The 128,625-nt window shown below is 28.0% G+C and overlaps 3 protein-coding genes across 4 annotated transcripts; 2 read left to right on the forward strand and 1 right to left on the reverse strand.

The window, feature by feature from the left end:
- Positions 1-9,411: 9,411 nt before the first annotated feature.
- LOC129983698 (atlastin-2-like) lies at positions 9,412-42,186 on the reverse strand. Of its 2 annotated transcripts, none has more exons than XM_056093285.1 (15): positions 41,894-42,186; positions 41,171-41,398; positions 37,707-37,841; positions 34,754-34,858; positions 32,802-32,852; positions 26,668-26,724; positions 26,309-26,401; positions 25,546-25,684; positions 25,322-25,449; positions 21,885-21,941; positions 21,276-21,347; positions 19,985-20,134; positions 18,090-18,304; positions 15,131-15,197; positions 9,412-13,064 (listed from the first exon to the last, which is right to left on the reverse strand). In XM_056093285.1, the coding sequence occupies exons 2-15, from the start codon at positions 41,369-41,371 to the stop codon at positions 12,924-12,926; spliced, it is 1,611 nt and encodes a 536-aa protein (XP_055949260.1). In that variant the 5' UTR covers positions 41,372-41,398; positions 41,894-42,186; the 3' UTR covers positions 9,412-12,923. The 2 variants fall into 2 exon arrangements, with proteins under 2 accessions (XP_055949260.1, XP_055949261.1); XM_056093286.1 differs by lacking the exon at positions 41,894-42,186 and adding an exon at positions 41,510-41,694.
- Positions 42,187-42,586: 400 nt separating this feature from the next.
- LOC129985291 (uncharacterized) lies at positions 42,587-92,931 on the forward strand. The gene is made up of 18 exons (XM_056095267.1): positions 42,587-42,878; positions 58,192-58,643; positions 61,156-61,779; positions 63,667-63,901; positions 64,108-65,302; positions 65,704-65,747; positions 67,877-67,982; positions 69,292-70,320; positions 76,381-76,621; positions 77,439-77,508; positions 77,602-77,651; positions 80,131-80,217; positions 81,776-81,879; positions 83,570-83,645; positions 83,866-83,954; positions 84,259-84,474; positions 85,841-86,016; positions 92,426-92,931. Exons 2-18 carry the CDS (start codon positions 58,367-58,369, stop codon positions 92,508-92,510), a joined length of 4,704 nt encoding a protein of 1,567 aa, XP_055951242.1. The 5' UTR covers positions 42,587-42,878; positions 58,192-58,366; the 3' UTR covers positions 92,511-92,931.
- A 20,597-nt stretch (positions 92,932-113,528) lies between these two features.
- On the forward strand, positions 113,529-115,961 carry LOC129984619 (akirin-2-like). The gene has a single exon (XM_056094542.1). The coding sequence runs from the start codon at positions 114,033-114,035 to the stop codon at positions 114,561-114,563; it is 531 nt and encodes a 176-aa protein (XP_055950517.1). The 5' UTR covers positions 113,529-114,032; the 3' UTR covers positions 114,564-115,961.
- The last annotated feature ends 12,664 nt before the right edge of the window (positions 115,962-128,625 follow it).

The following is a 128,625-nucleotide window of genomic DNA, read 5'->3' on the forward strand; positions in this document are numbered from 1 at the left end:
ATCAATTTGAAAACCTTGCCTGAGTTTTAGGGGGGGTTTTTTGTTAGTAATTTAACTTGAAAGTTACTATTTTTAATTTCATTTACACGAAATGAAGAAACAGAAAACATTGTAACAACCAAAAAAAAAAAAAAAAAAAACTTGATTCATTGAATTTTTAATGAATGCGCCGAAGTCCGAAAAAAATTTATATCTATCGGTCCAACCATACGGATGTGAAAAACGTAGCTCAAAAGCGCAACGATTTTACTTTAATAGCATAATACTTTGCATCTATTTTTATGCTCTCAAAATGAATCTCAAGATTGATTGTATTCATTTCGTCCGAAAACATATGATAGTTTTATTGTTATTGTTGGATGATTACTAGAAATTAGGTCATAAAGGAGCTCCTTTTTTCTCAAACTTTAATGCAAAGATACCATCGCATTCATTGCACTGGTTATTGCTTTCAGTAACAAAATCATTGCAGTGAAATCCAAGTTTAGAACGTTTATTGTTGAACTATATAGACAGTTGGCATGCAATACAGGCATGATGTGATTTTTTGTAATGTAATGAAAGAAATTTATGAACTTACAGAAAAAAGGCTTGTTGTGATTAGTCTAATAATCTCCCAATTTAGTAGGAAGGGATTAGAATGTGGATATCAAAGGAAAAAACTTTACAGGCGAAGTGGGAGCACGTCAAACCCGTGCATTCGGCGTTCTCAGTGCAAGGCTACGATATCCAACGGAAGTGGTCTTCCCCGAACTTTCTCGCATATTCTCTCATAAAGGTGTTATTTCTTACCCTCTACATTAAATTAAAGATCATGAGCATGATATGAACATCACGAGTGCTCAGCTTTTTATTTTCGAAATCTTCTCTTGTGATTTGTATGTTTCGCAATAAAGAAAGTGATACTTATGTACTGGTAGCAAGGCATGGGGAAAAAATAATTAAAAAATATCGACCCTTAACATAAAAGAAACAACGGTCTTTGGCATTTCACTACCATGCAGTTAATACACTGTTGCCGAATTCGACAGACAAACTCAGAGGGGTGATAGTAGGTATCAAGAGGATAAAGAATCTCCATACAACATGGGGTCCCAAACGATGTTTAGGAGGTGAAAATCGCAAAAATATAGGGAGTCGGAGAACTGTTGGAATCTGTAAAAAATTAATTTAAAAAATAACAAATGACGTTTCAACGATGAATTTTTTTTTAAAGTAAAAGCACATTGTTGAAAGTTTTTTTTTTTTTTTTTCATGTAGGTAACATGTCGATTTGATGATCTAAGGGGTCGTAAATTAATGAAAACGAAAAAGTAGTTTAGAACTCATATTTGCAAAAATATTAAAACTTGAAGAAAAATAAAAGCTTGAAAATATAAGAAACTTCATATTCTATAATTTGATATAAGTGTGTAGTGTGAGAACTGGGAAGTTTTAAAGATATTCAAGAAAAACTAAAATGGGAATCAGAAAACATCGCTGCAACATCGGTATCGATGTTCGCAGAGGGCGTTGTCAGATTCGAAAGGTAAATTCAGTTCAAGGATAATGGGCATTAAGGAGATGAAAAATTACCAGAAAACAAAGGGTCGCAGGTAACATTTATTCAGTGAAACCTGCAAAATCAGAGGTCGAAAAGACAGTGAACTTGGCGAAGAGAACAGCCCTATAAAATGCGATGATTAGGAACAAAGTAATCGAGAAGAAGCCTTCTCGTCTGTAAATTTTTCATGCGTTCGAGGAAAATAAAAGCGACGAGCAAGTATTCATTAATGAGCATTGCAGAATTGGTGGTCGTTAAACTTCATTTGCAAACAGCATGTCAGATTTCACGAATGCAACTAAAATGTGCTGGTGCTCCTCATACTTTAACCATATGTTCTGGAGTGCAATGGTCATTACACCCTGCAGTAAATCCGGAGGAACGTCTTACAAGGTACTTTGTGCCGCTGAGGCATTCGGGCAGAAGATACGATCCAATAAATGACCCTGCCCAGATGTTAATATAGAAATTGTACGTTCGTCAAGATATTTTCGAATGACCCAATATGCCCATTGTGCGTGCTGAAGGCACCTTATCTCGTAAAGCAGGCTTCAACTGAGAATAGCAGAAAAGTGTACATCTTCCTGTGTGTCATCAAACATCGAGCGTGCAAACTCCACCCTATTTGCGATTTTCATTGAAAAACGCTCATTTCGACCCTATATTTTATGGTAATTTTTCCATTTCCTTAAGGCCTACTATTCCCGCTTTGAATTATCTCTTGAATTTGACAACACCCTCTGCAAACATCGGTACCGAAGTTGCAGCGATGTTCTCTAGTGCCCGATTTATTTTTCTTGAATATCTTTAAAACTCCCCAATTTTCCCATTACACGCTTATATCAAATGGAAGAGTCTAAAATTCCTTACATTTTCAAGCTTTTATTTTTCTTCAAGTTTTAGTATATTTGCAAATAAGGATACTAAACTACTTTTTCATTTTCATTAATTTACGGCCCCCTAGATCATCAAATCATCACGTTACCTATATAAAAAAAAATTTCAACAATGTGCTTTTACTTTTAAAAAATTCATAGTTGAAACGTCATTTGTTATTTTCTTATTAATTTTTTACAGTTTCCAACAATTGTAGAACTCCCTATATTTTTTGCGATGTTCACTTACTAAACGTCGTTTGGGACCCCATGTTGTATGGAGATTCTTTATGTTCTTGATGCCGTCCCTCTGCATTTGTCGATCGAATATTGTATATTTCGAGCTTCGATATAAATTTGATTATGTATATTATACAACACCCTGTATATTTCGAGCTCTTTTTTTTTTTTTTTTTTTTTTTTTTTTTTCTGGACAATCGAAATCAAAATTTGACATAGAACCTCGAATGTAGAGTCTATATCGAAAAGTCGCATATCAAATTTTATTTATTATAGCATTGCGTTTACAAGAATACGATGACAGACTGACAGAAGATTAATAATGAAACAGAAGTGATTCAAGACTTTATAAGAGTCTAGAATTTAGTTGCTAAAACTGTGAATCAAATTTTATTTCCCAAAATTGTTACATTTTTAAATTATCATAAAGTAGACATGCAAAGAACAGATGGATAGGTCCTATAGACGGACTTGGTTCCAAATTTGAAAAGGATTCATATATTAGATACCAAATTTTATGTATTTAGCTTTTTATGGTTTGCAGTTATAGTGTTCATATGTATTCGGACAGCCGGATAGACAGGATCTGTATACTTTGTATCTTTCGCATACAGAAAGTAAACATAAGGGTAAAACATGCTGATAAATTGTGCAATTGGTGTATACAAGAAACAATCTAGATGACTTTATGCTCGCTATAATGATCAGCAAGTTTTAGAAGAAACGTACAGTGGCAAGTGTGGGCGAAAAGTTAGGAAATGGACAAAAGTATCGTTTAATGAGCTTGAAGATTCTTTCAAACCACATGTGTTCTTAAAAGAAATTTTTTTTAATAGTCGGCCCAGAAAAAGAACGCCAAAGGATAATCTAGATAGTGCCCTGATAGCGAAAAAATTAGGGATGGGCATTAGGATTAATTTAGGGATGGGCATTAAATCGATCGCGATCAACGGGTTTTGTTTGATATTAAGTTCATCATTTGATATTATTATATGTGTGAAAATTATTATTATGTTTGTAGTTATGTAGGTAAGTACATATTCCGTATTTATTATTAAGTTATAGCAAATATTATAGACATTTTTTTTAGCTCCTCACACCTAAGCCACTCGGTGGACTGGAACCCCTTGGAAAAATTAGAGCCTGCTCAGCCTGCCCATCCCAGTCGTAATCTGTGAGCAGGTAACATTGCGGCAACAGAAACGACAAGTGACGCTGTTCAATATCGCCAGAAACCTTCGGGATAATATCTTTCCGCCCGCTGCATAGGATGATGCATCCCATTGACAGTTGTTCGTCGATGTGTTGTTTAGACCAATTGTAAGGATTACAAAGACTGGATGTTTCCTGGACAAAGTCACTGCTTCTTCATAAATGAGAGTCGTTTCGACCAACCAATGATTCTGAATGCCAAATTAAGCGGAAAGGGATGAAGATGTCCCATTTACATCTAAGCGAAAAAAGAATCTTGGTGTGCTCTTTTTGGGAGGGCATTGTGATAAACCTATAGATCAAATTCCAAAGTTTCGAAGAAAATACTATTGCCGGAGATCTCTAGTATCAGCAAGTGATCATCCCCCATGTGCTTATGTTTTGATTTGCTGCCTTCATTTTTATGGACAATAGCGTAACGCCAAGCTATATCGCACTCACGCTGTTGGTGAATTTCTAGAAAGTGAAGGCATCTTTTAAATAAACTGGCCAACGCACTCCCCTGAATTAAATCCCATAGATCATATGTGAAGTTCTTTGGAGAGACACCTTTCCATAAGTAGAGTGATTCAATATACTGATCTGATGTATTGATTCGGTATTTGTACTTTGATATCATTTATTTTTCAATAAATACTAAATTACTTGATAGCAATATAACATTACCTATGGTTGCTTCAATATGTAATATTTCGATTTGTTATTATATACGAAGTTTAAAAAAGATATTGTAATCGTAAAAAAAAAAAAAAAAAAAAACCCTTCAACCTCGAGATTTTTATGAAATTCTTTGTTTCGGACCTCTCTGAGTCTGAAAACATATTTTTGTGCATCATGGCTCTCTGTCAATCTGTCTGTCGGTCTGCTGTGACAAATATAACTCAAAAGCGTTTCGAGGTCGATAAATGAAATTTCGTTTACGGTCCCTTCACTAAATTTGTAGATTTCTATCAAATGTTGTGCAAAATCTGTTAGGAGGAAGTCTGTCTGTCTGGCTGTTTGAGTACAAATGGATTCGATAATTACAAAACACAAAGAGCTATGTAAATAAAATTTGGCACACAGGTTTATCATCCCAAATAGAGATTCGTATCCCATTTTGAACCAAATCTGTGATGCTCATCCGGCGGTCTCGTGCATGTAAAAGCGATGACTTGAATCAATGAAATTCTTTGTATTGTCAATTGTATACAGCAGTTGTAGTTCCGCGTCAAATTTTGGTGTGAATCGGTCTGCAAAAAGGCGTCCAGTACAAGCATTTTCAAAACAGACTTAGAAAAAATGCTAGATTCATGCCAAAGATCTGCATCTTGTAACTATCAGCAGATCTGTAATTTGTAACTACCTTGCATGGTGTTGGTGAGCGCCATTCCAGGTATTCGAGGCCTTATTTAAGATCCATAATTTTATGCGGGTAGAGGGGCGGGGGATTAATTGGAGAGTATGCGAGAATGTTTCGGAAGGACCTTTTCCATTGGTTTCTGTCTCAGGATTGAATGGAATTTGAAAATAATAATTGAGATGAAAAGTAGTCTATTTACCTTTGCCTTCCAGTTTGCCGAGAGGAATTATTTTAATAATAACGGGGCACCCAGCAATATCAGATGAAGAAAAAAATGTGAAGAAAGTCCGAGCTTAAACTAAGTTAATTATTAATGATAAATAAATCAAAAATGAATTAATGATCAAAATACAAAATTAAAGTAGGTAGGTAAAGTATCCATGTTAAAGTAGGTAGCATTAAAAATATTGTTTTTAGTAGTTAGTAAAGTAAAAAAACTTTGTTAGTAAAAAAAAATAAGCAATATGAAATATTATATTAGTAAGTATCTTTTAACGGTTTTAAGAAGGTTTTTATTTAATTTGTTTAATTGTCTTTTATTTTCATGCTTCCATTCTTCGTTCATGCAAACAAAAAAATTAAATTATGAAGTATTTCGTTCTGAATTTGTTAAAATCTTTTTCTTTTTTTGAAAATTTGAGCCTGAGCGGTCTTTGCGACATTTTTAAAACAGTTTTTTTCCATTTACTTTTGTTGTCTAGAGGACAGGAATCAATCTTTCAGGGAACTCCACTAACCTGAGGACAACATCGGTGTTCGCGAGCGAAAGCGTGCAGGTGACGAAGCTCCTCCCTTCTTCCTAGTGTCAGCAAGAAATTTTTTTTATATATATAAGTTGAAGTTTAACAACTTTCATTTTTCAAATTGAAGCTCAAATTTTAGATGAGATGCATTGCAAAGTGAAGAGTGAAGTAAAATACTTTCAAAATTATATGTGTTTTATATCTATCAAATTTTCAAATCATTAAAAGAAAATCACATAAAATGTTCAAATGAAAATTTTAGCAACCATTAATTCCAACGAATCAGCTGATGTATATATTCATGTATGATGATATTTAAAGAAAATTTTTACTAGTCTCAAATTCTAAGAAACTTTTTGTGACTAAACAGACTTGCAAACAGTCACTGTAAGATTTTTTATGTCAATTTAAAGAGCGCTGTTTACGTTGATCATTATCACATTTGCATGCTCTGTCGATAGAAGACAATTATACAAATAACTCTATAGAAACATTTAGTGGTACATAAGTATCAAATGTACTCTTTGATCACGATATGCAATGGCTGCGTTGGCCTGATAGTAAGGCCTCCGCTTCGGACCTGAAGGGCTTCAGGTTCGAGACCCGATTCCACAGTGTAAGCGGGTCTTGTGCAAGTTAAATCCATCAGGGCCAAACGTCCTTACGCTGATGTAGTGAGGAAGTTTGGAGAGGGGGCGGGGGTGCCAGCTCCGGTGTCGTCCTAGTCATCCAATCTCAGTTCAAAATGACGAGGTCCGTCCCAAAACAGCCCTAGTGTTGCTTTAAAACGGGACGTTAATATAACTCAAACTAAGCTAATGTGCATTTCAGTTCATTAAGGTTGTTGCTTCCTTTTTCTAAATGCCAACTTTTTATGTACTGTACTCTTTAAAACGTGTGTAATGTCTGCATTATTTTGAGCTCTGGCAACATTTAAATCCTTTTTTTTTTTAGTTGAATTTTTTTGCGTTGCGTCAATTTTTTTTTTTTTTTTTTAGCTCTACTGGTCTTTTTTTTTCCTGAGTACCAGTATTTTTAATAAAGTTCGAAACAGTATTTGGACTGATATGCAGCTGGCGTGCAACCGCTCTCACACCTTTGTCTTTTTTGATACTCGCTTAAAAGTCTTCCTCTAGGCATATTAAAATAGATTAAACCAACGACTTTCAATAAAACAGCTAATTTCTTAACAAAAACAGCTAAAAAGAATATAACAGACACTTTCAAAGTTTACAATGTCTTCCAAAGCAATTATTTTAACCCTTTCTAGGGCTGTGGGAAGTATGCTTCCCACCAAATTTATCAATCTTTGTACGAAATTATGTAGGTTGGCATAAGTTCTGACAAATTTTTTTTAGTAAGTCAGAAACTTAGGTGCTTCAGTTCTTTATCCCAGACAAAATGATGTATCTTGATTTGTTACTTAATTATTAATTAACCAAATTATTTAATTAATCAAATTAAATTTATCTAATAAGCTAAATGAATCCCTTTTCTTATTCCAATTTCAAGCCTAAAAATAGTTTAACATAATATGACTAGAAAAAAAATGGTCCTTTAAAAAAGGGTTAACTTGTTTACTATTTTTTTTACACACACCAAAAATCGTTAAGTACAGTTGTGTTTTTATTAGTTACTAGCTGGTAACCGGCGCGTTACTGCCTCAGAAGAAATAATTTTGGAATTTATCGTTTGAAATAGTTACCTTGTTTAATTAGGAATGATATATAGAGAAGTATAAATAATATTTATTCCATTTTTGACTTTATTATTCAAGTATACTGTTATAATCCTGTAATGCTGCTTCCTAGCATGGTTAGTTCTATCAACGAAAAGACCGATTTTCAATAATCTGTATTCGATGCTGCTCGAGTGCCGAGCCAGTAATCCTAGAGTTTGGCGAAAAAACAGATAATGCTGGAAACTTCGAGGATTTTAACAATCCATCCAATAGGAACTGAGATACTCCCGATAGGCCCATAGGGTTCTCAGCCCGCCTCTCGGGAACTATAAAAGGACGACATTCTCAAACTGCAATGAATCGCAGTTGGAAACGTAGTCGGAGTCGTAAACATGTAACGAGTCTTCGAGAGGATAGCGAAGTGCCAGCATTTGTTTGGAGCTCAAGCTATTGCTGAACCGAGCTGTGTGCCGAGTCCTGTTGTCTATAGTGGAAGCAGCATCGAGTTCTGTGAGGAGTAGCCAGTCATGTGGTAGTGAGTCGGCAGTTGGATACAACTAAAGCGAGGAGACAGTGAAGTTGAACCGATTGGAGAGACCGTAGAGCGCAGCTCCGAGAATCCCCTCTCCTGCTGGATTCTGTCTGTTGTAGTGTGCTGTCATGTCTTCGTCTCGGCTGTAGATCTTTGTGTTAGTGTCTTCGTGTTAAATAAACGTCGTTGTTGTTTCCTACTAAAGGACTGTTTATTTCTGCATCGACCGTCAAATCAGTAAAAAGAACCCCCGCGACGGAAGTAGAGTACATCCGTAACAATACTTTAGGGTAGATAATACTTTGTTTTTCCGTATTCAGCAAAAAACAAATGCCTTACGTGGCTGTCCGACTCGTGAGCATCCAACTGGCTAGTTGAAAAACATAGATTTTCTAGGTTCAAAGCAATTTCATCGTCATCGGATGAACGGTACGGCAGCGCAGAAAATACGAACTTCATTTTTATATATTAGATAGATGAAATTTACTCATTGAAACAGAAGAAAAAAGTTTAACAACATAATAAAGAAATTTAGAACAATAAGATCGAAACACAAATCATAAGTTACAAAATATGACAGTTCTTGTTTGTTCGCGTAGTATATGAGCAAATGGTTACATCAAAACAAATATACTGCTGCTGACTTAGGTCTAATTATTTATTCATAAAATGCTTTGCACATATTCTATCTGAACTTCTATCCCATTAAAGCCAAAAGGAATTCGCCTCAAAACAGCCTCCGTGAGCAAAAACATATTCATGTCGGAAATGTATACATATAATAATGTAGAAACTCAAAATTACCGAGATCGTTAATCTTACGTTGTTAAAAAAAACTTCAATCACAAATAAAGCAAGGGTCGCCCTACAAGTTTCTCACATACTCCCCCCCCCCCAAAAAAAAGAACCTATAGCAAAGTCTTGATCGTCACGAATGCTCAGTTTATTCAGTTTGGCATCTCATATTCAACAAGCACACTAAAGATCAATGAAAGTCAGTACGTGGATTTGTCACTAAACTTCTAATGAATTTTACATTAGAACAAAACATAGACTTCTAATGAATTTTGAAACCAATCAGTCAAGGGGAAGGGATAAAAAAAGTTTGTCCGATTTATTTCACCATAATAAAATGCGCTACATCATGCATATAGGGTACTCAAGTTACTAATATTTCTTGAATTGTCATGGAGTTTTTCGAAGCCTTTTCCTGGAACTGACTGTGAGTAAATGACAAACATACTTATGTTAAAAAGTATTTATTTCAAATTAGTATCATCATAAAAATATTAACCAGTTATCCAACATTATTGTTACATTAAGAAAATAATTGCACTCAAGTGCTTTAACACACATCGACAGGAGATTCTCATTTACATGGTGCGGATTTTTGTACAAGTGTGAAACATTTAAAAAGGCAAATTAAAAGAAATCTCACTGCAGTAAACTTTGAAATGATCTTAACAAAGATTTGGCAAACTGGAGAGCTCCCAGTTCAGGAGGAGCAAGCTACAGGGGGAGTTTCATTGCATACACTCGATATAGCATGCTAAGACTGAATCAGTCAAGCATTAATATACTAGGACGAAAATGACCACATTTTATAGCTTAAAAAATTATTGATCCAGTTTTGAACATAATATAATACTGAAAATTTAATTTAAAGATTATTTGAAACAAATATTGAAAGAATCCATAAAGTTATTTTTGTACCAAAAGAATTTTTCAAGGAAACAAAATGATCAATGGTTTTAGATACTTCATTACTGTGCAATATAAATAATAAAAGTACAATAGAAATAATTATACTCTTCTAAACCTAAACTCTTAGATACAAATGTGCAATGAAAATTGATTGCTCAAAAATAATTCATTTTTCTTTATTACAGAAAATGAGAACTGAGAAATTAATAATAAAGATGAAACAGGAAATTCAATATAACACTACTGAAATATTTATTGAAAACATGGCATAATTTCTTTCTTTCCCCCTTTTGATAAAATTTAAACAAATTTATTTTACACAGAAAAAATTAAGTCCTTACTTTTTTTAAATATTCAAAACACTAAGTATTTTTTCTGTTTCCATTGCATGTAAAAAATTACAATATTACAACAGTTATAACCCCAATTAAAAACGTATATATCACCATCAAAATATTATCAATTTATATTTTAACTTAAAATTGTTAAATGTTACATCTACAATGTATCATGAACAAATTTATAAAAATGGAAATTGAGCTTACAAATTTAAAAAAATGACTCATTTAAGATATTGCTAATGAAGTACAATAATCTTGAAATGTTGCGTTGCTGAAAAAGAATTACAATCAAAACAAATTATTTAAAAATTTATCCTAGTTTTTATATTAAAAATTCATTAAAATGTTTTATAATTAATATATTTGGAATCACTGAATAGTCAATAAGCTTATCATTAAATTTTAGCTGAAAAATCAAATATTTTTTAAATTAATTTTATTTTGTTTCTACTATAAAAAATAATACACATGGCTCAAAACATCACATTTTCTGAAAAAATAATTTCACATCTGGAATGATAACAACTAAAAATTTAATTTAAAGACTAGAAAGGACATTTTAAACTTTAATGCTACAACAATTATTAAATATAACATTAAGAGAAATGCAAAATGGCTCAACTGGAAAGGGAACAAAGAAGGTAATATAACTTAACAATAAAACTTCAAAGTATTCTTGAGCAATCATGAAAAGAGATTCTCATTGCAATAATCAAGATCAAACATATTCCTAAACAAACAAACAAAAATTAACTCTTCTAAGCAAATAAATCACTAACAAATCTAACTGCTAACACTTTAAATATATTTAATCTTTATGGCACTTGTCAAAATTCAGATCAATATCATTACATAATACAAAAATAAAACAGTATGAGTGGCAATATAATACAAGAGGAATTATCAAAATTAGAAATACTATTATTTAAAACTGAAATTCACTATTTTAATACTAAAAAAATATTTTACACAAATTGGCAGTAAGCGAGTTTCCAAAAACAACTTAATGAAAGGTGCATGACATCAAGCACAAATCTCTTATAATACAACTGATATCCAAACCACCAAGAAAAATACATAAATTTAAAACACTCTTTGCAGATTATTATCACAATATATTTTCAGTTTGTTTCCCTCTTTTAATACAATAGTTGTTTTTTTTTTTTTTTTGTTTTTTTAAATTTTCAAGTGTGGAAGAATTTCTTTCTTCAAATAGCAAGATCATGTTAATTTTCAATAATGACAACAATAACATATAATCGAAGTTTTGAATTAGCAAATATTACACAAAACTAATTGATTAAAAAGAAGTTGATAGCAACTACCAAAATCAATCAAAGGATATAATATATATATATATATATATATATATATATATATGCATCTTCTGACATATATATATATATACATATATGCACCCTCTGAATTTTTATCCAATTGATTTTAATTATTTTTTTACCTAGCCTAGTATTCATCAAAATTCTAAATAACTGTTACAACAAACTTATTTTGTGGTAATAATCTGCATTTCTGCAAATAACACACCAGATAATTTATTTGCTGCATGTTAATATTAGAGAAAGCTAGTAATGTAACTAGTAAAGTAGTACAGACATAGATTGTATTATTTCTTACAAGACACATTTAATATTTGTAAAAATATTTTTTATCAGAAAAAAGAAATATCAAAAATATTCACAAACTAACATGCTTACATCATCTATTATAAAACTTTAAAAAACTGAACAAAGGCAAAGTGAATTGAGCCTAAGAGCTTAATATTCTATCAGTATTGCATATTCCAAATCATATATATTATCAGATATCCAAAATTAAAGAAAAAGAAAATTAGAAATAGATATGTCATTTTACAAGAGAAGAGAAACACAATAACAAATACTTATTGCAAGTTGTAGCAAATGTGACCACATGTAAATTGCATGTTTTAGAATGAGATCAATAGTTAAACACTTTCAGTAATACATAATTATACTCTGGAAGAAACTGTTTAAAAGCAAATATTACACAAAAAGCAAATATATATTAGATAAGTACACTGCCTTTATCACTATTGTATGAAAAAGGGGGGGGGGGTAAACACTTAAAATGTGCAAATTAAAAGAAGTAGGTACTTTCATTTCCAAGAGTTATTTATCAATTAACAGAATTAAAATCATTTGAAAATCCACCACTGAATTAAAAAAATTTCTGAAAATTATAGCAAAGTTATTAAAAAGAATTGGTTTATTCACAACTTAAAATATAACTTAAAAGTAGCTGCCTTTGTAAGAACAAATTTTAAATGCAAAATTTGGAATATTTCATCAGTAATTCTTTTACAAAAGAGATTACTATGTATTACAAAAATACTTATATCTGAAAAAAGATAAATAAAAATCCTTTTAGGAAATAATTTCATATTCTCACGCACTAATTTTCCCACACATTCAAATATTTGAAATAGACTGAAAATCTTTATTACACAAAATTATTCAATTACAAACAAACAAGATATGTTAAACATGGCAATTAAAAGTTCTAATGGGAAAATTATGGGGACATAGTACAAACTGCTCAGCAGCTATACAATGTGGGGCATAATTACAGAACATTCCTTCAGAGAAGTTTTGTATTCAATCCAGGTACATAGAATATAGATGAGCTCAAATATAACAAGATTCATAACAGTAACAATTAAGCTTTATTATGGTCATTTTGCTCTTCTATGAAGACTTGATTTGTGTAATTCGCCAGGTGATCGGAGAGTTTCTGGCACAGTGGCATTTGAGGTGGCGTTTTCAGCACTACGCAGAAGAGCCTGCGCTATTTGCTTTTGACTTGGGAAAATAAACTGGAAAAGAGATAGCTGGAATATATTTATGAAACAAAAACAGTAATTTTAATAAACTGCATATGCTTTCTTAAAATGGTAGAGGGGCATTTAATTATTTTTATATCAAAAGTACGATAGATATTCTTAATCAATTAATAGATAACTACCTTTCACACTTTCTTAAAAATAAACTGATTAAATCTATACTAACATATTAAAGATATCTTTTATTAACAATGCATACTTTTTATAAATAATTTCTTTAAAAGAAAATTACAATAAAATACAAATGGTTTACATGAAAATATCAATTTTAAATTTTCCATTCATTAAGGTTTATTTATTTAAATGGGAAAACCTATTATATTTTTAACTTCGTAAAAAATAATTTAAGAAATAGCAAATAATAATAACCAGATTTAAATTTATACATCTGGAGTTTAAAATAGAAATATCAATTAAATGCTATGCTTTAAATGCTCTTTAGTAAATAAAATATAATAGATAAATTAAGTAATATTAAAAGATAATTTTCTATCACATATTCATGAAACATTGATTCATTTCTATTGTAAAGTTAATACAATTATGATTATATAATAGTGAAGTTTTGCTTTAAGTAAAAACTTGCAAATTCATAAAAATATATCTATTGATATAGGATGTATAGATAAATAAATGGAAAACTATTTATTAATTTAATGGTCTGGCAATATTCAGTTCATATCAAACACACTCAAATACCTTCATCTTCTTACGATGTTGTAAAAAATCAAATAGGTTAAATATGCATATGCAATTTTAAATGATTAATCAAAATTTTTGTCCACTTATTAAGTATTATAGAATGAAATAAGGCAGCACTAGTTGTTGAGAGAATGATCCAACATTTATTTATATTTATTTATTGATTTATTTTTAAGCATGCATAACTTGATGACTAAACAGGAAAGCAAAGATTTTCATGGTTTATCACTGAATTACAATCACAGTTATGAAAAGTTGACTTTCAGCGAGTACACAGTAAATGTTAACAACAATCATGTTGGCACATTCTTCACCAACAGTATCACATAACATCATATTTCACAGCAATGAAAATTTCATTAGTAACTACTAAAATAAAACATATTACTTTGAAACAAAATATATTTTATTCCTTCGAAAATCTGATAATACTGTAAGCATCAAATTGTGATAATTTTCTTAGTATACATGATTTTGCTTTACTCAAGATCGGAACTTTGAAAAAATTCGAGTAAATCGGGAATTGAGAGCATGTATCTGTTGAAGACAAACAGCAGGAAAATATTTGTTAGAACAGAATAATAAAATTGCAGATTAGTTTTAAAATAACAATTTGTAAAAATGAGCTCCTTTTCTTCAAAAAAAATTATAAGATGCTTAAAGAAAAAAGGCCTTTGTTTTTAAATTCGTTTAGACTATAAAAGCTCTTTACATTAGGCAGTACAGCTCAGTATCAAATCAATTATTGAAAGGAAAAGCTACACATTTTAAGAATGCATTCACGATTAAGTTATCATTATGTGCATAAATTCAACCATTTAATTGTTTTGTTTTCTATCTACCCAGATGACACTTTATTTTGGCAAGGCATTGTCCTCGTGATCACATATTTATTATATACCTGAATCAGTACAATTAAATTTTTTTTTTTTTAAATGTATGATGCAATACAAGGGCATATAGTAAAGTATTTAATCTTATTTTAAAAAGAAAATAAATAGTCTACAGTTCTTTAGAGAATCAAGTGCATGCATTACTTATTAAAGATTTCCTCTCTGTCTACTCAGCTGCATATAACATTAAAGCACTATTCTAAATATTTTCCATTTATTTTTCTACGAAATCAAATAATTTATAAATAATATTTTTTAATTATCTTATTTCTTGATAATCTTTTGATAAATATGCATAATAGATTCACTTGTATAAGCTTGTATTGATTAATTTATACAGAATTTTAAGGAATCAAAATTTAAATCCCAGAAGTACTTTATTTCTCCTGTTATTCCATAAACTATGCAAGTTTTACTCTGCATTCCAAAATCTACAATACTTACATTATTCAAGGCTACGTTTACCAAGTTATCAATGAATAGCCCTATATGTTGAGCTTCTCCAGTATACCTGCAAAAAATATAAGATAAATTTAAACACTATTTATCATAAATTATCTTTAAAAGTTACAGAAAATTCGTCAACATTTCCAAAATCTGCAATGAATATGAAGAAGCATAAGTTAATAAGATAAAATAATAAAACCGAAAATGGCATATTAATAAAATATTCACTTCTGAATAACATAAAATAATTTTATGAATTTGTAGTAATGCTGTAAGTCTCCAGGAGATGAAGATAATTTTACAGATAAAAAGGATAATTTTCTGAAGGATGCTGAATGTTTCTAAGTCAATGACCTTTGGCCATGGCAACAAAATAGAAGATTTAAAAAAACAGGGACAGAATGTGTAGACTAATTATATATATATATATATATATATATATATATATATATATATATATATATATATATATATATATATATATACATACATACATATATATATATATATACATATATATATATATATATATATATTAGCACTTTAATAAGCAAAGCAAAAATAAAAAACAACCATAAAACAGTTTTGGTTTTGTTTTTTAATTATAGAATTAACGAGTCTGATGAAATAAGTTAGATATTAACTAAGTCAGTGACAAATTTTATACAAATAAACATAGAATAAATACTACCAGAAATAATCAAATATAATACACCAACAATGAAACAAAGTTATTTTTATGCAAGTTTTATTTGGAAAAATTTTATTAAAAGACTTTCAACATATATCTTAAATTGTTCAATTGCACTACAGTTAGTAGTATAAGGGGGGGGGGAGAGATTATACTGCTCCTTTATTAACAGTCCAATTCCTCGGGAAAAAATTGTAGTGAAAAGTGTCTGGCTTGCCAAAAATGTGCATTAAGCTTTAGACTGATTCATTTTCAGAAATTTGGATTTCTAAGAAAAATTTCTTTTTTTCTTAAAGAAATTCAAAAATCAGATTCTAATTTTATAGCATTGACATCTATATCTTTTGCCATTTGTTTCCTTAAGAACAGACAATATTTGAATGGGCTGAGGTTTCCAAAATTCTCAAATTTTTTTAATAATGTTTACTGAATGGATTGTGCCAGACTGCTTTATATGGTCACAGACTACATGTTATAAAATAATATTTTTCATTCAAATTTCCCACTTCAATATTTTTATTAACGCTGAACCTTCTTTCAACAAATGCTTGTCCATGAAGAAGAATAAAAATAATTTTCAAAACTCTCCATTGCTTTGTTTTTTTAAATTTATGATCTTTAAATAAAGATAAAATAACAATCTCATTTTCCTGATATTAAAATTACTGAAATAAAGAAGATATGATTTGATTTAAAATTCTATAAACTCCATGAGAATAACACCTTTTTATCTTTTCTGATGAAAGTACAGTACAGAAACTTGTTTCTTTTTTTTTTTTTTTTTCATACTTACTTGTCATCAGCCAAAACAATTTCTTACAGACACAAAATGTATTGGAGATTTATTTACTATGCATTCCAATATTTTTTTTTTTTTTTTTTTTTTTTAATAAGCTACTGACAATTATACTTGAAAAGCATATAACTTTATCAGATATCTTTTTTATGAAATGTAAGAATAATTTGATCCCTTTTATACCTGCACACTTTTATCAATTGTGGACTATTTAAAAAAATAACACTAGCATTAGCAATTTATTGAAAAAATAATTTCAGTTTTATTTTTTAATATTTTTAAGTTTTTATTTCAAAACTTTGTTTTTTTAAAAAAAGAACACAATCATAGCTTTATTAATTTATAAATATCAGATGCATTAATAGCCCGAAGTGGATTATCACTCTGATACATTTTTTAAAATATGGCTTAATACACCCAGCAACACATGTGGTAATAGTAGAAAATGTCTCTGCAAAATTTCACTGCATATTTCTTAAGAAAAATATCATCACCCCTCCATTTGGCATTAAATGTAGGAACCCTGGACAAAGCTGTGAAAGCTAGGAATACACAGATTTTTATTTTCAGAGGCTCAGTATAGTGAAAAAAAAAAAAACAACTGAGAATATGCTCAGACATTTTTGGTTGGCCAATTGAATTCAAAATTTGTAACTGAGCTATAATTTTAGAAACAAGATTACTTACCATATTTAATTTATTGAAGTTGTTGCATTTTTCTGTTACAGTGTTTACGAGTATGTGAATATAAAGACCAACAGATAGTCAATAGGTGGATTGATTTTGTTGAAAATATTCGTACATATACTTTAGATGCTAAAACTGTACGCCAAATTTTACTGATATAGTGCTTTGCATTTTAAGTTATTGTGCTCACCTGTACTCGGATAAACAGACAAAATAATAATAATAAAAATTATGGAAATGGATTTTGTTGAAATTTGATAGAAATCTGCAAATCTAAGCATTCAATCATTCAGTATATTCACTTTAGAAGTCCACAAGGAATGAAATATATAATTTCTGGAATATAGTTAAAAATTCTAAACTTCTGCACAAAACAAGTTACTAAATCTTGCTGAAATATAATTAACAACTGCTTAACAAACAAGTAATCACATACAGGAAAACACCAATTCATCAATGTTAAAAACAACATTATTTAAATACATACAATTATTTGTAAAAAGGAAGAATCACTCCTCCCTTCCATCTAAATAAGCCAAAAGAGGTGAAAAAAGAGTCAAGTAAATGGAAAGGATATATTTTCTCCATTCTATCAATATTTCTCCAGTATCAGTATTTCTATCAGTATCAGTACACCACAAAGAAAATAAAGTCTATAAGTCAGGCAGATCTAACATGGTAAAATTGGATAATTTTTTCCCTCATCAGAAGGAAAATATAAGCATCTGGATAAAAGGTAAGCACTATGTTTATAAATATTATATATGGAAAAATTATTTTACCTTGAATATCCCCATAAAGCAAGAGCAACCACAGCCATAACCATGAACAAATTAATGAACACTGCAAAAGCTTCCAATCCAATCACTTGCAAAAGAGTAGAATTGATGTAACAGATGAAAATAACAAACAATAAAGTAGCAGGTGTTCGGATTGCATGTGCTATCTGCTTGCCATCATTAAATTTGACAAAACTTTCATACATTTCGTCAATTTCCTGAAATGAATAATTCTACATTTAACTTCCTGTTAGAGCCACTAACTAATTTTAAATGAAATTATTCATGAACAGTTAATCATAGAATTTAATAATTTTTTTCAACTAAAGCATAATTAAATAAACAACCAAGATGTATTGCAATAATTCTTCGCTGATAAGTTGTCATGGTGGCCTTCAAAAAATATAATAAAGCATATTTAGAAATTATAAACATTGAATCATAATGAATTAAACTTTTTTTTAAATTGAAAAGAAATAAAATAATTTTTATTTCTTTCAATTTAAAAATAAAATAAAAAAGATTTATTTCTTTTCAATTTTTGTTCCTGACATGGGAATGAGGAAGTCAGCAATTTTATTAAGCATATGTTAAAAAAATAAATAAATAAATAAATTTAAAAAAATTAAAAAAAAAAAAACAGGAATTGGATCAGGAACTAAGAGATCATTTTAGAATGAAGTTAACATGGGCTGGTTTATAATAATAATTAGGGAATTAATTAAGATTTAAATTCAGAGATATCATTGCATATATATATAGATAGATGGAATAGATTACAGCATTGTCTATAAATCTAACATTTGTTTTGTATTATGACAATTTTTAACAACTGAGATTAAAATAATTTCTTATTTATTTATTTATTATTTTTTTTTCCAATATTGTTAAGAATGTAATGTTGCTTCCTAGCACAGTTAACCCCATCGTAGGAAAGATAGTTTTACGGACAGCTTTATTGCATATTAATCGAATACTACATCAATGAACCTCGTGCTTGGTAACAAAATGGATGATACTAGAATCTTCAGAAATTTTGGTGGCAGGACCAATAGGAGGAGAATTATGTTGATTGATCGAAAATCTCCTGTGCCCTGATCTAGAAGCTATAAAAGGACAGCAGTCCAAGTCGTCAATTAGTCAGAGTTGTGTCAATGAACAAATTAGTTGGATCAATCAAGTGAAGCGCAAGTGTTAAGTGGAACTCAAAGAATTATTGGATTGAGAATCGAGCTAAACACCGAGAGTCTTGCATGTTGTTTTGAAGCAGCATCGAGTCATGTATTGAGTCAGCATTTGAGTACAGCTAAAGGGAGGAAACAGTGAAGAATAGAACAGTGAAAAGACCTTAGAGAATAACTAAATGGATTCTCTCTACCTGCTGGGTTCTGTCTGGCCACTTTATGTGCAGTTGTGGTTGTTTATTACCAATTACTATTTGTGGGCTGCTGTTTGTTGTAAATGTTGCTGTGTATTGCTTGTGTATTTGTGCCTTCATGTTAATAAATGGCATTATTTGTTATTAAGGTCTACTGATTGTGTCACCATACACCCACTACAGCAAAACCATCGATTTTTTACGGAACTTTTCATAACAACATGTTTTAGTTTGATATATAGTACAAGAACATTCTATAGTTTATTCAAACTTTTATATAGCTTTCATATATTTTTCCAATTGAATTTGAATGTTTAAATTTTAGTTTCAGAAATACAGAAAATTTTACAAATTAATTTGTCTTTCAATTTTTTAAAGCAAATCTAATTTCGAATTTCATAAGACATCAACATAGATGGATATTAAATACTCAATTAATAGTAAAACACAAATCCAAAAATTTCGATTCCACTCAACTTTTTTCGATAAGTAATTAAAAAAATTCGAGCAGTATACAAACCTTCACTAACTTTTCTTTATATGTGTGTTCAAGTTCTTCGTTCCCCATTTTCTTTGTTTCTGAAAACTTCAATAAGGCATTTTGGCGAATTTCAAAATGCATTCTATGTAGTGCATCCCGATTTATATAGGGGCGATCACCACCACAAACCTATATTATAAATAGAATATTTATTAGAAAAGGAAAAAACAATAATGTTTGAAATTTATTTATTAACTATTATGCAAAATTTTAAAAAAATCGTATTTACACAATTTATATTAGTTAACCGCCTTTGGCAACCAGATAATTCACCTACATGACTGAGTATTTAAGATATTAAATAAATAAATAGCATCTTTTTTTTAAATTTTATTTTGTTATTTGATATGACTCAAAGATATATAATTGAATCAGGTCTACTATAAATTACGATGAAAGCAAATGTAAAATTAAAAAAATGTAAAAACAGCACAAAAAAAAAGTAAAAATCCTAATTTGGAGTTAATGTTCAAGGAAAATATTATTTTGTAAATGTTAATTTTCAACATTGACAAAAACACTTTATTGAGCATTTTGACAAATGAGTTTGAATTTCACCCGAGCATTAAAAAAACGCTGTGTACCAAATTATGCTTAAAAAATTATACAGAAATGAAACCAATATCACTCAAAAAATAATTTTTTAAATTTTAAGATAATGAAAAAACCATTTTTGCGAGGTAATAATTTTGGAAGATATGAATATCTATTTCCATATACAACCATAGCAATTATTCACTAAGTAACAGTTAATCCTATTTTAATGCTGGATAAAACTGTCTTTAAGATAAATTTCTAATTTTTTTTTTTTTTTTAAGCATTTTAAATTGATAAGACAAGCAAGTCCTCTTGGAAGAATTTCAAAAATTTTCTACAGGTTCATTAAATAGCTAAGCGAAGCTTGAATTAAATGCAACTAAAAAAACAGTAAATGAAAAGTTTGAAACTTTCATATGAAACTTTGTTTACATTTAAGTGATGCCACTTGGCAATAAGTAATAAAAATTACATTTCTTATTTTAGTATTTTATATTATATATAGAGAGTTTTTTCTGTTATTTTATGCCAAATTTGTTCAATTCTAAAATTACAGAAGTTCTAAATAATTCTCTTTAATACATGCATTATGCAGTGTCATAATTATGATAAGTAGACAGCTAATTTACCATTACTATATAAATGACATTTTTATTTTGCAGCATCAATGTTTTCCAAAAACAAAATAACTGAATATAGTATCTGATCAGGTAAAAAATTTGTACATACTAACCTTTTCCATTTCTGTATTATAATACTCCTTTGAATTAGCAGCAGCAGATAAGTTGTTTGCTTCTGCAGTGGCCTAAGGAGGATAACACAAAGATATATATTAATAAAATTAAAATTGATTTAATATAAGTTTATTTAAGAAATGCATCTTTTAAATTTTCCTTAAAAAAGATTGTAACACTTGACAATAACAGCAACAACAAAAAATTTAAACTTTAAGAGTAAAAAAATTAAGATTTTTACAATGAAAATTGAATAGAGGTGAAAAGATTCCATAAAGCGAAAAATCATTATATTTTCTATAACTATCCTTGTTCTGCACATGACAAAATTAATGACTAAAAACTGAAATTTGTGATTTAAAAGAAGGAGGGGGGGGGGTAATTGTTTTCTAGTAACTACAGTAAAAATTAGTGTAGGTTACAAATCAAAATATAATGTGACATAACTAAACATTTCCAAATATAATTAATATTTTTCTTTAAATGTTAGACATTGTTTTATTTGATTTTGATACATATTCTAAATACTGAGTAATTAAAAGTAATACATCAATGTCTATAATGTAAGAAAAGATTACCGGAAAGAAAAATACTAAAGAAGTACTTACATTTAACATTGATTTTGGCTCAGGTAGTTCTCCACCTTTGAAAATCTCTACATAAACCTAAGAAATGAATAAAAAAAAGTTAAAAACCCTAGTGAAATTGCAAATTGAAATAAATAAACATCTTCTAATTAAAAAAAGTCCTTAAATTCCAGGGCCCATATTCGCCCTAAAAATCTTTTGTGGGAAAATTAACATATATAATAAATAAAGTGCATAATAAATTTTCTTGTTTTTCTTCTCGACTGCAAATTCACCCGAAGTTGTTTTGACTAAAAGCACAAATGCTAAACAGAGCTTCAACTGCAATGCAATCTAAAAAGGATGTATTAAATTTTTAAAAAAAACATCAGAAAATCAAGATAATATCATAAGTTATACAAGAAAATGATGGAATAATGAATTATTTAAAAAAGCTATTGATAAATATACATAATATAGGATTTAAGAAGACAAGTAAGGAAAAGGTATTCTGTTTTAAAACAGTCAGCAGAAGCAGAATTCATCATAACAAGATGGAATCACATCAAAATTTAAGACACTTACTGTACTGACAATGTTACATGGCCAAAATTTTGATCCATCTTAAATTTAAATTCTGTCATGAGGATACAAAAAAAAACAAGTCACAGAGTAACACAATATCAAGTTTCTTCGTTTTAAGCTACTCCTAACAAGCAGGTTAAAAAAAAAAAAAATGATCCCACAGCTGGTGGAACACCAAATTTATAACTTCAGAGAATAATCAGGAATTATATAGAAGTTTACAGAAAGTTCTAGAAATTTCTATTACATTAGCCAATGAATAACAATAAATTTAAATTAAAGTCCAACCTTAAATGTAATGTTATTGCTGAGATTTGAACCGCGAACCTCGCGCTTTGCAAGCTCATGTTAAATCTCTCAGCCATGCTAACTATGTACAGATCTTCCTCTTTGTGACAATATAAGCATCCTGTTACCTGGCATGTTTATAGAATAGAGGTCTCCATTTCTAACTTCAATAACTGACAGATTTTCTCTAGTTGCCAACGTTGTTTCATTGTACTCATAATAAAAGATAGCAAATTGTCGATCATGATAACAATTATCTAAACAAAAAAATCCCAGTTTTAGAACAAATTTCCCCAATTCTTCCCGATCTCTCAGAACTCTCTGACTGTTCTAATTTTCCTCCTTCCTAGTCAGTTGGCCACCCAATTAATATATATTATTGCTGCTATGTCAAAATGTCTTGCATCAAAGAAACAGATTAGCAAACAAAGATACAACAATTACATAGTGCGTACAACAACTTCAGAGTAAATGTAACAAACTTCTACAAGTGTTTTGCATCTATGCAACATTTGGAATAACAGAGAAAATATAATTAATATATAATGAAAAAATTTCAAATGTTTCCAAGTATATGCCCTTTATTTTACTTGATCTTTAAGAGACCTGGATAAACAATAAACCGTGAAATGTCTTTCTCATATATAATTACAACTAAAAATTCATTCCACTACATTAGTTATTAAAAATGACTTTTTGGAATAAATTGCGTTATAAAATTTCTGAATTTTATAGAGGTGATTTCTTTTCAGGTGCTGTCAATTAATCAACCTAGATGAATACACCTTTTTCCAGTGAAAAACAAAATCAAAGAGTTAATGCATTATTATATAAAAATTAAATTAAAAATATACATAATATGTGTCATAATACTGACACATATTTCATTGGACTTATAATTAAATTTATTTTTCATGGGCACATTTTTGAAAGTCAAAAATGGGTCCAAGAAAAACAGATTTAATTATTTATCAATACAAGGCATTTCATTTTCTCATCTGTTAATAGAAATAATTCAGTTTAAAAGTTAATATCAACATTTTAACCCCTATATAAAGGAAGAGAACAATTATTTGATAGTCTGATTTTCTTAAATAACAAACTTTTCATTATGTGAAATTACAGTCGGCAAATTATCAGCCACTTTCATTAAAGCAATTGAATTGGTTATTTCACCATGTAGAGAGAATTCAAGCATTAAAATTTAAGGAAGACAGTTCTTTAGATATAATTTTTTTTTTTAATGCAATCAAAAAATTCAATGCGATTCTCTTTGAAAATTCATTTATTTATTCCTAAATGCCTAATAATTTCAGATACCTCCCCTTTATTAAAAATTAAATAATCAAAAAGATTCTCTGAATTTTGAGCATCAATCTTTAAAATATGGTTGAACTAGCTATTAACTGTGACTTCACTCGTGTGGAAATTTTGATGTATATGTATGAGAACTGACTAGGCATCTTGCGCCTCAATCAATACCTAAGCTCTGTTAATGATTAGGTCATTGTGAGTGCCATCCAGCCTATGTACGATATCTTTGATAAAACATCCTTGTATTTATCCCACAGCGAAAGGGGAATTTGATAGTCTACAAGTGCTTACTAAAATTGCAAACAGGTCATTGTGAGCGAAATGACAATGCCGCCCATCACCGCGGATGTCCTGCAGGCTGCGATTTAAAGCTTCTAATACATGCTTGTGTGACGATAATGTGCACTCGTCCCATAGTATTAACTTGCACTGCTGCAAAAGGACTCCCTGGCCGCTGTTTTTGGCGATGTTGCATGTTGGGGTATCTTTACTTGCAAGATTAAGCGGCAGTTTTAAAACGGAATGAGCCGTCTGGCCACTATTATGCAAAGTTGCAGCAATGCCCAAGGAAGTTAGAGCCAGAGCTATATTGCAGTCCTTATGGAGTTGGACTAGCAGAAGATTTAAATCAGGCCCGTAATTTTTTTAAATCAAGTCACGCATGTGCAGAATAATTAAAATCACAATTACAAAACTCCTTTTTTTATATTTTGATATGACTTTAATGTACTAAAACCTTTCCCAATAAATGCTCTACAAAATGGTATAAATATCTCTAATATCCATTAACTATTTCTCGAGTTTTTGTGGTTCAAACATACAGACACTCTCAGGAGACTTCATTTTATAATATGCATAGATTCCATACTGGACAGATGGTTCAGGTCAAACTTAAGATTACAGCATGATCTCATCATTCAGCTCAAGAAATATTCAACAAATGACCACCATCACAGACATTTCATTTGGTAATCATTCAATTTTTACTCTTTAGAACAGCAACTGTAATTTTCTGGCTTGCTGCAATTGTTAGGTTACAAACTATATTGCACCTTTAATCTAACCAGACAAAATTTGAGAAAATCCAAAACTTCTGAATTTTCGAAAGTAAAAATTTCACAGTCCCAGCACACACTTATCCTAGCCATTAAAAATTTATTCTCAAAATATGTCAGCTTTCATATAAGCAAAAAACTATATAAAGCACATGTATCATTGATTAAATTTCATAAAACAAAATGAGAAATAAAAAAATTACAAAACTCATGACATATACTCTTGCAAGAAAATACCTTAAAGTAATTAATGAGATCTTTGGCAGTAATATCACGTCCCCCAATTTGTTTTGGAATTACATTTGAGGGTGACAAGAGAAGCTGCACAAAATCCTGCAGATATTGCTTGAATTCATCCCGAATATCTAAACAAATAAATAGATAATTTAAATTTTAATAAATACAAAACTTAAAAAAAAAAAAAATTAACAACAACAACAAAAAAAAAAAAAACATTTGACCTGAAAGACGGCCATCAAAGTTGGGGCTGGTGGCAACCTCAAAGCCAGGATGAGGCATGAGAAAGCATTCCACTTCCTTGAAACAAGAGCGAATGTGCTTACGAAGTTGCTGAAGTTGTGGATGCTGCTTCTCAGATATCTGTAAAATAAACAGTGACCCAATTGATTAATTAGGTTATAAAAATTTCTAAATTTAACAATTTTCCATAAATTATGTAAGTAAAATAAACGAACTTCTTAACTATATTCCATTTAGTTTAAAGAAAAATTTTAAGCTTCCATAATTATGAACAACATTTCTAAGAAAGTAAAGCTAAAATGGATTTCCTACTTGAATATGAAGCAAAAACTATAAAATTATACACAGGTTTGTTGGATGATGCCAAACAGGTCAGGCTAGGACCATCAGAATGCATGACAGTTAAACCAGTCATTCAAAATATCCAAATCTCACCAATTTGGATATCACAAATTACTTCCTTAAAAAAGTTTTCATGCATCATTTTTTAAGGAACTTTTAGATCCCAAATATAAAATATTTTGATTTGATTCATACAAAAACAGAAAAATAATATTTTAGAATAATTCAGGTATAATTAAGTTGAGAATGAAATAACAGAAGTCATTCCTATGAGTAAAAATTTTAATCTGCTTCCAAAATCTCTGCTTTGCTTTGCAACAGAATGAAAAATATAATTTTTGCTTCATCTAGTTTCTGTATGAATAAGTGAACCATGATTAAAAAGAGAAGAAAGCAACATACTTCCAATCTTCTGTTTAGGATATACTGTCCTCCTTCAATACCAAACTTTGCCTCATATGGGAAGCTCCAATCTCGAACCAAAAACATTAGTTTCTAAGAAAAAGACAATATTTAGAATGTGGTTCTCCTAGTAAAACCTGGCTTATTTTGAAAGAGAGAGAGAGAGATTTTAATAATGCAAATTAATCAGCAAATTTAAAGAAGCTAAATATATATTTCACTTTTCTATACTAATAACTAACAATTTTTTACCAGTTATGCAAAATAAAGTATTTAATGTCTAAACTTTAAGTGCATCACATATTTAATAAAAGAAAAAAAAAAGACATTAATAAGGAAGAATGGCAGGGGGGGGATACCTGGAAAGGCTTATCATCACTACCCTCCATAGCTAATCTTCCATATTCAGTAAACAACTAAAAAGGAGAGAAAGATATTTAAACATCATCATACTGGAATTAAATTAAAAAAAAAACATTAAATATAAGCAGGGTTTTTCTTTTTTGTATTAAAGCTTTTTGAAATTAAAAGCATTAAGATTCATTCAAAACACTTAATGCTGAATTTATTAAACATGAATCCACAGCTAATAATATTTCAAGATCTAAAAATAATAATAATAAAAAAACATTCTTTGTAAATTGAATATAGAATGAATTGAATTGATGCTATACATAAATAGAAACTATTATTCCCTTTCTACCTCTTCTTCTTACAAATAAATTAGTTACAATGAATTCATTTTTCAAGTAACAGTCAATTCAAGGTATTCGAAATATTGAGCAATAATTTATTTTAAATCTAGTAGACAACTATTATAAAACTAAACTGTTCAAATTCAAGTAATTAAAAAAAAATACTCAGAAAGCTACTCAATATTGAAGCATGCTTCGATTAACATCAAGCACAAGCTTTTTTTTAAATTATTTTTTTACAGTAGTTTTTAAATAAATTTACATTTAAAAATGCTGAACATAAGAACACACCAAAATTGTTTTTATTGAACCAGGGACTGTTTCAAATAAATTAAGAGAACAATGAAAATAGAGCCCATGTTCCTACATATAATAAACTAATTTGTCTTCACATTGGACACACAAGATACACACACAAAATTTGTTTTGGAGGGCGAAATCCTTAGTGCATGAACTGTAGTGTGGTCAATTCTGTTGCCCATATTCTTACTCAGTGTCCTAATCTTACTTCAGATTGCTTGACTCACTTTCATTTGTCTATTTTACATATGCAAGACCTGATGGATGAGAAAATCTCACTCAACATTTTTCTAAATTTTAGAATAACATTTTTTTTTCATAGAAAAAAAAATTGTCAAAACAATATTTTAAACTTTTGACATTTGACAATTTAAAAATGTATTCTTGTTTAATTACAACTTCTTTTTTAAATCTTAAAATCTTTCGTTTTTTTTAAACCTATGAATATTGAAGCTTTTTGTTATAAATTACACCTTGGGCCAAAGAAACCATACCATACACATAATGTTTTCAAAACTGCACATAAAGAATACACCCAACCATGTTAATTTCAAATTCTAGAGCAAACTGAGAATATTTAAATAAAAAGACAAGAATAAACAAAGGATCAGAAAATAACTGCTTTATATCTCAAAAATATTGAGTAATATAGTTGAGTTACATATCATTTGTTATCTGAAATATTTATACAATCTACAAATAGAAAAAATTAATTATAAAAAAAAAAGAAAAGAAAGCAAAGAATCAGCAATCTGTCCAAGGCTAAATATACAAGCATTGTATCTGTGCTTCTTCCATTCAAATTAATATTGCATTATTTCTACTTTTGTAACCTTAAACAAAACTAGTTACCGTTGGGCACCAAAAACTATTCCTGCTAGGGAAAAACATTACTCTTAAGGAAAGAAGCTTAAATGATTTAAATCTTTTTAATGAAACATTAAAGGATATAACACACGAAAAACAATAACAGCACAAACAATTAATACAAACACTTAAGAAAAAGTACAATTATCAGGGGTAAACATCATGCTTAATCTATGACTCCAGATCGAAGTTTTATTGAGTAACCGCTAGGTGGCAAGCTAGAAAAGTTGTCTGGTTACCGACTCCCCCTCTAGCTTGCACGTTGTCTCGGCGAAGAGTCAGCATGGAATTTCTTTGGTCTGCCACATCTCATCTTTTGAACTGTTTATAAAACAGTCAATTATCTTTTTTAGTTCTTCGTCCTTCAACTGTTCTTCTCGAATGTCTCTAGGCCATCTCACTGGAAAATCAGCTGATATAGCAAATACGTCACAAGGGATATCTTCATTTAAATTGGTAAGCTTAGATAACATGTCTGCAAGAACATTAGACTTATCAGACATATATTCGATTTTGGGATTAAAAGATCGGACCTGAAGAGCCCATTTTACCAAACGACCTGAATGAAACGACCAACCTTTGAAATGGCTTATGCTCATAAGCCATTTCAAAGATTGGTGGTCAGATGCTATTATAATTTCTTTGTTTTCAACATAGTCTTGAAATTTCTCAAGAGCCCAAACTACTGCTAGAGCTTCTCTTTCTGTAGTTGAGTTATTCTGTTCCGCTGGGATAAGCAGATGACTGGCATATTCAATAATAGGCTCCTCTGGACCTTCTTCTTGGGTAAGGACGCCTCCAAGAGCATAACTGCTTGCATCTGTTCGGACACGAAATGGCATTGGTTGCTTTAACATTGGGGGTATTATTAATCTTTTCTTCAAGATTTCAAATGCTTCTTGTTGTTCAGGACCCCAAATCCATTGTACATTCTTTTTAGTAAGATTATTATTTAGTAAGATTATTAGTAATTATAATAATTAAGAGGCCTTGTAATATACATCACAAGGGAGTTTGGAACATTTCTAAACCATGAGCAAGTTTGCAAGAAGGACTGAATTTCTTTCACATTAATTGGCACAGGAATTTTTTGAATAGTGGATACTTTCTCCTGATCAAATTCTATTCCAATTGAGGTTATCCAGTGACCTAAATATTCTACACAGTCACAAGCAAAATGGCATTTTTCTCCATTAGCATGATATTTAAACAAAGAAAATCTTTCAATAACAGCTTGTAAATCACTTAAATGTTTATCAAAAGTCTCTGATAAAATAATAATGTGGTCTAAATAAGATAGAGCAAAAATATTCTTTAGGCCTGCTAAAAATTTGTCAATCAGACATTGAAAAGTTGCGGGTGCATTTCGTAGTCCAAAAGGCATGTGCAAATATCTATATGTTCCAAATGGGCAAATGAAAGCTGTTTTATCGTGATCAGTTTCATTTACTTTTATCTGCTGATATCCGGATTTGAGATCTATGGTTGACATATACGCTGTAGACTTAGTTTCTGTGAGCAAATCGTCCATACAATGTAGGAGATACGTGTCTGCAACAGTAGTGGCATTAAGTTTGCGAAAGTCGACACAAAGCCTCATGCTATCATTAGGTTTAGGCACCAAAACAACAGGGCTGGCATACGGGGATTCACATTCTTCAATTATGCCATCAGCCAAGAGAATATCCAATTCTTTTTTGCAGGATTCATTTGATAAAGTGGTTCTGCAACCGGTGGACTATTTCCAGTATTAATGTGGTGTTCATCAAAGGGTGCTGGTTCTTCCCCTGGTTCAAAGCAACTCTTAATTAGATGCTTACCTCGTCACTTCGAAGATTTATGGTAGATGATGTTTCAGGAACTTGAATAGAACTGGACATTTCTGCAATCTTTTCTTTTGAGTCAGCAACTAAGTAATTTTCATTATTGGAAGGTACCTTGTAAAAAGAGTACTGAATCTGTGGTTTTTATCAGAAAAGCCATTTTACCATTGGGAGCATCGAGAACCATTCCGACGGACTGGAGAAAATCTGTACCTACAAGAGTTCTGTTCCCCTTTGCTTCCGGTAAAAAAATTAGTTTTGTTAGTATGACTTTACCTTCAACCTCAAGATTTACAACCGTAGTCAAGGCAGGTACTTTACTCTGTGTTCCATCAGTGAGTGTCAAAGAAACAGTTTTGGATTCAAAATTTACTTTTTTGCTTTATAGCATATGGAATAACTTTTCTACAGCAATAGAGTGAGATGCATCGGTATCAGCACATAAAACAGATTCCACTTCACAAATTTTGAAAACAATTAAACTCTTAGGAGATATCAAAACATTCAAATGTAAATAAATTAATGCTGTTTACAGACGCTTTAACTTTCCCTTTAGATACCGAGCAGGTAGGACATTTAGATTGTATATATCCTAGTGTTCCACATCCATAACATTGGATAGTTCTTTTTTCAGGGGTAGCGTTTGTCTTTTTGGAGAATACAATTCTTGCTGTCTTTTCTTGTTTATCTTCTCTTGATGTCACAGTGGACTTAGATCTTCTCTCTGTTGTTGTGAAATTACTTCTAAAATTTTGTTTGTTATTTGGAGTTCAGTGTTTTTTAGAACCTTGACAGTTATTTTCATAGGAATACACTTTCTCTGCTAATTCTAAAGGCTGATTCCATTCTGCCCATGAATCAATAAATGTTCCTTAAGATCAGGTGGCGTTTTTTTTCTTAATTTGGTCGCTAATAATTAGACTTAAGCTGTTCAAAATCTTTAATGTTAAGCTCTGTCATCCAGCTCTCAAAATATGATGCTATTTCAAAGTAGAAATCCCTCCAAGTTGTATCTGGGCTTTTCTTGTGTTGCGAAAATAATTATCCGAAACGATCTGCAGTTAATCTGTATCACTTAAGAAGCATTTCTTTAACTTTATGGTAATCTTCCTCATCTTCTCTCTCAATAAGTTGAGTTATCTCAGTAGGCAATAAGCTTATCAAATAAGGAATTCATTCTAATTCTGGAATGCTTAAGAATCTTAGTTGAAGTTCAAATATTGTCAAATAGAGTCCTATTTCATCTTCTTCTTGGGATAATTTTTGTAATATATATTCAAGGTTGGTTAGTTTCCTGAACTGTCACCTTTTGAAAAAATTTTTGCATTTCAAGCTGAATCTTCAACTTTTCTGACTCAAAAACACATTCTTTTTCGACGCTTTTAACTTCGGCAGCTTTTTCCTCCTCTGATTTCTTTTGTATAAAAGCAAGACGAATTTTACAGAAGTTAGCATCATATGATACACTTTTAGTCATGAGGTCTTTGATGTTTAAAAACGTCATATCGCTTGTCACTTTAATTCCGAAATCCATAGATAGAGCCTTTAGATCATCAATTGTGCTTTCAGCCAGGAAGGCCATGGTGTTCTTCGGTTGAAGATTTATTAACAAGCAAAACAGCTTCGGGATTAAGGCTTATATGCATCAACTCCAGGACAGAAATTGCATAAAATTTGGGATTGAATTTCGAAAATGACAGGATGAATGTGCAATAATAACCTGAAAAGGAAAAACATGCCCCTGCTTTGGAGTCTAAACATGGATGTTTTCAGTGGGAAAAATCATTCAGGCCACACGTTGGGGAGCTATTTCTGTAACCTTAAACAAAACTATTTACCGTTGGGTGCCAAAAAGTATTTGTGCTAGAGAAAAACAAAACTCTTAAGGAAAGAAGCTTAAATGATTTAAATCTTTTTAATGAAACATTAAAAGACATAACACACACACACACACAAAAAAAAAAACAATTATAGGACAAACAATTAATACAAACACTTAAGGAAAAGTACAATTCTCAGGGGTAAACATCATGCTTGATCTATGACTCCAGAGCACAGACTGAAGTTTTATCAAGTGGCTGCTAGGTGGCAAGTTGGAAAAGTTGTCTGGTTGCATTTTATAAATACAATTCTTTAAAGAATTAAAATATTTTAAATCCCACATACTTTTAAAATATGCAACATGTAGTTTATTCCCACAAAGTGTTTCTATGATTCATATAACAAATTCAGTTTTTTATATTGTTAAATATTTTGCTGCAAACTTCATGAAATTTGCATTCAAATGGAAAACGAGGAAATTTAATTAAAAAATAACTTTTTAAGCATATTAAATACCTTACATTAATTATAAATTTTAACAATATTTAAATTCCTTAGAATTGCCAAAATCCTAAGCTGAAGCATGCATAACAGAACTCTAGTATATCAGTAGTAACAGAAAATAAAATATTTTTGCAACTACATCCACATCAAATATCTACAGTTCTAAATTCATTTTATTTAATAAGCAAAAGGTGGTAGATTAAATAATATAAAAAGATTGTATGCAGTCTTTGCTTATAACAAAAATAATGAGTTTCATCAGTTTCAAAAAGACAATTTCTCATATACCTCTATTTACAAATTAACAGCGAATAATGCATTCTGAGATTTCTTTCTTATATAATTATCAACAAAAGTAATAAAAAAAAAAATCTAAAATATATTTGACTTTCATACACAGAATGTTTTAAATTATCAAGCTCAGCATTGAATTGTATTTTTAAAAATTTATGCAATTTTTAAATAGCCAAAAGTTACAATTACCTCCAGATGCTGCAGATCATCCTCTTGGATATTTTGTGATAAGTTATAAACCTAAGAAGAAAAAACATTTTCAATAAAATATCCATTTACTTATTTATATTCACCAGAATCTATGCAAGCATATTTATCCAAAATAAGAATGAATAACAGAAATTTTTATATACAGTGATGGCCAAAATTGTGGACACTTTTGAAACTTTTTATGCTTTCAAACTTTGTATGCTTGAAAAGGTAACGTTTTATAAAATGCAAAGTCTTGCATATCATTTTAAAGAGAATTTAATGCTGATTTCAATACAAAAAAAAGTAGAGTGGAATAAGTATCAAGATGCATTAGATGCTGATGACAGTAGTCAGTTATCAGTATTTAGTAGGGCAGCCTTTATCTTTTATTACAGCTTCACACTGATGTTTCATTGAGCTGACGAGAGTTTTAAGTTCTTTCATTATTGCACAATGCCAGGAAACAATTATAGTCTCAATTAATTCTCTTTTATTTGATGAACTCTTCATATGTACAAGGGGTTTCAAACGATGCCATAAGTAATCAATAATTCTGAGGTCATCACTGCTTCCTGGCCATGATAATAATTCAATACTCTTTGTATTTAACTACTAATTCAATATTTTTGCTGTGTAGTAAGGAGCTGAATCTTGCTGAAAAATAAATGATGCATTGTTGGGAAAGAGATTACTGATGGAAGGTCTAAGTTTTGGCTCTAGAATAGTGTCAATGTATTTTCTAGCATTTAATGTCCTATCGATAACATAAAGGAGATCAATACTGTCTGCTGACATGCATGACTAAATCATAACACTAACTGAGTTCTTCATAATTGCCTGAATGCAGTCAGGACATAGCTCTTCACCTATTTTGTCTTGCTTATTTTTGCCATCACTACCGAATAACATTAGTTTAATAACTCATGTAACTTGTGACCACTGATCATCTGCCCAATTAATGCATTCTCTTGCCCACTGTAATCTTTATACGCTGTTGTAAATTGAGATAAGGATTTTTTTGTTGAATTCTACCTCTAAGTTCAATATCTAATAATCTTCACCTGATTTTTCTTGAACTGACATAAATGCCAGCATCATTCAATTGACTTCTGATGGCAGCTGATGACATTCTTTTATCTTGTTAACAGTCTTTTTATTCTTCTGTCATCAACAGATATGGTGCACCTTTTTCACCCATTTCCTGTTCTGTTTTTTATTGAATTTGTCTTCTGATATCGTAAACAAAACTTTCAGACTCCAGATGTAGTCACTGAAACATCCATCAATCTTGCAATTTCAACATAAGAAAGATCACATTCATGTAATAAAATAATATTAGTACTCTTTCTAGGTGTCCAATCTATTCTTTTATTTGATGTCACTGCTTCTTGACTAAATATTATAAACATTTTCAAAAATTCCACCTATACATTAAAAAGTTTAAAAAAATTTCTAACTTGCAATTTGATTACATAAAAAACAATCTTCCTTCTACAGAAGAAAGCACAATAATGACTTGTTTTAACATTAAATATGGTACCAGCTTCTGCTAGCTGTTATTAACATCTGATTGCTTCCCAGAACAAGAAAGTGATTTGTCAGGAAAGTTAGAAATTACAATCCATTTCATCACTGTGTTTGTTATTCAGATAAAAGAATATATATATATATATATATATATTTAGGTTTTGCAAATATTTGAATTTTGCTTTTTATATTGAAATCAGCATTAAATTTTCTTTAAAATGATACATAAGTTTGCATTTTGTAAAATGTAACTATTTCAATAAGCATACAAAATTAGAAAACAATGATTTTCAAAAGTGTCCACAATTTTGGCCACGACTATATAATAGAAAATCAAACGGATATCAAATATTAGTTAAAATAGTAAAATTACTACACTATTAAAACAATTTTAATAAATAAAGAGAATTAAAACTTTTTACCTGAATTGAACTTAACATAGTACTCAAAGCAAAAACAGTAGCACATTCTTTCACAGTAGATGTGCTATCAAATGCTCCTTGGGTATCCATCAGGAGCACAGCAATCTAAAGATTCCAAATATCAACATTGTTACAAGAACCAAATTTAAATTTTTTCAGAAATGCATAAAAAAATATTTGAGTACCTTTTCCTCTTTATATTCACATACATTCTAAAGAAACCATTGTTCATCATAAAAATTTGATATATCAATTTTAAATATATTTAAAATTCAAATAGTTATGGAAAAAATATTGTCCTTGATTAAGAATCAGAAGTATATATATATATACACACACACACACATACATACAGGGTGTCTTAAAAACCTTGACCGCGGCTTTTATTCCTGAAATATTGATCGTAGACATATATTATAAATTACAAAGTTGCATAAAAAAAAAAGGTGCAAATTGCTATGTAAACAATTAAAGTTTTCAGGGGATTAAACTTAAAATTAGTATTTAAAACTACAGATATGAAGCATATTTAATTTTCTTATGATGTATTCCTGCGTCGCGTCATTTGCAATGAAGCTGTAAACATTTGCATTTTAATTTGTGATTGATCCTTCTCCAACTTTGTTTTAACATATCTTTGAGACTCTTCATGATAAAATTCTGAAATTTCGTACATGACCTTATTAGAGAATGGGGCACATTTTACTCTGAGAATTTTTTTGGGGGGGTCCATATAAAAATTTAAATTTTGTATTTTTAAAAGTTTAATCCCCTGAAAATTTTAACCGATTTCATAACATTTTGCATTTTTTTTTATGCAACTTTGTAATTTACAATATATGTCTACGATCAATATTTAAGGAATAAAAGCTGTGGTCAAGGTTTTTGGACACCCTGAATATATATATATATATATATATATAACCAAATTAGTAAAAATACCAAGTTAATATAAGCAAAAAGAATATAAATAGAATCAAAAAGGAAGAAATTAAGAATCTGGCCTGAAGACTTTCTCAAGGGTCACCCTCATATATATTATATGTTTGCATCAATAAAAAAAATAGCATTAAAACAAATTTGCTTATTTAGTATTAAGTAATGCCAGACAACACTACAGACTTTTAATTAATGCAATGCCATATTTTAAGAAAAGTAAGAATGTTATCATACCAACTCAAAAGATTTATGTAGACCATAGAAAAATTATATACCAATAACTACAAACAGCGGTCATTTTGACTGCATGTTTGAAGTAAAAGAACAAGCATGATATATAAAATATTTCATTAAATTAAATCTTATAAGTATACAATTTGCTTGTTTAGTAAATAAACCTATGTAAACAAAAGATAATTAAATAAAAAAATGAATTAAATTTTTTTGAATTTTTCTAGTTGTTTTTGAACTTGTCAACATATGTAAACAAAAGATATATAAACATAAAAAATTCCTAAAATAGTCAAATATTCTAGTTGTTTTTAAATTTGTCAATAGTTTATAAATTTTCTCACAATGAAATAAATTTACCAAACACTATATAAATATATTATTCATTATGACAGTGTACAGAAATTACTGATTTCTTTATTTTAAATATGCATAATTCTATAAAATATTTGTAACATTTTTTTTAATATTCCATTTCTTGCTTTTGTATGAATTTATTTGGTATTGATTATAAAGAGGTCACACACAATTTTTAATTTTCTTCCAATTAGAAGTAGAAGTTTTGTGAATTTTAAAGGCATAGCTTTGGAAACTTCTTAGACATATCAAAAATAAAATGACAGCAACTATTTTTATATTCAGTTGTCTTTTTATAAATTATCTTAACATTTATTGCAATCAAATCAAAAATGTTAAAAAAAAATTGAATTGGCCAAGATATAGATGAGGACTTCATGGAGTATATTTCAAAACATTTATTCCATGCTTGATCAAGTTGTAAAATTTCACTACTTTGTGTATGTGTGTATGCCCCCCCCCCCCTCATTAGATGCGATTTCTAATGTGCAGTGTAACGTATTACTGAGTATTGTGTTTTTATTCTTTTTATTTCCTTGGAGATATAAGCAATATATTATTATGCTTACCAACCATATTAGAATGAAGGTGGCAGTGTCAAAGTCTTATTTTCCCAAAATCTCTTGAAATTGAGAGGAAAGGATTAAATGACCATTGATGGCATATAAAGTAGATATAAGCATTCATAAGAAATAAAAAATTTTGAAAATAGTTCAGTGGCCAGGAATGGAATTCACATTTCCCCAAAAAGAAAGTACAAGGAAATTTTGTTTTTCAATTTTCCCAAAAATGGAGAGTGATAAAAAGCAAATGCCCCTTGATGACAAATCTAAGGACCATGAACTGATATATGAAATAAAAATTTCTGAAATCAGTTCAGACTAGGGTTGAGGAACTCTTTTTTATTTTCCTATATAGAATACATGCAGCAAAGTTTTATTTATTTACCCCAAGAATGGAGGGTGGTGTGGATGGTAGCTGATTCTTAATGACATATACAGAAGTTATAATTTTTACATGATGCAAAAATTGACGAAAACAGACCAGTGTTTGAACTGGGTTATTGCTTCATTGGCTTTCTTTATTATTCTAAATATAAAATAAGATTACAAAGCATTATAAGGTAATCATGAGGATTTCACTGAACTCTTATTTAAATATTCTAACTAAAATGTAGTAAATTTTTAACAAAAAGTCCTTATAATGTTATGTATTTTCTAATCAATAAATTAAAAAACTGTATTTAAAACATGACATATGTAAAGTTGAAACAATGCAAATTAATTGGAGAAACAATTTTTAACATCAATTAATTACCAATGCCATGATTAGAAATTTACAAAAGCATTTTATATTCATCTAATTTCTCAATGAATTCTTTTGAGATATATTTCCAATTTATTAATACTAATAAAAATTATTTTACCTCTTCCCCAGAAGGCAAAGTCAAAGGAAAAACTTTGTTCCAAATGAGTATTCCAGTTGTATCTCTCTCGGAGCCTCCTCGCCAAGAAAAACCTTTTAAAGGCTGTTTCTCATCTCCAAGCCAATCGGGAGACCCCTAAAATAAAACAAGCAACAATTTATTGATTTTTTTTAAACCAATTCAAATAATTTAACAAATAAAATAATAAAATTTATTCAATTAACTCCTTATTAAACATGATCAATTATTCATGATTTGAATGTTAATTTACTACTTTCAAACTTATTTTTTCGCTTCCTGAATTAATTTAATTATTTATTTTTTAAACAGATTAAGTACAGAATCCCAAATATGATTTTTCAGCCAATAATTCAAAATAATATTCCTCTCTCCTTTAATATATATATATATATATATATATATATATATATATATATATATATATATATATATATATATATATATAGAAAAACATTTAATATTAAATAAGATAAAATTCTAACAAATTTTTAAGAAACATCTTAGTAAATATTGTTTACTAAGGTGTGCTTGTTTATTTCATATTAAGCCCAACATTAGCTTTTTCTAAGAAATTAAATAACATATTTTACCACTTTTTGAGAATTTATTTATTTATTATTATTATTATTATTATTATTATTGCAATTAACTTGGTGTTCTAAAATAAAGTATGAATGCACTGCATTCAAAATGGTGAATATGAACAAGAGTTACATCTTAAGGCTCATTAATGACTGACAAAGAAGGAGAGGAAGGGTAAGTTGCAAAACTACTAAAAAAAAATCTTTCCACAAAAGCAAACAATAAAAAGACTATATAAATTTAAATCATTGATTTTGTATACAGAAATCTGTATCATATTACACAGCAAATCTTTTTAAAAATTATAAATTGTTTTTTAATTCATTTTTATTAACAGAATAATAAATATTTTTGCTTGGGTTAGGGTTAAGAAAATTAATTCAAAAATTTGAAGTAAAAATAACTTTATTTTGGATTTTTAAATGATAAAAATGTTAAATTCAAATCACCAACACAAATAATGTATATGCAAATACAATAAACTACTATGTTTAACAAAAGAAACTATAACTGTTGAGCTAGTTCATTTACAAACAAGGATATGTTAGAAAATTTTTGTAAGAGAAATATACAGACTGAATTTAAAGCATTCCAACCAAGAATTATGGGATCCTCCCCCCTTTCCTTTCAATAGTAAAATTACTAGTTCGATATAAAACAAAGCAAATAAAAACATTTGAGTAAATGGATACTATTTTTGCCCAATAAAATTTTGTATAACATTAGTTTCATGAGCCTTTAAAGATCCAATTATTATTTCAGAAAGCTTTGTTACTTCTCAATTTCCATAAGCACTCAAGGATAAGAGCACCACATGAATTTATTGCAAAAAACAATGGTGAATTGTGCCTTTTTAGGTTCATTGTCCAAAGACAACATACTGTTTTCAATTCATTGTCTTTTCTACAGATATTTCAAAATTTGGATGTCCTAAAAACAAGTATTTAAAAAAAATTGAGCATAAAATGAAAAAACTATGCTTTTAATAAGATTTGGCTTTTAAATTTTATAAGAAAATGAATAAATTTATAAAATGCTTTTGTCAGTTTCATTAATATTTGCAAATAAAATTATCAAAAAATCATTTGGATAGCAAGAAATTTCATTTAAACTAAACTATAAATTATTTTTAATTGTTCTTTTCTTCATTAATAATTATCCTTCATTTTTCAATTTATTTTCAAATTTTAGGTTCTTTATTTCTTATAACCCACGTAATACACTTCTGGAATTTCCTTCCTGGAATACTTCCTTCAATTTAAAAACAATGTAAAGAAAGGGTGTAATTATGTATATAGAGTTAAAGAATGCAGGAAAAAAGGAAAAGAATAAAATGGCATTGTATTAAATTACAGTAGATAGAGGAATTTTTCTTCCTCTTTGTAGAAAGGTATAATCTCAGCGGTGGGGGGGGAGAGAATCAGATAAGGAATTTATTTCCTCCCTCCCTTTACTCCTTGGAAATTTTAAAAGAAAAAATTAATTAGAGATTAAATTCATATAAAGAAACAAAATTAGGTGTGCTGCAGTTTCACAGTGCTTACATGCAAATCACTTTTGCTTATAAGATAAGCAATTCCCACTCTATTGTCTACTCAAATTTGCAATTACAAAACTAATAAATAAATAAAAATTAAAAGCTGAAATTAAACATAACTGTTTCAATTAACAGTAGCATATTCTCTTAAACTTTATAATAGCAATTCTTAACTAATCAACATACATGAGAATTACAATTTACAATTATAGAACAAAGGTTAACTTTTTAAAAGCACAAAAATGAACATATCAGTGACAAAGTGAATACTTCCTAATTATTAAGCTAAATATGATACCATTTTGTCTTTAAATTCTAAACTAGCAGAAAATATTACATGTGATTTCTTAATAATATCCTAATTATTAATAATTTTGAATAAAATGTTTTTTAGACTTCTCTCTTAAGTCTCATAAAGCTAAATACATCAGAAGAAATTCAATGACCTTAATAAAACTCTAAGATAAGGTCACTGAATTATATCTATGTTCATATATATATGTGTGTGTGTATTATAATAGTTCAAAGCCTTTTATAAATATATTATAAATATCCTGACGGTATAAACTCATTGTTTAGTTAAAAATTTTAACTAAACTTAAATTTTCAAAAGAAATAATTATCATTATAAATTAAATCATGTTATGATTTTATTAATAATTTTTTTTTATGATTTATGATTTTTTATGATTTATGATTTTTATTAATAAATATATATGTGTGTGCGTTATGATTATTTAATGATCAGATATAGAAAAAATGAATATAAATTAGTAAGGCTATTGTGTTAAATGCTTAAGGAACAATCAACTTATAATGTATTATGCCTTTTTTTATATTATATAAAACATAATTAAAAAGTCGAAGGAGCTTATATATATATATATATATATCGCAAACTTTTGGTTGCTGAATTTTTCATTTTCGAATTGAAATTTATTCTTGAAGAACAATGGAAAAAGAATATTGCACTAAAAAATTAACAGTAACTTTTAATTTGAAATAATAAGACTATCTTCGTGATAATTTATGTATATCTTTAAATGGGTGATCATAATATTATGCAAACTATTCCATTTGAACCAGGATAATGTATAAATCAATATTCCTGAAATAAGATTCTACATTAGAGCAAAAAGAAAATTATTTTAATCAATAATATTTTCTATTATTTTTCATTTGTTTAATCAAAGATTATCACAAACATCAGCAAAATTACTATTAAAAAAAACATCTTCAAACTTGTTTCAAAATTCAAACCAAGACTGGTTAAGAATAATTTGTAATTTTTATGAAAGAAAATACTTTAGAAAAGCAAATTTACCTGTGATTCTAGATATCTCAACATAAAGTTCAATAAAAAGGATTTTCCTTTGCGGAAGGCACCAGCAACAGACACAACAACTATTTTCTTATCCTTGATATCATTTTTCATCAAAACAGAATTTAGAACATCTTCTCTAAGCTCAAAAGTATGATCCTCAGCAGTAACAATAGTTACCGCTTCGCCTTGATCTTGCTCCATAATTTAGACAACTTGAAATTTGGTTATCTGTTGAGAAGAATGATAATAGTGATTTATTTTTTTAATTACTAAAAAACCATTTTCAAAATAATTTTAAATATTTATAAGTTAATGGAGAAGGAAAAAAAAAATTCTCACGGATTTCCTTAAATAAAGCCGCAAACACAAGACTAACAATTTTTGATATGCTATCACTGACCCGATTATCAGATAACAATATAGCTCACAAATTAAAATAAATACTTATTAATTTCAATAGCACAAAATTTTACTCCAGAATATCGGACACCAAAGGATATCCACAAATGTTGATGGCGAATAAAATATTTAATCTTTACCGAGAACAATGGGTTACGGAAGCAGGAAAAAGTATCTTATGTGTCCAATCGAAGCGACTAGTAAACAAATAATACATAAGGACCAGTTTATATATAAGTTTAAAAAAATATATAAAATTTCGTTACGATATATTTCCAAAATAAAAATAATAAAAGTTTGAAATGATTTTGAACAGCTACTAACTTTTGCACTTTGATAATATCGCAACCACAATAATACACAGATATCTCACGTGCGTTTGTTTGACTCCGTCACCACATCACGTATACGTCATTTCCCGCTAACACATCAAAAACGTATAATTGATTTTTAGAAATAATTCAAGGTGAGTTTCAAAATTAAAGAATAGAAAATAGAAACAAAAAGAATTGAAAAAACAACGGAAAATGCTTTTTGACTTTTTCAGAAGTAAAAAAAAAAGGATTTCCCTTAAAAAACCTGCCAACTAAAGTTTATTTTACGAAGCTTTGATTCATGTTGAGTTGAGAATGGAATGAAAGTTAGTACATTCTTTTGAATTATTTCCGTCCTCTAGACGAAAAACCCTTCCAAGGTATTTCAATCAATTCTTTTTTTTATTCTCACTCTGGATTTTAAAAATAATATATGCATTTTCAGTTTGTTTTTTTTGCTTTATAATCCTACTAATTACTCTAATAATTGAAGGAGTAATTTCATTTTTGTTCACTGTCAAGTAACACAGAATTGAAACTTCGAAATAATCTTGCTGTAGATTTTCTGGATTCCAACTATTTTAAATATAAATTAATGTAATAATATTTAATTATATAATATGTATGCTACATGTTATATAAAATCAAAAAAAAAAGTTAACTGCATTTCTGAATTTACCGCAGGATGAGGGAGAACTTTATGACGTCATGTACATATTTCGAGGGTGAATTAATGAAATGTATATTTGTTTTTAGATGCGAAAAAACTTTCGAAACATAAAACCGATGTTTTCGGTACAAGCTAAAATGAAAAAAAAATACCTGGAAATAAAATCAGTTTTGAAAATAAAATAAAATCTAAACGACCTTGGAACTAGATTTCGGATACTCTTTATGTTGATGCTCATCAACTAGACTTCATGGAGGAAAGCAGTTGTTGTTACTCGATTTTTGTTGCATTTTGTTTATTTACATACAGATCAAAGGATTTGAAAGTGAGTGAAAACTTATTGCTATTTTTTTTTTCGTGTTGGTGCATTAAATGCAAAAAGTATCATGCAAAAATCTGGAAGTCGCATACATGCAATGTTTTGACGGGGTTTGTTGTCATTAATAAAAAAATATTAGAAGTATTATGAAATACTTTTCTTATTGCATGGGGTGTTTTGTACTCCTTATCTTTTGCCTTTGAAGTTATATGCTGTTATTACTTCATCATTAAATTTGGACGAATTTTTTCTCTTTTAAAATCTTTGTATGATATTTATTATTATCTATAATTGTTGTTTGAAGCAACCTGAGAAAAATGACAGTTCTTCTTCAAATTATTTGGTAATCACTTAAATTCTAATCTACATTGCTTCTTTTGTGTTGAAAAAGCAATTTCAAAGTTTATTATCTCAAAGTTACTATGATTTTCTTATTTGTATTAAATTTTGCAAAAAGTACATAAGGGGTGAAAGTGAAACTAATGAGCGCTAATCTGAAACCTATTTTCTAGGTGAAATGATTTTCCAAGTTTTTTGCGAAATTTAATAGTTGCTTGAAATTAAATATGATCATTGATATATATACATATATATAATAGTATATGTATTTTAATTTATAATTGTATTATTTAAAACGTTCTTAATATGTTAATTTTTTTAGTAGTAATTCGTTTTCTTATTTTGAAAGCTAGTTTAACAATAAATTGTTTCATTTGTAAGGAGCTAGAAATTTTATTTAAGGTGTTCATTTAATTTGATGTGCATAAATGTTTTTTATTGCTTCTTCCTATTCTTTATTGCATGCTGTGATTGATGCTGTATATTGTTTAAATTAATTCCAGATTGGAATATAATCTATAAATAACATGATTAAAATGAAATGCTTTTTCTATATTTATTATTTTGGGAACAGTGTAAATAAAGCAGTCTATTATAAATTGCGTTTTATTGAATTCTCTTTGCTATTTTTAATTTTATTATTATTCAGTAAATTTGCTTATTTATTCATAAAGCTAAATTCGAAAACAATTTTTTTAAACTTGTTTTTTTGTTAAATTTTGTTGCAAAATAGTATTGATAAAATATTAAATTTTAACTCGTATAAAATTTTTAATTTTCTTATCAGTACCAAGAAAAAAAATGAATTTCATATTCTCAGGTTTGCATTTGATTATTTTATTAAAACATTTGCTAGAATTGCAAAAGAATAAGAGATAATATAATAAATATTAGTAGTAAATGGTTTTGTCAATTATCCCTTTTAGATAAATAAAAAAGGAAAAAGAACATTTCTGTGTTTGAAACTTTACGGAATGAAAATTTGTAGCAGTAGTCTATTTTTTTATGGTTTATAAAAATATAATAATTCCACCCCCTCTTTAACAAATGCTCTATTAAATTTTTTTTTAAATGTTGACAAGATTTATCAATATCAATCTATTGGCATTGAACATTCATTTAGATGATTGTCTCAAAATTTTTAGTTATGAAGAATGATGACTATATTTTACATGGTGGTGGCAGAATCGAGAAATCAGGGAAAAGTCGAGAGTTCATAAAAATAACTAATAATCATCATGGCCGCCAAGAGTATTTCGCACTAAGCATACATGTTATTGGTAATTTCAGGCTATCATTTTGAGCAGACAAATTCTAATGTCACCAAAACAATTAGAGCAATAACTTGTTTCAGTTTTTTTTTTTTTTCAAGGTTATGGCAACTTTTTGGAATTTCATTACAATAAAAAAAGGTAATCAGTTGATGAACATTGTTAATAGCTACCTTAATAAAATTTTCATAAAGATGTTTTTTACTTTTCAAAGAGTTATGAATTTTATTTAGACCTGCTCGCAACTCAAAATCTTGAAATATGTCATTGTTAAAAATGATAATGATACTTTTTCTTGTCATCATTAATGTTGAGTGAGAATTTTCAATCAATAAAGGTTGTTAGTGGGAGAATATAGAAGAACAAACATTTAGTGACAGAAATCATGCAAATAGTAGAATAAATGCTTTTTAATTGTCAAAACAATTGATTTTAAATGGAAGGAATTTACAAGCCAAATATGAATAGTATAAAGAAGAGAAATGAATGGAAAGAAAATAAATAAAAAAATCATTATTAGCCAACTTAAAAAAGAGTATAAATACTTATGGAAGAATAACAAGCCACAAAATTGTGCAAAACAGAAGCTTTTAAATTCACTTACTGGTTATTTTAAGCTGGACTGGTTATTTTAAGCCAATTATTTTTTTTTTAATTTTAATAATTGATGTTTCAATTTTAAAATGGATTATATATATATATATATATATATATATATATATATATATATATATTATATTTTAGCTGTAATAGGCATGCATTTGTTATTTGTTACTGATGTTATTATTTTTGAATTAATATCTTACATCTGACATTATTTGCAATAATAACTGCAAAGAAAAATCTTATTAATGTATGAAAACATAAGGTTTTTTTTTTTTTTTATTTCAGCAAATAATTTCTTTTAGAAAAAGATTTTTAATATTTTAACAACATTTGTTTTGTTTGATAAAGTATATTATTAGGTGCTATAATCACATTATTTTTATATTCATGCTGCAAGATGTAATTCTGGTATTAATGCAAAAAAAAATAATAGTTAATTATTGAACTGTTTTAAAATTGTCAGCAAAAACCTTAATAACATTTATTGTTAAAATAATTGACTTGTATTGCCAAAAATAGTTTTCATGTTTCTTAGAATTCTTGTTCTTATTGTTTCTGTAGGCACTCTATTTCACTAATCTTTAAAGGAGAGGGGGGACAACAAGCTTGCACACAGCTGTTTTTTTTATTCACAATGAAAATATTTCTTTCTATATAAATAATTACCCGTAAAAAAATTTTTGATACAATTCGGCTATAAGGTTGGACCAAAAAGCGCTAAGAAAATTTTTTGTCAAATTATAAAAATATACTCAGGTGCATTGTATTTATTATAAAAAAAATTTTGAATGTGCAAATTACATGTTATATAATTTGATGATTAAAATCGCCAAATTGGTACAAAAATTTCTTAGTGCTTTTTGGTCGCCATTACAACTGACAAGTACCAATTTTTCAGCATCAGGGCTTATGATAAGATTTTGATAAAACAATATATTTTATAATATTTATTATAAAATATATATCTTTATTAGTAATTTAAGACTTGGAGGAGTAAACTTTTATATATCTACTAGTTCATCATGCAGTTTTACTTAGTAATCTCATATTTCATTTCATTTTACCTTCTTTATACCTTAGTAAGATTTGAAAAACTTATAGCATAAAGGTTATGCTGTCACATGTTCATTCAGGTTGCCTGCTATAAGTATCATAAGGAAAAAAATAAAAATAAATTTAATGTTAGCATTCAATGGAATCCTAACATAAATATAAGTGAACACATTTTTAATTATATATTGCTTTTAATATAAAAATAATTTTAAATAAAATATTATTCTTTGTCTAAATACCAGAAACCTTAAAATATAGTCCAGTAAGTTTAGCTTAAACAGAGTGTGTAGCATCATGAAAAGTGCTTAAATTTGAAAACCATTTTTAAGCACCTTAAAAGTGTTTAATTTTCAAAAAAGGTCCTTAAAAAGTGCTTAATTGTCTTGTGAAGATGAAGAAAGCTTTTTATTTTGCTTTGTTTCCCCACAAGATAACCGTGGTCATGAAGGCTTGTTTTCCAGATGTATCAAAAAAAGGAAACCAGCAAAGGGGAAGAATTCAAAGAAGTATTGAAGTATTCCAAGTGTTCCAGTACATCTTAAGATAACGCTTAACAATTCTTTTTTGTTCCGCTTTCCTTTTTTTTTTGCTCCTTTTTTTTTTTTTTTTTTTTTTTTTTTTGTCTACAATGTACATTGCCATTTAGTAAAATGCTGGAATAGTTATATGGAAGGAGCAGTACGAAATGTGTACTATGCCATATTTATCGTTAATTGAAAAACATTCAATTTTTAATGCTTTAGATGTTGAAGAATTAATTTAAGTTATGCCTGGTACATATATATTTAAATTTTTATGTGTTGTTAAAGAAAGATATGGTCTGATCAATGAAAAATATGAAAATAATAGGATGAATTTGATGCACCAAAACAATATATCAGACATGGAAAAATCTGCTTTAAAACCACTAACGTATTCAATCATTATTGTCATTACTGTTTCAGTTTGAAGCAAATGCTTGAACGGCCTACTACATGTATTGAATTGTAATTAATTGCGGTAGGAAGTTACATTAGTCGATCACATAAAATCCAGTATGATGGAATTATAACTTGAAACCTTAAATTTTCAATGATCATGATATCTTTTGCAATATTTTTTTTAATGTCCACAACATTTCTATCCGTTGGAATAATCTTTCCTAATTTGTTTTGGTAAAGAAAAAAAGAAACTGTTGGATCTGTTACTTAAATATTTTTAAAGAAATAAAAAGGGGGTACAATTTTTTTTTTCAAGATTGAGATTTTATAATGATTCTTTTTTTTTTTATAACTTTTATTGAAATTTTTTCCCCAATGAAATCTATTTTTATATATAAAATCTTGATCTGAGCAACGCCCAGCATAAAGCCATTAAAGTTAGAAGCATGAAATTTGGGAAATTATTTTTGGGGTATTAGAGGTTCACTAAGAACAGCTTTCTCAAACTTTTAATTCAAACTTAATTCAAAAACAGAATTTTAATGTGTTTTTATCATAACTTCAAAGCATATTATCGCATAAAAATTATTTTAACACCGTTCTAACGGTTAAAAATAATATAAATAAATAAAAAATTTGCTTGGTTGAGTGTAATTTATTTTTTAAAAATAATTTTTGAGAAATTAGTTTGGACACAGTTTACAACTAAGAGTTTTATTATAATGAAACTCAAAATAATATTGCTTTCTCTAATCTTTGAATCATATTCCACAGCTGTTAAAATTGTAGTAAAAGGAGGTAAAATGCTTTCTTTGCTGTTATTTAAATTTTTAAAAAAATTATAGCATGTTCATTGAATAAAATTCTTCATTTGTTAAATTTTGAAGCAATGCTCTATATTGTCTTGAGCTGGTTTCAAGAAAGACTTTTTTTAAATGCTTCAATTGGCAGTTTTACTTTCTGTTCTACAAAATTTAGAGAAAATATTGCAATCGTCAAAAAATTCATGATATTTTAATGAATCTCCATTTTTATACCTCCTTGAATTCGAATACACATTTTTAAAAAAGGGTCTGCCTTTGACAAAGATAGCGCAAAAACTCTTTGAGCTAGATGGATGAAATTTGGTACATAATCTTCACATCAAACTTGCATATTTCGATCAAGTTTTCAGCGACAACAGAGGAAATCTGTTTACTAATTCGGCTGTTCGAATATAAGTTAACATAGTAATTACAAAATGAAGATAGCTAGATCGTTTGGTACGCAGATTTAATATCTTTTGTATAAACATCTGCCAAATTTTGATCCAAATCCAACAAGATGTTGTCTTGTCTAAAGCGCAAATTCGCTTTAGGATACTTGAACCGTCTGCAGAGATTAATCCTAAAACACTTGCCAACAATCACATGATAAATAGAATCAGTAAAAATATTTAATTCCCACATAGAGTTAATATTCCATAATTAATTGTACGGTAATGCCTCATAAGGCATTTCCTGGCAATATGCAAGAAAGTTTTGGGAAGACACTTTGGCTGATTTATATCTATTTTGCTTCTAACTACAGAGCTTTTTTTTTTTTTTTTACTTTATTAATTTGTTTCTGTTATTTATGAAAACTGTCACTTGTGAAAGCATTTTCACTTCTTCGTAAAATATATATAACATTTCTTCTGTACTTTTTTTAAGTAAGAATATTTTCTTTTAGGTTAAAAAGCAGGTTTTCATTAAATTTTAGGAACATTAAACTTTCAAAAAAGACTTTTACTACACTTTAGAAATAAGAGGCAATAAGACAATTTCTTTTTAGTCTGATCATTTGTGAATGCTGCTATTATTTTCTATTAAAAATGATTCTAAAAACTTATTTAGAACATGGCATTGTTCTATCATCAATTTCATGGCAGTTTTGCCATGCGTATGAGGATAGTCATAAGAATGCTTTAGTTCTTAGCTTTATAAGATTGCAAATAAAATTACTTGATAGAATGAGTCAGTGCAGGAAGAAATTGAAATTTACTTTTTCCAATCCATGTTGGATCTTAATTGTTATTACTTATATAAAAATCAAATACAAAATTTGTGGTCATGCTGAGCTTCTACATCACTATCGACAATTTCAGAAATACTGTATCTATCTGATATTTTAGTTTTAAGAAATGTTAAAAAGGCTCACAGATCTTTACTATTAATCTTATAAAAGTTGACTTTTGGTATTAATAGTCTTTTTTTCATTTTTATGCTTTTATCAAATCTAAAAAGACATAATTTTACAATAGAAGATGTTGTGCAAATACAGAAATAAATATTAAAATTTAAAAATAAGCATCTAAAATTAATTTTTAATAATTTTTTCACTAAAAATTGTGCATTATTATAAAACAGAAAGAAAGAAAAAAAAAAAGAAAGAATGATATGCTTAGAAAATACATAGTTTATGTATGCATACTTTACAAAGGTGCTAAATTTTGGGGGCTAAGTTGCTTAAAAAGTGCTTAAAAGTACTTAATTTTTGCAGCAGTTTCTCACCACACACTCTGTTAAAAAAAGAAAAACATTGTTTCTTCTGAATTTTTGTTGAAAAAATATTTTTCTTCAAAAATACTTTATTTTTATTTTATTTGAAATTATTATTATGTCTCAATTTTTCTTCAGTATATTTCTCTATTATTTTTTGGGGTGAAGGAGGAGTTGGAAAATTGTATTCGAGAAATCTGGGCATAGTATGATCCCGTATGACTGTTCCAGTTTTTTTCTCTAGTGAGAGGTAAACTTTCAATTCTAGATGGAAAAACTGAATTGAAATTAGATGTTTATCAACTTTTCCTAATGTATTCAAAAACAGCACAAAAATTTCTAAAAATGGTGAATAAAAAGTAACTGCAGCGTATAAAATTCTTAATAATATGAATACTAAGATTATATCATGCTAAAATAATTTTGTTTAATATCTAAATGAGATTATATATGAAAAAAAAAAAAAAACTAACACTGAATATCAGAAAACGTTGTTTCCAGAAATTAGACACCAGCATTGGTTTCATTGAGCACTATGATCTGCATGAAAATGTCACTGTACATGGAAAGAGTATAAAAGAACTTTGTGTTATTAAGAGCATTCAACATTTTTAAAGGACTTTCAAAAAAAATTTCAAATAGGGATCAAGAAATATGGAATAAAAACTCAAGAATGTATCAAAGTGTTTTTATATCTACAACTTTTTTTCAAGTGAATATGAAAACAGTGAAGTTAGTGTTTTTCAAGTGTGATTATGTCTTAAACAAGAGGGATGGCAGCTAATGTAAAATGCTACAAACTACTTTGATCTCTGGAGTAACTATGATACATGAAAAAGTTGGTGAAAATTCCCATGACTTAAAATATTCTGATATACATTGAGTTCTTTCTCTTCAAACAATGAATACTCATGTGATGGTCCATGATGCTATTATTTCAACAAAAAATGCAATCAAAAGATAAAACAGCAATCTCTGTGTATTAAAATTTTCAATTGACTTTTTATCTGGTGAACTTTTAGATGAAACTAGAATGAACAAAACTAAAAATTCTTTCTTATTGAATAATTTCAGCACACTCCATCTGTGGTAATGGAAATTTTTGAATAAGGATCCTTTATTCATCCTTATTTTGGATCTGCAAACTATTCATTAATGCAGGATTCCTTCTTCTTTGTATACTATGGTATCAAAATGGTTCTTTCATGAAAATTTGTGATCCATATATAAAATATGAAAAAAAAAAAAAAAACTGTGGCCAAAAATCTGTATTTGTATTTGATGGATATAGTGATCTTTAAAAAAAACGTTAAAAACATGGAACATTTTTGAGGATGTTCCAACGCATCACCAACTGAGATTTTATTTGATGAAAATATGATTGTGACTGTAAAGCAGGAAGTTTTCACAGTTAATGCTATTTACAAAAGTAGATTGATTAGTTAAAATTATTTCAAAAGTATATTGATCAGTTATTAGATTGGAATATGCATAAAAGTGTACATTTTTCTGTTATAAAAAAATCGTAATAAATCCTTGTAATATATAAAATAATGGTCATGTCAAAATAGAGCTTATTTCATAAAATTCAGTATTAAAAAATATTTATAAAATGACCTATTTATTGAGCTTGAAAAAGCAGTTTTCTTTTTCACCTCCCACACCCTAAATAAAATATTTCTAAAAGCCTACAACAGAGTGTTAGCGAATTTTGATTTCATACACTGACTTTTCTTTCTTTCTTCCCCTCTCCCCCATTCAAGTTTTAAAAAAAACAATACCAAATTTAATAAGTTTACAAGGTACTATTTAAAATAGTTGATATCAAAATCCTATTTAGAAACTACATATAAACTGTTTGGATATGGATTTCATAATTTTGAACTGTAATCAATTAAATAGTACCCAAACTAGTTGGAATATTAAACTTTCATGCATTAGAAGTGCTCTGACTTTGGTGCATCAATATATATATATATATATATATATATATATATATATAAATACAGGGTAGTTATAATTAAAGTTATCCTGTTTAGACCTACATAGTGTCCGCTCTAGTGGAAGGATGTCAAAGAAACTTGATACTTAGGATGTATAGATCATGGGGAACAAAAATCTGCAATAAAAAAAAATTAGTTCAAATTTCAACCGCCAGGTGAGAAGGCTTTGCACGAAAAACAAAAACACAATTTGGAACTTAAAAACTTTATTTAATTACAATATATATTCAATGTGCATTCTATTTATGTCAATGTCAAGCACACGTTCTAGCGTATTATGGCGTGTTCGACAGTGGTACGAAGTGGCTTCTCGATCAATTGCAGCAACATGACGTCTTATGCTTGCTTTCAATTCATGCAATGTCCTCCATATACACGATCGTTCAGGAATCCCCACAACCAGAAATCATAGGGATTCAAGTCCAGAGAACGCGGAGGCCAGGCAGTTGGAAAACTTCTTGAAATTACCCGTTGATCTTCAAAGTGGGAGCGAAGCAATACCGTTGCTGATCGAGCAATGTGAAGTAGTGCACCATCTTACATGAAGACAGTAGTCCCTAAGCATTCTCGTTTTTGTAACGCAGGAATGACTTGCTGCTGAAGAAGGTCGCTTAAAGGGCACCCGTAACGGAACACCTTTGAAGGCCATGAAGAGTGTTCTCCTCAACAAAAAAAAAGACCAAGAATGAGAAAGCAGTAAAACCACACCATACAGTAATGTAATCAGGATGTAGAGACTGTTCATGCACATCATTAGGACTTGCAATACCCCATATACGACAGTTCTGAGTATTAACTGCTCCGTCTAGGGTAAAATGAGCCTCGTCCGACCACAAAATGTTCCAAGGCCATGAATTGTCAACGGCTTTCCGGCAAAAAAAAATTCTAGCGAATTGATTTCGTTTCTCCGGGTCTGCAGGATGCAGCGCTTGCAGTTGATGGATATCATTTAGAATGGATTGAAGAATCTTTCGTACTGTAGACCAAGGGAGGGACAAATCACGTGCCACCGCTAGAGCACTTAATGAAGAATATTCCGAATAGGACGCTCTTTCGACCACAACAAGAGCGACTTCTTCCGCAGTTTCATTTGAAATACGTTTCCGTCCTCTTCCTTGTACCACACCCAACTCTCCAAATTTAATAATCAATCTTTTTCAAAGCCTGCCTTGACGTAGGCCCTTTCCGTAAGTCTTGAAAGAGCCGATATTCTCGTAGTGGAGCTGACAAATTACTGCTGTTCTGATAAAACAACTTTATCAGTAAAGCTCTTCCTTTCTTCTCTAACGGCATTGCGAAGAATGATTTTGCGGCAGAGAATGGTGGTGGTTAAAGGAGAGCCCGCTTCCTGAGAAGCTATCTCCTGTAGTGGCTAGAAGTGGTAGTAAAGTAACATGGCTTTACATGAATGCCAGGGACTTTCTATGGTCCTTGGTGTTAGGTGGTTGAAGTAGCACTGAGAAATGAGGCTTGAGCTGCTAAAGTGAAAGGCAGGAGGCGGTGACCAAACAGGAACGGCTTGCTGGAGGAGTGCAGGTGAGGGTGAAGTTGACTGTGTCTTAAGGTGGGTTCACACGAGGCTTTTTATTGCGCGCAATCGTTGTCTCTCTACTGTTGTCCCTCTATTGTCCCCGTGTGAACAGTTGAGACAACGTTGACGGGACAATGGCTAATAGTTGTCCCGACGGGACAACCATTTGCCATTGTCCCGTTGCAGTCACGTGATTTTCCTGAAGTAGGCGTGACCTTCTATTGCGCGCAATAATAAGCCTCGTCTGAACCCACCTTTAGGCGAGTTCGCAAATTGTACAGACTAACTCTATGGCAAAGGATACCGACGTGCTCTGATTGGTTTAAGCCTTGGCAATGTTTTGCACTCATAATAGTGTAGTTATCGCTTATTTGGCTCAAACCTTGCAAAACTGTGCCAAACTGTTTCCGATCTTTGTTGATATTCTTGAATCCATTCCTAAAATATGTGTTAAAGAAATGCAAGAAATAAGTATTCAAAAGAAATGTATAAACTGTTTATATATTTATAAATCTGAATATTAAGTTAATAACAAATATCAAGATTAATAATTAGATTGTTAATAACTATATGAATCTAAATATCTTAACAAATATAGGCCACTGGCAGATAGACATCTTATGGTAATAATTTGAATACGAAATTAATAAATAAATATCTGCTTGTGTTATTTTATTTTGCATGAATATTCAATAGGAATTATAATGATTTCTATTCCGTTTAATGTCAACTAAATATCTTAATAAATATACTGTATTTGCATATAAATATTTTATGGTAATGATTTTAACGTGAAAATTTAATAAAAAAATTGGCCGATCATTTCCCGTAAAATAAAAGCTTAATTTTCAAGTCTTATTTTAATAATACTTCACAGAAGAATTTCTACCTGTGCTAATTCTTTATTTACAAGATCTGAAATACGAAAAATAGCTCTATTCTCATCAATCACAATTATTTTATAATTGTATTTCTCTAGAAGATTTAATTTCTCCATTTTGAAAAATGGCAAGCAAAAAAGTACGTAGAAAACAAAACAATGCAACAGGGTTGCAGTAGCTACAGCAAGTGCGAAAGAAATCGACCAATCAGAGCACGTCGGTATCCTTTGCCATAGAAATAAGGTGGGTTCACACGAGGCTTTTTATTGCGCGCAATCGTTGTCTCTCTACTGTTGTCCTTCTATTGTCCCCGTGTGAACAGTTGAGACAACGTTGATGGGACAATGGCTAATAGTTGTCCCGACGGGACAACCATTTGCCATTGTCCCGTTGCAGTCACGTGATTTTCCTGAAGTAGGCGTGACCTTCTATTGCGCGCAATAATAAGCCTCGTCTGAACCCACCTTTAGTCTGTACAATTTGCGAACTCGCGTGTCTTAGCAGTTTTCGGCGCCGGGTGGTGATTAATCTATTGTTTGAAGAGGGCGAATCAGGAGCTTGCTTAAGGGAGGTGGGCGGGTGAGTAGGGACTTAGTCTAGAAGTGCGTTGAGGAGGATCAGCTTTCTTTCATCTTTAGACTTAGTTTCCTTTAATTTTGCTGCTGCTGATAGGAGTCCGGGGAATTCTTGTAGTAGCTTTCTGATTTCTTTAAAAGCTTCGATTAACTCTTTCATCTCTGAGACACTGGTTAGAGGGCTGTGGGCTTCTGAAGTTGGGGTAGGATCAGGCGACTCTTGTTGGGGGCTCTGTCTGGATGCGGGTGGATTTTGAGCTGTTTCTGAGACTTTTGGAGGGATACTTTTCCTATTTCTGAGTGTGTCTGCATATGTTCTTCTGTTTCGTGTCGATGGGGCTGTTGTTGGATGAGCAGGGCATCCTTTCCAGGAGGCCAGATGTCCTGTATTCTTGCAGTTAATACATATGGGCTCTTGTATTTTTTTCTTTCTGTGGGCATTCATTAGTCGAGTGATCACCATTGCATTTAATGCAGCGCGGATTGCACCTGCAATTCCTAGCGCTGTGGTGAAATCCAGCACATCTAAAACACATCGTAGCCTTGGCAGGTCTTCTGTACGTTTCTATTTTAACTCTGATATAGGACAGGTGGGTGATATTATAGATGTTGTTAAAATTTTCTGTTTTCTTGATTTCCACTAGGAAGATAGGGTAGTAAGTCTTGTTTCTGTAATTTTTTAGCTGGCGTCCTATGTTGAATTGTAAGGCTTCTAATTCTTGCTTTAGATCTTTCATCTCGTGATTTATAGGCAGTCCCTTGACGATGATTTTCATAGGTCTCTCAGTAGGGTCTTCAGTCAAAACGTATTCAATCTTCTTTTCACTTAGGTACTCAAGGATTCCCAATCTGTCTGCATCGGTGCTGGGGGTGATTTTGATGAATCCGTTGTGGTAGATATTGTGAGTGTTGGGGTAATTTCTATTTATTTCTTGCAATAAATACTATGTTGTATCCTTCTGTTAGCTTCAGATGAATCGGGGGAATTTCTTTTTTTGAGTGCGCGGTTTCCTCTTCCAGGATTTGAAACTTATTGCTGGTGGATAAGTCTGGGTTTTCTATGGAATTTTTTCTTTTTGCCGCATGTCTTTTGTCAACCGGTTGGAAGGACTGTTCGGTTTCTAAGTCCATGTGGGCAGGCTGTTCCACTTTTTTAGCTTGTATCTCATAAGTTTAGCGCGGTCATCAGGGTATTGAGTTGTGTTTTCAAGGTTATTTTTTCCCATGTTCATAATAAAATTTAAGGAATTTAGTTGAGCTTTCAAGATTATTTTCACTACTCATTCTGGAAAACTCGCTGCTCATTGATGCATTGCTTGAGCATCTGCTCTCGCTGCGTCCGTCTCCTTCCATGGCTGGAGAGGAATGGAAAATAAAAATGAAAATGAAATGAATGATTTTGCGTCAGTGAGTACTGGCTTTTTAAACTACTCTAAATTTGCATAACGGCCTTTATCGTACCGCCATCTATCGGCCGAAATTTGAACTAATTTTTTTTATTGCAGATTTCTTTTCCTCATGATCCTTCCACTAGAGCGTTCACTACGTAGGTCTAAACAGGGTAACTTTAATTATAACCACCCTGTATATATATATTTGCATAGGACAATTATTGGACAACTTATATCACTGCATGTTTCTTCATTTAGATGTTCCTTGAAAATTTTTTAAAAAAAATTAATAAACATTTTTAATAAGAACTATTACTTATAATTCTGTAAAAAATATGTATGATGTTTTGTATTTCATTTTATGCTTTATAACTTTTTGGGTAACCATTTTTAGAATTGGATGTGCCATTTTTGAATAATTTAGGAAAAGGGAAAATACCTTATTTCACTTCACTTTTTTCCACCTACAAGCCAAAAGGCACCTTCTCTCAGTGAATTTGAACATACTGGATCCTTACTGAAGTGATTAAAGCAGTGAAACTTTTTTTTTCACAGCAGAAAATCTGTGGTCACTAGTTTATGCTTAGTTGCTGAAATATAATTTTCTTATTGACCCTTCAAAAAATAGGGAAGCATACTACAGAAGGTGGGGTTATTATGAAGGCAGGGTGGTTTTGGTTATCATTTAAAATGACATAAATAAATTATCCGTGAAGAAAAATCTTAGCTTAAATATTTCTGAAGAAAAATTCTAAAGTTACTGGACTAATATTACAATATAGAACATTTTCCTATCAATCATAACTTTATTTGTAATTTAGATTTGATTGATTATAACTGAAAAAGATTTTTAGAAATCATCTCCAATTAATTTTTTATATTAGTTTTTATAACTTTAATGTTTGACTTCAAATTTAATTGAACATTGCAACTGGCAATTATTAGACAAATAAATAAAACTTAAAGTATCAATAATATCTGTTCAATAGGAATGATAGTATTAATGATTAAATAATCTTTTCTGTATATAGATACATAGTTGTAGAAAAAATTTATTTGGTAATTTAGAATTTCATTTTACTTAAATAATTTATATATTTAACTTTTATTTAAATGATTATTTGCACTTCATTAAACTTGTATGTTTATTTACAGTAACTTATTCAGAACAACCAGAAGCTTTATTAAGGTGTATAAGTAAATCAATTTTAATTTAGAATGAATTTAAGTAAAAAAAAAAAGTTTTTTTTTAAAAAAATCTTATTGTTTGTAAATAATAGAAGTTCTGATAAAAATTTTCATATTTTTAAAGTAATTAGAGAATTTGAAATTATTTTATCATAACATTGAGGCATTTCTGATAAATATTCTTCAAAATCTGATTTTGATCTTGCAGACAGTATAATCTAGGATTTCTAGTCGAGCTGTTGTATTTATTTATTTTCTTCATTACTGTTTTGCAAGCACTACATTTGAATTCAGTCACATTCTGTTAGAATTTGATAATACATGAGAATAATTGGTAAAGAAGGGTGATTAATTATTTGCTGCATTCTAGATATTCCTTTGTTTTTATTAACTATTGAATTACAATGTATCTAACTGAGTTTGATGTTGGATATCAAATAAACTCTTTCCATGCTTAAATTATATAGTAAATTTCCTTTGGGTTCTTTTTTTCTATTGTCCATCATTTTGTCTTAAAGGCATATTTCATATATTTCATATATTTATTTATATTGTTAATCATATTATGTCCTTACATATTTTATTATTGAACAGATGCTGTAAAAATCAATATGGATTATGATTGTTAAATTTCAATTTTTTTAAATTTATTTCACAAAGTGTTATTAATATAATATTTTTTGAAATAAAAATTTTCTTTTACTTGAAATATTATATATTGTAAAAGATTAGTTTTAATGTATAATTATAGTTCTATATCACCATAATATTGTGTGCTCTTAATACAACTGTTACTTTTAAACGTATGTATACATACTTGTTAAGTACCTGTAATAGTGTTTAATCTGTTATTATAGATTAACTCCTAATAATTAATGAAGAATTTTTAATTTCACTCAAGCTAACTAAGAATAGAGCATATTGGAAATAATAAAATATTGGAAACTTTGTATTTCTTTGCTGACTCTAATATGTATTGATACAAGATTTTGTTGTTGTTTTTGATTAGATAGCATTTTATGTTTTATCATTTTACTTTTAGAAACATCAGCGAACTAATAGCAGCTGCCATTGGATAGACATTTACAGAATAATGAAGGCAGTCCAAAATTTAACCTCCCACTTCCAGTATTTGCATGACTCCAAGAGGAAGAACATGATGCCAGATAGTGTTTGTCTGTTTGCAACTTCCTATGTAGCTGCATTTTGGATGTAGAATGTCGGGTGGTTTTCAGACAGTCTTGATCTCAACTCCCACCACCCCTGTTACTTCCTCAAATAATTGTCTTGATGCTTCTGCCTCAGATCTCAACAAAACATCTGATCAAGAGAATCCAGGAACTTTATTGGAAACCCACATGTTGCTGAAAAGAGAGAGCTCACCTGATGTTGCTGTAGGCAGTCCAAGTTTCATTATTGAACAGCCACCATCACAGACAGCGCTGCAGAGCATTGATGCTGATTACAATTCAAATTCTTTTAATTTTTCCTATGGTAAAGCTAATTTTTAATAGAAAGAGATTTATTTATATATTGATGATTTTTTCATTGTTAGGCTAGGATTATTCCATGTCAAATTAATAATTTTAAAACAAAATCACCTATAATCTCAGATTTAAATAAAATTTGGCATAAATGTACCATTAATATAGACTTGGAACGGAACAACTATGCCATTGAATTTCATTTAAATAAGTTTTTGGATTAGAAATATGTAAATTTTGAAAAATTTGTCCCAAAACAGTGTACAGACCCCTCCCCCCACTCCCCCCGAAGTTTTTACTTTTATTTCTTATATATTCTATCATTTAGCTAAACTAGCAATTTAATTGCCATTGTTGTAATTTATTATTTTTTCTACGATTTTTATGTATATTAACATTAATAGTAATAAAAAATGGGGGGATGGAATGGGTTTTTGGAATATCCTTAAATACTGAATAGCAAGTGGAAATAAATTGTCGATTGATCTTAGAAGGCAAGAAATTCTTCCTTTATATGAAATGTTATTACTTTAAATTATTTGGCATTCTCTTTTCTTAGGGTTTTTTTTTTTTTTTTTTTTTAATGTTCTGATGTTTTTTGTTATACATTTTTTTTTTCAGTATATAGGTATAAATAAAATCATGTTGAAAATAATAAATAACAAAGCTTTTACAAAATAAATAATACAAATTAAAATACTTCTACGAATTCAATGCACATGAACCAAATTTTATTAGCTTGAAGACAAATAATCCAATTAATAAAAATATCGAAACCAAAATTTGTTGGTATTATTATGTAAAAATTTATTAGAAAATTCCAGTAACTGTGTGTATTTTACTCTAGACTTGTGTAATATTTAATCTTAATTTTGGAAGTGATATTATGAAGGGTTTTTTTTTTTTTTTTTTTTTTTTTTGTTTTGTTTTAACTTTGTTTTGTTGTACCTTTTTTAAAAAAAATAAAGCAAAAGAAGAAAATTGTTTTCTTAAATTACATTATAATCATAACATTTTGGGGGAAGCAGGCATTGAGTATTGTAAACCAGTCCTGAAATTATGAAGAAGCCAAAGGATATAAAGATTAAGACCTGAATTTCCCAAAAGGATTGAAAGTAGCTCAGATGCAATACACTCTAAAAATGGCTTGTTATCCATTGCTATACAATCTTTTTTCACTAGTTTATACGTCAGACATCTTTCCAACTTTTTTGTCAATACAATCCATACCTAGGAAATTGAATGAAAAGTTTGAGTTGCTAAATAAAACTATTGAGGTGATGCATTTTGCAAACTTTTATTTCTTCTGATTGGATGCAGCAAAGCAATGATATGAAAACAACAAAACTGTACTCACATTAAGGTTATTCTCTGATAGCCTACTGGTGAGACAGAAATGGAGAGGAGCAGAAAACTGGAGATAAACTGCTGAATGAAGCAAAACAGTCATACATTCAGTCTGTTCTAATTTTATGCTACTTAGTAGATCTTAATATTTGTGAAGATGATAAAATTGCCCACTTCATGAAAGACATCATTAAAAATGTCTACCAAGTTTTATCAATTAAAGATATAACATTTGAATTTATGAGTTCTGCCAGTATGTGGATAAATGGCAACAATAATGAATCACATGAAAGAGAATTTAAAGATTTTCAAATGTTGCTACTACAGAAAATAATCAGGATCTACTTACTGATTTTATTCAGATTTGAGATAAGCGTTAGTTGCCCGTAGTGTTGTGATGTGAAATATACAAGCATGTTTTGCAGTATTTTGCTGGCTCTTTTCAAAGGTCGATGTCTGGCAGAAAACATTTCACAACTTTTGAATCTATTTTAATAAAAGAATTACGCAGTGGGAGGTTAATGATACAATGCAGGAAATCTCATAATTCAACAGCATGATTTAATTTTTCCACCCTCTGTTCTAATAAAACAATGATGAAAGCTTGTATTAATGGGTTGTAAACTTTTTAAATAAACCTGCTCCCCCCCTCCCCCAAATATATATATATCAGGCAAATGAAGATGTAAATAAATATAATCTTTGCAGTTTTGTGGGAGAGAACAGTAATGTAGAAGCAAATGAGCAGACATCAGGTGAAGTAAAACAATTTATGATAACACAAGATCTAAGTTTCAGGATTTTAAAAAAAAAAAAAAAAAAATGTTAACTAAGATGTTGCTTCAATTTTAGGACAAACCAAGGGGAAAACTCATTGTTCAAAATATGCCATTTATTTTTTCTTGTGTGTGTGTGTGAGAGAGAGAGAGAGAGAGAATCATAAAAAAACTTTAATTATTTTTTGTCAGATTTTTAGTTAATTATAAAATTTTTAAACTTCAGTAGAAATCTGGTTTACTACATAATATATTAGTTTAATATTTGTTTTTAATTATTTTTTTTAATAAAAATGTCTTAAAATTCCATTTATTTCATCTTATAAATTTGATAGAAAATTTTGTGTGCATCATTTTTTATGTTGTCTTTAAGTGTTTTTCCCTTCTCACCTCCTGCAGATGGAAGTTTCTCTCTTTCACCGCAACAAAGCGTGGACATGAAAGACCTTGAAAAAACAGATGCTGCCAGTGTCATCCTCTCTAGCCAGCCTTTAAGCAACTCCTCCTTATCTACTGGATCCAATGCCAGTCCAAAGTCATTCATGGCAGTGGGCATTAATGAGACCAAAAGTGATAAAATGATCTCTGGTTTTGATGGCAGAATGGATGGACTGTCTCCCTTGTCAGTGATAGCTGTCTCTGCATATCAGGATGCTGGTCACCCAAGTCCCAATGTACCTAGCAGCATTCTTTCAAGGACTCATGTGCTGCGCTTTCACCCAAGTGGTGATACTATGCTCAGTGCGTTGAATTATAATGATTCTGATATGTTGCAGGAAGGTGGCTTCGATGTACCCTCCAGTCATACTTTTAGCACTCTTGATGGTTTATTAGGTACCACTGGTACAGGAAGTATGAGATTACCTGATTTACTTGATGGAGACATGAACCAAGAGGCATATATAGAAACAGGCCAAGATTTGCAGTTGTCTCCACAAGCTTTTCACAATAATGGTGAGACTTTTGCTGTACGAGAAAGCTCCCCTCTGACTGGATTACCTGATAATATTCAAATTAAGACTGGTAAGTTATAGTGATATTGTTTTAATGTTTGATTTTTATAGTAATGTCAATCATACCTTCTAGCATTGGTAGGAGAAAAGAATTACAGTTTTCATTTTTATGCAGTAAGACTCACAATGGCAATTCTAGTCAAAGAAATATTGGAATATTTAATGCAATATAAGGCTTTTCCCCCTCTTATTTTATTTTTTAATAAAGAAGCATTAGAGCTTAGTGTTTAAGCTCAAGTAAATGCTTACTATTTTTAGTTCATTTATCAAAATTTTATTCTTATCCCAGATTTATCAATATTGAGGTAAAGCTCAATTCTTAACTTCTTAAAAGTTATTTACCACATCATTATTTTAACGAGTTATTTATGAGAACTCATGCATAGATGTTCATTAAAGCTCATAAATGCTATAACATGAAATTATAACCATCCTGTTAAACTTGTTTCAGCATTTAAACCTTTTTCATTAAACTTTAGCAGCCAAAACAATATATTTGGATTGTAGTATTCTTGTATCAGTAGGAAATATTTTCATTTTTCTCCATCAACAAATTCCCATGTGCATTTAAGATAGTCCTTATTTCTTTGAAAAAAATTTTAAATGTTAGGATGGGTTTAATTTGTCAAAATAGAGTGAAAGGAAAGAAGAAAAAAGGGGATGTTTGCATTTAAGAATAAAATAAACACGGATTACTTGCAGACTGTATTAAAATAATACAGTCAGAAAGGACACAATATTCACATACAAGTGGAAAAAAAATTAACAAAAAAGTATCTTAATAGGATGAAAATCAAGGTAAAAGAATGACGAAGAATTCTGGAAATGTGCTTATCCTTCCGTGTCTCTCCCCTCTTCCTAAAGTAGAATTGTTGAAAAGTGACTGTCTCAGAATACTAAAATGAACAATAAGAATGCATGTTAAAAATAACGAATATAAATTCTTTCTTGTTCATACATTTAGAATAGACTCAGTGAAAATCTGTTTTAAAATTTATTCTACTGAAATTATTTAAAACTTTTTTAGCATATGCAATGTCCTTAGTCTCCTATTATTCCCACCACAACTGGTATTAAACAATCTGTCTCTAAATAATACCTTTTCTTTATAAAGATTTAATTAATTATGTCTGCCTGCTTTCCAAACAATAACAAAGAGGACTTCTTTAATTATTGTTTTTATTAATCTCCCCTGTGTATATCTTTAGAAATAATTTATCAAATTTGATATTAATATATTTGATAGGTACTTAACAGAATCTTATAAATATCAATCTCTGTTTTATTGTTTTTTTCTTCGGTGCCCAGTTGTACATTAATTGAATTCTTAAAGAAATTGAATCGGGCTGGTAAATCTTGCATTGCTGATCGTCTGCATGTGCTTATAATTATGCAACCATTTATATAATGATAATATTAATAATAATACAGAATAGTGATGGGCAAAATCATTCATACGTAATTTTTGATAATCTCTTTGTATATCATCTTGCATCATTGTCATTGTAGAAGTGGATAGAATGAACTAAATTCTGTCTACTTACAGTCTGTTAAATTGCCTTTACTAACAATATATTTATATAATTTGTGTTGTAAAAAATATAATTGCAAAAAATATTATTTTTTACTTGCCATTATATTTTATATTTGCTTTTAATTACTACTGTTCAATTTATCTTCAGCCTTGTGGCATGATTTATGTAAAAATCTAGATATATATTCAGAACAAAAATTTATGTCTTATTTAGATAGAAAAATTGCTACTCTTCCACCTTTCCTTCCTGAATAAATTTGCAAATTAGTGACTTTGAGATTATTAAATATATGAACATAAGTTAGAATTTGCTTTTCTAATTAGCATTTTTATGCTTAACTTCATGCTACTTTTTTTTTTTAGAAATACCAGACACTCCTTGTGAAAGTACGAACACATTAATAGTTGAAAAATTAAAAGTAAAAGCTCGTCCTATCAAAGCAACATCCCCAAGTCGTCCTGGTACTCAGCCATGTCCCACTTGTGGCAAAGTATTCAGTAATTCTAGTGCTCTTACCAAGCACAAATTGACTCATAGTGATGAAAGAAAGTATGTGTGCCAGTTATGTGCCAAAGCTTTTAAAAGACAAGATCATTTGTACGTATCATATTTCTGTATATTTCCTTTCTTATTTTTTTTATATTTCTCCTTTAGTAACAGGAAAATTAATTTTTTTCTTGTCATTTAATTATATATATTAATACTTTTTAATAATATCTTTCATTGGATGCAAGCTTTATAGTTAATGAATAATTTTTTTATTTGCACTTTTTAACTCTACCTGTATTATATTTTCCTCTTAGGAATGGTCATATGCTTACTCACCGAAACAAAAAACCATTTGAATGTGATGCAGAAGGGTGTGGGAAGAGCTACTGCGATGCAAGATCATTGAGAAGACATAAAGAAAATCACCATTCCAATACATCATCTACAACTTTAACCACCACTTTAAGTAGCCAAGTGTCTGTGATACCTGGTTTAGCACACTTGGGATTCAATTCTCTACAGACATCTTTCCCTGCTAGTGTCATTACTAGTGCCTCCACTCCTGCTTTTACTGAATCTACATTGGCCAACAGAATACAGTATGCACCTCCGCCAACAACGTCTCATGCAAACCGTGCATCATCTTCAACTAGTGAGAGCCTCTCAAGAACTGTTAGTAGCTCTGTGGTGAGCTCTGTGATGCCCACAGCTACTTCACATTTGCAGTTTCTAACATTCCAACAACAACAACAAGCATCCACCAAAGGACAACAGCAATTAGCCTCTTCATCACCGAAGAACACCACTCGTTCAGACAGTAACACTGTCCTTTCCTCCTGGCAATCACAGACAATCAACACTGGTGCTTTGCTCCTCGCACAAAATTTTGGAGCTTCACAATCCGTTGGTCAGGCAAATCAATCTGCCCAGCTATTAACCAGGAGCTTCGACTCATCCACCAATGAGCAAGGGAATTCTTCAGGATCTGACATGTCCCAATCTCAGCTATTAGGTATGAAGATGGATTCTAAAAAAACAGACTTAATGTCTCAAGATTCCAAAGAGCAGACCCAGCTAGAACAAACTGTGTTATCTGAGGCCTGTTTTGAAGTGGTAAACTCATCAACAGGAACAAAACAATTAGTAGCCCTTACACCTCAAGGTTCAATGAATCTTCAGTATGATTCAAATCCAGGGACAGTTAGACTTCAGGATGGTGGTGATTCTGTTTTTTCAAGATCCTCAATGCAGATAATGAAAATTGAAACATCTGATCAAAGTAGCAATACGTCTTCTGTTCCCACAACTCCAACTGCAAAGGAAGCTACAAATGGTCCTCAGTTAGGAAGTCCATTGCTTCAGCAATTACTGAACCAACAGCATGGTGAAGTTAGTAGTGCAAGTATCAATACTTCTCGTTCTGAACACTCATTGCTGTCCTCATTGAGTGATCAACAGAAACAGTCAGTTACTCAACCATCTTCAGTTCTAATGTCTTCATGGTCACAGGTAATTCTTGTTTAACCTAAGTAATATTTAACCTACATGGGCTTTTTTTATTTAATAAAAATATAAGAAGAAATAGTTTTTATTTGATAGAAATAAAAAGAATAAGAATTAAAACTGCCAAATTACTAATCATATAAAGTTGAAGTTCTAATTTGCAAACATGTTGCAAAGAAGTCGTATTTTTAAAAAAAAATTTTCCTTTTGTTTTTTCTCTATTCTGCAAATACAATTGATCATTGTCTATGATATTATCTTTAATATGCTGCCTTTATTTCATCAGTAGTTATACATAGCTTTGTAATACAGCAAAATGTAATAATTATGTTGCCTTGTCTATTAAAGAATTTAATGTTGTTTTAAAATCCATTTTTCTCATATCTAATTTTATAAATTATTTACAGGTACCATTTACAGGAAACAGTGTGGTCTCCACATCTCGCTTTGGGTAAATGGATAACTATAATAATTCTTTCTCTTATTTTAAGTTTTCCAATTAGGAAATCTTTTATTTCAGATGTTCAATATAGCCTTCTTATGAGAAATATATAAATTTCTCTATGCTCTTTGGTAACCAAAAGAAAACTAACTTCTATTCTTTTCCAAAAGTATAGAATTCTTTCTTTTATGTTAGAGATTAATGTATGCTTAATACTTATTTAATTTATGCATGCATTATCTTCATAATTAGCAACCGTCTTTTGGCTCTAGCTCCTTACCTACATAAAATAGTGCAATAATTAAATTTAGTTGTCATGCCAATTAAACCTAACCAAATGAATTGTGCTAAATACATCATTATTTTAAAAAAGAAATGAAACTTAAAGATACATAAGTATACACTCTGTTGACTTAATAAAATGTTAAAGTCAGAAAGCCTAGTGAAATTGTAAGTGCTTTCAAATTAACAAATAAGTACACTTCAAATTAAAAGTACATAATTTTTAAGGAATTCATATCCAGACTTCATCAGAAAAAAAAAAAATGAATAACATTTTTAGATTTATCAATACAACCTTTAAAGCTACCACATATGTATGTAGTTCTTATTGAATACATTTGATTTGGCCCAATTCTCTTTGTCTGTTTTTAGTGGCGGTGTGTACAGGAGCTTGGCTCTAGTTTTCTCCTAGAAACTGTTTCTTGTCACCATGTGTGTAATACAAATAGCATGCTTATTTGTAGAGCAGATATTTGTCATATTGCTCATTGATAGACTAGATATTTATCAAAATGTTCGACTGTCCTCAATAAAGACTCTAATGATATCCAACATTTCTTGTTTTACCTTTGAAGAGATTGATTCTATAAATCTATCCTTTGTCATCCTCTCTGTATTGTATTTTGACGTTTTCATTGTTGCTGGTAGGTGCAGGATATAATCAGTTTAGTGACCTTTTCATCATTGTGAGCAATATATGATGTTTTTAAAAATCCATTTAAATAATTTACAATTTTAAATTAATTACATTAAACAATAAATTTGCTCTCTTTAAGATGGTGTGCGAATCAATCTCTTGCAATAATTGTTTCTGATTGCCATGAAAAGTTATTGATGACGGATCGCAAATGCAGCATATCTATGCTAATTTCTAATTTATTCAAATGTAAATAAGTATACACCTTTGGAAGGTGATTGTATTATTTTCTGATGGTTTGAAGAGTATATGTGACAAATTTCACAAAGAATCGGGAGTCCTATAGATTTTTGTGAAGAGTCGATACACTGCTTTATATAAAGTAATTATTTTTTTTATATAGTTAAAGCTACAAGTTCTATCATTCTTATTCCATGGTGATAATATTTTATATTAATCTTCATTTTTAAAAAATCATATTATAATTGCAATTTTGTCAACATCCTAGCTTGCTGAAATATAAAAATATAATCTAAATTTCAATCTTTGTATCCTAAATAATAATTCTATAAGTTATACAGAACTTTTTTTATTAGAAAGTTAGTTATATTTCTTTTTTCTGGCATGTAGAAATTATCAAGTAATTATTAAGTAATATTTTCCAGTCAAATTATAAATGCATAAATAATTATTTTTTCTATTTTTATAATATTTTTATTGATAATCGGAATACAATTCTTATCAACATCATAAATAACTGCATTTCAAAACGTATGCAACAGAAACCATAATGATCATATATATATAAATTATTTCTTTAATATATCATTTTTTATGAATCTTCCAGCTTTAAAAATTTATTTCATGTTATTTTCATTTGTATTTTTAAATTTTTATTATTTTATTTCACTGGGGAAATATAAATCTGTACAAATAAGATATTCATATGTACATGAAGATTCTATGGGAAATAATCTTGATAATCATATTCTTTAAGTTGCAATAACATTAAAAAAAGGCAATAGTTTAAACTACTGAAGTTTTAATTCTTCTAAGTTAATACTATGTTTTGTTTAAATATTGACTATTTAAATATTGATTAAAGTGATATTTTTAATTATATTATCTGATATTAATAAAACTTATATTTCAAAAATTACTTATATAGTTTTAATGTTTATTGGTTTAAGGAAATTCTTAGAAAGTGTTTTATTTTTAGCAACCAAGATCCAAAGCCAGTTGAATGCAGTTTGTGCCAAAGAAAATTCAAAAACGTTCCTGCATTAAATGGTCACATGCGACTACATGGAGGTTATTTCAAAAAGGTTAGTTATTTATTTTCCTTTTTTTTTTTTTTTTTCTAGAATTAAATTTTTGTTACTGTGTTACAAATCTGCACATTGTTTTTGTGTTACAAATAAATTAAATTTTTCAACGGGAACCTGCTTTAAAAACTTTGGGTAGTAAATTTAAGGTATTTGCATGTTTAATAAAAGTTAACAGCAAAAAAAAAAAAAAAAAACTGTTCCAGATTTTTAAAAATTTCTAAAGATTGAAGAATATTACATTTCATAATGTCTAAATATAATCTCAAGAAATTCTCTAAAAGGATGATTTTTTAACAAAAACTATTTCAACAAAACACGGGGGAAAATATTAGTTAGGCAGCAAAATAAATAACTTTTTCATTGAACAAATTCTAATTATTAAGGTACAATTATTTAAAAACATATTCAGCTAGCAAGTAGTAATTAAAAAAAATCCATCTTTCTGTAAAATAATTGAAATGTTTATGAATTGAAGTTCCATTTATTATTATTATACAGTGACACCTTTAGGAATATTCTTTGTGTTTAAATTATATTAATTCTCTTATGCATAACTTTAGTGTTCATGTTTCTTACAAAAATTATTTTTTAACATTAAATTACACTTAAACTGCAGGCATGTTATTTTAACAGCTTTATACTTGTTCTATTTAAATCATCTTATGACATCATAGGACTATTGAGCTATAAATAAAGTTTATGCAATCAAATATTTGATGAAACAATGGAAACAATTTGAATTCCACTGCAACAGTAAAATATATTATTAAAAATGTATGCAAAAAAAAAAGTTTAAAAAATCTGTCAGAATTTAGAAAAGAAAACATGGTAAATAAATTGTCATTAAAAATAACTTTTTTGAATTTTAAAATAATGTGCGAATAATTCATGTGCAATAACATTATTGCAGGAAAACCTAAAAATCTGACTTAATTTTTAATTCAATAAGATTTCAAAAAATTTCTCTAAGTTGCACATTCCTATTCTCCAAAATAAATTTTTACCAAATTGGGTAGATTTAAAACAGACAGTCTGACTTAGATAGCACTAATACAGATACATGCATTCTCTGTTATTAGTAAAAGTGATTTATAATACTCGACTTAATTGTATGTCAGTTATCGCTGTTCTTATATTTAAATTAACAATAATAAAATATTTTTTTTATATTTTAAACTTTTTTTTTCATAAGCTACAAAAAAAAAAAAACTGTTGCATTTTTCATACATTAATATTAAAAGCAGTAATTTCTTAATACTTTGCTTAATTTCTTTTCATTAGCAGTTGTTTTATTTTTATTTTTTAGGAAAATGAAGCCAAAAAGAATGAAAAGAAGAATAATTCTTCAAATCAACCATTGCATACTGCTAGTAATAATGTCAGAGCTCTTATTGAAGAAAAAATTAATCAGAAACGTAGTTTTATTCCACAGGCAACTGTACAAACTGCTACTCTGGAAACCAGTCAGTCACAGGCTCAAACATTTGATTTTCAATCAAACCAAATTACCACTGAACCACAGAACAATTTCATCCCTCAGCCTTCTCCTATCCTAAGTCCAGTTACTCAGGAAACAACTGTTTTCAACAATTTCCCCACTACTAGTCAGGTCTCTGATCTCGATGCCCTTAGCTTAAACCTACAAACCTGTGATATTCTCAAAAAATTAGATCTCAAAGAACAGTTTCGTGTGCCACATCCTCCAATTGAAAAGCACCGGCGGCATTCTGACTCTGATCATTTTATACTTCCCAAACGACCATGCGCTACTTTCACTAATAGTGCTTTGGCTGATCTCCTGCGTAACCGAGTAGTAGCCAAGCGCACTTGCAGGACAGGCTCTGATCCTGGAGAACCATTAAATATGGAGGCTGCCCTTTCAGACTTTACTGATTCATTTTCTGACCTTCCCAAATTTGCATCATCCCTCAACAATGCCATGGATACAGATCTCGCTGATCACAACCTCACTGCCATAACACCTGAGGATGCTGCTTTGCCTGTCTTATCAGCTGAAGACATACCAGAAGCACAGCCCATGATCATGAACATGCGAGACATTCCTGATTTGGACAGTCATTGCAATGTCTTTTTTGATGGGTCTAACAATGATCTAGGAGTAGGCCAATCATTTCCAGAAATCTCTGTTAGTGAGTTAGAGATGATGCAGTTTGCATCAATTGTCACATCTACTGCTACTTTGACCACTGAAATCAAACCAGTTAATGGAGGAAAGATTCGTACAGGGGATGACAGCAATGATGATGATGTCTTTTTGAGTCCTACTAGTCTTCCAACAAGTCCCATGAAACACAAAAAGAAACGCAGACCTGAGGTTTGTTCTTAAAATAATTTTTGAATTTCCATTCTTTTGTGCAGATATTTTGACTACTGTAATACATTAATCAAATGTGCATTAATTATTCTAATTGCCATGATATTTTATTATAATTTTATTTTTATGCAATTACATTATTTGCTATACTCTGTTTCACCCTAACTTGGCAGTAGTGTATATTCTAGGCATGCCGAATCACAGTCTCTGTGAGGGGAACTGGGTTACTTTAAACTATAAAGTTACTAGAAATACAGATCGCTGGCAGAACTTTATCTCTCAAATTTTTCGCCAAATAATAAATATTTATTAACTTTATTATATTATCATTTTAAATCAGAGAATTAATTTTTTCCTCATTTTCATTATTTTGTTCAATATTATTGATACATTATTTTAATAAACCATTAAAGTTATTTCATTTCGTTTCATCGTTTTTCAAAAGAAAATCCTAAATCTTTCAATATTCTGTAAAGCGTAGTTCGGTTAATGTTTTTTGAAAAAATATCTGTATCATCGTTCACATCTTTTAAAACTTTATCTAATGTTGGGATCTCATTTTTACGAAAAAATGCATGGATTTTTCTTCAGATACAGGATAATGTAAAATCATCATATTTTACAAGACCTGAATGTTTATCTACTGAGCCTGGTCGCTTCTTTCCAGGGGTACTTAAAGGACTGGATGCCTTTATTTCTGTTTTCATGTTGCACTATTTGTTGATTTCACTCGTCTTGAAGGTGTGCACAGCGTATTCGGTGATAACACTTTTTCTTTTTCAGACATTTTAGAAGTGAATAGAAATGACGAATCGAATAAATATTCAACAATCAAAACTAATAACTACTAATGTGATTAATAGTATCAAAAATATCAGCCGGTAAAAAAGCGAGAATAAAAAAGTACAAAAGATGATAATGGTTGGGAACTAAATGAAGCTGAGTTGGCGGAGACGTAAAAGGAAAGCTCTCCAAATATTTGACCTTGAAGACCGGTTCTAGCCAAAGTGGAATTCATTATGTCAATTGTTTCGTATTATTCGTTCGCTTTATTTACAAAATACTTAACAGATAAACACTTCTAACGTGAGAATAATTTTAAAAACATACTGATAAAAAAAGGATTTCTGTAATTTATGATATTATTTGATAAATTTCTGAGCATTTTAACTATTTTAAAATTGGAATTGATGGGGGAACTCTTTCCCAATGCGGAGCGTCACATTTTCTGCCTTTTACAATACTGCCAAGTTAGGGTGAAACAGAGTATAATGAATTCTTAAAAATACAATGAGAATCTGTATAAAAATTGTTTAATTTCTTTAAAAATTTTATAACAAATTGCTGTTATGTATATATATATATTCATAATAGTTAAAAATTCATAAAATTGGAAAGAATTGGTACAGTTTAGTGTTTGTCAAAAAATTATTCTTACATAGAAAAAAAAAGTAGATCAAATTGTTGTCAATAGATGGTGTATAAGAAAATACAGGAAACATATAACGGTGCATATCATCATGAAAAATGCTTAAATTTGAAAATCACTTTTATGCGACTTAAAAGTGCTTAATTTGAAAAAGGTCCTTAAAAAGTGTGTTGAAAACTTTTAGAGTGTTGCCAACACTTATTAAGGTAACACTTTGACAATGACTTTTTTCCCATTCCTTCTTCAACATTGTGCATTATAGTTTGTTTATTAAAATATTGGAAGGTTATCCCGAAGGGGTAATACAAAATATGTGCTGTGCAATTCTTGAAAAACATTCGAATTTCAGTAGGATTCAAAGATAATGAAGAATTTGTTTTTGTGTATGCTTCATAAATGTATGTTTAATCCTTTTATATGTTTAAGAAAAATATGTTGATTGGTCCAAAGAGCAGAAAATAAGAATACAGAGGTTGAATTTAGTGTGCCAAAAAAAATATATTTAGCATATGATAAGCTGCTCTAAAAACAACTACTTTGAAATCTGTTTTGCTCATTACATATTCAATCATTTTTCTTATTAATATGTCATTTAGGAGCAATCTCTTGAACAACCTTTACAGGGTTTTTATTGGTGTATATTGAATTGTAATTCATTGTTGTGTGTAATTACATTAATTGATTGATTAATATCTAACATGATAAAATTTTAACTTGAAGCTATAAGTTTTCAATTATCATGATTTTTTTTCACTTTTTTTTTTTTTAAGTTTTTATTTATTTGAAAATTTTAATTTGTTGCATCTATCTTCACAAATTTTAGTTTTTATGTATAAAAATATCCTACAGTATCTGGTAAAAGGAATTTTTAAAGTAATAAAAAAATAATAATAACTTTCATTCTTTGAGGTTTAATTTCCATCTTTTTTTTATATATATGCAATTTTTTTCTTTTTGTACAGATTTTTTTCTCCATTGAAATCTCTCTTTACATATGTCTATCTATACATCTCTCTTTGCATATAGATAAAAAAGCAGGTTTTTATCAAATTTTTGAAAAAAATAAGGTCATTAAAAGCTCTTATTGTGCCTGTTCTGCTCTATGCAAGTGAAACTTGGACACTCAGCTTTATCCGAACATGTTTGAGAGAAACATCCTTAGAACTATCTTTTGCCCAGTACTAGAGAGAGAATGTTGGCAAACTAGATTCAATTTTGAATCATACAAACTCTATAGGCAACCACAAATAACACTGGTTATCCAGAGCAATAGGTTAAGATGGCTCGACCATATCTGGAGAAGCCCTGAAAACAGCACCCTTAAAATATTCATATTTAAAAATCCTATGGTATCCCGGGCCAGAGGATGACCTCCAACTAGATGGCTGGATGATGTGGAAAGTGACCTGAGTGTTCTGAGGATAAAGAATTGGAAGAGAGTTCGGGGGATAGAAAGCACTGGAAAATGTGCGTGATTGAGGCAGCCAAGGTCTGCAAGGGGCTGTTGTGCTCATGAAGAAACATTAAAAAAAGCCCTTTACTAAACTTCAGAAGTACGAAATGAGTCAATTTTTGACAGTTTTGCCAATTTTATGATAGTATCCATCCCAAAATATTTTTGCTCTTTACTTTATAAGGCTTCAAATAAAATGATCTAAATTGCTAAATATTGTTAGTTAGCATAGGAGGAAATTAATATTTCGCATCCCAGTCATGTCAGAGTTTATTTGTTGCTGCATGTATGAAAATCAAATACAAAAATTTAGGCCATCACTGTCGACATTTTCAGAATTGTCAAATTAACTGGTAATTTGTTGAAAGAGATCCCAGATTTTTATTGTTAATCTTATGAACTTCTTTATAATTTTTTGGTAATAATAGTTCTTTTTTTTTTTTTTTTTTCATTTTTATGTTTTTCTCAAAACCAATTTTTTTTTTTACAACAGAAGATGTTGCTCTCCTACAGTGTTTAAGAAATAAATACTAAAATTTAAAAAAATACACTTTTAAAATTAATTTTTTTAAATACATTTTAATTTAAGCATTTTTCAAGAAAAATAATGAATTTATTATAAAACTGAAAACATCCCATGCTTAGAAAATATGCAAATTTAGGTATGTTTGAATGTAAAAAAGGTGCTTTTGAGGGAGGGGATAGCTAAGACACTTAATCCCTTTAGTAATTTCTCACTACACTCTCTGTTTCATGACAGTTTTGCCAGTCCATATAATGATAATTATAGGAATGCTTTAATTTCTCACTACACTCTCTGTTTCATGACAGTTTTGCCAGTCCATATAATGATAATTATAGGAATGCTTTATAAGGTTGCAAATAAGATTACTAAATAGAGTGAGTTTGTGCAGGAGAAAATATACTCTTTTTATCTCAGCCATGTCAAATTTTATTTGTTTTTGCATATATAAAAATCAAATGCAAAATCTTTACGGGCATGCTGTGTTTGTATATCACTATAGACATTTTCAGAAATGTTGCATGAATCTAAATGAATTGGTAACTTGTTAATTTTAAGAAATGTTATTCTTAGAAAGGTTAACCTTTTTTTTTTTTTTTTTTTTTTTTTCATTTTTATGTTTTACTTCAAGCCAAAAGTGAATAATTTTACAATAGAAGATATTATGCAAATACAGAAATGAATAATTAAATTTTAAAAATATGCATTTAAAATTAATTTTTTAAAAAAAAATCAATAAAAACTGCATTACTATAAAAATAAAAAAAAATTCTATTCTTAGAAAACATGTAGTTTATGTATGCGTACTTGTACAGAGGTGCTTAAATTTTTTTCGCTAAGATGCTTAAAAAGTATTTAATTTTTGTAGCAGTTTCTTACTATTCACCATGATGTTAAACAGAGACTTATAAAATGCAGGATGTACATTAAATAGTTCATTTCTAATTTTACTATTACTTGTGGAAATATAAGTATTTCATCACAATAATAACATTGGTGGATAAAGCACTTTTGGTAAAGTTGGTTTACCTCAACAATACATCATCAATTGAAACTTTCTGAAGGTGATCTTAATGACGCACCATTTATAACACAAATTTGCATTTCTGATATGACTTTGCAAATGGAGAATTTAAGGGACAACCAGTGAATATATGTGTATTTAGAGAAAAGTCATGGAAAACTGGTTTATTAAAGACATTGGTATTCTGCATTTGCCATGGTATATTATAATTGTATCGATACAGGTTGTAATCAGTGCATGACCTTTTATCAAATGACCTATCTAATTGGAAAAAAAATTTCTAAATTGGACTTTAACAGAAATTAATATGGCTACTCAGTATTTTGTGGGAATATGAGGCTTATTTTTCATTCCATGAAATTGACAATAATCATAACTGTTGATATAGAACAAAAGAAAACCCACATGAGAAGTCCTTACATTCATCATGTGTTAGTGGTTAGAATGGTTTCACCATTTTCTTTTTTATAGGTCCATTTTTTCTTTAGAGAGTCTTATGCAAAAAAAGGTTTTAATATTTGTTTAATTAATGAAATGTGCTATATGCAAATGTTGTGGGAGAAATTGATACCATACTTATTGGAATACAATGTCTTTGATATATATTGACATTCATGCAAGTTAAGATATCCCCTCAAATTATAACCAAAGTGAAGATATAATAGAGAAGATTAATTAATTTTCATTATACAGAAGATTGCCTCTTAATTCACAAAACTTAACACATGTTGATTTTTGCCCTGGAGTTGTTTTAAGTAACCAAATGTCTAGATAAGGCCATTTTTTTGAAATTGAAAAGGCCATTTGTCACAGAATCTCTTGCATTCGTCCCAATATGCTACAAGCAGCAGTTGATGGTCTTATCGCTCAGTTGGAAAATGTCATTTGTGGTGATTGCAGATGTTATGAACAAATGCTGTATAGTTATGACATGCTTTTAAACACTTGCTTGCATTCACATTAAAATAGTTTTCTAAATTCCGTGTGATTTATTTATGGGCAATGCTTTTTATCAAAAAAAAAATTTTTTTTTCTCTCTTTCCAAGAAATAATTGAAAACATTGTGAGATAAAATTTTGCATAAATCATATTCAAATATACCTATTGTTTCCATTTTTATGAATTTTTAAGATGTCAACTAATTTATGTGATTCCTGGTATATGAACTAAACAATCAATCCTAAGTTTTATATTCTTAAATTATTGGATGTATTTATTTTCATTATATTTATATCCTTTATATAGATTATTGATTGAGCATTCCGGTAAAGCTTTTTGATTTTCTTTGAAATATATTGAAGTTATATAGAGAATTATTTCATAAGAATAATAATATAATCACAGTCAGGCTTATTTGATTAATTCCTTTTTGTAAATATATATATATATATATATATATATATATATATATATATATATATATATATATATATATATATCTTTTGATTGACTTCTTGCTTATTATTGAATCCATATTACCATTTAGTTTGTATTATGAAGGTTATATTTAGAAGATTTGTTTATTCTTAAAAGTTTCATCTTAGATAATCATTTTTATTTCATTTGTTAAAACTTATTTAGAATGCAATCAACCATTGAATCTTGCATTTTTTTTTCCTTCCATATTTTAGCCTATATATATTCCACCTTATGTGAATACTTCCAACTTCCATAGTCGTTTGCGGTCTCCTCGAAGACTTGACATGAAAAATTCAGATCAAAAAAATTTAAGTCCTCCGCCTTATACACCTCCTCCAATGTTGAGTCCAGTTCGTAGTGGATCTGGTTTGTTTTGGCATATACTTAGTGGTTCAGGAAGTTTGACTCCTAAGTCAGCTCCTATTACACCTAGTTTTGGATTGGCTCGGAAAGGTACTGAGCTCCTTTTTTTTTTTTTCCACTCCTTAAGAATTCTTAATAATAATGATTGGGATGAGGGATATAAACTTAGTTTTTACTAATACAGTTGTTTGATGATAAATTTGAAATTTATTGGAATTTTTATTACATAAAGATTAAATATATTAAATAAAAGTGTTCTTTATTGAACATATATTTCAAAGAATATTAGCATATTGTATGTAACTAGATGTATTTAAAGTATGAATACAGTCATGGTATTCAAAACAAATTGTAGATTATCATTGAAGATTGTAGCTAACAATTGGCCAAAATTTTAACCTTTACTGTCTTGTGAAGAGTTATAATATTGCAATTAATTCTGAATTTGACATAGGTGTTGAATTTGATTTTTTTTTAACCTTTGGTGATATGTTTGACATATAGACAGTATTTGATTTATTCCTTTTCTTTAAAAAAATGAATTATCTTTTAATTTACCACTTGCTTATTATTGAATCAACGTAGAATTGATAAATAAGAGTAAGAAAGCTTATATATTGTTTAACTGATGCTATTCCTGAATTTAATATATTTAAACTATTTTATGTATTTGGATTTACTTAAAACATTGGTCATATTTGTGAGAAATTTTAATGATTTCTAAGAATATATTTTGTAATTTATTTGCAGTTTCATCAATAATATACTAATAAGATGTGCAATAATTTATTTAAATGAAAATTTTTGAAGTTAGACATAGTATTTTAATTTCAGAATTATTTTTTGATTACTTTTTCAATTAACCAAAATTTTATTTCTCATTATTATTAATTGCTTTAAATTTTAGCTAGTATTGGTGAGACTTCACCTGAAGTAGAAGAAGAATTTACAGAAGTGCCTGAGTCAGATTCAGTCCCGTATGTTTATTAAAATAATCTATTATCAATGTTACTTTTTAATGTATGTTATGAATTATGAAAATGCTATTTAAAAATTGCTTTTTTTTATAGGCATGTAAATATTGGCTCCAATTACCAGGCTAAAATACCGCCATTTAATCGTAAGTTTTTATTTATTGCATATGCTTTTTTTAAAAAATTATTTTACTAATAAGTGTTTAAACTCGATAAGTTGATTAAGGAAGATATTAAATTGTTCTTAATGTTTTATTTCTGACCATGAGTTCTAATAATGATCATGATTATTTGGTGATTGAATCACTGTTTCATAATTAGGAGAGTGTAAGTCCTAGACCTTATTCTATCTAAGATCTAAACATGTGGTATTGAAGTTGGTTCTAAGGTTATCCTTGTTAACAACTTGGAATAAACCAACAATGATTAACAGTTGTTTGAAAAAAATTCTTCAATCTTATCTTCTAAATAAACCCTCAGCATTGATTTGTTTTTGCCAATTTATATTTTATGTGAAGGTTAAATGTCTCTAGATACAGATTTAATGGGTATCTGCTTTTTAAAACTATTCATTTCCAAAAGACATTTTAAAAACACTGTTTTGCTGTATATTCTTTATGCTCAAGAATCTCATCAGAATCCCAATTTCTGTACCAATTTTTATATCATAAAAACTCATTATTTTTGGATAATCATCAGTATCTTCTCATGCTTAGCTATTTTTCATTTTCAAGCTGCAAAATTTGAATTTATTTTTTCAAATTATTTCATTGATTTACAAACATACAGTACCAATTAAAATCTTTCATGTTTATTGCGTACTAGCTTTTACCTGCGACTTCGTACGCATGGAAATAGATTGGAATTTATAGCATCAATGGCTTTATCTTTTGTTACTCTGCGCATACGTGTTTTTTCAACGCTAATTGGAGCAACACAAATGTATGAATTTCCTACGCCAGTTGGCGTAACGCAATATAGATTATAAATTTTTAATTTCCTTTATTCTGTTTAATTTTAATTCAAAAGTACTTCAGAATGAATCCGAAAAATCGATTAATTAACAAAGTTTAATTTTAAATGTATCGAACACTAAGAAAATAAACAAAATCTTTTGAAATAATAGTCAAAATCATGTTAAGCCTAATCTCATTAGTGTGGGGGAAAAAAACCCTGAAGCTTTACTCATTTGGCGATTTTTCGTGGGAAAGTTAGTTTTTAATTAATAAACAATCAACCACTCAATTAAATGGAATAAATAGTAGCCTATATCCTATTCCAGACTATAATCTATCTCTCAGCTAAATTTCATCCAATTCTGTTCAGCAGTTCTGGCGTGATTGACTAACTAACATCCATCCATCCATCCATCCTAACTTTCACATTTATAATAGTAGTATAGATATATAAATTAAGATAATTTTGTCGAAATCTGATATAAATCATTGAAATTGTTGGATATAAATAGGTAAATATCTGATTGTCAAAGGATTATTATTCTAAAAATCTTTTTATTATAGAAATATACTAGCCATCTTCGGTGGCTTGCTGGTCAACCACAGGTATTAGTTGTGTTTGATTTCAATTAAATCTTTTAATATATCTACCATTTACCAGTCTCCATTTCTTCCTTCCACCTTTATATTCATGATTTTCCCAAGAAGAAATTTTTAAGCATCAAATTAAACATCAAATATATTTTGATTTAATAATTGTATATCTGTTCTCTTCATTGTATATATGAACCATTTTAACATAATAAAGTACTTAAAAAATGTAATTGTCTGGTTCATCTGTTTTCTAACTTTTGCTGTGTGTATATATATATATAATATAGGATTTCATTTTATTATTCTTCTTGTAAACTTCACAAAATTTAACAAAATCCTTCTTTTTTAACTTCCAACGATGGTACAAAAGCAAATTTTTAAATACTTGATAGAATAATGAAGACAATTTGAATTTAAATTCAACTCTGAAATTTTTCTTTTTAAATTATGCAAAAAATAATTTATTTATTTAATTTTAAATTATGCTAAAATTTTTTAAAAATTGACAAAATTCAAGAAAATTTTTCAAGAATTTAACTGTTATACATTAAGAATACCATTACTAAATTCATTTTTACACTATTTAAAAGACATTATTTTTAAATTTTAAAATGGCATGAAAATTAATTTAATGCTGCAATACTTTTAAAAAATGATTTTATACAATGGTATAAAAAGTTAAAATACTGCTTAATTTATAGTTAAAGCCTATAGAATACTACTTCCTCATCGCACACATTCTCCTTTATTTTTGGAAGAGATAATTAGGTATAAAGACAGAAATACTTAAATTTCAGATGAATTTTTCTTTTGTATAAAATTTTTTGTTAATGAAATTTTTTTTCCAAGGCAATGAGTGGATTTTTTTTATTATGATTATTATTATAATAAGTTATAATATTATAATTCAGTCAAATTATTAAATCTGCTGGATTTATCATAAAAGAGAGAGTACTGCTTTTTTCTATTTAAATGTTTTCAAAAGAATTTTCAATCATAACAGTTTTGTATCATTTTCATAAAATAATTTTCATTGCTTTTAATATCATTTTGTTAAAACCTTTTTTTTTAATAGGTAATTTTAAAGATGCTTTGTTGGTGAAACATAAAGCAGATAAAGTGTGGGATCCTTCTACCATGAATTCTATAACTGAAGAGGAAGGTTAGTATATCCTTGTATCAAGCTGTTTTGTCCACCATTTGTGGACATTTTTTTTTACTGAAGTTTTAATATTCTTATGCGGTTAAAAATTATTTTTACTAACATCCTGAAACTACAAATTAATCTGTTAATTATTAATTTAAAAAATTTGAAAAATCAGTTGTTGTATTTTGAAAAGTCGGTTCGAATTTCAAGTATCCTTTAAAGTTTCTCATGTTACAATTGAAAATCAATAAAAAAAACTAATAATAGTGGTTGCAGTCATTCATATAGCTTTTAAATATGAAAAATGGCATTATTGGGCCAACTAAGTTAAGCCCCTTCCCTTGATTCAAGATTAAATGTAGGCAAATTTTCCAATCTTTTTCTTTCTATGAGTCTTTTCACATTTCTTAAATAAAGGGTTTAAAAAAGAAAAGTGTGGAAAATTTTGGAAATTATTTTTTTTTCTTGTGAACAAACATCTGTTGAAAGAGGGTTCAGCAATAATAATAAAATTGAATTTTGAAATTTGAATGAAAAAATATCATGTTTTGCCATGTGCAGTCTAAGGCCCTTAAAGCAGTCTGGCAGAATCCATTCAGCAAATATTTCTAAAGAATTGAGAATACTAGCAACATCAACCTGTTCAAAATATTGCCTATTTGGGGAGAGCAAGGACAGATGCAAAAAAAATAGTTGCCAGTGACAAAGAAGAAATATGGACTTTAATTTGTTTGCAGAAAAGTAAATTGCTAGAATTGAATATAAAGCTTATGCACTTAATCGACAAGCCAAAAACATTTCACCAGTAGCAAAATCTATTGAGTTGAGAAATTTGAACAAATTGGCAGATTAGGAAACAATTGTGAACATTTTTTTTACTGAAGTTTTAATAAAAGTCTTTTTTTCATAGAATTGGAATGGTGATGAAATAGTGATATAGCCATTTTTTTCCCCTTGGTACTACTAACAGTAGTATAATTAAATTGTTTATAATATGAAATAAAAGTTCTTTGATAAAAATTTTAAAACAAAACTTGCAAAAAAACATTTTAAACAACTTAATTTAATATTAATGAAAAATATTGATTATTTACTGGTGGTATTTTATATTTGTGTAAAACTGGACAATTATTAAATCAATGCCCAACTTACTTCATTTTAATAAATTCATAGTTCTGTAATCAAATATACTACATTAAGATTGCTTCTTCTTCTTTTTTTATTTTTATTTTTTTCCCTCCTTAAAGGTGCTTAAAAAGTACTTATAAAGTGTTTATTTTTTATCATAAAATTTGACTATGCACACTGTTGAAAAATATTTTCTGTTTAAATTACCATTTTTTCTTACTTGTTTTTTTTTTTTTTTTTTTTACTTGAGAGAATTTCATTTAGGTTGAAGACATATTGAATCTATTTTTTGAGAGTATACTTTAAATTATTAAATGATGCAATAAATGAGAAATAATTACAGTTTCTCAGTTTGCTTATGTAAATTATTTATATTCATGTTATATTTTGTATACTGGTTCTTGAAAAATTTTAAAAACACTTTTTTTTAAAAAAAAAATTTCAGTTGAAATGTATTTAGATTTGTCCTGCTGCGCTTTGGTATCAGGAGGAGGGCGTAATAAAGAATATGCACTTCATCTGCTGCATGTGTGCAAAGGAAATATAAAGGTTTGTGGAATTTTCTATGTTTTGTAAATATGTATAAACATTAGTATGAAGAAGTGAGACATCACAGCAAGGCAATTTTTGAGCAGGACCCTCTTCCCCTTCCTTTTCCCAAGATACTCTTTTAACTGCATGGATTCCAAGTAGAAAAACACTTATTCTTCCAATCATTCCTTTACAAAAATAAGTGTTTCCCTTCTTTTCCTCCTTTCTTCTTGAAAGATGCATTATTACAACACTAATAAAAAATCAAATTATTTCTTAAAACCTTTTAATCTATTTTAGTGTTACTTTTATTCAGAATTGGTGGATATTATGTTCCATTGAATGCATCTCTTCATTTCTTTTATGTCATTATGCTTATACATCTGGCATCATCATTTTCTAATGTAACTATTTAGGCTGTTATTTTCCTCTTACTTATTCCTTATTTAACCCCAAATTCAAATAGCTATCTCTTTATTTCGTGAATTTGTTTAAGTTAATGTTTATCCAGAATTATATATTTCAGATTGCTAATTTTACAATGATCACAGATAATGTTATCATCTGTTTACAGTACCAAAACCCTCTGGTCCCAAACTAATGTATTCAAATTTACATAAAAATATTCGTTTAAAGTTGTCACTATATTGTTTCATAAGTTGTAAAGAATTGGCTGATGTTCATTTTCAACTAGTGTTATAATCAGCATTTGTTAAATTTCTCATTCCTCATGTAAGTAATTGTTTGGAATCATTTTTCGTGTAGAATGAGGCTCATATTCATTTTTCTGGATTAGAAGGGTATGGATTGATATAAAAGGATACGTATGTTACCAGGTGTGGGTTAAAATCTGAACAACTATAAACTATTGTTACTTTTAATTGAATTAAGAAATCAAAATGAATATTAAAAAATTGATTTGAGTGTTAAAAACAAAATTGAAATTCTTAAAAGGTAGGAAGATTTACTTCAAGTGAATCAATACTGTGGTATAGCACAAATGAAAATTTACACAGCTACTTCTTTGTAAAATTTTGGAAAATCATTACCTTTTTGTTATTAAAACCAAATTATAAATGATGATGTTTCGAAGGGGGACAAATGTCTTAAAGAAAGCATTCCAATAAATGCCAAAATCGGTAAGTATTTTTAAACTTGTACTCAAAATAATTGCAGATTTTGGAGTACAACATTTTTCTACAAATTTTTAAAAACAGTATAAGTATAAACAACATGTAAGTGAAATGTTAAAAAATAATTGTCAACAAGCAGCAATTAATGGATTAGATATAACTTATAAATAGTTTTCAGGCAAGTTTTTTTATTTTTTCCAAAAATATAGTTGATTTTATCCAATTCGATTATTATTATTTAGTTTATATTTTCAAAGTTCTTAAGCTCAAAGTGATCACATTAAGGGGTGGCTACTGTATTAATGTGCCATTAATATATTAATTTTTACATTAGTATGTGAATTTTATTATGTTTTAATTCAAAATAATTATTTCTCTGCATTATTTTGATTTTTATCTTTTCTATAATTAATATTTTTTTATAATTTATTTTAGAAAGTTTTGGTAAAAATCTAGCTTATATTTTGTTTATTTTTTTATTACTTTGATGGAGAATTATATGGAGATATTAGATGGAGAATTATTTATTACTATAGCTAATCTTTAATACTAATCAAGTTTTTATCACCATTCAGGATGCAATCTTAAGCCTAATAGACTCAAAACCCAAACTTCCACCTCACCACCCATTGTTAACATTTCAGTATTCAGGTAAATATCATTTGTTTTATCATTAATTTTTTTTAATATCCAAATGTATCAATATTTTATAGATACTTTTTTTCATTACTCATTTCTTTTATTGTTGGAAATTAACCATATGTTATGTTTCGTTTATTAATACTGTTTTTCCTACATTAATTGCCATATAAATAATGTGAACTTTGGAAAATTTCAAATGTTGTTTTAATCTCTTAATATAATCTTTCAGAAAATGATAAATGGAGTCCTGACGAGATAGAAGCTTATCATCAAGGTCTGTTGAAATGTGATAAAGACTTCTTCAGCATTGCCAAAGAAGTAAGTTTACGTTCTTTTACTTCATTGCAATATAATGAATTAAATTTGTGGTGGGAACAAAACCAGTATTTTTTTCAGTCAGGTTTTTGTGGAATATTTCTAAAACAAAGTCAATAAAGTATTTCAAATGTTTATTTGTTGATTTTGTATTCGGTGATGTGGAAGAGCTATTTTTCTCTGATTCTGCATTTTTTCAAAAGAAAAAAAAAAGATTGTCCTTTTAGTTTAGAAGCAAAAGCGCATTAAAAAGAAATATATTTTTCCATTTTGTCCTATAAATTGAATATATGATACTTTTTTATAGATCCCTACTAAAACAGTAAAGCAGTGCATTCAGTTCTATTACTTGTGGAAGAAAGTGTGCCCAGATGAATACAAGCGTATCAGACTCATCAGGCGTAGGAAGGAGCAAGAGAGTCTTATTTATAATCTAAGATCCAAGGAGGAAGCTCAAGAGAAAGAAGAGAAAAATAACAAAAGAAGTGTTTCACCATCTACCACAACTGGTCGAAAGAATGAAGTACATATTATTTGACATAGTCACTTTTTATAGTCAACTTCTTTGCAAGGAATGCTATTTTTTTCATCTTCTATCCATAGTTTATTTTTATTGAATCTTCAGCAAAATAAGCTTTTTTTTTTTTCTGCTCTTGAAATGTTTTGTTCTCTCTACTGTCTGTTTATGTATTCCAGAAGCTTGTTAGGTTGGAAGGTATTTTTAATAGAAATTAAGACTGAAATAAGCATTACAGTTGTGCATGTAAGGGTAGTTTATAATTGTATTTTTTAGAAGTATTTTGTTGACAAAGATACACACAAAATTAATGTGGGTGTAAAAGAACTGCAAAATAATTTTGTACATTAAATAATAATTGATCAAGAAGAAAAACGAATTAAACCTTAGTCAAATTGATAGTGTTTATATTATTTCCTACTTTAACTTTTTATTGTAACTATGTCAAAGTAATAATTTAGTTTAGTTTACTTATAATTTTAGTTTGTAATGTATTTAAAATACTACAAATAAACTCAACCTTAATAATTGGAGATTAGAAATAGAAATTTTAATAAGTGCTATCCCCCACGTACACGCACACTCACACAGGTGAACTTTTTTTGTGTGTTTATCAATTGTATTAAGATTTTCAGCCTGAGAAAACAATGTTTGTAAAGTTGTTGGTACCTAATGAACTTTAAGTAATTTAAAAATATCTTGATAGATGTTTCTTGTATCATAAGATTGTGGTAATAGAATTTGCTGTTTTGTTTCATTCCTAATATTTCATTTGTTTTCAACAATGGAAGGAAATATTTAATAAATAATAAAAGTTTTTTGAATTTTATTTTTACAATTAAAAATGTTACCAAAAATCATAACAAAGATATTCTTAAAAATTTGTTTAAAAAATAAAGGAGAATATGAAATCGCCGCAATTAGTTTGCATATTTTAATTTTTTTTATGATGACATAGAAATAATGTACTTGTGAGATATCATGGAAAAATACCAGAATTTTGCTTTATTTACAATTAATTGATGTTTCATAAGAAATGATTTTATGTACTCATTTTGTAATTTCAAAGTATATCTAGACAAAATTTAGAAGCTCTTTGTCCAACCACATGATTTCAGATAATTTAATAGATAAACATAAATCTAGATCTGTATTTCATATGAAAAGAAATTGGATATACTCCAATATATTATTAAAAAATGTATTATTTATTTGTGCCGTAGCGAGTCTTTATTGAGTGAACCATTTAATTTATTTAAAAAAAATTTCATAATTCATTTATCAGCAATTTCTTAAATTATTAAGTATGATTCCAGTTTGATCACATTCAACAATACTTATATTATTCATAAAATATTTATATCTGTTTCAGAATGCATCTGAAAAGCAAGTAAATGGCTCAGTCACAACTTCTAAATCTGACAGGAAAACTTCAAATCATGGAAACTCTACTGTTTCCACTTCTACTTACAATGGCTCTGCTGTCAGCTCTACTTATGACTTCACTATAGACTCTCTTGAAGAGTTCCCCTGTAAAATATGTGGCAAGTAAGTGAATGTTCTTCTTAATAATGCATGCAATAAAAAGATAGAAATCAAATATATACATATTTTCTTTAATTGAATATATTTTATGTATATATTATGGCCAAAGCCCAAAATCAGTCAATTCGCGAACTAGCCAACGTTGCTGTAAATTTACCGGCCAATGTCCGATCTTTTCTTGATTTCGGGCTTTGGCCGGCCAATTTGCGAAATGGCTTCGGACGATTGGCCGAATTAGGAAGAATGGAATCAAGAGCACGCTATTATTTTACACACTATTAAAAATGAGTACTTCTGTACTGTTTTTTTTTTTAAGTACAATTGTTTCAGAAACGAGTTCAAATATAAGTGACACCTCTGAGTTAAAAATAAGCTTGTAATATATAAAAATATGATCTCGTGTTATTCTGTTCTCATATTAAAGCCATAATAGAAATTATTCAGTGAACATATATGCTGTAACAATGTGATAGCGTGAAGATTTGATTTGCGCCCTTCAAAATGAACGAATTTTTATCTAGAGCAAAGACATTGTATATCGTGTATGAATACCTAGGCAAATTGAGTACTCAATTTTCAACTACCTTTAAGAGTGATCCTTACTCTTTTTCTGCTCCATGGACTTAATGTTAAAGATCCCAGATCACATTGTCTCCCGAAATATCACTTCAAAAATATGAAATTTTTTGCAAAGGCAAATAACAAATATGGCTAATTGAAACAAATATAAGGAAAAATAGTTTTGTTGTTAATATCATTTAAAGATATTTCTTTGTTGGCACCGTCTGCCGAATTTCATCTATAGCATGTCCTTATTTACATTTTATACATAAATGTCATTATATTTATTTTCCACTATTCGCCTTTGTCGACCAGCCGGTTCGCAGTATTAATGTTTGCTAAAATTTTCAGTTAATGTAACTTGTTCTCTTAGTAGCTTTTTCTGCAAAAGATTTTTGAGCTTCATATTTTGGTACTTATATGATTTAGTCATGCTTCTTTGTAGGCCTTAAACAGTTCTGTTCATTATACTACTTATCACTTTCTCTAATGTTCTGTCAGCATCCATAAAATTTCTACTTTAAATTAAAGTGGAAATGTTAAACTGCAACCAATATAAAAGCTTTTTATACTAAAGCTAACCATGTCTTTTTTTAAATATGAAAATTGAAATCGGAGTCGTTCGACAGTGAATTTATATGTGCACTGCAGAATAATTTATATAATACCTAAAAGAATTATTCAGCAAAAATTTCTCTGATTCATCCTAAAATTAAATTTTTACATTCAAAAGACTTAAATGATGCAAATAAAAATATTTTATTTTATTTCAGTCAATAAATAAACTTAAGAAAAAATTGCGAATTTTAAATTTTACACAGTCTTTTGGTCCCAAAGAATCCTATTATGCGAAATACTCTTGATGCTTCAACTTTTAAATAAATAAATAAACGTCCCTCTATTCTGAGATAAATCTGACCGATTTATGAATTTTTTATTTATCAGTTTTAAAACAATCAACATTTTTATAATCACGGGCCAATCACTGTCGAGAGACCCTGGCAGAAGATTAGCGTATCTTCATTGAGGCAGTCGGTGAAGTAGTCTAAAATCACCAGTTTTTATAGAAGAGCGATATTCAAATTTAATAAATTATTCAGTCTTAATGAATGATTTTGTTGATTGGAGTTCAACAATTTTTATTTAAAATATTGGTGTTCCAAGAATATTTTGTTAAATATGATTCAGAGGGCAGTGGACCTATGTAAAAATTTAAAATTCCCAATTCATCGGAGCATTTATTGACTAAAGTTACATTAAATATAATTATTCAGTTCCTTTAGACCATTTTGTTAACAAATGTATGCCCCAAATTACCTGATGGTCGCTGATTAGAATGATTTTCCTAAGTATGTTAAACCATGTTTGACTTAAATGAAATTGTTTTATTGAATTAGTAATATAAGTATTGTCAAAGCTCATAGAAAACTTTTCCTCCTTTTACTTTTCAGAAAATATCTTATTTCATTTTTTCCCCCCATTTTATACAAAAATCTGTTGAAAATTACAATTTTATTTATTAAATTTGCAATAATAGTTGATTTACCTTTTAATTTAAACTTCTATCAATGTGATGGCAACATGTTGATAAAAGCTAATTTTTTTTTTTTTTTTTTTTTTATTTGACTTGCTTGTGCAGATTAAATTTTATTTTTATTTTTAGCGAAATATATTATTGAAAAATATGGTTAAAATATTTCTTAAAAATTCGTTAAAAATCTAAGCATAATTTATAGATTAAAACATTGCTATCATTAAAAATATAATTTTTTGAGCTTTAATTTGATGCAAAAATCGATTTTGTGTTGTAATATTTTCTAAAGTTATAACGACAAAACGCCGAAATTACACTTAATTTTTATTTACTTAAAATTCTAATTAAACTGCATGTGCTGTGTAGATTCAAATTCCTATCATGTAGTTGCTCTATGAAATTGCACTTGAAGCTTTGCTGAATCTAATTCATGATCCTGTTTTGCTTTTGTTTTTTCATTGTTCTTTTATTTTTCAATTAGTGATAGCATCTGTCAACAATTCTGGATTATATATATATATATACTTCTTTGTGCAGTGTAAGATTCTTTTAAGTTTTTTGTTGTAACACTTTGAGGACATTTTAATCAATTTCTTCCACAATCAAATTCAATATTCTTCTTTAACCCATTGATTATTAGAAAACCTGAATTTCCCAACAAAGACAGTCGAAAGTACTAAGGATAACTTTCTATTTTCTGGTTGAAATTGGCAGACTCTTTCAAATGATATTCTACGTCCCAGCCATTTATAGGCTGTTCACTCAGTTACCCAAAATATTAAAGCAAACACACATACACCATGCGCATGTACACACACACACAAAACAATCTTTTTTACTGGCAAATTAAATATTAGATGCCAACAAATTTATATCCATATTTTGCTAATCAAAATAATTGATTAATTTGTATTATAATAGTTGTAATAAAAACTTGTATTATAATAGTTGTAATAAAAACTTGTATTATAATAGTTGTAATAAAAACTTGTATTATAATAGTTCTTAAATTATTAATATAACTACAGTGGATTAAAGTTGTAAATCAATATACCAATAACTAATAATACTATATTTGCAGTCAATTATTATTTTATTTTTATAATAAGTCAGTATAAATGTTAAATACATTCAATTTAGTGTTTACCAATAACATTAAAGTTAGTCTTAATGTTATACATAAAGTTAGCATTGCTAATTTTTTAAAATTTTATATTTAAATAAAATTGTATAAAAATGATTTATATAATAAAATAATATTAAAATTATAAGATAATTAAATCATGTTTCCATTTTTAACTTTAAACTTATTTGTAAATGCTAACTTAAACATTCATTCTTTCTTAGTTCTTACTGTGTATATATATATATATATATATATATATATATAACCAATCTAAAGTAAGAAAAAGTTTGAAAACGAAACTTAAATGAAAACGAAACAAAACAGTTTCGCAATCGCAACTAAAATTTATTACCTATTTAAACTAAAACCAAAAAGGAACTTCATAGTATTTAGAGAGCGCAATTGCAGCTACTTCTAAAACACAGATGAATTGATACAAAAGTATTAGAATCAAGTTAATAGGAAAAACAAAAATCAAATAAAAATTAAATCAAAAAAATTATTAAAAAAAGAATCCGGCCTGAAGACTTTTTCAAGGGTCACCCTCAGGCAGGGATTCAAATAAAGGGATTTTTTCTGTGAGGACATACAGACTTTGTCTAATAATGATTCCTCGTGACCCGAAAATCCCCTGAAATTATGCTCAAGAGATATACCATTTTAACAGAAAGGAAATACAAAATAACAAATTAGAAAAAAAGAACCACAACAAAGTAAAAATACAATAAAAACAATAACAAAAAAACAAAAACAGCATTAAAATTAAAATTAAAAACGAAAAAGCCAGAACATACCATCCAACAGTCAAGGAAACTTTAAACAATCGATTGTGATTTCCTGTTTTTAAAAAAGTTAACGGTAAATTATGTAAACAGAGGTAGGCACCCAGCGCCATCTATTGAGTGATCCAATATGCAAGTAAAGTTCTATTTTTATTTAAGCCAAAGGATTAATCCCAAACCATACCTTGTTTAATTAAAAAATTGACATTACAGTAATTTCTAGGAAAATCATTTTTAATTAAATTGATACACTAATCTACCTCATGAAAAATTAATAAAGGTCTGCACTTTTATATATGATGAATATTTAAATGAAAATATCATTCCTAAAAATAACTGGCTTGAGTTATGTAATTTTAATATTACTGAAAATTACGTGTTTAATGGTATTAATTTTTATAAACAAGTCAAGGGCATTCCAATGGGGACAGCTTTCTCAAGTGCTTTAGCTAATATTTTCCTGCATTACTATGAGAAAAAAATAATTAAATATAATTTAATAAACGGGTAGAGATATATTGATGACCTACTTTTGATTAACTTCGACAATACTAATATTATTACTAATTGCTATCCAAAAGATTTAATTCTAAAAGATACAAATAAAAATCAACTTGAGGCTACCTTTCTGGACTTAAAAATCGAAATTGCTAATGATAAAACAATAGTTGGTATATACGATAAAAGGGATGATTTCAACTTTAAAATAACAAAACTATGTAACTACCATTCCAATCTAAACTCTAAAATTTTCAAAAATCTAATTTTCTCACAAGTTAACAGGATCAAAAGGGTTTGCAATAATAAAAATTCTTATATTGAAGCATCAAATATTCTCCTTAAAAATTTAATTAAAAATGATTTTTCTAGAAATTACTGTAATGTCAATTTTTTAATTAAACAAGGTATGGTTTGGGATTAATCCTTTGGCTTAAATAAAAATAGAACTTTACTTGCATATTGGATCACTCAATAGATGGCGCTGGGTGCCTACCTCTGTTTACATAATTTACCGTTAACTTTTTTAAAAACAGGAAATCACAATCGATTGTTTAAAGTTTCCTTGACTGTTGGATGGTATGTTCTGGCTTTTTCGTTTTTAATTTTAATTTTAATGCTGTTTTTGTTTTTTTGTTATTGTTTTTATTGTATTTTTACTTTGTTGTGGTTCTTTTTTTCTAATTTGTTATTTTGTATTTCCTTTCTGTTAAAATGGTATATCTCTTGAGCATAATTTCAGGGGATTTTCGGGTCACGAGGAATCATTATTAGACAAAGTCTGTATGTCCTCACAGAAAAAATCCCTTTATTTGAATCCCTGCCTGAGGGTGACCCTTGAAAAAGTCTTCAGGCCGGATTCTTTTTTTAATAATTTTTTTGATTTAATTTTTATTTGATTTTTGTTTTTCCTATTAACTTGATTCTAATACTTATATATATATATATATAATTTTTACTTATGTATTTTTCACTTCCCATAAGAGATATACGGGAAGATGATTTTTTTCAATTGGAAAGAAAAGATTCCAAAATTACAAATAATCTTGAAAGATTTATTCCAATATTCTTCATAATCAAAAGTTTTCAGTGTTGGATTATATTCATTAAAGAACTTTCAAGATCTGTCATTACAACTATAAAACAGGGAATGTGTTTTAATGAAATCGAGTATTAGGTCTAAGATGGTCATTCAGCATTCTTAAAAGAGTTGATGATGCAGATGCAAGCAAACGAGTTCGAATTTAATATAAACACTAAACAGCAGATTTATTATGCGCATTAGCAGGTTAAGTGCCAACCCTGCTTGGGCATCCTCTCCATTCTATATCTAATGTCATCAATGGTTCCAGATATGTGAAAGGATTACTTGTAATACCTTTGGTATATTTCTTGCATAAATTTATCACAATCTGAACTTTATATTCCCTGAAAAAGTTTTCTTTTTTCCCTAAAACAAATTGTCTGTAGTTAGTATTTCAGTGCAGTTTAGTAATACTTGCTGAAATTTTTTTAGATGGTAACAAATAATGTTTAGATATTTTTTATAATTTCCTCTAATTATTTAAATTTTATTAAAAGTTCGTCTTGAATGAAAAAATATATTGTTAGTTATTGGTATCTGACGAGGCCTCGAAGAAAATTATTCTGTCAATGACTGATGTGATCCAAACGAAAAGCATTCTGCCAGTCACCTATGTCCTGGCATGACATTTAACATGTTAACTCTAAAGTATCTAATTCATATAGAAATAACTAAAAAATTGCTTATAACTTAACATACAAGGTCTGATTAATTTATTAAATGATATATTATTTTCCATATGATATTTTTTTCATTAAAATAATAAATTTAGTAATGCTGTCATTTTTGCATTTACTTATTAAAATTAAATTTTGTTCTGTTTTCAGAGTATTTAGTAAAGTGAAAAGTCGGAGCGCTCACATGAAAAGTCACCGTCAGCCTGAGAATGAAAAGAAACGTTATGAAAGTTGAACAAGATTTAAATCTAACCTAAAATAATCTTTCTAATCTGTATCCAGAATTCTGGAAAAAGAAAAAAAAAAATCTTAGCTGTCACTTGCAGTGACCTATCCAGTTTTGAATATTTGCTCATTTTGTATCTTTGCAGAGATTTTAAAGTATTGCAGGTTTGGGGCTGTGCTCAGATCAAAAACAAACTTGCCTTCTTTCGCCTCAATACCTTTGTTTAGTCTATGATGTGTATTTTGTTATAGAGGAAATTTTTAAGTATTTATGCAAACTTTTTAAGAATTCAACTACTCATAACAATTCATCTATATAACCAGTGCTGAAAGTATCTTTTCTCTTTACATTGTATTTTAATGAGATTTTCCCTTCAAAAGGCCAATGATTATTAGAATTATTAGGGAAAAAAATGTTTTTAATTTTCTACTTTTTAAAAATATATATATTATATATATAATTTAAAAAACTAAGCTTTCGTGTACAAAACTATATAAGATATTAGATTATTTACTAATATGAAATTAAAAAAAAATAAAAAAGGCAAAGATCATATTTACAATTTCTCCATATTTTATGCATATCCAGTGCTATTCAAGATAATTTATATGAATATATGCTTATAAGTAGTATCTTGTTTAATTTTTTTTTAAAAATGAGCATATTAAGGTATGCCAGGGATTACAACACTGAGCTTAAAATAAAAATTCGATTTAAATCATGCTTTGTTATTCTACTACAATTTAAAATTGTTTAATTCTGTTAACTAAAAAATTTTATATTCATTTACTACTAATCTGCATAGATCTTTCTCTTTAAATTGCTGTTTACTGTATTACAGATTACTTTCAGCTCTGACTATAATCTGGAATACTTTCTTAATATGTGGCAATCTTTTGTTATTTTATTGATACGTGAAGTATTATTATTGCATTATGTAATATTTGTTAACTTGCTTGTAATTATAAATGCAAGTTTGTGTACTTGAACCGTCCTACCAGTTTTTTGGTGCCAAATTTATTTCGATTTTTTTAATTACTGTTATTGTTATGCCTAATCATTACAAGCTCCTTAATAATTTTATATTTAATATTATAACAATACATTTAGTTTAATCTTTAAAAATGCTTATGTATCCAGTGACTCTTTTAAATAAGATAATGAGTATAAGATTTCTTAATTACTTTAAAAGTATATTTTTGCATAAAAAAAGAGGGAGGGGAGACAGTAAATGATAGTCATTAATCTCAAAGGGCTTTTAATTGGGCTTTTGTAAACAATTTTGTAACTTTATTTCAATTTCATTTAAATCATTAAACAAATAGGTTTGTTGTATTGTTGTTGCTGAAAATTGACTTTAATGTTTATGTACTTGTATCACTTTTTTTTCTTTATTTTTTTCTAGTCGAATTGTGTTATTTTTCAATTTTTTTCCCTGTTGTTTTAAATTTATCGACTTTTATATTTTATTTTAAAAATTTTAAATCTATTACTGTAAAAGGGTACACAAAAATTAACGTTATATTATTATTATTTTTTTATTGAATTCCAGTTTTAAAAAGTAAATTGGGAAGAGTTCAGTATTTATGATTTAATTTTTTTCTGATAAGTTCTTTAAATTTAAAATGAAGAAAATTTCCTCGCCTATTCCTGCCTTCCTCAATTGTGCCTTTTTGTAAAATAGCGGAATTGCCAAAAACGAATTTAAAATAAATGCAGTTTGATTATCAATGCATGAATTTTGGCAAAACCATCCTGTTTCATTATGTGCCAAATAAAATTTATTTATTTTTAATTTTTATATCTTTGGTCTAATTGAAGATAATTATGTAAATGTTTGAAAATTAAGAGAATCAAGTGCCATTTATTAGGTTTGTTTCCTTGTTTACTAATTCATATAATTTTATTGCTCATTTATAAGTTTTTCTGATTTGTACTAGAAATGTCAATTTTTTGTGCCTTTTTTAAATTCTTTCTTTCTTTTAATTATTTTAAATTATTTCTGTTTTTAAAAATGTTATTTCAATTTCTAAGTTCAAAAAAGTGCAATCAATAACTTATAGCTTGAATAATTTATTTTGTCATCAGAAAAAGAAATGATAAAAATATTATAGCTTATATTAAAAAAGATTTTTTCCCCCCTCATTTAAAGTTACCAAAATAAAAACATCAGATGATATTTTCAAAATATTTTCAACCTTCTAAAGCTTGCTCCATTTACAGTTTTTCTTTTTTTAATGCAAATTTACATTTTAAAACATTTTGAAAAATTTTCAGATAAAGTTATACATCAGATATCAAATTGGTACACAAAACATCTAAAATACCACAAATGAGCTAAACTGACATTTATCCGTAGTAAACCTAAGAACTCTAATGCAGGCCCATTGATACTTTCTAAATTATTATTATTATTACTATTTTTTTATATATATATTTTTGGAAAGTATTTTCTTTATAGACTATCATATTTGTGTTTTTCACAACTTTTTTTGTAAGAAGTTGATGCTTTTATTCCATACTTTGAGTCACTGGACTAAACATTTAAGTGTGAATAACCATAATTTTGTTTTACTGTATTTGCTATAGCTAAATATTCCTTTGAAAAATTTTTTAGCTGAGTTTTATCAGCCACATATGTAGCATGAAAAAAATTGTCTAATTTAACTTTATTAAACATAGATAATAATTGTAATTAAGTTTCTTTGGCTTTGACAATCCAATGCTCTTTTTGTCTATTTAAATAGCGTAGATGATATTACACATAAGCAAATGGGTTTAAAATATAAAATATATATATCATATATAAATGAAAATCTCCAAACAAATTATAAAAGCTAAGAAATACTTTAGTCTATTGTTTTATCTATTATACTGTGCTCAGTAATATTGTTTCTTAAAAATTATTCGATTCTTAATAAATTGATTCTAAAAGAATTTTTTTATACATCCACAGATCATAATCATATGATATGCTACTTATTATATTTAGCATGTCTTGATGGTTTTAAAGTCGGAATCAATGATTGTGTGGTTTGTTTGGAAACTTTCATTTTTATAAAGAAAGAGTATTCAACATATATTATTAAAATATAGAACTTTATAAGGGATTAAAAGTGACATTGTCTTTCAGAATGTGCATTATATAAGTGATGTCTGGTAACTGACACTTATTGTCTGGTAACATGTAAAATAATATATATGTATCAACACATCCTTTGCTTCTCTTTCTTTAAAAATACACCGGTGAATATTTTACTAAATCATGATTTTTAATTATATGTGAAAAGACCTGTGATCTCAAAAAGTAAATCTTTCTTTCATTATTTTTGTGATATTCTGATTCCAAAGAATATTCCTCATTGTACTTGTTGTAAGAGAATTTTCTCTGCTACGTGCTAAAGAAAGGGAGAAAAAAAAATATTTTAAGATGCATTCATTGTGAATGTATTTGATGTACAATTGATCAGATATAAATATATAAGTGTCTGTTGTGTTGTGTCAAAATGTAAACAAATATATATATATATACATATATGTTTAATGTTTTTAAATGTTAAAAAATAGCAAGTCTGTCAACTGTTGTATATTTCCTACTGTTTTTTGCATTTCTCATATTTTTTCCCTCTTAATTAAACTGAAAGTACTTTATAATTTCAACATGCTTGAGAAGTAAAACTTAAAATGTTCTTCCATTGCAGTACTTTGTTAAATATATTTTTCTGATTCTTACAAGTCAATCCCTAAACTAAAAAAAGTTTTTAATTTATATACAGTCAGTTTCTGAATGTAGCATGAAGGAAAATTTAATTCAAATAGAATTTTATATTTATCACAAAAGGTATTAATTTCATTTGTTTAATTTAGAGTGGACTATAAATGGAAATGACCATTAAAATATATAATAAAGATAAGATATATATATATTTAGAAAAGTTTTAAGAAGGAATTTTTTTGGAAAAAAAAGAAAACTAATTCTCTTTTTCTTGATAAATTTTGTATCTGTAAAATCTGCTTAAGAATTCAAAATCTAATTCATGTTTGTTCTTTTCATTTTTTGGATTTCATGCCTTGCATGAAAATGTGCAACAGATTAAGAATTAATGGGATATTAAATTAATTAAAAATTAATATTTTGTGTCCTGCAATTAGCAAAATAACAATTTCTGTAATTTTGGCTTATATATATTTTTTCATTTTTTATTGTATTTGATAAATTTATTATAATCAGTATTTGGAATGACCATTTTCTTTTTTAGAAACAAATATTTAATGAAATCAGACTTTTTATATTATCTGAAATAATAATCATCATATGTTTTTATATTTACATATTATTTTTCTTGTCTTTTTGAATACATAAATCTCATATAATTTTTTCTATATTATTATATGCAGATTTTAACCAATCAGATTATAAGTATTTAAAAAATCTTTTATCAATTATATTCCCCTTTTTTTTCCAAGATTATTTTATTTTTGTGAAAGTATTGCAATGCTAAGACTTTTTAATATATGTTGAAATTGTGTAGTAATTATCAAAGGAAACTTGTTTATTTGATTTGTCTGTCAGAAATATTTTACAATTGACAGATTTGTGTAATTGTTTAAATGGAATCACCTACAAAGCAAGAATCAGCAATTTCTTTTGTGCATCAAATCACCTTCCATCCATGTTGAAATTGTTCCACTACCCATTTCATCGTCAAAATGGTTCTCTTAAGTGTTGCAGAAACATTTATGTTGTACATATGATAAATGTCTGTGTTAAGCATTGTTGTTGTCATTTGCGTGGATGTGAAAATCTGTTATGTTGTCTTCATTAAATATCATCTCCAAAAAGTTGCTGTAGTTGCTCTCATTTTATTTTTGTTGCCTTTTGTCAAATGCGCATTCAGCAGAATTTCCTGTATATAGTATAAATTAAATGTAAATTCTGCAAAAATAAATGTTATGTAAATATATTGTTTCTGTTGCTGATGCCATTATAAGTTTGTTGTACTCTTTTTAATTTTCTCTTTTTAATGTTTATACTCTTTAAAAGATTGAGCTTGAGATAAAAATTGTTCTGCATGTTTTCAAAAGCATGTATAGTTCTTGAATAAGATTTTATTAAATATATGCATTTACTTGTTGTTATATTGATCAAATTATGAATGTAAATAACATGATTTATTCAGTTTTATATTTCCTAGAGAAAGTAATTTTTTCTTGGAAACAGATTTTGTACATTCATTTGATTTACATTGTAAAGGAAATTATTTGATTTTCTGATTAACCTTAATGAATTACTCTGAATTTAATTATTAATAATAAATTATTTTACTCCGAATGTTTGAGCGCATTTAAGTGTATGTGTGAAGATTTATGAATTTATATTAACTCTTTTTTTAATCCTTTATTGATTATTTCAGTTTATTCCTTAGTGCATGAAACAGTTTTTTTGCAAATCTTAAATCCCTGTTTAGGAAAGAAATTAATGTAGACTGTTGTTGATAAAAGTTTTTTTTTTTTTTCAGTTAAATGCTACATATTTTTATAATATGTGATTTAGCTAAAAGTTTTTTTTTTTTTTTTTGTCTTATTGAATTTTGATTAGTAAAAAAAATATATTGCACTTGTTAATATCAAATATTTTTAAATTCAAAATATATATGTTTTGTTATTTTGTGTACTTAAATTGTCTGTCAAATTTGTTATGTACCTGAGTGAGACATATATGTGTATTATGTTAACTAGATAATTCATATTGACAATTTATCTTATAAACATGTTTCAATTTTGATAGTTATAAAAATTATGTTACAAATTTTTTACTTCTAAATATTTTAATGTTGTGTGTTAATAAAAAAAGAATTTAAGTGTTCAATAAAAGAAGAATCATTGTTGCCATGGTGAGAAAGAAGTTTTAAAAGGCCTGCTTTTGATATTGACTAGAAATTATTTAAATATGTCATTTAATTTTTATTTATTTTTTTATTTTCAGCAATTAGATTATGTATCAATTCTTCCTTTGTTGACAAGTTATTTTGAATTTTTTTTAAATACCATGTTAATTAAATTTAAATGTTTTTTTTTATATTCATCAAAAATTTTATTATTTGTTTATCAAAACTTTGTTATATTTTTTAATTATATTTAAGCAAAATAAGCTTAAATAATGTGATTTCATTTATGTTATAAGCAAGCATTAGTTACTAATCAAAGCATAACCCCTCACCCATTTTTAGCCTTGAAATATGCCATTTATAAAATGATTAGAAATAATCATGAAAGAATGTGTTCATTAAAATGCATTTCAAAATAAATTTTAAATAGTTGTTATTTCACTTGCTCATTGTTCTGTCATCATTTGCTCTTTTAAAAGAAGGCAGCTGAATCAATAATATTTAGCATAATGTGCCCTGCAATATTCTTTTGCTGATTGTGATTTTAAATTTTGCTGCATGCTGTACCTTGTGATTCATGTTTCGTTTTTATTTATTGTATCAAACTGCCATGTATTTATTCGTCTTGAAAAAAGAGTTTCACATAGATATCATTGTCATTTTGAATAATTTCTGTTATATCTACTTTTGTATTTATCAGAAAATTTTTTTAGAAGTAGAATTTTCTTGAAATCTTTTCTTTGAAAATAATCATAAGACAAAAATATATTTTTTAAAACTTAACATAAATTTTTAATTTAACTTATTGCCAATTTTAATTTTGCTTATTTAAGATGCTAGAATGGTGAAAATTTTAAATAACTGCATTATGACAAAGTATGTTTAGTAATCATTTGCATTTCAGTAAATGCGCCTTAAGAAAATTTTAAAACTAATTTTATAAAATGATCAGCTTTAAAAAAAAAATTAAAATTAACTAAAACTTATGCTATATATATATATCTAAAATGAACCAATTACATAATCTAGTCAGATATCATTATCTTTTACAAACAATGCCATGGTGGCACTGCAATTTAAATTTTACCCACAACTCTATAAGTGTGTGTCTAAGATTCAGATTTAGTTTTGTATGCAATTCAAAAATGCTTCTGAATGTGTAAAATTTGAATTTTCTAATTTCTTCTTGCTTGGTGCTGAATTGTAATTTTCTTCCAACCTTGTGCAAAATACTCCCTTCCCTTCTTACCAGGGGAAGTTGAAAATATTGGTTGTCATATTAAATAGATGACTTATTCTAAGTGTTTTTTTAAGGTCATATTTTAAATTTCTTATTTTTATGGATTTCATACGATACATTTTGCATCTATAGAGTTAAAAAAAAATTAATACGATTTTCCTCTTTTCTTGATTAATTTTTTAAAACTCTAATATGATTAATTTAGAGTTTTAAAAAATTTATCTGATTAATACTTTAAAATAATATATCTCAAGTCCTCACTCAATCGAAATTACAAAGCACTTTGTGGATATCTTTTCCCAGATTTTCCTTTTCAATACAGAAATTCAGGAAAAAATTTTTGATTTCACAAAGAAATAAAAATGTCTTAATTTAGGTTAAAACATTGTCAATAAATTAATATTATTTACTATTCAAAATTATGCAATATTATATATCAGTGTGGCTTATTTCATCTGTTAATTGTTTTAATTCTTCAAACATTTTTTAAAGATTCTTTTATGTATACCTTTATTAGGGCATTGCTTGTTTTGAAACAGTGAGAATTTCAGTTATCTATTCTTTCATTATAATATGAGACAATAGAGATTGAAACTGCCATTTAGAAAGTACTTATATCCACTTTACTCAATTTATATTTTCTTAATATTAAGTTGCTTCCTAGTATAAAATTTATCTTTGTATATTCTTGTCATGTTTTTATTTCTCCTTGCTATTGATGATAAAATTGCAACTCTGATTCACATAATCAAATCCAAAATGACATCATTTCTCCATTTATACACAGACATCATCTGGTCTCTATAATATTTGTACTCCTTACAGTGAGGTCTCATAGATCTTGATTTCAAGTTGATATGAAAATGCTTACTATGTAGGCATTTGTTACATGTACATAACTTTGCAGCGTGTTCTCTTTGAGCTTTTTTCTCACATAAAAATACATTTGTGATAATAGAAATTGTGGTTTTTTAGATGTTGTTGTCATATCATTTAAAGAACGGGTCTTATTTATTTGACCATTTTATTTCTTTGTTATGTAAGTTAGTTTTCATTATTTCTGGTTGGGCATACATTATTTCATAAATTCTGAAAAATGCATGGAAAATTATGAAATTTTATTTGTTTTAGTATTTTTTATGTGAATTACCATATCCAGAAAAAAAAATGATTTTTATTTTTAAAAATTTGTTTCTTCCCGTATACATTTTTCTTTTCTTTTTTTTTAATAAAAATTAATGTAATTTTTAATTGTGAATTTTGAAAGGTTTTTTATGTTGTAAATTTAGAAAATATTAGGAAACTATATGTTGAGAGTTAAATTTTTTTAACAAATACTTTATTGCTTTATAAAATATATTTGGTATCTGAATTTTATAATGCTTTTTACAAATCAGGATTTTTTTTTATTTGCAACATAGTTTTTAATGAAGTAACTTCAAGTTCATTATTTTTCTTAATATCTAAGACTTTTGGCCTTCAAAGAATTGAGAATATCTGTAATTAATCTTTAATGTATCATATTCTAATTAAACACTTAATATATTATATTTTAGTTAAATATTTAATTTACTATATTCTAGCAACAAATTTTTTGAAATTTATTTCAAATAGGATTTTTGTATAAAATATTATCATTCTTATTCACTATAAATTCAGAAATGTATTGTCTAACCAGAAATCTTTTTTTATTCTAGAATTCTAACATTCACATTATATGATGATAGTATTTTTAAATTGCAAGATAATCTCTTAAAATCGTATGCTCATTAAAAAGAAAAAAAAGAAAGAAATACAATCTTTGCTTCCTCACCAACCCTGCACGCACATACTTTTTCCCCCCTAACGCCCTAAATGTCTTTCAAGAGGAATTTAATTACCTGTTATTTTTGCCGTAAATATATGTATATCTGTGTATAGCATAAGGAAAATATGTTTTCAATAATTGCCATATTCAGTCAGTGGCAGTTATGACTATAGTATTGTAATTATTCATATTTTTAATGAATTATTGTTTAGCAGTTGCAATTAAAGGTTTGATTTCAAATTTTTAAGCTTAAGTCTTAACCTATTCAGTACAAAATTTTCTTTTTATGATATTACAAGATTTGGTTTTTACGTAAACATTTGCTGAAAAATTCAGATTCCTAATTCATTATTAAATGTTCAAAATGAGTGGTTCATTCACTACAAAAGAAATTATAATCCTTGAACATTTATTGTGGCTTTGAAATAAAACTGTATTTCTTGTATTCATGATTCTATCAAAATTTTCTTTAAAAAAATATTCTGAAAAATATAGAATGTTAAGTTGGATCTTCATCAAACTTTTTTGTTGCACTTGTTCTAATATGTTATAAGTTCATTACCTTCACATGTTATAATTGCTCTTTTTTTTATTTGCCTTAAAAGTGCTTATCTTTGTATCTAATTTCTGTTTATTAAAGAGAACCATTAATGCAACTGAGTCTTCCGCATGAAAAGTACTTAATTATTGAATTGATTTCTTAAATATGATGAACTTCAATCAACCAGTGGTATAGTAAGAGTGGAGGAGCAAGTTGGTATAAATGTTACAGATACCTGCCATAAAGGGTTTTATGGAAACAGAATATTAGTACATATATCGAACTTATCAAAATCAAATGTGATTAAGGAACAAAAAAAAATGGCACTCTGGGGGCTAATTATCTTTGCAGTGTCCTTGTTAATTATTGAGAAGGAGGGATGTTCCCTGGGTCCCATTTAATGAAGAATGTTAATTTCTTTCTTCACTGTAGATAAAAAAGAGAGAGAGAAGAGCATGCCCTGGATGCCAGTTACACTCACTATGCCACTGTAACCAATCTTCCATTTATTTCATATTTACTAAATTCTGTGAATGACTGTTCAGATATGTACTCCTAAAATTTCTGCTTTTTTTCTATTACTCCGAGGCCTGTGATTTCAAGTAGTCCTTGTGTATGTTTTAGTAAATGTATTTGTAAGTGTGCATTTCAGTTTTTCAGCACAAATGTATACTCTATTCATGTTAAGAGGTATTCTGAGAGTTTATTTTTTGATGAGACCACTGTGTTCTTTATTTCATGAAGTATTACCATGAAATGAAAAAGAAGTAGAAAGTAGATATAAGGTGCTTCTTATAGTTCTTGTGCATGCTGTACCTGTGTATATGTGCATTGATGTCCTTGGTTGAACATACAACTTATACTTCAAAGTTGCCACAAATGTAAATTTTTTTCTTATTCCTTCAGAAAATATTGTGGATGTAAAATTATTTTTTTTAATATGAAATATTATTGATTAATCATTAAGCTATTTGTTTTTAAGTATTAGTTAAAATTATTATTTTGTTGTATGGAATTTTTAAAAAATTATGCTTAAGTTTGTGCATTATAATCATAAATTATTGTTTTGACTTATTCAGCTTATTATTATGCTGTAATGTATGTTGTGATATGAAAAGCAATGCAAAAGAAATAGTTCCACTGTTTTCCACATAGGATTGCTTCATTCATTTCAGTCTTATTAGATGTAATAATTTAAATATTTGCTATTAGATGAAGTGAAAGAATTCATATGACTAAAAAAAACAGTTCCTCTTACACAGAAAACTGAAAGGAAAAAAAAAATCTCATTAAGGAAAAGCTAAAAAGGATAAGTACTTTTATTCATTTATTATCAATAGTAAGCCAGTGTGAGGAAGGAATATTGCTTGTAATTGGAATGTTAAAAAAGAAGAAAAGGTGTCAAAAGTTAGAAGAAAAAAAAATCTGGATATTTAAAGGAGGGAAGGATTAAGGAAGGGGAGTAATAAGGAAATGGATGTTTAATAATTTATTTTTAGTTGTTATTTAATAATTACGATGTTTTTGCTTTTTTATTGTTTATCTGCATGCTCTGTTTACATATACCCATAAATAATAAAATTATACTGATTAATAATAAAAAAAAAATTATATCTTAGTTATGTGACAAGCTTTCTTTTCATTCATTGAGCTTTAGATAAATGGTATTCTGATTTCTCCCTTTTTTATGTATTAGTTTCCATTATATTTTTTATTCATTATTTATTCACAAGTTTAATTTTTTAGTTATTAAATTTATAGGAGTAATCTCATGCTTTGCAATTACTAAGACTTAATAATTAAAATTGCATGATAATATATACTTTGTTATTTGCTTGGAAGGAAAAAAAAATTCTTTTTGTAAGTTTTCTGATTCTGTTATGTTGAATTCCAATTTTGAATTAATTCTAATTTAGGAATTTTTCTGCTCATTTTTTTTTTATTTATTTATTTATAAATAGAAGAAAAGGTGTGTTCTTTGTTAAGTATTCACTTGCAAAAATATAAATTACTTATGTAAAGTTCTTTTGCATTTATTCATTTGTGTACTTTTGTGCATTGAATTATAGTTTGTTTTTTTTCCCCTAATTAAGACAAAGCATCATGTATGTCTATTATATTCTTCTATAGGATTAAAATGTACTAAATAGGTTGTATTAATTAGCAGATTAAATCAATTTATAGATCTAGAGATTAATTATGATTGGAAATTGGATAATGCAAAAATAAAAATCTTTTCATGTTGCACAAATGTTACTTACAGCTTTACTAATTTGAGCAGTCAATCAAAGTTTAATGTCCTGTAACTATTATTAATAACAAATATGTATAGAATTTTTTAAAAAAAAATATGTATGTGGTATTGGTCTGCCATATTTTCTTGAAATAAAAATGTGTCTTAATTATTGGTTTTAGTCAGAATCATGATAATTATTGTTTTCTGGGGAATAGTAATTTAAACAATTTTTTAACAGCTATGTTCTTTTATTAAACTTTTAAATTGATTTCTGAAAAATTTAATGCTTCTCTCTAGATTTAGTAATAAAATTTCATTACATGAAGTAATTATGTTTTGTAATTATCAGTTGGATGGAAAATATTTTTTTTAATATTTACTCCTATTTTTATATAGTAGTTAACAAGTAATTGTATTCTTATTTTGCCAAAATCCCTATTGTAGATATATTATTGAGCAGAATTTCTTTAGTTATTAGTAGCATAATTTTAAAAGTATAAAACAGAAAAAAATATCCCTTATATAAATGTTTATATCCTTCTTTCCTAAAAATGAGTCAAACAGTTTCTCTTAAAAAAAGTTTTGATTTGTAAGATTGCTGTTTTTTTCTATCCTACAGATTTTCACATATAATACATACTTAAAAAGAATTCATCAGAAAAAAGCGTGATAAATTGTGTTATTTATAGATTATAAAAGGATTGATTTGAGTGTGTGTGTTATAACTATGCAGTTTGTTGTTGGAAATTTTATATTCATGTTATGTTTCAAAAATATATATATTACTTGGGAAAGGGAGATATTTAATAAAAACAAATCAGTTCGATCTTTGTCAGATCTTTTTAATAGAAAAGTATTCTATACAATAACATGCATGGAATTTTTTAAAATTTGGATATTAAAACTTTGAACTTATATTTTATCTTGCTCATTGTTTGAAATTTTATTGTGAATACAATAGTAACTTATCTTGAAAAATATTTTTGAAATTCTTAGACTTCATCTCTTCTTTTTTAAAGATCTTCATACATTATAATGTATAGATTTTTTTTTAATTGGAAATTTTAAAAAATATATTGGCAATCAATATTTTATTTATATTTTAATTAGCTATCATTATGATACTTCACTCGTAAAGTGAATTGATTTTTATTGAAATCAAAATATTTAAATTTATAGTCACTGAATTATCAGAAAAGAAAAAAAATGTTATCTTTTCTAAGGTTTTAGTTAATTTTTCATATTTTAATTTTTTTTTTAAATATGCTTATAGTTTGCCAAATTTTCTATTGTTAAATTAATCTTTGTAAATAATAAACAGTAAAAAAATGCACTGAATTATCAATAACTCATGATGTTCTGAATATTCTCAAGCTATATTTTGAAGTTAAAGTATGCAATCGAATACTTTGCTCAATTTGTACGGGTTTTCTGCAAATTTCTCTTTACTTGACAATCATGCAATTTCTCAACCATTTATCTTATATTAAATATCTATATTTAAAAACAGCTATATAACAAATTGTTGCTAAAATTTATTAAATATATTTATAATAATTTTACATTTTAAGTTACTAACTGGCATCTTTGATTGTGTAATATGTATGTTCTACCTCTTGCATATGAAAATCATGAAAAAGGTGCATTTACTGTACTTTTTTATTTCCTTTATGAAATCTGTTTATTAAACTGGATCATGCTCACAAGATCTTGTATCTCTGTACAAATATTTTTGTATGTGCATTTGCAGCCTTTTAAATGCATGAAGGCATTTTTATTATGTATCATACCTGTACCTTCATGTACTTCTGTCTCATCATATTAGATCAGTTTTTGTTTCATAGTGTAATGGAGTCCATTTAATGTTTATATGATGTTAATATAAACGTGTTACTCTTGTAATGTATTTGTAAAGTTTTCTTGTACATATATAAAAGGGTCCTATTTTTCTTGTGAAATCATAACTTTATTGATATGAGACTGTACAGTGTGAATTAAAAAAAATGATTTAAAAAAATCTGATAATGTTTTGTTTTTAATGAATGCCTTTTTACTGTTCCTGTATGTTTCCAAATCTGTACAGATATTAACCTGTGTGACAAATGTATTTTAATACTATAAATATCTATTACTGTTCCCTGTGTGTCATACTATGAGCATTCTGTATGGTGTTCGTGTTGTTGCCATATGTTTCCTCTGTTGTATTTGAATTTTGATTTGTTCCATCTGACTGTGTGATGCAGTTTTATGTTTCAAAGAATGCCATGCGTTGTAAATTTTTTCATTGCATTCAATGTTTTTGGATTGTTGGACCTACGATATGTAGATGATAAATTCATTGTCTTTTTTTTTCCCTCTCTCAGTGTCATTTCTTTGAAATTCTCCACATTTCTATTAATACATAATTTAAAACCAATTATATCACTGCTAAGTTACATATATGTATATCATGCAGGATAAATTTAACGTTTTACTATCTATAATAAATATTTTATAAAAATTTAAAATTCAAATGAAATATTGTGAGCTGTATACAATTATTAACTATTAATTTTTTTTTATAAATGCATATGTTATTTATAGTTTTACTCACTATAATTCCACATGTAGTCACAAAAACTATTGCAAAAATTTAAAATTTTTCACATGTGTAATCTAAAATATTTAAGGTCATCTTGATATACAAGATTTCTTAAAATTCTGTGAACATCCATTATTATTTTTTTTTTTTACTTCTTTTTAATTATCATTGTTGCTTTTATTTCCCAATTTTAGGATCACAAAAAAGTTTTACTAACAAAAAAATGGATCACAAAGTTTTTATTAAAGTAAAAAAGGATACACTAATGCTATGTACTTAAGGAATATAAATTATCTATTATGGTTGATATTAATAGTTTTCAGGAAAAAATTATTTAATGAGAGCATAATGTAAAACTAATATTGGTCTTCCTTTGGTATAAGTATAATCCCTTTGGTACTGGTATAATCACTTTGGAACACAAGTTTCTCAAATGCCTTCAACCTTTGTGCGGTTGTAAGAACAAATGTTTTGATATGACAATTAATTTGTAAATTTTGAGATGCTGTTCAGCCACATGGACTGCTTCAAGAAATTAAAAACCTGATACATTAAAAATTAGTTATGATTTTTGAGTGTGTGTGTTCTTTAAAAATCCGATATTTAAATTTTTTTGAAACACGTAGAATATAATTCTTTTTTAATTTAATCAAACATATTAAAAGGACATTAAATCGATTGAAAGTTCTGCACAAAGCTGGTCTTTGACCTATTTCTTTTGTCAAATTTTGTAAGATATAACAGGCAATTATCATTACAAAATTCAATATTTCCTGATGAAAAACATTAATTAATTGGTGCTTTGAGATAAACAGTAGGTAAAGTCCATCAAAAAATTTTAAGCCTGCTTTTCTGCTTGCATTTATTATGCAAATGTAACTTTCAGGTCAATGTGACCCAAACATTTAATAATTTCTGGAACTTATGTTCTTCCTGTTTTTAGAAAATTTTAAGATAAATAAGAATTGTTTTAATACAATAAGCATTATGTAATTGAAAAATAATATAATGAATATCTAAATAATTGATATATGTAAAATTTAAAGAAAATGAATTGAGATAAATTTTAAATCTTATCTCATTTATATTCTATTTTGACAAAATATGCTACCTAGTTTGCAGATATGTTTGTGTTTTTTAATAATTCTTGCACAATTTATTTTATTTATTATCATTATTTGACTGCTACAGCCTGAAACATACATATAATTAATCATTTGAAAATTAATAGCAGATATTGAAAATAAATCATTTTGTTCTTTTACCCTACTATCTTATGTTACACTTTACTTTCTGAAGTGATTTTGAATTTTTTATGAGTAAAGTTGATTCTTCAAAAGCAGTCTTCTTTTATGGCACTTTGAATTCAACCCATTTGTAATTTACTGATGTCTGAGGGATAAATGAATTGGAAGCAAAACTAACAGAATAATTATAAAATAGAATCTTAGTTCATCAATTTATTTTCCTTTTGCAAATATATATATTCAAAAGGTTGATTAAGAGAATCCACATTTCCTTAACTGGTAATCTAATATCATAGCTGGATTTTTGTTCATATAAATGACATTCTTTACTTTTTTAATAAGTAGTCTGCAGCATCTGTATCATTTGTAAGTAAAAATTTGGACAATTTATCTCTGTTTGCCATTCAATCAGAAAATTCCAATTTACTTTTTTTATAATACTAATCATAGTAATATTTCGTTTTAAAAGTTGGCCAATTTGGAGAAAGTGAAAACACATGTTGCTTTTTGCTCTTTTCCAAGTTTTAGATCAAGTTCAATTTACATGCCTTGATTATTTTTTTTTAATCCGAGTTTTTTTCCAATATAATTATATGTCTTAGCACAAATGAAGCTTTCCTATCAGGCAATATTTTGATTCCATTTTCAAATAGTTTGTCTGTTGTGACACTTTTTCATATAGATAACCAGTGGAAGTAGTCTCCCAAAACTTGCTTGCAATTTTTTTTTTCTAATAAAGTTGTTACCTCAGTGAATGCCTTGCATGGTGTTGGCATATAATAATTATGAAATATTAAGTTTTTGCATGAATTAAACAATTTTATTGAATCTATCATATAATTGTTGGCAATTGTTTTAGCGATTAATCCCTAGCATGCAGTTAAAAGTTTCCAAAAATCGAATTTTGATTTCAGATGTTATTCCCAAATGAAACAAAAATTTGTCATAAAACTACACTTAAGAGTCAGAAAATCACGTATCAAATTTGATATACTTAAATCAATGCATTTTTGAGTTATCACATTTACATGTTTCTGAAAATACTGATTGACAGACAGTCAACCTTTTGGTTGATTCCTATCAAAATTTGGTAAGCATCTATACTAAAGATGTTAAACCTGTGTACCAAATTTTATCTGTCAAGTTTTTTTTTTTTTTTTTTTTTTCATTCTGTAATTATTGTGTTAACTTATATTTGAGCAGGCAAACTTCTTCTGAACAGGTTTTACTCAAAATCTTCAAATCAAGCTTGTATACCAAATGTCATCCATCTAGCTCAAAGTGTTTTTATGTTATCTTTACCTGCATGGAAGTCCAAAACATGGTGAACAAAATGTTAATTTCTAACCATTTTCCTAAATTTAGAAGAATTTTCCTGATTAGAAAATTTATTTGTGGTTTTTTTCTTGACAAATTAATTTTTATTCTTTCTGGTTGAAATAATAATATATAGGTCTAAAATGTATGTTGGTGTTTACGAACCATTTGACCAAGAGTTACTTAATTTGGCAAGTCTATACTTTAAAGGGTAGAAATAGTTTTTTTTTTTAAACTAAAAACTAAGTTAAAAAGTTATAGTATAAAAATATTTTTATATTATCTCAAAATTCAAGGAATTATCTTTTGAGTGATGGTCATACTTTTACTGTTTAAATATTTTTTCTATATTTAACCAATTTTTTAAAAACATTTCAAGCTTATTTTCCAACAAGCCAATAATATTAACATTTTTCTTGCCTATGACTTCATTACGATATTTAATATAAATTCTTTCTAGACTAGGTGATATAAATTGAACACACCCAAATTAGCACATCCTGCCTAGATTTTTTTCAAATAATTGAAATTATTTTATTTCATTTTTTAATTTAGGATACGGAGAACTTCTTTAAAAAAAAGTTGTAATTGAAGAGTTTAAGAATACCCTCTGCATAATTACACATAAACAATATCCCTATGTAATAAAAATGTTGCATCTCATCGGCATTACATTTTATCGAAATAGAATTTTTGATTTAAACATCATTTAATAGGCATGCTTCTCATATTGTGGATCGTTATCAATTAGTGAAATCAAAGGGCATAATATATATACAAAACTATAAAAATTGTCAGAAGATATGTAAACAGATGTAGTTAATATATAAATTAGAGGAAAAGAATCCACAAGATAGCTATAAAAAATTTTTAGGGTATAGGATAAAATCAAATTCTAAATGCAGAAATAGCTTCAATTATCTTACTAAATAGTTTCATATTATCAATTACTAAAACATTACTTTTGCCAGCTAAAACACACCACTGGAATATATCATATAGTAGCCAAAGCATGTAGTCGTAAAATCAAAAAAAGGTCTAAGGAAAAGAAATTTAAATTTCATTTATCAATCGCGTGCATCTTCTGATCATTAAATAAAATTAAAAAGCACACCATTAATATTAGGAACAAAGATTCAGAACACAATTGAAATGAAATACAATTTGTTGTACATTTCTTCAATTTTTCTCCGATGTAAATTTGATTTTTTCTTTTCTCCTTCTTTACAGTGACTAATAAAAATAAATGAAAATTACTATGAATATGAACTTCCAATTGCAAATGCTTTAACAACTCTGAGATTGCAACAAAAGTAATTATTTTAATTTTATAGTTAGATTCACTGCATAATTTTAAACAACATAAAAGTTTGCACATAAATTTAGCTTAATCATATATATATATATATTCTTTAAATGCTGAAATTTAGGATTTAAAAATTCCATTTATATAATTGAAAATGTGCTATAAAACTCGATATGAATGCATTATGATTTACATAAGTTAAAAAATGCAGTTATTTTTAAATAAATTTAATTTTACGTATTCATTCTAATTAAAAAAATAATTATGCTTTATATTGCATAATTTTTAAAATATTTTTCTTTATACTGTTTTAATGATATTGTAAATACTTACTTTCTTTTCAACATCGTACAATCTTGATTAAATAATTAAATCATACTGAATAAAAATTAGGAATTTGATTTCGTCACCCTTCATACAGCATAATATCAGTAAAGGTATAAATAAAAATTTATACCTTAAAATGCCAATTAACTTCAGCATCAAAATTGAACATTATTTGCAATTATAAGAGCATTTGAAATTATGAAACATGTATATATGAAATAAACATCATATATACATGTAATAAATCCTTTTTATTGACACCTTTCAAAATTAATTTACTTTATCTTCCATTATCATAATGCAATGACCAAGTTCCAATGATATTCCCAACCCCTACTGAAATGCTGAGTTAGCTATTTCTTATCAATTGCATAGGAAACTAAAGATAATTCCGTTTCAAAATTATAAAAGTTCTTCACTAATTTAATACTATTTTTATAATTTGGCTCTTGCCAGCCACATGAAAAATTTTGTAATTAATGTTTCTAAATCAGTTGTGAACTGTAAATAAACATCAAATACTTTTCCTTTTTCTTATTTTCAAATATTTTGTATTGATTATAAAAAATATTTAATGTTAATTTTTTTTTTAAATATTTCAGTATTAGCAACATTTATTACATACACAAAAATACTTTACTTTGTATACAGTATTGTTAAACTACAACAATGATTTTTAATGAAGTTTTAAAAATAAAGTACTTTAAAACTTTTGCTGCTAATTTTACGTGGTCTAATATTGCAACATAAAATAAATCTAATCCAAGTTTCCAAAAAAATTAAAAATTTTACAAAATATTTCAATCAAACTGTTCCTTTAAGAATAATTAATTAGCTCAAAAGTAATGAAAGTAACTTAATACAGTTTTAATCTTTTAAAACTCCTCGTTAGAACACAAAAAGCTATTTGATATTGCAATTTTATAATTTCTCAGTGATAATATTTTGGATTGGAGACTTTTTTTCACTAGGTACAAACTCATAACCCAGAATTAATTTTAGTGACCAGCATTTGACAGGGGCAACATAAAATCTCATCAACACAAAATACCATTTAAAGCAAACTATTCAAGAATTTTTTTTTTCATTTATTGAAATATTATATATAAAAAAAATGTAGAAAGCTTCTAAAAAATTTTTAAGCCAGATATTTCAATATTAAATTAATGATACAAGTTAGTGCAACCGCTTTAATATGTGCCTGTAACTTTTTGTCTATTGTGTTATCCGCCTTCATACTTTTAATATATAAACAACACATTCATACTTTACATCCATAATATAATAATTTTCAAGAAATAAGTTTTTCTGATGTCATATCATGAAATGTACCGATTAAAAAATCCTAACATATAATAAACACTGGAGACAATTCGGCATTAAAAAAAGGAAACAAGAAATGCTATATTATTATTCAACATTTAATTACTCATGTTTACATCTCAAATTTGGGCATAATCTGATTAACGAACAAAGATATTTTAATTAGAACAGGCTACATTTTCTGAAGATAAACATAGGTTTTATAAAAAGTTCCTATAAATATGCAGATGTAGTTATGTAACGTTCGTAGCATTTCTCCAGTTGATTTACCACCTATTTAGTGAGGTGATGACGAACAAGGATAAATGGCAAGCTGAAGCCACTACCAAAGAATAAGATGAAGTACAAAGTAAGCTTGTACCTATTAGAGATGTCGAATGGAAGATTGCTTCCAATGACACCACCATGATGTCCATGGCCACCACGAGCAACAGCGGATGTGGTAAACTTTCTTGTCGCACCCAAAAGAGCTCTGATAGGCATCATTTTCTTATTTATTAATGAATGCAACTTTTTTGAAAACCAAATGGAAGGAAAATTCAACCAATTCAATTCCCAAACAATATCGTTACCTCTCTAAAAACAGCAGAGCATATCAAGTATGGAGAACTCAAGTTCGTGTAGGACACGGGTACAGATAATAAAAAGAAAGCATACATATTTCAAAAAGAATTTACTGTCGCACTAGAGTTGCATTGGAAAGAGGAGAAGGAACAGAGACAGTGAAGAGAAATGAAAAAAATCAAACAATAATGAATCCAAGCACACATCAAATGTAGAAAAGAGATAAAGCAAAATATATGTTTAAAGATGATGTTTCCCTCACCAAATTTAGAATAAGAAAAGCAAAAAGTTTTAAATGAAATAGCATCTGGTAAAAAAAAAAATTACTTCGTTTCCACAAACAAGTTTCTTTTTTGTTAATTACGTTATAAATTACTCATTAATAATTCTAAAACTGCTTATGATGCTTCGGCATTATGATGCTTAAGCATTATATCTACTGTTATGAATTAGAATACAATTCAAAATAACTTCAAATTATTCACAAATCATGCAAATGATTTGTAAGCATTTTAATCCAATTACTCTATAAATTTTCTCTTTCTACTATTTAATTTTAAAATTCTAATTTTTATTGATGAACCAATAAGATCTTTACTTGAATTAGGATTTGTTTTCCTTTCATGTTGATATCGTATCGAATTCTGAAAAATGGTTATGGCAACGGATGTCATTTAAAAAAAATCTGAACGTGCTTTGTTTTATTATGAGAGTCGTAATTGGTTATTTGTTTGGTCTTTAAAATTTTATTAATTCCTTGAAACTAGCTTAATTTTGCACGTTTCATATCATCTTTCTATTCTACAGCCGTTCAAAAGCGACATTTGAAAATTCTTTATCATACTCATTAACCGAAGTGTAGCTGTTGCATGTTATCGAATGGCCTAGCATGGCTAATGTTTGTCTGAATAGCGGAAAGGAAAATTTCTCAGGGCGAGGCCAGATTGAATTTATGAAATCATCTATTCTGTCATCTCCAAAATTCATTATTTAGAAGTGCTGATTGTATATGAGTAGTAGTAGATTAACGGATTGTTTATTGGAATTTAACACGAACGGCTGTAGAGTTACTACGTTCGATCATTCTATTTTACATAAATTGAGAAAATTTTCTACAGTGTTTACTTGGGATTATTTTTTGTGAATTTGAAATTATGGCCTGCGCTACATTGAAAAGAAGTTATGAATGGGATCCCCTCCAAAGTCCAAGTGGAAGAAGTCCTAAGCGACGAAGATGTACTCCAGTCATGGCTCCTTCGCCTAAAATTTTCAAGAGTACAGTGGAAAATCAAAGCCCTTTTGGAGAAGTCCCTTCGAAATTAACTTCAGAACAGATCGCTGAGAATATTAGAGAAGAAATTAAAAAGCTTCATAGAAGAAAGCAACTAAAATTTGACGCTAGCGATAGTTCCGATAGTTCCAGTGGAACTCCAGCAGCTACCTCTTCTAGGGCCGAAGGATCGGGTCTCATGGCTTCAACCTGTCGGGATCAACCTCTATTCACTTTCCGACAAGTTGGTCTGATTTGCGAACGCATGATAAAAGATCGGGAAACTGAAATCCAACTCGAATATGATCGCATCCTCAATGCTAAGCTGGCCGAGCAGTACGACACTTTTGTCAAATTCACGTATGATCAGATACAGAAGCGATACGAGAACTGCATTCCCAGTTACCTCTCTTAATTTCGAATAGGAATTTATATCTCTAAAGAAAGATTGGTTAAACTCTTACTCTCCGTTACGACACTAAATGTTCTCGTCAGTCGCGTTCATTGAGTGTTATACAGAAGTTAAAACCAAAAAAATAATAATAATAATCTGATATGAATTGTGAAGATGTTCATGCCATGCTGTTTCTAAAAAACTATAACTGATAAACCTTAAATACAAAATTATTTATCTTTTTATTTTTCTGTGTTGCAATTGCTATAACTTGTGTCTTCAAAATTTGTCAGAAGTATATTTGAGTGTGTTTTTTTTGCGTGAATGACTTAGTTCTTGCAAGACAGCAATAAATTGGATTTCTGACAAGACCTTTCATTGTATTCGTCGTTATTTTCTGTCATTATATATATTTGATATTCTGGTTTCTTGAATTTATTTGAATGTGCGATTATTTTGATAAGACTATAGATGCTCTTATTGAAAAGATAAGCAGTAAATTAGTATGTAATGCTTTGTTTGTTTCTATACTCCTTTGTTTTATAAATAGTTAATTTCCAATATAATTCAATGTTGTGAAGTATAAAAAAATACCAGTAATTTGGGAAAACTATGCAATATGTTATAAGTGTTCTTGAATACATACTCATTTTGTGTCTGTGTTGTTCAGTTTCTTATTTAAAAGTGCCTCTTGACTGAATTTAAACTTGAATGCTTAATTATTTTTCTTATACTCTTACTTAAAATTGATTCTATCTCCTAAGATTTACTTGAGGAAATTTATATACTGTTTTACTTATTTTGATTAATTCTTAAATGTGCAGCCAAACATATTTGCTATGTAAATAAATATTCCTTCTTTTTTTCTTTTATGTGTAAAGAATTTCAGCATATTTCTTCAGTTTTACAACTGTCTAATATCAACTTTAGTGATTAATCTTACTATTATCACTTTTAGAGCTCAAATGCTGTAGTAAAAAAATGATTTTATTGATTTTTCTTTTGATTTGATATTACTTTCAAGCTAAGAAATCAAAAGATATTTTTGTATTTTTCTTAATCTTGGATGTTTTTGGTACATTTTAAATTGAAATGAAATAAGTGATTTTGAATTTATTTAAATTCTTGTTTTATTTGATAAATAGATAAAGGTTGAACCTTATGTTGTCCATGTCCTTGTGAATACCTTATTATATGTTTGTACTTTTTGAATTGATTTAGGTGGGGAAGTAAATGTACTGTACTGTACTGTACTTGCTTTAATTGATACTGTGCTTCAGATCTTTTTAAAGTATCAGACATGGATGCCTTAAAATTTATAGTTTAGTGTTAGTGGATATGAATTGCAGAAATTTTATACTTGTATATTGCATTTCAGCCCATACATTAACCTATGTCAAATAAAGTGTCTGTTGTATAGTACTAGTCTCTGAATTTTATTTTAAAGAATACCAAGATATATTAAAATATCTCAGATGATGATAGTTTTATTTAAAATAGCAACAACTTACAATATTAAATACAATTATTGTCAGATAATTAGACGCAGAAGTGTTTTATATATTTTTGTAAGTTGACATATCCAATTTAATAAGCAGATAAATATCTTTTGGTTTATTTGGGCTTTGATTTTATCAATGCATGCATATCTTATATATAAAGAAATTTTTATATACAAGAAGTAATCCTTTTTGAAATTTATGCATGTCTAATTGATTACTCAATTTTATCAAAAATTTAATAACTTAAATTGGCTTGTATTTTTAACTAGATTTAATATTTTAAAAATCAGTAATGATACAAAGTGCATGAGAAAGATCTTATGAATTCATTCGGCCACAATATCTTAAAATGTACTTGCTATTTTAAATAATGTGCTAGCCAATCCACTTGTTAAATTATAGCTGAATGAAATTGCTTCACATTTGTCAAAGTTATTACAAAACAATACTCCTTTCCAGCCAGAAAAACAGTATATTATACACTATAAAAAGTATCTAAAAAAGTTTTTATGACTTATAATTATGTTAAAGAAATATATAATAATGGTACTGCCTTTTCAAACATAGATTGGGAAGAAAAAAATTTAGAATAGAAGAATAATAATTTTTATTGTAAAAGCAATCTTAAAGAAATTTTAAATTTTACTAATTTCTGGTTTGTTGATAAAGAATTTTTAGTTTGTCTATGAATAATAGACAAATTTTTCATCCACAAGTTTATTTTTAAAATACTGAATTCTCCTGCAGGTATAAGATAATTCCTAGAAAGTTATATCTGAATAGTACTAATTATTATTCAAAAGAGATTAGTTAATATTTCTGTAAGATTTTAATCAAACTTCTAAAGAAAAAATGTTACTTTGTTTTAAAAATTTGTGTAATAAGTTTATTTTTTGTAGATTAAGAAAATGAGATCTTATTTACTAAAATGTTTTATTGAGTCCCTCATGTTTACTATTGAATGTTTAAAGGAAAGTAGAATTTTATTTATACCGTATTTTAAAATGAGTGGGTTATCTGTTAAAGATTATGACCGAGTGGCATTAAACTTTTATCAACAAGAAAATATGTTCCAGATTTATGGTTGATATTTAAAAATACAATATAATATAGTCACAAGGTAAATTAATAAGATACTGCAAAATATAAATTATTGTGAATTATAAAATACAATAAATTAACCATATATACTTTTTAATTCCAAAATTGATGTAATTTCTATAGAAGAGTAAATTCTGAAAAAAAAAAAATGCTTTGGTCTTTAATAATAAGACAAAGTTTTTTAATTGATTTTAAAGCATTATTCAAGAAGAAAGTAGATAGCATATAATTTTCATATTGAAGATTATACATTTTTGTCTTAAATGGGGGGGGGGAGCAAATATTCTAAACTTTTTTGCAGATGTATTCAGACTAAAAGAGAACAAAGCAAATATACCCAGTACTGACAAAATTGTTTTAATTGCTAGCTTGTTTTTGTAAATCTGCTGCTAAAAGTGTAAATATTTATACAAGTATGTACTGAGAATTGATAACCTGGATTCTTTAGCATTATTTGTTCTCGATAAATAGAAATTAATGTAAAGTTTGAAGTTAAATAATCCTATTGAAAACTGTGGTATTGGAGTTTGAGTATAATCTATTGAAAAGCTGGATAGTTTAAAAAAAATCAATCTATATTACATGACCTCTTTTGGTAAGAAATTTTTCATCTCCATCACTATAAGTATACTTCAGGTTTTTATCTAATATTTGAAATTTTGAAAGCAGTCATTCTATGTATCAAAATATCTTGTTGGTCACGATCATGCAAATGAAATGTAAACAAAAAATTTACTCATTAATTCCTAAAATTTAAAAACTTTTTCTCAGAAATCTAAATTATAAATGATGCAGAAAAACTTAACTTTATTAAGATGTTAAATTTAAACATTATTTCCCAGAAATTATAAATCACTGAAAAAATATAGAAAAAAATAACTTTAGAAAGGAATTTTACTTCTTGCATTGTATTTCTGATGAAATTGTTTGGTAATAAGAAAAAAAGGTGTGTGTCTCGCATTAATATTTAAAATTCTTTGTAACAGGTCTATTATTGTTTCATGGTAATGTCAGATCATAATTACCCATAGCTATATTTTCTTAACTAATATATCATAAATATTCTAGACTGGAATTCCATAGAATAGAATTTAGCTCCTGCTTGCTTATTGTTGATGTGTTTTCTCACAACTCATTGTAATAATATTTTAATAAATCAAAAATTTTATTTTTACAACTGAAGAATTATATTAACTCAACATTTACAGATATTTTTAGACATTTGAAATATATTGTAAAAACTATTATAATATAGATTTTTCACCCTATAAGTTAAAAGAATAAGATATACATTTTTAATTATCATCCAAACAGCATTACGGCTTTGTGGTACATTTACGAACAAAGATATATTGTTAAATAAAATTTACACAATAAATCATACTTTTTATGTATATGTAGAATAGGAAGGAAGGAATGAGGTTTGTTTTCCGGCGTATGCTCCTGAACTATATGTAGAATAGTTCACAAACTTGAAAATTGGTAAATGAACTTTTTTTTTTTGCAGTGATTTTGTGATATATAATCAAATGTTATGTAACAAATAAAATAATCCCATTTCCTAATTTGTATGCTTTGATAAATAAGCTAAGAGTAGTTTTATTATTTTCTTGGATACATTTGGCAGTGGCACAAATTTAATTCATTATTCAAACCTATAGAATCTATTGCCTTTATATGCTATTCTGTGTTAAGCAAATTAAATCTTCCAAAAAGAATTTTATGTCTAAAGAAGTTCAGAAGTCTTTCTAAATATGGAAAACCTATGACTCAGAGATTTTCTGACAAGTTACTATAATGCTTTCACTAGTGATCTATTAATTGCTTAATATATACAGAGATTGACGCACCAATCTATGCTTTGTTAATAAATTTTTGCAACACAAATATGTTAAACAAAGGGAGGTAGTATTACTAACAGTATTAATTTTGAAAATTTTCAGATTGCTGATATTATTTATTAAATAAACAGAACGTTTTTGAATTTTAAACTTCATTCAGCTATTTCAACTGAATAACTGCATTTAAAAAAAAAAAAAAAAGGAAAGTACCCTAGTCTGTATCTAAATGTCTTTCGTCTGTTTTGCCTAGATAAATTGCTTCAAGCAACTGTGAAAAAAGTAAGAATAGGGGTGAAAACTGATTTGCTTCCTGATATGTGATCAATTTAGAAACTCACCAGTCAAAGAAGGACTATACATTCTGTGCTAATAGTAACTTTAATAATTTGTAAGTGTCAATATTTTAGCAATCTGTAAGTGAAATTTAATATCTCTTAGCGTTTATACAAATAAAAATTCATATTTGATTATATCTTATTAATGAAATTATATTTTATTAACTAATATGCAATTCTACAGAGTAAACTGGTAGATAATGAAAGTAGATAAAGGCTAGTTTTTATAAACTGAATAATAATTCAATTGTCCAATTATTAAAACTCGCCTTCCATGCACGATAAAGCCAAAGATTATTCATTACAAATTTTACTACCATCATTTATAAATTTAAGAGTATCTTTCTACACTTTTTTACAGGGTTAAAGACTAAAAGTTCTAACAAATTTTTCTGTATTAATGATATTTGGTTTAAAATTGGGGAGGGATACATATAACTGAAGTTTTAAAAAATATAACTGCATAATACATATAACTGAAGTTTTAAAAAAATGAATAAAATCAGACAACATATTAGAACACATAAAAGTGCTAGTTTGGATGATGCAAAAACCATGAAATGCAATCAATATTGTTCGATATTTCTTTGTCTTTGCATTACAAAGCAAAATATGAATAAATAATTTTTAGTAGAGTTGTGCTTCCTTGGATATTTATATTTTGTTTCATTATATATATATTTCAAATAAAGCTCTAGTCAAATGGAGGTTTATTCGATTTTAAAATCAGATAGGAGTTTTCAAAAGAACATTGTATATTAACAATAAACTTAGATTTGATTAGAGCTTAAAAATGCGATTTTCATAACTATTACAAATTATAAAAATGTAAGTTATATGTTCTACAATATGGCTTTAAAATAGAAGTTTATCTAATGTAATATGATAGCTGTATTGGATATATTTCCAGGTAAACTGAGATACGTGCCATGTGTTTGCCATGAAGTTTTTAGAATTATGCTAGCACAAAAGAAAATAAAGCAGTCTTCACAATGAACTGGCGCTTGACTACGGTACCAAGTAAGAGATAATTTATCTGTTTGTAATCTATAAATATTTTCACTTTTGCAATTTAACAAGATTTGCAGTATATAGTTTTATCAATAATATTTTATTTCTGATTCGTCACATCACAAATAACCAGCTCGTTCGTCAGGTATATTGGTTATATTTATTTTCAAACAAATCGTTTAAATATGACTTCCTGTCCATGATTTTGCCAAACTGTTAGAAACAAACAAAACAAAATAGCCTTACTTACTATGTGTTAGCCTTACTTACTATGTTACAAACTGTTAGAAAGAAACAAAAACAGCCTTACTTACTATGTGTATTGTGTACATAAACCTTACTAATGTTGGCCTATTCTATGACATTGTGGTATTATTATTAATAAATAACGTAAATATTAAGTTCAATTATCTTCTAAATTTCGTGACATTGTAACTTCATTTGTCTTGCAATGTGTCTTCATTGTACACAGATATTAAATATAATCTTTCTTCAGCTTTCAACAATGGAAGAAATTCATACGATCAGATAGTTCACGAAGCAATGAAAGCGGTGTGAATTTCGGGGCAATAATGTAATATTGTTGAAAATAAGATAAATAAAATTTTTTTTAAAAAATGCTGAAATTCTGAAAAGGTTTGCACGATTATTAAATTGGTATTAATAAAAGGAGAATTTTTTAAATTATGAAACAATGTAACTTTATTTTTCAGCGGTAATATTTTCATAATTTATGCCAAAATTCAGCTTAATTTTTAATTAATTAAAATTCTAATCAGAATTTCAATATAATTGCTCCATTGTGCACATTCTCAAACCTTCAAGATATTAAGATTGTAAATACAAATGGTCAGGTCTCTAGAATGCAACACACACATACACATTCATCTCTATTATTATTATACATTACCTCTATCATGGTTATTTCCTGGTCAAAAAATTATTTAGAAGTAACGAATCCTTTAAAGCCTATTACTTCAATATATATAGATTAACACAATATTATTTTAATGTGATTAATTAGCTTTCAATAAATCTTACATTTGGAATGATTTTTTTTTTTATGATTATCTAGTTAATGCTAAAGCAGAACTCCAAGTGTAGATGTCATAAAATGCATATTATATATATATATATATATATATTAGAATATAATAATTTCTTGCGAATTAATTTACAAACTGCATGTACTTTGAGTCTGAAATTTAGCTGTATGAAAATAGCATCATTAGGTGTCTATATCAAAACTATTACGGTAACTTTTCTTTTAATGAAATACTATAAATAAAAAAGAAATGCAAAAAGGTTCTGAAAAAATTTAAAGGCCAAATATTTCAATATTAAATTTATGACAAATGTTATTTCAACTATTTTATATGTAAGAAGTATCAGATAATTGCTTCTGATCTAGTTATAAGTAGCAAGTATGCAATACAGATATTAGAAGACAAAAAGTTATTCAGCAAAAGGTATATTTACACACATTTTCTTGGAAAAGGTAATATAGTTTAGGCAAACATATTTAATTAAAACTCAAAAGCATTTACATAATATGGGAAATATTTTGAAATATAGTCACCCACATACATACAAAAAAACTAAAAGTGAACTCAATTTGCACAACTCTACATATGATGGATATTCATGGTTTTAAGCTGCAAATTATTGATTTTCAGTAGTAGTCTTGACATTTTTCTTAACTTCGCATAATTTTTTTTATCATAACTGAGAAAAACATTAAATTCTATAATAATTATATTTAATATCATCATAATTTTCAATGAACAATCAAATTCTGAATGGCCAGTCTCCAAGCCAAAATAATTTTCTTTGCAATTTGGAAATAAAAGTGAAAATTCTGCTTTGTTTTATTGATATTAACAATTAATAGGGTTCTAAAGAAAATTATGCTATTTATTTCCTATTTAGCAATTAAAAGTTTTCTTTTAAAGATAAAACTATACATTTTTATATAACTCTTTAATGTATTATGTTTGATATGCTAATAATCTTGTTAAATTCATATTATAAGATATCAAAACAAAACATTATGGAAAGTAAAGAAATGGCTATTCAATAAATTTCCTCTCGTCTTTCTTTTTAAGAACATAGCATCTGCAAAACTTATAGATAACCATTTACTTATCTCTCAAAAGCCACGGTAGATATGTCTAAAAAAGTAAAATTTTAAGAAAGACAAATAAAAATAATTAATAAGCAACATCTGAAATTAATGTTAACTTTAATCTCTACCTCCTCTTTTAAATGAAACATAAAATGTGCAAATAAAAAGCAGTCATGATAAATTTAATATATTTATATATATTGAAGTTCAAATCTATGAAATTTGTAAATTAAATCCATTTTTTTTGGGGGGGGGCGGCATAAATTTCGTAATTGTATTTCAGTTTAAAATACACAATTTAGAGATAACCTTTATTACATAATACAATTTATGAATACACAAAATTATTGTTGCCAAGAAATATCCATTTCTAGTTTTTCTATTATTGCTTATTTCAGATTATGTTAAATTTTTTATATACTGTGAGTGGCATTAATATCTATATATGAGATTAAAATGTTACTACCTTTTACAAAGTAACAAAGATACACACTTAACCAATTTTCGAAAATATGAGTATTTGCCTATTTCTCCGAATTTTAAAAATATGGAAGTTTTAATGCAATTATAAAAATATTTGTTTGTTGATAATTAAAACACCATTCAATTTTTTAAACACATGTCAGAAATTGCATACCACTCCTTTAAAAACAATACTAATCGTTTATTCACCACCACCAAAATTAAAACATGAGGACAGTCTCTCACACCTAATTTCTCTGAGAATGTAATAATCTGGCTGTAAAATAAATTTTCTCTAAAATATCATAAAAATACTGCACCCCTCCCCCCAAATTAATTTCATATTAACTGAATGATGCAAATAGTTTTCTATTAGTTGAATAACAGTCAACTTGAAATAAATTATATCCAAGGAAAATCTAGTCAATTCAGTAAGCACAATAATCAGCTAATATTTTTATTCATTGTTACAATTATAATGTAATTTTGTTAAATGTCAAGAAATTGAGATTCAGAATGTAGCATTGGAAATTGAATGTAATTCTTTTAAATTTTAAAGCTAAAAATATTCTGCTCCATAATATAACTAATTTTTATTCTGATTATACAAGTGAAAAATAGACAAATACATCTTAATTTTCAACGACAAATGCTAATTTTCCTATGATAAAAATGTTTTACAATGAAAACGTGCCACTGAATGCCGGTTGTTTTAGAGTGATGCTCTATAATTACAAGAACCATAAAAATACATGTAGAATATTTATGCACTGATCAGAAAATTAAAAGTTCTGATGTTGGCAAAACAGATTTTTCATTATTTAGTACTATTACAAATTGGGCTTTAATTCGGTGCTTTATAAGTTAAACTGTATAGAATGATACTCGCCAATCAAAAATCTAAGATTAATTTCAATTCTGCAACAAAATCTAAAAATAATTCCATTCATGGAAGAGAGGCTCAAAAGTAATGCAAGTTTCATAATTTGTAATTTTTTGTTTTAAATCATTTTAAACTGTGAGAAAACTTTTATTTTGCTGGTAAAAAGCAATATAGTGATGCAGTAAAAAATAACCTGATAAAATATTAATCCCTTAAGTACTTTGTTTTTTCATAATATAATTAAAGGATACCTTCAATTTAAAAAATGGCTCTCTTATTAATTCAATTAGGAATCCACAAAATGAAAACTTTAGGTGTTTGCAATTTTTTTTTAACAAAATTACAGCGCCTTTGAATAATTTAATTCTGATATTCAGGTTGACTCCCTCATTTTTAAAATTCGGAACACCACTATAAATAGATATAAATGAAACACTAAAATTTTAGATTTAATATTCCAAAAACAAATTCTTTAAAATAGGGTTAAAATTATCAAAGTTAGAAATGGGTAAAAAACTTTATATCATACATAAGAATATATACATATTTCTTTTTCCCCTTTTTCTTTGCTAATGTCAATAAATGCAGAAAAAATATGCGAGACCAAAGCAAAAAAAATCCCGAGAAACCTTAAGTTAACTTGAAAATAAGAAAACAATTCATATGTTTCTCAGAAGTTATGTAATAAATACAGTCATGCAAATATTAATTTTATATGCATGTCTTGTATAAGAATAAGGCTATAAATAACATAAAAAATAAATTTAAAACTAGGTAAAGAGTAGTCAAATTGTAAGACTATATGCCTCAGAGGTGACTAGCTAGTTCTCTGGGAATATTGGTCATATTTGATTTCAGATAAATTGTTTAGGTATAATTTCATGCCCTGGTTCCGCCGAACTGTCTTTTTGTCTTTCAGTTTTATTTCTTGTATACATGAACCTTTCTAAAGACAATTCCATAACATAATAGCATTATTAAAACCTTAAATTTCCCAATAAATGTGTTTTCTAAATTTTGCGATATTGTACATTCATTTTTTTATTTGTGTTGTACTCTACATGTATATTAAACAGAATCTTTCTTTTTTAGTTTCAACAATGAAGAAATATTAATTAATATTTGATAAAATAATGAAAACTGTTTGATTCGCAGGGCAAGAATGTAATCCATTGATAAAAATTGGGAAAAGAAATATTTTTAAAAAATTGTCAAAATTTGTGAATTCACACAATTATTATATTAATATCACTAAAAAGATAGCTTAAAAATTTTTGAAATGGCACAGATTTCATTTGAGTAATATAGTGAAAAGCCAAATTTCAGCTTAAATCAATTAAAATTACAAAAAAAGAAATCGAGGTGCACATTTTCACCCTCCAAAGTATATGTGTGCCGATTTGGTAGCTCTGTGTCAAATGTAACATTATTTGAAATAATAGCATATAAAAAAAACATACAAAAAAGAACAATTGCTCTTTATTCACATCTAGAATTTAGCAAGACTAAATTTATATATTAAATGAGTAATATATTACCTCTCATGCTCTATAGTTGTAAGTCACACAAAATTAAGGACTAATAATGAATGATAATAAAACATTTGATAATGACTGAAATGATAATAAAACATTTTTGTTATAAGATAAAAACCATTTAATGATTACTTACAAAAAAACATTAGAAAGAAAAAAAATCATTACTATTTCATTTATTCGGTTTTGCCAGTTCATGTATTTGGTCATCAGTTTCTCCAGATTTTTCAGCTATCAGCTTCATGCAGTTTTGTACGGCCTAACGTACATTTTTTTTTTTTTTTTTTTTTTTTTTAGCTATTTCACTTTCAGTGAATACATTTCCGATATATCATTGAATGCATTAAAGGAGACACAACAAGTTAACCCATAAATATTCATCTTTAAAACATTATTCTTGAACTAAAAAGTTCGAAATCGGTTAGATTAAATTTGGCGTTTTCAGATTTGACACGCCATCTTTTCCTGTATTCCTTTCATGCAACATCAACTCTTTTCAACTGGCACACAATCTTATGTTTTCCTTTTTTGGGACGACTAATAAGTGTCTGTTTTCCCATTTTAATAAGGCTTAGTATCTTCTTACAAAGCGAGCAGTACGCTAAAAATGGATTTTGCGCAACTCCTCAAACCCATTTAGCAAAATCGGGATGGATTCCTTTTATCTAATTCCAATATACAGATTTTGAGCAGTTTTAAAAAAAAATCTCTAATATACTTTTAGAGAATTTTTTTAGAGTTTCTCAAATAATAAGCAAACCAATCAATAAACTCAATTATGGTAGACTAAACACTCTGTTTCCGCAAACTGAAATGTTCCCGCCAGTGAAATGTATTATATTCTTACATGCAGTTGAAGATGTCTCGCGCATGCTTATTAGCTGCAATTCGAGAATCTATTGGGAAAAAAAAACTATCTCCCAAATCGAAACTGGACTGATCTATACAGAAAAAAAGGGCGAGAGAGTAGAAAAGGAGCGAGTTTCCGCATTACAGAATCGTAAATGGTATTGTTTCGTTTTTGGAAGTCATGATTACGATCTTGTATTTTTGCAATCTATAGAGATAGGCATTTTTTAGATGGGAAAAAAATAATAACTAAGAAAATTAAAACTCACTGTTTTTATGAAAATTTTCGAATTTCCCTGCATTTTCCCGTTTTTTTAAGTCGATCTTTAAATTCCCTGCGTTTTCCCTGTGTCGTGACAATCCTGTTTTATTCATCTTTTCACAAAAATGAATGGTCTGATCTGCAGATGCAAATGGAATGAGTGAAAACTATTTAAAAGTTAAAACAAGCAACAATCAGCGATTACTATGGATCAAATAATATATTTCAATCAATTTTTGAATATGTTTTCTTAAAAAATTAATAATTATGAAAAACAATATAGTGGAACTTTGCTTAACGACTCGGAATGGGGATTTTTTTTGCTTAACGACTCGGAATGGGGATTTTTTTTTTTTTAATTATAAGAATCAATAAAAAAACAGAACATTCTGTAAAATCCGAAATATATATTCAAACTAATTTATAATTACAGAATTTATTATTTAAAAGACATGATTTCTTTCCCAAGAAGGTTGTCTACAAACATTTATCTTCAGTTACGTTAAAAAATTTTGACAAAAATGGCATACTATTACTAATTCAGAATGATTTTCTCAATATGCAACATGACTGGTTTGGTTTTATGGCACAAGGAACAGATTTATACAGCATGATAATTTCCCATGCTTTCAGCATCTCTCTTATTTCATTGAAAAGTTGTTGCTCTGCTGAGATTAGTATTACCTCATTTCTCGTGAACAAATCTCACCCACAAATATTTGCTGTAATCCAGAATATAGCCTCACAAGTTCTTCGGTAGTTCTGGATACATTCTTCCACCAGTTCATGGCTGTCTTTGCTATTCATCTCTCGACACCCATAATCTTGACCAAAAACACATTCTCATCGAATCTCACTTGTTCAAACTCTTCAGAGTTGCATTCAATAATGCTATCCAAACAAAGCCTCTTCTGTGTAGAAATGGAGATTTTCTTTAAATAAGTGCTTGAAGCAAATCGCCACAAGCCAAACTTGCACAAGATGTTATGAAATCTACTTATCACTCAATTTCAGGCATGACTACAATTTATTATTATTATTATTTTAACATTTCACAATGATAGTCTAACTCATTATAGATCTTAGTATAGAAATTATTTTTAAGGGATATGCAATCTTTCGGATATAACCCACATTCAAAAAGGTTTATTTCATTTTTCCAACACCAGTTCCAGTTACAGTTTAATCAGAAAACAGTCTCTCGTATTCCTATTCCCTTTGATGCAGTATTCGATGCCCAAGTATTCATAAAACACAATGTTTTCTTAAAGTAATAAAATGCTACGTTTTTCTCATAAGTTTCCAAGAAATAGCATGAATTCTGCTTGATAAAAATTACAGATCTTCTTGAAACTATTCCAATTTTCAAGAACTTCTCTATCTTCCACATCATAACTTTAAAAATGTTTAACTGTTAAGTTATTTATGCAGAATATTTACCGTAAACTTCTAAAAGTAAACAATCCTAAAAGAAGCAATATTGTAAAAAAAATACAATGTTGTAAATCCCACAAATATTGGTACTAAATTATTTTTTTAAAATAATATATATTTAATACTTAAGAGCCAAATACAGTTTTACAAAATGTTTCAAGTTCATTTACGATAATATTTTAAAATGCATGCAAATAACATAACTAATACCCTCCATTATACATGGCAGTCTTTGATACTATGTAGCATTTACTTATGTTCACCCCCTCCCAATCTCAATAAAATTGCTATTTACTCATTTTTTTAAAATTATGAATATTATATTAAAATCAAAACATACATTGCAACAAACAACTAAGAATAACCTCTACCCTCTTCAATGCCTCAAAATTCATCAAATTAATTGAAACTTCTTTTTTGTACAGCACCTGGGGGAGAGGGAAACAGCTAAACAAAAATTTAATCGAGAATATTACTCTCCACTTTAGAATCCATTCTTCTATTCCAAATGTTCAAATAATATTGCCTCATAAAATTTCAATTTTTTTAATACAAATTTTTGTGCTACATTTACGACACTACGATAATTTATTAATTTTGTATTTCAATTTTTTTAATACAAATTTTTGTACTACATTTACAACAGTACGATTATTTATTTTGTATTGATTGTAAAGAAAGCATAATTTTTAAAACAAAAGTAAAATAAAATCTTAATTATAAAAAAAATGAAGTAAGCCCTC

Source organism: Argiope bruennichi, chromosome 9 (genome assembly GCF_947563725.1).
Source record: "Argiope bruennichi chromosome 9, qqArgBrue1.1, whole genome shotgun sequence".
Lineage (NCBI taxonomy): Eukaryota > Metazoa > Arthropoda > Arachnida > Araneae > Araneidae > Argiope > Argiope bruennichi.

Excerpts from the sequence above, each read along its gene's own strand:
- LOC129983698 (XM_056093285.1), bottom strand. The coding sequence starts at position 41,371 with ATGGAGCAAGATCAAGGCGAAGCGGTAACTATTGTTACTGCTGAGGAT. Across the intron at positions 25,685-26,308 it reads TCCTAAACAGAAGATTGGAA|ATATCTGAGAAGCAGCATCC; the intron begins GTATGTTGCTTT and ends TTTATTTTACAG. Across the intron at positions 25,450-25,545 it reads CTTTGATGGCCGTCTTTCAG|ATATTCGGGATGAATTCAAG; the intron begins GTCAAATGTTTT and ends TTATTTGTTTAG.
- LOC129985291 (XM_056095267.1), top strand. The coding sequence starts at position 58,367 with ATGTCGGGTGGTTTTCAGACAGTCTTGATCTCAACTCCCACCACCCCT. Across the intron at positions 65,748-67,876 it reads GTCTCCACATCTCGCTTTGG|CAACCAAGATCCAAAGCCAG; the intron begins GTAAATGGATAA and ends TTTTATTTTTAG. Across the intron at positions 67,983-69,291 it reads ATGGAGGTTATTTCAAAAAG|GAAAATGAAGCCAAAAAGAA; the intron begins GTTAGTTATTTA and ends TTTATTTTTTAG.
- LOC129984619 (XM_056094542.1), top strand. The coding sequence starts at position 114,033 with ATGGCCTGCGCTACATTGAAAAGAAGTTATGAATGGGATCCCCTCCAA.